The sequence below is a fragment of the Eurosta solidaginis genome, chromosome 2 (genome assembly GCF_040869045.1).
Source record: "Eurosta solidaginis isolate ZX-2024a chromosome 2, ASM4086904v1, whole genome shotgun sequence".
Lineage (NCBI taxonomy): Eukaryota > Metazoa > Arthropoda > Insecta > Diptera > Tephritidae > Eurosta > Eurosta solidaginis.
The window spans coordinates 254,275,379-254,419,557 of NC_090320.1; positions in this window are offsets into that span (position 1 = coordinate 254,275,379).

Consider the following 144,179-nt stretch of genomic DNA (forward strand, 5'->3'; position numbering starts at 1 on the left):
TTGCTACTCTGCTTGTTCATTGTCTACTAAGAAAAAGAGAATAATAATACATGTGTGAAGTGAGCGCGGAAAGTTATTTCGCTGACGACCTCTTAACTAAAAGCGGACATTTGAATGAGACGAAAATTTACGTGATACCAAACAAAAAATGTACTATAGCTGATGGTTTTTTATACCTTTCATGAACATGAAACATATATCTCCCATACAATCGATCGTTCAGATAAGATTATTTTGGTCATTTCTGCCGCAATTTAGAAAGTATAAACGTGAAACTCAGTGATATATATTCTAATATATCATGGAAGATATCCTGAAAAAATCACTTTGATCGGAGCTATATATAGTACATGTATATCCCATAAAACCGATCGTTCAGATAGAAAGATTTTTGGCAATTTCTCCCTTAATTTCCAATATAAAAATGTTAAACTTGGTGATATTTATTCTAATATATCATAAACGATTTCATGAAAAAATCATTTCGATCGGAGCTATATATAATATATAGCCCACACAACCGATCGTTCAGATAGAAAGATTTTTAGCCATTTCTCCCTTAATTTCCAATATAAAAACGTTAAGCTTGGTGATATTTATTCTAATATATAATAGAAGATTTCATGAAAAAATCATTTCGATCGGAGCTATATATAATATATATATGATATTCATTCTAATATATCATAAAAGATTTCCTGAAAAAATCACTTTGATCGGAGCTATAGGTATATAGTATATACCTATCCCATACAACCGATCTTTCAGACAGAAAGATTTTTGGCCATTTCTCCCTTGATTTCCAAAACAAAAACGTCAAACTTGGTGATAGTTATTCTAATATATCATAGAAGATTTCCTGTAAAAACCATTTCGTTCGGAGCTATATATAATATATATCCCATACAACCGATCGTTCAGATAAGGGGGGTTTTTGCCATTTTTTATTTTATATTTATCTTAAAAATCGTTTAGGTATGTACATCTGTTCACTATATATTTCCTATCTAATACATCCTATTATTTGGAGATTACGAACGGGATAAGATTATTGTTCAGCCCCATTCATGAAAGGTACGAAATCTTACTTGTTTTTTTAACAAAGAGTCCGAATCAACAATGTCTCTGAATAGGCGATCATTGAGGACCACAATTACTTTGAATAGCATACAGCTCTAATCATATAGATCGGCTGCAAGCTTAGTTTCAGAAAGATTACTTAACAGTGGGGGCACACCGCTGGGCGCTCTTTATCCACCAACTGCTCTGGTGCTTCGAAGTGGCACTCGTCAAACTATGGCGCACGCAGACGACGTTGCTGTTGGCGTAAGTGGAAACTGTCTTCCAACAATTATCTCTTTGATGGATCGGGCGCATCGGGTTATACATACCTGGCATCTAATGGCGAGTTAATTGCTAAATTGGAGAGGAAAGATATGGTCTTCTTTACTGGGAGGTGCAAGGTTGCGAATTCGAAGGCACATTATGCATGTCAAAGAATGCTAGGGATTACGTGGGGTGTATTGCCCTAGATTCTTCTCATTGAGTATTTAAAGCATTTGAGAAGCTTATTGTAGACTACGAAGTCCTTGTTTGGTAGACGGCCACTCAAAAAAGAATACACATCTAAAAATTATAGCCGGTATGTATACTGGCCATACTTAGCTTAATGGAAGCTATGAAAGTAACCCAAGTAGCTGCTATGTATTCAATTCTGCACATTCCACTCGCAGAACTGGTGGCGAAGAACATAGTTTAAACCTCTTGACATTTTGATGGCAGACCATACCGTAATGCTGTATAGCGGCATCAAATGTTGGACGAACAGACCACCTAACTCCCCAAAAACGCTTCGATGGGTATCTTAGAGCCACAAAAGATGTGAGAGCTTGGCGCCCAAACCGCAGATGGAGTGATGCACGTGTAAACCAACGGTTTCAAAGAAATAGAAGCAGTACACTCTGCGGCATACAGCGCAGGTTCGGAAAGAAAAAACTTCTATAAGCTGTCAGATCGCTGCAGTATTTTTCAGACGAAAGTAGTAGCCTTGGCTAAAGCAGAAGAAACACTTGAGGAAAAAACTTAAACTGCAGAGGCGTTATAGTTTACATTGACAGCCAAGCAGAAATAAGCAACATCTCAAAGTGTATCTATATTGGGTCCTGAGCAGAAAAGATGGGAATACATAAGCGGTAGAGCTAGCTGAAAGGAGCTCATTGCTAGAAACTTATACCGAAGACGTTTCATTCAGATTTGGCGAGATAAAAAGAAGGCGAGCGTTGCACATTATGGGACAAGCAGAAAAATCGTGGAACCAAGCGCAGGGCTGCAAAGTATCGAAAAGCATGTGCAGGTTTTACATCATTAGACAAACAAAGTTACTCTTGTCATTGAAAAGAAGAGTCTGTGGGTTAATGATACGTGATCTGAATTGAGCCAGCCTTCTCGCCACACATGCTTTTGAATTAGGTCTTGTCAGTGGCAGCAGATGTATGAAGTGCAGGTTGGAAGACGAATCGACCGCGCATGTTATGTGCTCATGCTCTCGACTGGCAAGTCTACAAGTTCACCTAAGATCCTATAAAGCTTCCAGTATTTGCCAAGAGAAAGGAGTTGTTATATAAAATAGGTCTTGGTTTCTGATAGGGGTTCTCAGTTTGTTTGTTAATCAAACTTCTGGTAACACTATGGACTCAGTCAGTCTATGTGAGATTCTCACAGACCAGCCAGTTCAACCTAGCCTTACCTAACCAAGAGTCCGAAGAATTGGAGCGGGACTAAACTTGTTTAAGTATCAACACACTTTTATTGGCTTCATTTGTATATTTGTAGATTGTTCCTTCATACCAAGTAATAAAGAAAATGTTACTTATACGCACCCGTACGCGACTTTTCAGTTACCACGAATGTGATTGCGTATAACTGATTCGTTTTTAATAAAATTAGGTTATTATTTACATAGGAAATTTAGAAATGGTGCTAATTTGCCAAAATGGAAAGCAAAGTGTAATTTGTCAGCTTAAAGGGCGGTGAAGTATTTTTGTCTCATATACGTAGGGAAAATTTTAAAATTTTTTTCGGGTCGCTCCAATGTGGTACATAAATACATACATACGATGTAAATTATAAAGTGACTTTAAAACAAATCATATTGGCAGACATTTTTAAGTGATGTTGCATGTACGTGTGTATAAACTAGTTGGTATATATGTAAGCGCGTATGTGTATGTACTTATAAATGTACATACATACATATTATATATATTTATAGATATATTTAAGAATTTATATGGCATACATTTTTTTACAAACTTTTAATTTGTTATAATTTGCGTAACAGAATTTAAAATTAATTTTAATGCGAAAACAGTAGAAAAAATCGTTTTATGTATAAACAAGCATACATACACACATACATGTTAAATTAAGCATAGCATAATAAAAATTAATTTATATAATTTATAGACCCAACTATGCATAAAAACGCAAGTTTTTATACGAAAACTCTTTGCCATAAATGAAAACAATTTATTTACAAAACATATTTTATAAACAATAAAACTCTTGCTTTTTTAAGCTGAATTTGTATACATACAGACATCACTTTAATTGATATTTTGTAAACAAATATTTTGTAGTTACGACTTACATATTATAAGAAAACACATATGCACGCACATATGTTGATGCAAGCAAATTATATAGATTAAGTTAACAAGAAGCAAATAATTTCAGTTGGATCTAGTATAATTCTATGTTTAATGGTGTAAAATAAATATAATTTCTCAGAACTTAAATGTGTATAAACTGAATCAAAAACTGAAGGAAAAGGTAGATATGTAAACTGTTTGATTTAATATTCCTTTCTTGTTTCAAGATATGATTAAAAAAAATTTTTTTTTAATACTTGATACACGATTTTTATGGCAATTCAATTTTGAAAGATTGCGTGTGAATGTACCGAGTTCAATTAAAATAAATGAAAAAAAAAAAAAAATAAAAAATTCGGCACATTCTCAGAAAATTTAGCTTTTAGGAAAAATTCTGAATATAAAGCATTCTACGGTCGGTATGGGGTAAGCCTGTTTGCGCAGGACACATATATACGAAATATAATTTCTAAATTAAGACTTTCTCATTTATTTATTTATTTATTTATTTACTTAATTAAGTCTACAGTACAGGATAACTTACAGAGTAGAATAATGTAAAATAATTTCGCGCAAATTAGAAGAAGTGTGTATTGTAATTGATTGTAATATCTTATAGACAAATTGAATTTAGAATTCTTACAAAATCTGATTTTGATAGTGCAATGTCAAGCCTAGTTGATGAAGAGAACAGAGCATTTAATTCTCTTAGTGCACGAGCAATGGGCGCATTGCTAGCATATGTTGTTCTAAAGTTTTCCAAATAAAAAGGGTTGAACTTACGAAGATTTCTCTGAGGAATATTAAAATTAATCCGCTCAAGTAACATTGGACAATCAATAATGCCATTAATAACGTTGAAAGTAAAAGAAAGCGAGAGAATTTTCCTTCGTTTTTCCAGCGAATCCAAATTAATTAGCAAACGCCGAGAATCGTAAGGCGGGACAGGCTCATCAAACGTTAAGGGACGTAGAGCGTGTTTTTTGGAAAGGGCTTTTGAACACGTTCAATTCTACTTATCGAGAGTTGATCATATGGTCTCCAAATGAAAACATCATACTCTAAGTGTGATCGAACAAGAGAGGTAAATAGTTGCTTAAACTTATAGGGATCAGAAAACTCCGTGGAGTTGCGACGAATGAAGCCGAGAACGGAATACGATTTTCAGAGTATTAAGTTTATGTTGCTGTTGAAAATAAGCTTTACATCAAATACCACACCCAAGTCCTTAAACTCTGTTACATTTTGCAGCACATCATTAGCAATCCGATACGATGTATCGAGGATGCTTAGACGCCTGCAATATGTCAAATGAAAACATTTCTTTATGTTAAGGGAGAGGCGTGATTTCTCACACCATCTATGAAGATTATCCAAATCGGTCTGCAGATGAATGGCATCTGATGTGTCGCGAACATTCGAAAAAATTTTTAAATCATCAGCATAGAGCAAAAATTATATAAATATAATGTCATTAATAAAAATTATAAAAAGGGGACCTAGAATGCTTCCTTGAGGAACGCCTGAAGTGGCAACAAAAGGGTTCGAGAGTGCACCATCATTGGTAACTACGCAACTTCTGCCGGTTAGGTATGATTTCAGCCATAATAAATAAGATGAATGTAATCCAAGGCATACCAATATATGTAATAGAATCGCATGAGAGACTTTATCAAACGCCTTTGAAAAATCCGTGTAAATGCAATCAACCTGGAGTCCTGACGAAAACGAAAAAATACAAAATTCGGTAAAAACCGCTAAATTAGAGGACATTGGAAGACCCTGCACGAATGCATGTTGATTGGGATTTATCATAGCCTTGACAGTAAAATATATTTTTTCTTTAACAATCCATTCAAGAAACTTTGAGATGCTTGAGAGCTTGGATATTGGCCGATAGTTCCGAACGTCGCTTTTTCTCCCAATTTTGGAAAGAGGTATGATTGTAGCTAGTTTCCAATCGTTCAGAAACGTGCCTGAAGAAAGGGATTTATTAAATATAATCTCCAATGGAGTAACTAATGCGGGACAGTTTTTGAGGAACATTGCTGACAGTCCATCACAATCTGTCTGAGAAGAAGACTTGAGACAAACTAAACCCTCCGTAATATCGTTAGCGGTAATTTGAAGCGCACCGAAATTAAGAAATGACAGAATATCGCCAGAGAAATCAGGAGACTCTCCAACATCAGACACGTAATTTGAGAGATAGAGAAATTTTCCAGCTGTTTCGAATTAAGTAATATGAAAAATAATTATTTAAAGGAACTTGGCCCGCATAACATTATACGATCAGTGATCGAAATCAATTTTTCAAATCCAAATAGCTCATATCTGGTCAATAGGATTAGTGGTATACGTGATCTAGTGATTAGATGTACTAATTAGATACATAATGTATTATCATTTTCAGGAATAGTTAGCCAGTTTAATATTTATCGTTTGAGTGAAAGTGGTTTTCGATCCGTAATCGTATAACGACCCCAGTAAACAACATTTTTTTATTATTATAAGTTTCTTTGTGACCTTTTTACTTATTTAAGTGTTTTTAGCTGGTTTTATGTCCAGAAAATGGTTAAATAAAACACAAGTTTTATCCGTTTTATATATTGCTAAGATACGTATAAAATAGCGTTTTATTTATACATTTTCTGGACATAGAGTCAGCTAAAAACACATAACATTTTTTTTTTTTATTCAACAATAAATTTTTTTTTTAATTTCACACGGAAAACATCACTTATCTTAAAAAGGAAAAAAACTAACTAAAAAAATTTGATTGAATTGAGGAAAATTTTTTTGGAGTCAGAGAAAACTTATATTTTTGTATAAAATTTTTCATCAATGTGAGGGAAAATGTTTCGTAAATTTTTTATAGTTGCTTTTTTTAATCCCAGTCGAGTGTGAGGGTAGAGAGAGGTAAAGCTACCTTCGCTCTTTCATAGAACGTTTCGCCGCTTAAAAGCGAAAAAAGGCGCCAACTTTGCTTTATTTCTTAAGCTAGAGATATTTGCGACAACCACAAATGTGTTCTCTGGAGTTATAAAAAGTATCGATTTTTTTACATTCTTATCAATATATAAAATTTTCCGGACAGTTATGTTTGCTTACTTATGTTTTTATCACTGGAAGCGGAAAGTACAGAAAATTTGACTTGGGCACGCTATTTGATTTCAATAACTGGTAATGGATCAAATTAACAGAGATTCAACAAAAAATATATATCTATGTATGTAGTACGTACATGGCGTATGCGCAACTTTTTTTATGAGCAATTCATACAAAATCGAAGTTCGCGCATTGAGTTGCGATTATTCGAATAATCTAAGTAAAACAATTATTCGAATAATTAAATTTGAATAATCGAGTATTCGGTTAATCGTTTAATCGACTAATCGCTTAATCGAATTATTAGAATATTTTAAGAGAACTATCATATATGTATATGTACGACCACCTTAGTAAACAATTTGTCTTGATTTAAATAAAATTTGCTTTTAACCCAGATAACCTTAATGTACTATATGTAGGACGCCAATTTCATGTCGATTCACGCACGCGCCCTATGGCCATGAAATAATGGGAATGTATTTTTGCATGCAGTAGAAATTGCGCAACAGCGTTAGGAAGTTTTTACAGTCCCTCAGTGAGAGAAGTGCTCGTTGTCTTACTCAGAAAATTACTAATTTTGAAAAATGCAAAATTATAACATACGATTTCAAAAGTGAGTTAAAATTTATATGATAAAATTTAACAAATATATTTTTTTATTAAAAAATTATAGAGAAATAAACGACTTTTTAAATGTGTAAAATTATAGTTAAATACATTGAAAATGAATTAGTAGTAAAAATGAGCAAATGTTAGTGTCCTACATATAGTAAATTATAGATAAGATAGGTGTCTACAAGATCTATTTTTTTGCACGGTTTTCTGGCTTCATGAGGTTCTTGTTCTGTTGGAATATGGTGAAGAAAACACTGGCGACATCGATGAAGTGGTTTTGTTTCCTCCAGTTAATGCAAGCGATGAAGATTCTGGTCCTGAGGAAGCTTTTGGCGTAGGTAAATAATTTCCCATCTGCCCAACTGCAAGCGCCAGCAGAAATAAAATTTAGTACAGCAGGGCTTGAAAGCTTATCGGATGAGTCGGCCGATAATATATATAGGACACCCGCATTTAATTTACATGTATTACTGTAACATGGGAGGAGTGGAACGTTCTGACCAAAATATAAGCTTGTATAGAACTTCGATGAAGGCCAAATGGTACCTGCATTTGCTAGCCCACTGCATTGATATGGCGCTCCAAAACGCTTGGGTCATACATCGCGAACGGGCGGAAGCTTTGACCAACTGAGCTTTAGGCGTGCAGTTGCTATCATGCTGCTGGTTACCCATCGAAAGCAATCAACCTACCAAAAAGGCCATCCAAGTTGCCCCAAAGAAGCCACGATTCACTATGACCGTATGGATCGTCTTGTAGAGCCACAGGAAAAACAAACCCGATGTGGATATTGCCATCAAAAAACCACTACAAGATGTGTAAAATGCAATATTAGAGTACATATCAAGTGCTTTGAAAACTTCCATTCCAATAAATTAAAATATGTTTTTATCCCTTATATTCCGTCCGGCCACCGTGGTGTGATGGTAGCGTGCTCAGCCTACCACACCGGATGCCCTGGGTTCAAACCCCGGGCAAAGCAACATCACAAATTTTAGAAATAAGGTTTTTCAATTAGAAGAACATTTTTCTAAGCGGGGTTGCCCCTCGGCAGTGTTTGGCAAGCGCTCCGGGTGTATTTCTGCCATGAAATGCTCTCAGTGAAAACTCATCTACCTGGCAGATGCCGTTCGGAGACGGCATAAAATCATGTAGGTCCCGTCCGGCCAATTTGTAGGGAAAATCAAGAGGAGCACGACGCAAATTGGAAGAGAAGCTCGGCCTTAGATCTCTGCGGAGGTTATCGCGCCTTACATTTATTTATTTTATTTATTCCTATTGTACTATATATAGGACACCTTTCAACTAATAATAAAAACTTTCTTTTTAAAAAAAGTATCAGAGTCTCTTTCTGTAGCGGTTTTAAACAGACATTTCAAAAAAAAATCAAAAGTTTTCGCCTGAGTAACTTTTAGGGTTATCTGGGTTAATTTAAACTGTTTTATTTAAAACTAAAATTACTGCTTGGTGTAAAAAAGTATGTTTCTAAAGTAGTGACAATTGAAGAGAAACATACCTACAAAGCGAAAACGCTTTAAGTTGTAACATAAAAGTTAAAATAATGGAAAATAATTAAATTTGCGAAATTTTGTGCATTAAAATGTATAAAAATAGTTTAAAATGGTGCAAACGTAATTATTTAGGCAACAATAGTCTTAGTTAGTCTTAAGTTTAAAATAAAAAAAAAAATTAAGGATTATGTAAATATGATTAAAAATGCAAACTACTGCAAAAAAAAATATAATTAAGTAACCGTAATAGGATTACGCTAAAAAAAAATTAACTAAATTTTAGTAAAAGAAAACCGCAAAATTTGATAGCAAAAAAATTGATTAAGGCGCAATGTTACTAAAATTTAGTAATACAACAACAAATATTATGATAATCATTAACAAAGTGAGTTTAGGCATAGGTAAAACAACAAAAAAGAAAAAAAAATACAAAAAATACAAAAAAAAAACACAAACTGTTTACCGTAGAGATAATGAGTGATGTAACACAAGTAATTTTATTTTTACGACAACAAAAGCGCTGTAGGAATAAATTAAAATATAAATATATATATAAATAAACAATAATATTAAACACTAGTTTTAGTTATTTTTAATTTAGCATATATTGCAAAAAATAAATAAAATAAAAAAAAAAAAATACAAAATTGAGGAAAGAAAAACGACAAAAAGAGTATAATAAAAAATTTAAAAAAATATGCAAAAAGAGTACACCAAAAATTGCAACTTCTAACACACACACACATACAATCACTATACCTTTTCAAATATAAGCAACAGACAAATATACTTACACTTACATAATACAGTACTTATACAGGTACAGTCAAAAATACATCCACATTTACAGTCAACGGCAATTTATTTATGAACAAATAAATAATAAAAAAGAAAGAAAACATACAGAAATGTGAAAAAAATTAAATTAATTAAGCAAACAAATGAATAAATATGTATAAGTTGTGATGCTGAAGTGGCATAAAAAAGACGAGTAAATAAAATTTAATAAAATTAAAATTTGGCGTATTTAATTTGGTAAGAAGCTCTATAAATATTTTGGTAGATTGAGTAGATATTGAGGTAAGTAAGACCATATTTTATACCCAGCTGTACTGGTAAACTGACTTTCTTTTATAGCGCTCTGTGTAAACTCCATTTGCATTTGCTTTCTTTGACCTAACCTCCATACGCAGCACCCTATATTATTATTATTATTAATAAACCTTGCCAGAGCGACGCGTTCGCAGAGAATATGAGTGAGCCAGCGTTTCTTTCTAAAGCTCATAAAAGTGACAGTGTAAATGATAGATTCAACATACATTAGTGATATGTTTGTTGTTGTTGTAGCAGTAACTTTAATGGTATGTTATTATTGTTGTTGAAGCAGTGACATAAGTGTTATTGTGGACTACATTTTCCCGTAAAGGACCCTGTGAGAGTTCATATGCCCCCTTATAATAGCACAAGTTCTTACCTCTAAAGTTTTTCTGCATCTTTTTTGTTAATTTTCCATTCTCAAAGTCTCGCCTTCCTCTCAAACTTATGATAGCTCCTTTTCTCGTTGCATTCATCATGGCCATTTAGGCTGGGGTTAGGTAAGTTTGGGTTGAACTAACCGGTCCATGAGGACCTCACATATACTGAATGAGTCCATAAAAAAAAAGTTTGTTTAATGCCCAAACCGAAAAACCCTATCAAACATCAGGTCTACAAGAAGCTTTCTAGGACCCGTACCACATACCGCTTCTAGGTCTGACAGCGGTATTAATCCTAATAGCTGGAGTCTTAGCCTGAAAAAGTAAGGCTTGAGCACAAAACGTGCTCCTTTGTTTCCTCCTCCAACCCACATCTCCTGCATCTGCTATCTCTGAACAAGCCTAATTTAAAGGCATATGACGCCAGAAGGCAGGGTCTGGTTCGAATATCCGTCTTTGTTAGTCTAAGATTCTAAAATTTACACATGATAGGGGTACGACGTATTTTTTTTTTTTGGGCGCCGATATTAAACGTCTCCTCATTGAAGGCGCTAAATGGTCTTGAGACAAGTCCGTCCACCTTTTCTTCCATTTCCGATTGCACGTTGGCGAGCGTAGATTTTAGCTGCAATGAGGTTGTAGTCAGAAAACACATCATTTTTTCCGACCGTCGATGCAAGGGTGCAAAAAATTATTTACCGAGGCAAACCAACCAAACATTCAAAATCCTTCTCCCACAATGTATTAGTCATCGAAATATCTCTTTTCTACCTGACCATTTCAGTAAACATAACATGGTGTAAATTCGTAAACCCTTTTCTCAAACCCCACATCTTAAGAAAGACGGTGATTTGAGCTTTTCCCTCAAACAACTGTTCAGTGGCTCTATTTCCATAAAAGAAACGGACATTTTAATTGCATGCGCCATTATCGGGCGTGCCTAAAATTTCGATGAAATCAGTATTGAATGAGATTTGTTTGGTATATATCGAGCAATTTAGCCGTACTTGGAATATTATACATTCTTTTTTATAGCCCATATCTACTATCTTTTTTTTACTTCAATAATACAGACGCAAAACAACATTAATTGCGTATTGGCATACAGACAAACCTCCAATTTCTAAAGCAAACAAGTTGGTTTGCCTAAAAAACGTTGGTTTTCAACTACAAACAATGGCCAAAGTATGCCATATTTTTACAAAAGAAAAAGCGTAACAAAAAAAAAAATAATCAGGCCTGTTCTGAATTCCGACTCGGAATGAAAAGTAAAACGACATTGATTTCGACTCGGTTTCTATTTGGTGTTCTCAATTCCGATTGTAAAAAATCGATTCGAAGTCGATTTCGAATCGTTTTCATTCCGATTCGGTAACTAGTTTAATCAGCTGTTTTTGTTTATGTGTTTTGGTTTAAGTATCATAAAATTTTATTTTAATTAAAAAATGCCTGCAGATATGGTTTTTGATGCGCAGACGCAAGAATACGTGCTATTGTGCGTGCGAATCGTAAAAATGCGCTGGATCGGAATTCAGAACAGGTCGACTTCATTTCGATCAGCATCGATTTGTTTGCCTAATAGATTTCTTGATAGAAGTTTTTAAAAAAAGATTTATTATGCCAATTTAACTCAAATTTAAACAAAAAATACACACAACTCTTCCAAATAAAATGAAGAATTTAAAAAAAATTATTTGAAAGACAAATATCGCAACATTTGTGTATAATCTGCCAATTAATTTTCATTCCGACTGCTCAGAGGCAATAATTTTCAAACCGATAATTTTTGGTCGGAATCGAAATTGAGAACACCAATCCATTTCTATTCCGAAAAAATTTATCGGAATCGGAATCCAGAACAAGCCTGAATAAGTAAATTTCGAGGTTTTTTTTATGAATGATATGTCTATTTAGTACTTAAAGTGCGTGTCTGCTGAGTTTGCTATCTTAATAAATACACCGACTTATTAAAATAATTAAGAATGTTTTATGCCACCATTAAACAGTGTTCCAAATATTAGCTCAGGTATAAATTTTCTTATTTTTACACCTTTCGGGAAAATGAAATGGTATATTAAGTTAGTCACGAATCTCAAAATTATAAGTCCTTAAAGGAAATTTGATAGACCCGTATAGGCAAAAGTGCGTGGTTATGGTCGTTTTGCAGATATCACCAGGGTGTACAGGCTCCTGAGGAAATGCCTTTTGTAGGTCCATTTTCGAAAAAATTGTATTACCTGTTAATACATTTGCGAAGTCCTGTAAAAACGGGAGAGGGTATCGGTCCGGTATCGTTTGTGCATTTAGCAAACGATAATCGCCGCAAGGTCTCCATGTGCCATCAGCTTTTCGCACCATATGGAGTGGACTAGCCCAACTACTGCTTGACGGACGGCGCATTCCAAGTTTCAAAAGGGAGTCGAATTTAGCGCGCGCAGCTGCTAGTTATTCGGGTGATAATAGTCGTGGGCGTGAAAAGACTGGCTGACCTTTCGTTATAATTCTATGTACTACAGATGAATTTGTAGACGCACCAATTGGACACGGCCGAGTTATGTCCATAAATTCTTGCAAAAGATCAGCAAAGTTTGATTCCATGTTAGCTGTTTTAACATTCAACGTGAGCGTTCTGTAAACTGGGCATATTGAATTCAACTCGCGGTTTTACTGTCTCTTAAACAACCACCCTTTTATTCGACTAATATGCCATAGTTAGTCAAAAAATCTGCACCGATAATGGCATGGGATACATCTGCTATCAGAAAATTCCAAACGAACTCTCGTCTTAAATTTAAACTTAATTTTTAAAGGGCCCCACCATATAATTCATGGGTGAGCCATTGGCAGCAAACAATTTCAATTCGGTGGTGTTGACTCTAGCTGTCTTCGTATTTGGCGGCATCACTGACACAGCAGCGCCAGTATCAATAAGAAATTCAATTTTGGATAATGGGTCAAAAATACGAAGCTGGTAGTTGTTGGTTCTTTGCCGGAACCTGAAAACGCTGCAGCTGAACAACCTCATTGATTTGTCGGCCTTTTATCGAAAGTGCATGGTTGACGGCACTTCGTTAGGTTAGGTTGAACTGGCCGATCCATGAGGACCTCACATAGACTGATTGAGTCCGTAGTGTTACCAGAAGTTCGTTTTAACGACCAAATTGGAAAACCCTATCAAAAACCAGGACCTATGTTATAAAATAACTCCGTCCTCTTGGCAAATACTAGAAGCTTCCTAGGACTTAAGCCACTTGCTGCTTCTATATCCGACAGCTGTATCACTCCTAATAGTGGAGTCTTAGCTTGGCAAGTGCAGGGCACGAGCACAAAATGTGCTCGATCGTTTCCTCCTCCAACCCGCACTTCCTACATCTGCTATCACTGACCACACCTAATTTAAAGGCATGTGACGCCAGAAGGCAGTATCCAGTAAGAATACCCGTCATGAGTCTACACGATTCTCTTTTTAATGATAGAAGCAATTGTGTTAGCCTAAGGTTGTAAGACCTACACATAATCTTCGAGACTTTACAGCCCCGCGCTTGAACCCACGTCTTTCCTGCTTGGTCGTTCATGTGCACCTCCCTCCTTCGCTTAATCTCGCCCAATCTATTTGGGACGTCTACGGAGCAAGCTTCAAGGGATGTGCCCTTGTTAGCTAGTTCGTCCGCTTTTTCATTCCCATCTATTCCCATATGCCCTGGGACCCAATATAGATGTATTCTTCTCCCTATTCCGGATCTCTCCAGAGACTGCTTACACTCTAACACGCATTTAGATACTGTGCTATGCGCGATTATTGCCTTAATTGCTGCTTGACTGTCAATATAAAAGTTAACACGGTTGCAAGCTATTCTCTTGCAGGGTTTCTACTGCTTTGGTTATGGCTGTTATTTCGGCTTGGAAAACGCTACAGTAATACGGCAGCCTGTAGGATCTGCTTATTTCCGGATAAGCGCAGTATACCGCAGATCCTACTCCTTCCACTACTTTGGAACCATCGGTGTACACATGTATCGCCTCATCCGCCATTTGCGCATCTTTGCGCCAACCGTCCACCTCTATTGTGGCCTTAAGATCTCTCTCGAAGCGCAGATAGGGAATCATGTAGTCTGTTCCTCTCGTGATTGATGACGCTATACTGCTATGGCCATATGGTCGGCGCTCAAGCTGCCCCGAAGCACCGAGCCTGGTTGCCGTCTTTAACGCTTTGTTCTTTGCTACCATTTCTACAGGTGGAATGTGCAGAATGGCATACAGTGCAGCCGTCGGGGTTACTTTCAGGGCTCCCGTAATGCTAAGCATCGGTAGTCTGCATACCCCATCTAATTTTTTGAGGTATGTTGTTTTTTGTGTGGCGTTCCACTAAACAAGAACTCCATAATATCAAATAGAGCTTACAATCGCTGTAAAAACCCAATAAGAAAGAGAGGGCGATACGCCCCACGTACACCCCAGCATTTTTTACATACATAGAGTGCCGTTGAGGCCTTCTTGACCCTCTCCTCCACGTTGAGCTTCCACGACAGCTTACTATCTAGGATGATTCAAAGATATTTTGTGCAAGGTTTCTCCTGTAAGGTCACCCCTTCTAACTTAGGCCTGGTCCTTTTTGGGACCTCTTTGTAAACGAGACCATATCCGACTTCTGCGCATTGACTTTCACCCCGAAATTAGATGCCCAGGTATGAATATCACGATGCGCCCGATCCATCAAAGAACTAATGGTTGGAAGGCATTTTCCACTTATGACAATTGCAACGTCATCTGCGTAAGCCGTACGTTTTACAGCATAGGTGATAACACCCCTCCCTGCGGGGTGGCCCTGTCCACTGATTTCGTGGCCTCGTACAATCGCCATTGTGATGTAATCTTTCTGCAATTTAACATGCAGCCGATCCATCCGATTAAGGCAGGATGTACTTTAATGTAATTAAGACCATCTATAATCGCCCATTTTGCAACATTATAGAAAGTCCCGGCAATTTCCAAGAAGACTCTTAGAGCATACTACTTATATTCCAGGGATTTCTCTATGCTTATTATCACCATATGCAATGCGGTGTCTACGGACTTGCCTTTGGTGTACGCATGCTGTGTTGTGGAGAGCAGCTTTTCACCCACCTTGGACTTTATGTACACATCTATCAGCCTCTGAAAAGTTTTGAGCAGAAATGATGTTAAGCTAATGGGTCTATAGTCTTTGGGATACACGTGACCGATCTTCCCCGCCTTTGGTAGAAAAGCTACACTAGCAGTTCTCCATGAGTGCGGTACATGATTCAGCCTTATGCATCCATCGAATGTTATTTTAAGCCATTCAACGACGGCCCTACTTGATGCTTGTAGCTTGACCGGGAATATACCATCTGGGCCCGGCGATTTAAACTTAGAAAACGTCTTCACTGCCCACCCGATCTTGGTATCGGTCACCAAGCCCGGCACTACTAGCGCCGTGATCGAAGTGTGAGTGATGTCTGCTGCCTCTTCTAAACCGTCTCCCGATGAGAAATGTGTACTGAGGACCACTTCAAGGGATTCCTCACTATTACGTGACCATTCCCCATTCTCCTTTTTTATTAGTCCCTGGACTATGTTTCCCTTTGATAGGACTTTTCTCAACCGTGCTGTTTCGATGGAGCACTCTATGTCCGTACAGAAACTTTTCCATGAGTTTCTTTTCTCCCTGATAATTTCACGCTTGTAGATGCTCAGTAGATCCCTGTACTCGTCCCGACACGCTTCGCTTTCCGTGGTCTTTGCGAGCTTAAACATTTCTTTTACCTGTCTTCTTAGAAGACTCAGCTCATTGCTCCACCATGGCGGCTTTTCTTTTCCTCTGAATCTTCTTAGAGGGCAATCTTTGTTATACGCAGTCAAAAGCGTACTTGTTAGGAATTCATTCGACTCCTCCAGTTCCTCTACATTAGCAATCTATTTGGGCTGTCCTTGTTTTGTTTCTACCTGGTTCTGGAATTTAGTCCAATTCTTTGACCTAGGGTCTCTAAAGTTTCCTCCATTCCCTACCCTCTTTAGGGGGATGCTGAAGTTGATATACACATGGTCGGAGAAGGATGGTCTATCAAGAACCATCCAATCATACCTTGATATATCGCGCTCGGAGCTCAAAGTAATATCCAGAACATTGCTGGATGTTCCACCAACGTATGTAGGGACATTTCCCTTGTTGGCTATCTGCAAATTGGTTTGCAGGATGTAACAAAACAGAGATTCGCCTCTCTCGTTCGTATCTGCTCATTCCCACGCACTGTGGTGCGCATTTGCATCTGCGCCTATGACTAACCGCCCTTTGCGCCCTTCATCCTGTACTAGCCTTTTGCACTCCATCGGTGGACTCTCCGCAGCATGGGCAATGTAGCAGGACGCCAGGATAAATTCGTGCTTATTCTTTTGCTCAACGGCCACCGCTACGAGATACTCAGTGGTGTAATTAGGCAGCATATATGAATGCAGCTGTTTCCTTACCATTACTACAGATCGCACCTGTCCTTCCATTTGCGCGTGGTAAACGCCAAACCCGCGCGCGCTAAATCCAGAAACCTTTCCTCTCGATGAGAGTAAGGGCTCCTGGATCAGCGCCACGTCAAACGAACCCTCCTCAAGGGTTAGGAGGAGTTGGTTCGACGCCACTTTACTGTGTTGGAGACTTATCTGTAGGACTCGCAGCACCAGTGGGCAGTTTTTCCCCCGTCAGTACCTTCATCTTGATGTCGTCGTCCTGCCCTTGCCTTTTTGGTTTAGCTTATTCGAGGCCCCCTTCAGCCTCTCGTGACTGTTGTGCCGGGTGTTCCTCTGTGCAAGTCACAGCACCATTTAGCGGCTGGTCCTCTTCTAGCACGTTCGTGGTGACGTCGGGGACCTCCATCTGTCTTTTTTCCCTTAGACTTTTGAGGTCCTTTTCGACTTCGCCCACCTCTATCCTGTTAGGGTTTTTATCCTCGGGAAATCTTTTCCTGAGTCGCATGTAAATTTTGCCAGCGCCAAAGGACATTTTGCCAAGCTGCATGTATAAAATATCCTCCGCCTGCTTGTTTATTTGGAAGATGTAGAACTGACCATCCTCGTTAGGCCGAGATACAGTAAGTACCTTCCAATCCTGTGTCGATATGTTCGGATTCTGCGTCTACAGAAGTCGCAGTGTATCCTCCGACTTCATCACGCATGGTATCCATACCTTAACTTTTGGTACCGTGGGGATTTGGGCTTTATCCACCACTTCAAACCGCGCGTACGTGCTTGGCTTTGGAAGTTTGGAACCACTTCCTCCAGCCACCCCAAGCTCGCGATGTTGTCGCACGCTATCGGCTTCACACCATTATACCATCCCCCCGCATCAAAGTTTGGAAGGGGCTTACTTGGTTGTTCCCGCATCATCTTAAGCATTAAGCTCATAAGCTTCCTTTCCACAGATCTCCACCTTTCAGTAGTCATTTGTCCGAAAGGACTGCTACGATCAACCAGCGCCACAGTCAGTGACTGCTTTGCCACATCACTCATCTTCTCGGGAAAAGCAGGATTCTTAGTGTTATCTCCCTTTGGCACCTCCAGTAAAGCCGGAGCCTTAGCGTTAACTCCCTTTAGCGGCTCCGAGTTAACCGGAGTCTTAGCGTTATCTCCCTTTGGCTTTTCTCCTACTAACATAATTGGAACTTCCCTCTGACTCGCAGCTTTCGAGGAAGTTGCTACCTCGCTATTGGAGCCCATCTGTCTTACAGCTTTGGGTCTACTTGTCTTGCCTATGCAATTTCCCTGCCTCGCGGTTCTAGGACTGGGTCCCTTCTGCCTCTCGAAAGTAGGCTTGTCACCTTCCGCCTAACGTTGCCCCTTCATTCTGCCATTCGACGTTTCTTCCTCCTCGTACCAGTTGTAGAACCGAGGGTTTCTCGTAGCAAACCTTTTGAACTGCTTTCGACCTACTTCTACCGCTTCATGCATCCATTCATAGCGCTCGATCTCCACTTCTGTTGGGTCGACCACTGCTCCCAAGCGTTGTACAATTCTTAATGCTGCACGGTACTGCGAGAGAGCTCTTTTATTTCCTCTGCTCCGTAACATTCTCCACTCTTCTACACGGCACTTCGTTGCTTTGTCGGAAAATGTTCGGTGGTACCAAAAAAAGTTTTCTGAAAATGCTTGTTGATCGTTGAGTCGCACCTTTTTCGTTCGTGTAGTCGATCGTGAACAATGGCGACGATCCTTCAAGCTCAAATGCTTTCAACATTTCGAGCTAACTCAGCAATTTCACTTTTGAGGTTAGAGCTGTCTGCATATGTGGACACAGCATCCACGTGACCGCTTTTCCAACCAATGGACTCTACAATGGAGTCGGCAATTTTAGCAGCAGGCACTTTTGCAGCAATTGCAGCTGCTTGCACATACGGTGCAAGGCGCGTTACCCACAAGTCGTGCAACAAACTGTCGTTTAGAGTGGTTCCGGCAACACGTCTCATTTCACCAAGCAGCTTACTAGGCTTGCGGTCACCAAGTGGCATGTCTTTCAGCACCATTTGCAGGCAACGTTGCTGGCAATCTGCAAAGTGGTCTATAACCTTTTGTTTTATGTACTTAAATTTCTCAATTGCCGGCGCGGCTTCGATTGTTGGTTTGGGCTCAAGTAATTTGTTAAGTGGCAGGCTCGCTAATACGATGTGGAATTTTCTGGTATCAGAATAGGCGAGTGATGCATGAAACCAGAACTCCAGCGCGTAGAAGTAGGCTTCGATGTTATCTTCATTCATCTGCGGCAAGGGAATACGTGGTACTGTGCTAAAATTCTCAGTAATATTACTATTATCCCCACCGCTGCAACCAACTTGCATGCTGTCCTTTAATGGCATGTTGAGGGAAATATCCAAATGAAGAAATTCCGGCAGTTTCCAAGTGCACCTAATTAGTGAGGTTACGTTGCTCCGCTACACTAAGGCCATCGCAGGTATCCAAGTGAAAAAATTCGATATTCGTACAAAGATTACAGGAAAAAGAACTCACCAACGTGCGGGGTCACCAATTTAGTAAAACTCAATATATTAAATTTATTAATATTTATTATGTAACGATTTTCCTAATAAATTAAGATGAAATAAAAGTTTTCGCTTCTTAACACGCGTGCCGGTAATTCAATTGCCGAATCGAATAATAAAAATTTACAAAAACAATGCAGAGAGTAATTAGCGAAAAATGTAATGGCAAAATGTCAAAACTAAGTGTACGTAAGCGCTAATGAAATTATTGCAATATTATGTGTTGCAGAATGCAAGTTATGATACAAAATGTTTTGTTATTACAAAAGTAGTATAATTGATAAATAAAAATTAAATGATGTGGGTACGCCACATGGCCGTGCAACAAGGCGCTCCAGTCGCTCCTTCTCTCTGCCAACCGGCGCCATTGCTCACAACAAGTGAGTCAGTCGTTTTCCACCTGGCCCTTCCAGCAGGGTGGGGGCAGACCTCTACCTCTTCTTCCGATAGAAACACTTTCTTGGCCTAAGCGTCATCTTTCATTCGCATAACATAGCCCAGCCAGCGCAACCGCTGTGTTTTAATTCGATAGACTATGTTGATGTCTGCGTAGAGCTCATATAGCTCATCGTTTCATCGTTTTCGGTACTCGCCATCGCCAATGCCTAGAGGTCCATAAATCTTTCGAAGAACTTTTCCCTCGAACACTTCCAGAACCACGTCATCTTGTCATGGTCCATGCTTCTGCACCATATAGAGGAACGGGTACGATAAGTGACTTGTAGAGATTGAATTTCATTTACCAAGAGAGTACTTTACTTTTCAATCGCGTACCTAGTCCCAAGTAGCATTTAATGGCAAGAGTGATTCTTCACTTGATTTCAGAGCTGATTTTGTTGCTAGTGTTGATGCTGGTTCCCAAATAAACGAATTCTTTTACTATTTCGAAATTATGGCTGCCAACAGTAGCGTGCTTGCCAAGGCGCATATGCGCTGACTCGGGTCGAAATAATTAGATAACAATTTGGAGATATCGGCTTTTAAGTAAATTCTTGGTGAGCTAGAGACTTGAAATTTTAAACTTAATTCAGTATGATGGCAGTATAAAACGCATAACAAAAACTTTCGCTAGGGGATGCACGGATCGAGGTATTTAGAAAAATCCTACGGAACGGATGTAATCTTGCTATCGATTTTGAAGTATATTCTCATTGAGCTACAAGCTTGACAAAGGAACAAAAGGGGAAAAAATCCGTTAGGTGGAGCACGGATCGAAATAATTAGATGGGTATTTGGAAATTTGAAACCTGCTTTTTAGTAAATTCTCGCTGAACTAGAGACTTGTAATTTCAAACCTAATTCAGAGGCCAATGACAGTATAAAACATAGTGCAAAAACTTTCTATAGAGAGTGCACGAATTGTGATATTAAGAGATATCTTACGGAACGGGGAGAATATTGCGATCAATTTTCAAGAGAATTCCAAATGAGCTACACTCTTGGAACTTCATCCACACACTAACTTTTTTTGTTCTAAATACGGCTTACTTGTTTTGTTCTAAATACAGATAAGTCCTCAGATGCCCTATTTCCGCTTAACGCTTGCAGGGATGACTTCTTATGTCGCGAGGAGGTGAGGCTCCTTGCATCAAATGTCTAATGGTATGCCCTGGTTTCAACAGAAACTTTTTGTTCGGAATTTCTTTTATCTCCGTAATGGGGAGTACTATCGCTTCACTATGCAAATGGTGTTCTGGGGACATAAGAAAGCAGCCCGTAGCGGTTCAAATAGCAGTATTCTGGCAGGCCTGTATTTCATTTCAGTGGCTAACCTTCAGGCTCGGAGACCATACCGGGTACGCGTAGCATGCAAGCGGCTGCGCAATTGCTTTGTAAGTGGTAATGAGCATTTCTTTATAAGTATCCCATGTGCTGCTGGCGAGAGATTTGCGAATTTTATTACGGCTCTGGATTTTAGGTACAATTTTGGTTGAATATTTGCTAAAATGTAGACCCCAATTGAATGTCATCTCTCAGTAGTTTTGGATGTGAGATAGTCAGTAGCGTAATTCCATCGACGTGGATGTCCCTCATCTCTAGCTTCAAAACACCAATGGATCTCCTGATATTTCGCATATAGGTATTCATTCCAAACTTCAAGTCAGCTGGCAATCGAATGTCATAATTTATCATGCACTGCGGCTAGGTAGGCCTTCATGTATAAGCATATTTGTGTATCCAACTCTATATGTCACTTGTCCGCTACTTTATGCAATGCAATTTAGTTTACAGAGTTTTTCGAATGTCTTGCAGATTGCTTGGAACACAGCTTATTCAAAATTCCTGCCTTGGTCAGAATACAGCATTATACCTTGCAACGCAATTGTTTTTAGACTCTTGTGCTGCGCTATCCGTTTCCTGATTTGGGAGTGGGTATTTCTCTAGCTTTTTGGGTAAATAATCCATAACTACTAGTATGCATTTGTTTCGACGGTTGGTAGTAGGTAATTTTCCAGCGACGCCAAGGCCAGTTCTTTCAAATAACGAGCCTGAACTATATTACTTCTTTTGACAATGACTCCGAAATTTGTAACATTTTGCTCTGATGCAAACATCACATTTGGCAATCCACTCTGTGGCCGTATATCGGCCATCATTCCAATATAACCTCTGCTTAATTTTCTCCAACGTCTTCGTGATTCCAAGATGACCTCCACTTGCATCGTTATGTAACTCACTGAGTACGTCAGATATGCTGGGATCTGACGCTCTTCAACCGAATTCTGATATAGGGGTTTTTGAAACGCATCCTGGGATATGCCGTTGTTGAAAAGCATTCCGAGATTTGGCTTTTTGTACTGGTAGCAGAGATTGGATGATAATTTACTACATTCTATCATAATTCACATCATTTAATAGCTACAAGCTATCAAATTGTATCTCGTAAAAAGAGTAGAATAAAATCTAACAAATTAATCTAATAAAAGCACAACTAGAAACGGGTTGATAAGATCTCAAATGATCTCTCTCACTTAAATGAAACAAAATTAGCTTGGATTTCTAATATAAATTAAAAACTTTTTGCACGATTTTATTTAATACTCATATTACTCTTAGTCTGACTTCAATCCTTTTTTACCCCTTTCGTATATTCCAGCTCTCTGGGATACATTAGCATGTTGATATATTCCATTTTAACACACAAACGTACTTAGAGCGCTATGCTCTTACTCTAAAATACAAATCTTTTCTAATTTAGCGAATCATTAGCACTTACGCTTTTTTTTTTCTTTTTCAAACATTTGGCTCCAAGACGAATTAGCACTTAGGAGGGAAAGTGTATCCTTGAGAGTTGTCTCTAGTTACCAGACTTTGGTTCATTTTCCAAGAAATATAAATTAGCACTTATTTTTTATAACCTTTTATTTTATATAGAGTTAAATAATGTTGTTTTTCAGTAGTTGTTATTGTTGTCGTGCCTTTTTTACTTATTAATTGTTTCAATTAATATTACACTAAATTCCTTTTGTTCTCCGATTATGCTTCTGCTAAACAATATTGCGTAATTATGCTTTTCTGCTTTTATCTATTTTCCCTTATCCCCCTTATACTTTTTCGAATTCATTATCAGTTGCCGCAACGCCCTTTACGCTTACTACATAAGCGGGTACTGAACTGCTAAGCATAGATGTAAGCCATTCAAATAAGCAGCCCGCTCACAGTTTTTCATGTGTGTGTGTGCGCGGTACACTACCCAATAATGATTTTCTTCTAAGGTCCAAATTGTGTATCACTGACATTCACATTCACTACTACATTATACCAAAAACTCCACAGAGGCACTCAGGCTAACTGTCACTCTCTAAAGTAAGTGATTGCACTTATATCATACGGATTTTAATTCACCAGACAAAAAATGACTCATTGCGTTAAACGTAATTCACCCCTAAATCAATATGGGAATCTCTTTGAAAACAAACCTATTTATGAAACCTCCAATCTTTTACACATTTCGCAAAAAAGTTTAAGGAAATCATAATTTTTTAAATGAAATAAATGAAAAAAAACTCTATTCATGAAATTAACCGAATCTAAAAACGTACCCGATTCCAAAAAAGTACCCGATTCTAAGAAAGTTCTGACAAAGTACCCTGTTCAAAAATTACATGCTTTTAAAAAAGTACCCGGTTCTTTAAAAGCGCCCGCTTTAAAATAACATCCGTTATCTGATTTCAAACACTAAACGGAACTACAAAAATCCTGGTTCTTAAATTATATCCGATTTTTAAAATGTGCCCGCTCAAATAAGCACCTGACTTTAAAAGAACACGGTTCAAAAAAGTATCCGGGTATAAAAAATAATCAATTCAAAACAGCAATTGGCTCTGAAAAGTAGACGGTTCTTAACAACCAGCCGGTTCTTAGAAAGTATTCGGTTCTTGAAAAGAACACGGTTTTAATAAGTAGCCGGTTCTAAGGAATCATCCCCTTTTAGAAAGGTATCGGGTTCGAAAAAATAACACGGTTCCAAAATAGTACCCAGTTCTGAATCAATACCCGGTTCTTAAAAAGTATCCGGATCAAAAAAGCATCCGACGGATAAAAAAGGGGCGGGTTTTAAAAAACTACGTTTTATATAAGTGACCAAGAAAGAACTCGCCGGAAAAGTACCCAGATCAAAATTACCTGGTTATCAAAAAGTACCCGATTCTATAAGTCACCCTTCTTTAAAAAAGTACCCGTTTCTCAAAGTACTAGATTCTGAAAAGTTACAAGGTTCTTTTAAATAACCGGTTAAAAAAATATCAGGTTCTAACAAAAAACCTGGTTCTAAAAAACAACACGGTTTTAGACAAGCACTTGGTTCTAAAAAATTAGACGGTTCTACAAAAGTTCCCTTTTCTGAAAAAAAAAAAATGTTTTTTTTTTAAAGTATACGGCTCAAAATGTCCTCGTAAGAAAGTACGAAATGATCCTAAAGTGTAACCTGGAGCGAGGAATTACCTCCAATTGAGCTCATGTCCCTTATCCAGGCTGCGGACAGTTTTCGTTAAGAAATTTAGACATTTCTTATTGCCGGAGCCAATGACCTTGACGCCATTCAGCCAGTCTGCTCCGTTGAAGAGTATTTCCTTGCCGACAACTTTCAGCATCTTCTTCATTTATTTTATCTCTATCATAGCCATCATCCCGTCAAGGTCAATTTTGTCGATAATAGCTTTTTTTAACACTGAGCCAGAATAAGAGGCGACTTGTCATTAGCGCTTCTTGATTCTTTCTCACGTCCCTCATCCGGCCTTATCCCCTTTCGGTCTTGTGCGCTAGTTGATCCAGACGTAAATTCTTCATTCAAGTACTGGTCGTTTAGCACCCCTTCTTGGCCATTAGATTAAGCAGCGTTGGTTACCTCAAACCTTGCTATTATTTTTCGATACTGCCTCATAATATCCTCGACCTTCACATTGAGAGTGGCAGGAAGGTAGAAGGAAGAGTTTTTGTAGCCCTATCGGGCTTCCTTCTCCCATGTTATCCTCAAATTCTCCCTGTACGTGTTCTCCAAAAATTTTTAAGTCTGAGCTTGTACGTTGAAAAATCCGCTCTCTGCCTCGCAACCTTTTTCATCGTTGTCGCTTACTAATGATGAAATCTAAGTTTCGGCAATGCTGGCGATGATATGACTCCCCAACCGAGATCAGATGTTGCGCGCGATACCAGGAGCGTGCTTTTACAAGGATACTGTTCTCAACCTACCAGTAGCATTCGTAGACTATGTAGTCTGAGCTCCACTCTGCAGCCTGACAATTCACTGTATCTCGATGCCAGATGACCTTCTCGCTGACCATATACCGCCGGTACCGAGAATCTGACCAATTGCACCATACATTTTCCACCTTCTTTGGGGCTTATAAAAGACGAACTGTGCTCTCGGGATTTCTTCTTAGTCTATCACCCCTTTCAACAAGACTCAGTCTCGACCGCCACTAACATGGGAAAAGAGGCATCGTTTTATGCTGCCCCTAATATAGGAAACAGACGCACACGTACAATTAAGACCGTATGCACCATATGCCGTCTCTCAAACAGGGGAGAGATGCATCAAGAGTTGCCCTCTCAAGCATGATAAAAACAGCCGCACACTTGTAGCCGTTAAAAAAAAGCAGTTCTTGATAACCGCTCGCACAAAGTCGGTACATCGTGAGAGCGCCGTAAGCTCCCTCACCACATCAAGGTATCTGCCATAGCGGAGGCTTTGTTTACTGGGTATGCATTTTGAATATAGCTCCGCTGCTTCTTTGCATTATGTGGACATTATTTTGCTGCTTAGACGAATAGCCTTGACAAAAAATTCAATTAAGTGGTCCCAGTATATTGATAATACACAATGCACACGTACATTGAATTCATGCAGCTCCCCTATTTTGCTGTTGTTTTGTATGTATGTATGCATTGTGTCCAAGCTTGATAACCAGTACACTTTATACTTGGATTCTTCGTTAAGTTTATTAAATCTTTCCTCCGTTCTATTTTTTTTTTCATACAGTCAATGCCCCGTCCCCTCCACTTACACAACCGCGTAATTCAATTTTAATTTGCACTTCATTCGACTGCAGCGATTTTTTCGCCCTTTTCTGAAACAGGTCTTGTCTATTATGCATATTTTGCTATAATGATATAAGTGTGTATTGGAGTAATAGGAAACATGTTAGTATATTTTTATACCCGTTTGGAGATTTCTGGCTATAGTTCTAAATGGTAAGACTTATGGTGTTAGGGTAGGTAAGGTTAAGGAGGCATACTTTCACTCGGAGAAGTTTTTATTGGTCAAACCAGCTTATTACCTATTGGTCGTCAACACACCTCTTGCTTTCCCTGACGAACTAAGATAGAACAAAATATTCACCTTCCCAACCTCTGCCAGACTGTTAGTAGCCCAATCTCCCAGAAACCTGAGTAATCTTGCCGTCCTGGACATCAGCAGAGCTAGTGATAAATTGACTCCTCTTCTTACTCACCTTTACAGCTTCTACAAAAGATATACGCGACTGTCGGAGCATTGGTGTAATAGCGCAGTTCTCTTTCAGGGCAGGCATAAGTACTCTCACTGCAGGCTTTTTAGCTTGAGAGAGAATTTCTTTCAATTCATAACCACATATGGTCATAAGGATCTTGAAACCTTGCAATCAATCCGTTTGTTTCTTAGTGAGTTCGTTGCTCTAATCTTATACTACTCTATTTCTCTCAGGAATCTAGCGGTGCTGATACGAATTTGTACAAATCGCTTATACCCATTTTAGGATAATTCCGGGCCCATCTTATCTGCAAATTAATTTCTTTCAATATCGCTGTTTCTAGGGACCCAGCAAATGGAGACATTGAGTTGCCTTATGAACACAAGCGAGGCCCCACACCTCCGCACAATATCCAAATTTAGCATTTGAATTCTACTAACGTCGAGGCGGCTTAATTGTTGACAAAAATGGTTACACGTCTGTGACCGAACTTGAAGACACTGCCTGATTCAGGAAATCGATAAGATTGATTCACCTGCAGATGATTTGAATGGAATTTTTTTCCATTTTCGAATCGTCTTTGCAGATTGTATTACCGAAGAATATTTTATATTCTGAACCTGGAAGTCGAAAACTGTTGTTGCATGGTCGTTTTCGAACAAAAGATCAGTTATAATTCCGTTCAATCGTCCCCTTATCATGCCATCTGTATTTGTCTAGTTTCTACATATTGTATTATCTTAATCGCAGAGCCGGTTTCACGTTGGGCCAATCTCAGCATGAACACTTGAAGCGGTATCAAAAGAAAAATTACCTTAAACTTTTCCAGAGGTGCGCTATTCAGTACGCCTGACATATATAGGCATGCAAGCCTTTTCTATAAATCCTATGTTGATTGCCATCTCTGTCTAGCACCTTCCACCAGACAAGAGCACTTCATGTAGGTAGCGTTCTAAGTACAGTGTTGTACTTGCCATGTGTGATATGCGGTGATAGTTCCAGCTCATGCCGAAAGCCCTTTCACAATTTTAGTTTAGTTTCCAGCTTAATTTGGCAAGATAAAGAAGTAAATAGGACAAGTTCCGTTTTTATTGGACTTGTCCTTAGCCCATTTTGGCCAGCCTAATAAAAAATGCTGCAAGTTTCCATCTCCTTGAGCTTGATTATCGTTGGCGGTAGTTTATCTGTTTTCAACTACCTTCGTTGCTTTTACCCAAAGGATTTCTAGAATTTCATAAACTAGTAATACTTATAGAAGAAGCGATAGTACGCCACCTTCAGGGGAAGTCATTTTATAAAATCAGGCATATCATTTAATTGCGCTGAAGAGTCTATCCATAAAACTATAAGTTCTAAGGTTCCACGTCGTGTAGATGCCGTTTATTTGGCCTCCCCTAATAACGGCATCCTCGATGTAGAGGAAGGTTTTCAAGGTGCATTCTTTGCAGCTAAATTATTTTTCGATGACGCTGACCACCTCATGAAGAACGCTTTCAACTGATTTGCCTTTCTGGTATGCTTGCTGAATTGCTTTGCGAGGTTTAGTGGCCTGTAGTTCTTGGCTTGCGAGTAGTATAGTTAACCTGCTCAAGGAATGAACATCACCCGTACACTTCTCTAGGGTGCGGGAACATAACCATCTTCATGTAAATTTGCTGCAAGCGTTTCCCAATGTGACCGGTATCACTCCATCTGCTCGCGGTGATTTTAAAGGTTCAAATAATTCGCTAGCGCATAGTATCTCTGGCCTGCAATACTTCTGACGTCAGTTTCCGGAGAATTAGCGCAGTTCCTCGTAATAATGTTGATCGCCAAATCCCTGCATACCAGACAATTTTTCTCAATCAAAACCTTCAAAGTTTCTTAACTGGAGACGCTATATGAACCTTCATACTTCTTTATGCCTTTTGTATTTGTAAAAGCTCGGCCTAAATCTCTTATCGCGCCTTGCGTTTATCTCTGTTTTCGACCACACTCTGTGTTCAACCACGTCCCCTAGGATTTATGCGTGGCCTAGAAGGGAGACAGCAGAGTTCGAAATATTTCTGCTTCCCAATTTACCACCATGTCTATATTTCTAGTTCCCCAGTTTTGTGAACTCCAGATTTTGGGATAGTCCTTCGAAATATTTTTCCCAGTCTATCGCCGTTTGTCCTTCCGTCCATTGGTAAACAGTATAAGGACTATAACCACACCCACATTTGGTATCGAAAATTTCCAGAAAGGGAAAAATTTCGGCCATTTTTTACAAAGTAATTCACGGTTGTGAGGTGCCAATGGATCCAAATTATTATCGGATAAAATCTAGCGTAAATATTGATTAAGAATACCTAAGTCGCACCAGCTATCCCCGTTCCGCAATAACTGATACCAATAATGAGCACAAATTAGTTCAAATCTTCTTCCAGATGCCTTTTCCAACTCAGTGGAGGTGACTTCCAAGACCCAAAAATGCATTGACTGTTTCTTGAATGACAGCAAATACTTCGTCTTGTCCTAACTTACCACAAGACCCACTTTTTAAACCGCTTTATTTAGCTTGCCTCTGTTTAGGGAATGTTTACGAATTTTGTAATGAAAAATTAAGTAGCTTCCCGATAAACTACAAGCATGAAATTTGGAATAGTGTTCAGAGTTCGATGACAATGCAATTATAAGAAAAACACTCCGATAGGTGGCGCATGGATCGAAATATTTCAAAAAATTGTATTTGTAGCCGATTTGGTTCATATTTGGAACACAAAATAGAAAGCGACCTATGAAAAAAATCGTCGCTATGTGGCGTAAGGATCGAGATATTCAAAAAACCGTTTTTTGGGTTCGATTTGGCTCATATTTGGAACACATAATACATACATGCGTAGAAAGCGACCTATGAAAATATCGCCGCCAGGTGGCGCAAGGATCGAGATATTAAAAATACTCGTGTTTGTGGTCCAATTTGGCTCATATTTGGAACAAATATTACATACAGTCCGGTAGATGTGACATCACAATAGTTTGGAGTTCGAGGAGGTACAAGCCTACGTGGCGCTGAGGCGAGTAAAGTCTTTGGAAGGATTATGTATTGAGGACTTATATTGTAACAAATTGTCAGGAAAGATTCCTTGAAATTATGAGTGACTTCTATTGATAGTCATAAGTAAGACAACTGAACATTAATCTGGTTATGCTTCGGCTGACATTTTTAGAAATTTCACGCACATAACGCTTTTATTTAATTGTCTGATTAACGCACTAGATTACTGGGGAGTGCGGTGACTGGTACCTAGGACCGACCTAATCATTTTCTAGTATTATAATTACTTAATGTAAGTATTGTTTTCAATAAAACCGTTAACCTTAATTTTTTTTTATTTTTATTGTTTTATTTTGCTTTTTACTTAATTTCGGGAAGGTAGAACTCACAGAAGGAGCGACTGGCGCACCTTGTTGGACGCCCATAACCTTTAAACGGTTAAGCGCCAATTAAGTAAGTAGAACTCACAGCGCGTTTGTTCAGGCTTATACTGTATTCACACAGAAACTTAATGATCTCATTTCACCTGATAATGAAATCGTAAATTTTTTGCTTTCACACAGAAGTAACTGCTCGATTAGTATGAAGGATGAGACAGACAATCATGGCGGAACGGTACAAGGTGGAAGCATGGTGACATACCTACAAACAAAAAAAATTCCATGTACTTGTAAATTTGATGGACAAATGTCAAAATCGTACTGCGCCGGTAGTTGATGTATCAAATCAAATAAAAAAGGTTATAATCAGCTGTTCGATGCGGCCACCTTGTATCATTCCGCCATGCAGACAATGACATTTGCTTTGACAAATGATATTTTTAAGCACTGAACACACCAAAAACTAAGAAGCGGAAACGGAAGCGGAACGCTGCCAACAGAGTTGCATTGTGCTTTTGACTTCATTAGGCATTCGATTAGCTACTAATGAAATAATAATAGATTCGAATTTTGTAGGGAAGATTGAGCTCAACAAGCGTCTTAATGTAGAAAATTGCCTTTATTATTCAATAAGCCGTCTGTGTGAAAATAGTATTATAATATCAATAGCATCAGCATACGCCAGTAATTATACACGCATATAATAGATTGTACCATCACGGTTCAATTCTGCTGTTTTAATTATATTCTCCAGCATTATGTTAAAGAAATCGCACGAAAAGGATTCGCCTTGTTTGAAGCCTCGTTTGGTTTCGAATAGCTCGGAGAGGTTCCTGCCAATCCTTACAGAGCTGGTGGTCTTGCTCAACGTCATCTGGCAGGGCCTTATTAACTACGCAGGGAAATTAAACTCAGATTTAAGGGAGCTTAAATTCAAATGCTACTTTGAAGTTGACGAAGATATGGCGAGGGTTAATTCTTTTACCGTGATTCTTCTCCAGGATCTGGCGCATCGTGAAAATCTGGTCGATGGTAAGCTCAACTACACCATGAATATATTACCGCATAAATGGATGCCTTCCACCTTTCTCGCACACACATTTGAACCGCCACTTTGTTGTTTTATTTTTCTACTTTTAATTACTACGTTTCTACCACTGCATTATTGTTGTTGATTTACGCATAGCTGCAGAAAATTAATCTGTTGTAATAAATTTTTGTACACTTATGTACATGTTATTTAATTTTTTTGTTCGTTCGCCCTTTCCCCGTCCTTCGTAATTTCATAAGCAATTTTTGTGTTCAATTTATTTTCTTAAGTTTATATACTCTTAGCAGAGTGTTGTTATTAACTAAGTATCCTTTTCATGTTGATTACGCATATTTATTATGCTCGTTTAGGTAATTGCGTGAAATTTCAATTTGCGTGCGCTTCTTTTGCTTATTACACTTAACTTCCTTAATATATGCTTTTATTCATACATACACGCAAAAAAAAAGTTCCAAAAAGGAAACAAGCTATTAAAATAAGGAAAAGTGCTATATCGCCATATAAATCCTGCCCTAAATCTGGCTACGTATTTTTATACCCAGCTGTACTTGTACACATGGTATTATAACTTTGATTGGATAACGGTCGGTTTTACAGGTATAAAGGAATCTAGATAGATATAGACTTCCATATATCAAAATCATCAGTATGGAAAAAAAATTTGATTGAGCCATGTCCGTCCGTCCGTCTATCCTTTAACAAAAATCCTGATTATTTAGTAAATAATACATCTAATATGTTGAAATTTGACGTGTGGGCTGATATTGAGACTATTGAAAATCGCATAACTTTACCATATGATGCCATACGAAGTATGGAATATTAATATTGAAAAAATTAAAAATTTTTTTAAATAGGCGTAGCACTGCCCACTTGTTATAAAATCCATTTTACAAATACTATTAATCATAAATCAAAAATCGTTTAACCCATCATAACAAAATTCGGCAGAGAGCCTGCCTTTACTATAGGGAATTCTTTGAAGAAAAATTTGCGAAATCGGTTAGGGACTACGCCCACTTTTATATAAAAGAATTTTAAAAGGTTCGTGAATGAATCTTTGCAAAAAAGAGCTTTATATCAATGGTATTTCATTTCCCAAGCGGATTTATAACATTAAATAGGAAAAACTTCAAATTTAAAAAAATGGGCGTGGAAGCGCCCCTTTTAATACTAAGCATTTTCTATGTTTCGGGGGCCATAACTCGAAGAAAATTAGTTCAGAATAGAACCATATGTATATGTATTATTGCGCAGCCTTGTAACACTATTACCACACAAAACAAACAACAACAGCATTTCAAGTATACAGCTGGTTATGTAATGTCCGGTTTCACCCGAACTTAGAATTCCTTACTTGTTTTTTTAATTAAAACTAGACTTTTTCCTTGTATAAAGGAATAATTTTCTTGAAAATAAAGAACATTTTATTTAAAAAAAAAAATTTTATTGTGTAACCGTCACGGCACCCTCCAGAAGGTGTGAGTCAACTAGCGCATTACTGCAGGAGGGCACAACCACCTTTGACCATGTGATGCTACGCCAATGCGCAGCAAGAGGTATTGAATAATATTGAAACCAATTCGAAGGGTGGTAGGGTTTTTGAATTTATTACTGGAAATGACATACAATGTTGGGAAATCACCAACCTTCATCACTAAGCTAAGAAAGGACACCTCCCATGACAACGAACTGGCTGATGAGCTGCCCTCAGGATTGGAGGTCTTCTCGGAACCCTTCAATCTGGACACTTTTTATATACAGTATATTTGGTTCAGTAGCTGAACCGCCCAACCAAGTACACAAGCTGGGACGCAAAAAGATGTACAAGGATGTACACTATGATTATGAGAACTATCTTAGTGAATGGAGAAGTTGCATGGGCATCACGCAGCGTTTGGCGTGTGTTAATATTACGGGAGCCATGCAAATATGCTCGATAGCGGCTTGAGTTTAAGCAAGTAAACTTAGTAATTGAGCCGGCAATCACAAGAATTTTGATGGACAATGCTAAAGAAGGATTTGGAAGAAAAAATGTAATATAACCGCGAAATATAGAGACACTGCAAGAGGAGTTTTTACTCAGCAAACTTCCCAGAGAAGAGTTTCAAAATAGAGCTGGGGAGCAAATTACGTTGGCTTAAAGATAGCAGAGTACACCAGAGTGGGGTATTTCGGCCCCAGAACACAAACTTCGATCCCATCAGTAAGTATGCGTATATTTTACAAGTCGAAGCAATCCCTATAACCCGGTATGCAGAGATAAATCTACCGCGGTGATACACATACGAGAGAATTTTATACTCATCGACAGCCAGGCCGTGCTCAGGGCAATAAATTTAATTAGGTTAAATCAGCAACAGTCCTTAAGTGCATGGAAACGTTTAATTGCTAAGCTAATAATAACACCATTCGTTTGGCTTGGATACCTGGCCACAGTGGATTGAAAATGGAAAGCAGATGGGCTGGAGAGGAAGGCGGGGCAAAAAGCAAATAGGGCCTTGGCCCGTAGTGGCAATAGGATCACACTGTAAGTGGATAGCTCAAACAAAACGAGGTATTGCACAGGGAAGAACATTGACGTGAAATTCCAGAACTGTGGCAGGCAAATGCACCAATAGGACAATACAACTTCCTTAAAGCAGCCTTAAAATCTTAACAGGCATACACACACACAGATCACTGCAGAATATAAAGCCAAATGCAAAAACTTAGTAAATGGTCTAATGGCCTCTGTCGGTTTTGTCAGTCTTCTAAGCCGAGCACGATGCTGCATTTCCTCAGGGTACAATAGATCAATAGACAGCAGTGCATAACCTGACAATAATCTAACTGTTCCGAAAGTGGATTTCTACTGAACGTGTTCAACTATATAGTCGAGTGCCCTTATTCACTGAGCCAGGCAAACATTTAGAGTCAAGAAAGAGCCATAAAGGAGCCGGATCGCCCATCACTAGCTAATTTATGAGTCTGGAATGAATGTTTTTTCCTCCTTGCGACGTTATATCAGTATAAATAAGAATCCAACATGACTCCTTATACGCTCATAAACAGCTCATAATTTGCTTTTTATATGATTATTTTCGGAATGGTAGTAATGTATTTTCAACGGTCAGAAGAGGGTAACAGGAGTAGAAAAATAAATACCATGCTACGAAAGTCATTAAAGAAACTGTTTTTTTCGGCATATCAGTGCTAACTAACGTCAATGTAGAAGGGATACACAGGACCAGTGCGAGTTTGCATTACTTTTGGCATCGAATAAAAATAAAAAAAAACTTAAGTAGTGATGAGCGGTACAATTCAATGAATGCGTCTAAAGTAAATTGACCTCAACTTCAACTGCAGCTGAAACTTTCATCGAAAAACTGGACATAAAAGGGAAAGGTGTTATCCATTATTTAGTTGAACTGTAGTAACTTTGCGCACTTAAATGGTCTTCGAGTTTAATGAAAAGTTTTACAGTCCCACTTGTAAATGATCATAATACTTTTAAGTGAGTTTCATTCATTCATTGATTTGTCGTTGAGAGTCGGAACTAAAACACGGCATATGTTTATACAAACTTGATCAGAAGATCACCTAAAAACTGCTGACAATTGAATTCATGAGGTTTTATTAATCTTACCAAGTTACTAATTACTAAAATATGTCAGGGGATATACTGGCCCTGCGGCAGTCGGCCGATGATGATCCGATCAAGCCGGATTTATATATTCTATATTACAGTCCTTAACTGTAACATTCCTCTAATCTTACTTACTTACTAATTGGCACTAAACCGTTTAAACGGGTATGGACGTCCATCAAGGCGCGCCAGTCGCATCTTCTCTCTGCCAACCGGCGCTAATTGGTCCCCTTATCTTAGTGGTCTGATTTTTAAGACAAAGCAACAACAGTGAGTTAAAATTTGTTGTAACTATATTTAGAATTCCAGTATTTTAGGCAAGTTTTAACACAAATAAGGTGTAATACGATAGTTTTGGTGTTCTTGTTGTAGGAAAGACAAAAATATTCCTCGAAAGTCTTGAGTAGCGCTAAGCAGGCTAAAACACTTAGTTGGATATGACGTAAATACAAATTGTTTGTTCTAACATTTAATTTTTTTGGACCAATTAAATATAAACATATAGACGTAATATTTTAGCACGGCATTACTTATGGAAGCCAACACCAAAGATACCCAAATGATGAATCTCTTTAATTAAATGTAGTAAAGGTCCATCGATATTCACCTACTAGTTTATGTGAAAAAGAGTACTAAAAGTGGATTATTTTACTCCTGAAAAATGCAAAAAGCAACATTTGTTCGGGACAATATTGGTGGAATTTTTTCAGATAGCCGAATGACAGAACAAAGAAGAATTTAGAGCGAGAAAATTGACGGCTTACTTCACCTGGTTATTCTACCATGAAAAGTAGTATACAAAAATTAGAAATTTCCCTCGATTAAAGGAAATTTATTTACGAAATCTTTTTCTCATTTTAGGTATGTGTTTTTATGAGTGTACATACATATATTAAAGCTATTTACCTCTGTCTTTTAAATATTGTATCCATTATTCAGAATGTTGCACGAGTACTACCGAGATTTCCATTAAAGATAGAAGAATAATTTGCCATTAAAAAATTTTGATTTTGGCGCGTCCTTTGTGCTAAAAGACGAATGCGATGCTATTTGATTTCGCTACTTTAAGTATATATTTTATTTAGATTTTGAGATTGAGTGTAAGCAATGTTATGCATTTAAATTAATTGAGGCTCAGTGCACGCACTTTGTTAAGTTTTCGTAAGCTTAATGCTCAAACCGCAACGCAGATGAGCGGAACGTGGCTGTAATTAGGCGTACGCGATATAAATAAATAAACAAATGGATTGCTTCGAATATGTATGAATAACTTTGAGATTCGCATTTAACCCCTTTGAACCGGCATTCAGCCTGTTAATTAAATATAATTTAATTAGTTTCAAGTAATTAAGATATAGGTAATTAGAGTATTTGCATTGAAAAATTTCAAATTTTTATAATGGAGGAGAGGGCTTGGGGAGGGAGGGGGACTGTTACAACATTGTACCAGCAGTTCTCAACGAACAAATAATAATAAAAAATTTACATATTGATGGATAATCATTTATTGGAAAAAATAAAAGTTTTACAAAAAAGTATATTACTTCCAAGAAAAATTTTTAAAAAGTAGACATAATTCTTAAATTTCGAAAATTATGTATGAATCTAATTTATTTTTGAGTATGATATTTTGCGAAGCACATCTGGCAAAGTAATATTTCACATTGCTGTCAAATTTGCTTTGTTCTGGTTTGTGTTTTGCCCTGCGCAAACTTTGCGCAACGTCTTCGAGTCTCAATAGGAATTGGTAAATGCAAGGATATGTTGCCCAGCTCCCTTTTTTCGTTAAGATAAACGGCTTGGTGATTGGGATCTGCGTACGGCTGCAGTTTGATATTAATGACCAGATGTGCTGACCCTGAACAAGGACTCATTTCTTTCCCATTTTTCATTTGTTGGTGGTAAATTTTTTCTATTTTTCTTTAATTGTACTAACTAAAGCTTTAATCACACGTTCGCCTTAAGTTCCATCGTATTGATTTTTTTCTCTTCCGTTGTATATATTGAAATCACATATGTATCCCGTCTCAAAGTCATATCGCAGCCACATTTTTATTCCATGTTTTACTGATTTGAGTGGCATATATTGTTTTAAGAATGATCTTCATTTAAACTATGCCATTGATTCATCTCTTCTCTGCCTAACCTTATCCTGCCAAATGTACTTTTACTGCAATCAGTTGGTTTCTGAGAAAATGCAAAATATAATTTTGGTGCGGTCACGAAATATTGCAGTCTTGATAATAGCATTACTTATTGAAGGATGTCTTGACCAATCTGATGAGATGTAATTCTCATTTTCGACTTGTGCTAAATTGGATCCCACAAATTCATTTGGTGCTATAATGCTTTCAACATCTGATAGCTTCCTATTGGACGATGCAGGGGAACCAGATTCTTCGCCGTGCAAAATAATCATCATCATTTCCGTTTAAAAAATCAGTGCCTGTATCATCGTCTTCTGAATTAAGCATTTCATCAATCAGCTGTTCGGTAATTTTGTCTGAGCTAAGTTTTTTCGACATGCAATTTCTTTATAAAAGAAAAACGAGAGAATACTTCTTTTTTGAAGAGAGGCACTACTACTAGTACATATAAGTAGCAGCTCACTGAAACTCCACAAACTCAAGCAAATCCATATAAATGTTTCACTGGATATGCTAAGGCTTGTAAATAAAATAAATATCTTCCATAAAAATAATTTTTTTTGCAGTTACAACTTTTTTTTTTAAGATTATTATTCAAAAACCAAACACGTATCCGAACCTTTCACTATTTAACTCAAAACTGAGCGTACTGCACAGGAGAAAATGATTTCATTTTTATATGTACCTTTAGACAAACTAAAAAGCCTGCTTTGGTACATTTTTATTTAGTTTGAGTGTGATTTTGAGGATTTAGTCCAACATGCACCTTTAGTGGTACATACAGTGTACCAACAGGTTCGAAAGGGTTAAGTCGCATAGAATTTTTTTAACAAAATGCTTATTTAATGATAAGCAATACCTCTATTATAAAGCTTAATTTGAAGCAGATATTTTCAATTTTTATTTTTAATAATCATTCGATTCTTTGCCTTTTCAAATTAACATCAAAATTTATTTTGCTTACTAGCCTTCTATAACAAGTAAGGAAGGATAACCTGGTGTAACCGAACATTATATACTCAGCTGAGAGCTTTGGAGACAAAGTAAGAGAAAACTACCATGTAGGAAAATGAAACTGGGGTAACCCTGGAATGTGTTTGTATGATATTGGTATCAAATGGAAGATAATATAATGTATTTTAAAAGGGAGTGGGCCTTAGTTCTATAGGTGGACCCCTTTGCGAGATATTTCCATAAAGGAGGACCAGGTTTGACTCTAGAATGTGTTTGTACGATATGGGAATCAAATGAAACGTGTTAGTGAGTATTTTAAAAGGGAGTAGGCCTTAGTTCTCCAGGTGGACGCCTTTTCGGGATATCGCCATAAAGGTGGACCAGGGGTAACTTTAAAATGTGTTTGTACGATATGGGTATCAAACGAAAGGTGTTAATGAGTACTTTAAAAGGGAGTGGGATCAGGGTGACCCAGAATATCATCTGTCGGGTACCGCTAATTTATTTATATATGAAATACCACGAAGAGTATTCCTGACATGATTCCAAGGGCTTTTGATTTCGCCCTGCAGAAGTTTTTCATTTTCTTCTACTTAATATGCTAGTTGTCACATCCATTTTAGAAAGTTTTTTCTAGAGTTATATTTAGCGCCAAAAAACCAATCCAATCACCATGTTTCATCCCTTTTTTCGTATTTGATATAAAGTTATGGCATTTTTTTCTTTTTTCGATATTGAAAAATTGGGCGTAATCATAGTCGGATTTCGCCCACTTTTAATACCAAGATAAAGTGAGATCAGATAAGTACGTGAACTAAGTTTAGTAAAGATATATCGATTTTTGGTGAAGTTATCGTGTCGAGGTCCGAGCGGAAGGCCAGACGGTCGACTGTGTATAAAAACTGGGCGTGGCTTCAACCGATTTCGCAGAAAACAGTTATCGTCAATGAAGCTACGTTCTTACCAAGTTTCACAAGGATTGGTAAATTGTTGTTCGATTTATGGCATTAAAAGTATTCTAGGAAAATTAAATGAAAAAGGTTGGAGCCACGCCCATTTTGAGATTTTCTGTATACTGTATACTGTAAACATATTAAATTTTTTGTTATAGTTTGACTTTTAGAATAATTTTTTTTGAAGTGGGCGTGTTCTTTATCCCATATTGCTAATTTTCATTTAGCACATATATAGTAATAGGGGTAACGTTTCTGTCAAATTTCATTATGATTTCTGCCATGAAAAGCTCTCAGTGAAAACTCATCTGCCTCGCAGATGCCGTTCGGAGTCGGCATAAAACATGTAGGTCCCGTCCGGCCAATTTGTAGGGAAAATCAAGAGGAGCACGACGCAAATTGGAAGAGAAGCTCGGCCTTAGATCTCTTCGGAGGTTATCGCGCCTTAAATTTATTTATTATATCTTCAACGACTGCCAAATTACAGCTTGCAAAACTGGGCGGTGCCACGCCCGTTGCGCAAAATTTTACTAATTTTATATTTTGCGTCATAAGCAACCCACTTACCAAGCTTCATCGCTTTATCCGTCCTTGGTAATGAATTATCGCAGTTTTTCGGATTTTCGAAATGTTCGATATCGAAAAAGTGGGCGTGGTTATAATACGATTTCGTTCATTTTAAACAGCGCTCTGAGGTGAGTGCCCAGGAACGTGCATACCAAATTTAATTAAGATACTTCAAAATTTACTCAAGTTATCGTGTTGACTAATGGATGGACATGGCTTACTAAATTTCTTTTTTCGCCCAGATCATTTTGATATATAGAAGTGTATATCTATATCGATTGGTTTATGCCGTTACAGGGTACCGTTATGCGAACAAAATTAATATTATATTAATTTTTTAATTAAAAATAATTAAAATCCAAATAATTAAGTTAATCATGCAATTAAAATAACTGAACTAATTATTTTTTTTTATTACTTATTATTCAATGAAAAGGCATGTCTACTGGTAGGCTAGGTTAGGTTCGGTTAGATTAAACTGGCTGATCACTGAAGACCTCAGATAGACTAAATGAGTCGAAAATGTACCCAGCCTTATCTAAAGTTTGTTTGACAATCAAACTGAAAAATCTCACCAAAAACCAGGACCTTAATTAATTAACCGCCACTTAACCACTTAAACGGTTATGGCCGTCCAACAAGGCACACCGGTCGCTTCTTCGCTCTTCTAACTGACGATAATTGGCCACAACAAGGGAATTTAAATCGTTTTCCACCTGGTCCTTCCATTGTAGTGTGGTAGCTCTCTTCATTTGCTTCCATATGCGCCTTACAAAAAAATACTTCCTAAACCGAAGCGTTATCTTTCATTCTCAAAACATGGCCTATCCAGCGTAGCCGCTGGGTTTTAATTCGCTGGACTATTTGAATGTTTTTGTAAAGCTTGATCAGTTCATCATTAAATCTTCCTAGGTACTCCCCGTCGCCAAAGCGTAGAGATCATTAAATCTTTCGAAGAACTTTTCTCAAGAACAGTTCCAGAGCCGTTTAATCTAATGTTGTCATATGCCATGCTTTTGCACCATATAGAATAACGGGTACGATAACTGACTTCTTGGGCATAATTCGCTTTTGCCGGGAGAGGACTTTACTTTTCAATTGCCCAACAATGCATTTAATTTAGTTGCGTGGTTTCCAAAGCACAAATGCGCTGACTCTTTGCCCGATGACAGCTGGTACTTCGTTTTATCTTCATTCACAATTAATCCCATTTTTTCGCTCCTTTTTCCAGTTTGTAGTAATCAGAACTTACGATGTGGGTGTTCAAACCGACCACGTCACTGTTATCAGCATAAGTTCTGCATCTTTAATAATTTTCTCAGCTAATTAAATAAATCGCATAATATAGGATCAACCTGTCTAAAACCTCGCTCATTTTCGAACATCTCGTAGAGGTCCTTCACAATTTTTAGTGAGCTGATGGTGATGCTCAATATCATTTTGCACAACCGTATAAGTTTTGTGGGGAACCAAAACCCAGGACCAGTGTTATAAAATTACTCAGTCCTTTTGGCAAACACTAGTAGCTTTCCACGACCTATGCTATTTTCTGTTTTAAGATCTAACAGCTATACCTCTTCTTATAGCTGGAGGCTTAGCCTGGCGAGCGCAGAGCATGACAAAACGTGCTCGGTTGTTTCCTCCGCCAACCCGCCCTTCTTATATCTGCTATCGCATGCTAGACTAAATTTGAAAGCGAGTGACGTCAGCAGGAAATGTCCAGTCAGAATACCCGTCATAAATCTGCAGTCCTCTCTTTGCAATGAAAATAATAAATTTGTTATTCTAAGGTTGTAAGACCTTTACATGATCTTCGACACTTTACAGCCCCGCGCTTGGAACTAGTCAATAATGCGTAGGGTTTCACCACAAGAGAGAGAGGCTGATGGCGTGGGGCGAAAGCTAACAACAACATTCTTTTACTAGCAAAAAGTGCCCTCGAGGCCTTGATATCTTGAGCGGTTCCTACATATTTTGTGCCTTGTTCCCTGCAAGGTCACCTCTCCTTTCTCAGTCCTTGTTAAATTTGGGACCTTGCAACACCTAGAAATTAAGACCATATATGTCCTCTCCGCTTTGGCACTCAACCCGACATTTTATGCCCAGATATATATACCCTGAAGTGCTCGATCCAGCAAAAAAGTAATTTATGAGAGGCACTTTTCACGTAAGTATGGTGAGTGCCTCTTGGAATCGCTTGCGCAATTAGTTGATAACCTGCGCCCACAGTAGAGAAGAAAAAACCCCGTCCTGCGGCGTGCCCTATTCACAGATTTCGTGACCTCATACAACACTAATTCTGAAGTAATCTTCTTGGTATTAAACATGCAGCCGATTCATCTGATTATGGTTGGTTGTACTTCATTGTAATTTATAATCTCCCATTCGGAGACATTACCGAAAGCCCCGGCAATATTCTAGAAGACTCCTAAGTCATAGTTCTCATATTCCAAGGCTTTCTCGATGTCTACTGATTTCCATTTGGTGTACGCCTGTTGTGTTGTGGAGAAAAGTTTTTCATTAATTTTGGACTTTAAGTTTACATTTATCAGCCTCAAGGATTTTGAGAAAAAATGATGTTAAACTAATGAGTTTGTAATCTTTGGGATACATATGTGCGATCTTCCCCGCCTTTGGTAGGAAAATTACACGACCAGCTCTCCAATAGTGGGGTACATGATTCAGTGTTATGCACCCATTGAATATTATTTTATGATATTCCAGTATCGCTCTACTCCAAATTTGTAGCATGGCCAGGAATGAGTCATGTGAATCGGGTGATTTAAAGTCTGCACTGCCCATTCGATCTTGGTATCGGTCACCAAGACAGACACCACCCGCTCTGTGATCGAACGAAAAACGTCCTTTCTGAGAATTTTCGTCCTAATGCCCTATTTTACTTCGAAATATGTTTAGCGAATGCTCATAAGGTGCGTTTTTGAAATTCATTTTGAAGTGGGTCGTTTTCAAAATATATTTATAATAGGGCGTTTTTGAAAAGTATCAGATAAAATGCGTTTTTAAACTGCAGCGGACATGACGTTTCAACACTTTAGTCACTTTTCAATATTTGGTGTGAAACCGTTTTTTCAACCACACATCACTCAGAAAATACTGCAGTTCAACTTTCAGGTCGTGTTAACGACTTCTAGCTGCTTATCGATCGATAATATAGCGATAACTTTTTGCCAACAAACCGATTGCTCAATGTTAAAAATCGAAAACACCTAGATAGAAAATCGATAACATGTCGATAAGAATACGAACCCTTTTCGAATAAAGGTGTATAGCTTGTCTATAAAAATAGGTAACTCTTAGCTGAAAAAACCGACAAATCAACGGAAAACATTTCTTATCGACCACAGTTTTATCACACTTCGATAGCAACTCGATAACTCCACTATACTTCGTCGATAACACGTCAATCACAAATTATTAATGAACTGGAATAACAAACCGATATCGGAAACAAAATTATAACTCTTCGTTACAAGTGCACTTATTTTTTATTTTTTCCTTCCCATATTGCTTTCTTCCTATTCTCCCTACACTACTTCTTAAATCAGATGAATGTATAAAACTATAGTGCACTACTGGGAAGAGCAAAATAACAAACGAATAATAACTTAGAAAACAAATGTTTCACAAGAAAATAATGACAAATTCGTTACTCTAGGCACACAATAACAAAAAGCTCTACTAAAATTTATTAATTCTAATGCATATGCATCTTTTCGTAGAAAATACTTAGCAAAGTATTTTTCCTTTATTTAAGTTTGTAAAGCTTTTGCTTACTTTGTGGGAGATAAATGCATACAATTTATATATTTTTTATTTCTTTGTATGTCGTATTTATTTATTCAAGGCTTATAATAAATTGAAAATATTTCATGCTTAAATTTTTATATTGAAAATAAGTGAGGGCTCCTGAAAAGGAAAAAAAAGTTCTGCAAATTTAGGCCCAATATTCAAATTTTTTCAAAAGTGAAACTTTTTATAAAATGTTCAAAATTAAAAAAAAAATGGTGTTCTGAGTAGCTTTTAAAAAGTTCTGGAGCTCCTTAAAAGGAGAAAAAAAGTACTGCAAATTTAGGCCCAATATTCAAATTTTTTCAAAAGTGAAACTTTTTATAAAATGTTCAAAATCGAAAAAAATTGGTGTTCTGAGTAGCTTATAAAAAGTTCTGGAATTCCTGAAAAGGAGAAAAAAATTCTGCAACTTTACGCCCAATATTCACATTTTTTAAAAGTCAAATTTTTTTTAAAATATTCAAAATCGAAAAAATTGGTGTTCTGAGTAGCTTTTAAAAAGTTCCGGAGTTCCTGAAAAGCAGAAAAAAATTTCTGCAAAATTACGCCCAATATTCACATTTTTCCATAAGTCAAATTTTTAAAAAATATTCAAAATCGAAAAAATTGGTGTTCTGAGTAGCTTTTAAAAAGTTCTGTAGTTCCTGATAGGAGAAAAAAATTTCTGCAAAATTACGCCCAATATTCACACTTTTCCATAAGTCAGATTTAAAAAAAAAATGTTCAAAATCAAAAAAAAAAATTGGTGTTGTGAATAGCTTTTAAAAAGATTTGGAGTTCCTGAAAAGGAGAAAAAAAGTTCTGAAGTATTCACATTTTTTCAAAAGTCTAATTTATCAAAAAATTCAAAATCGAAAAAATTTGGTGTTCTGAGTAGCTTTAAAAAAGTTTTGGAGTTCCTTGAAAGGAGAAAAAAATTCTGCAAATTTACGCCCAATATTCACATTTTTCCAAAAATAAAATTTTTTCAAAAATGTTCAAAAAAAAAAAAATTGGTGTTCTGAGTAGCTTTCAAAAAGTTCTGGAGTTCCTGAAAACGAAAAAAAAATGTGAATAGTGAGCACAAACTTGCAGAATTTTTTTCTCCTTTTCAGGAACTCCAGAACTTTTTAAAAGCTACTCAGAACACCAATTTTTATACTCAGTTGAGCAGAGCTCACAGAGTATATTAAGTTTGATTGGATACCGGTTGGTTGTACAGGTATAAAGGAATCGAGATAGATATAGACTTCCATCTATCAAAATAATCAGGATCGAAAAAAAATTTGATTGAGCCATGTCCGTCCGTCCGTCCGTTAACACGATAACTTGAGTAAATTTTGAGGTAAATTGATTAAATTTAGTATGTAGGTTCCTGAGTACTCATCTCAGATCGCTATTTAAAATGAACGAAATCGGACCATAACCACGCCCACTTTTTCGATATCGAAAATTTCGAAAAACCGAAAAAGTGCGATAATTCATTACCAAAGAAAGCTAAAACGATGAAACTTGGTAGATGGGTTGAGCTTATGACACAGAATAGAAAACTAGTAAAATTTTGGACAACGGGAGTGGCACCGCCCACTTTTAAAAGAAGGTAATTTAAAATTTTGCAAGCTGTAATTTGGCAGTCGTTGAAGATACCATGATGAAATTTGGCAGGAACGTTACTCCTATTACTATATGTACGCTTAACAAAAATTAGCAAAATCGGAGAAGGACCACGCCCTCTTTTAAAAAAAAATTTTTATAGTAAAATTTTAACAACAAATTTAATATCTTTACATTATATAAGTAAATTATGTCAACATTCAACTCTAGTAATGACATGGTGCAACAAAATACAAAAATAAAAGAAAATTTCAAAATGGGCGTGGCTCCGCCCTTTTTCATTTAATTTGTCTAGGATACTTTTAATGCCATAAGTCGAACAAAAATTTACCAATCCTTTTGAAATTTGGTAGGGGCATATATATTATGACGTTAACTGTTTTCTGTGAAAATGAGCGAAATCGGTTGAAGACATGCCCAGTTTTTATACACAGTCGACTGTCTGTCCTTCCGCATGGCCGTTAACATGATAACTTGAGCAAAAATCGACATATCTTTACTGAACTTAGTTCACGTACTTACCTGAACTCACTTTATCTTGGTATAAAAAATAAACGAAATCCGACTATGACCACGGCCACTTTTTCGATATCGAAAATTACGAAAAATGAAAAAAATGCCATAATTCTATACCAAATACGAAAAGAGGGATGAAACATGGTAAGGTAATTGGATTGGTTTATTAACGCGAAATATAACTTTAGAAAAAACTTTGTAAAATGGTTGTGACACCTACCATATTAAGTAGAAGAAAATGAAAAAGTTCTGCAGGGCGAAATAAAGAACCCTTGAAATCTTGGCAGGTATTACATATATAAATAAATTAGCGGTATCCAACAGATGATGTTCTGGGTCACCCTGGTCCACATTTTGATCGATATTTGGAAAACGCCTTCACATATACAACTACTACCACTCCCTTTTAAAGCTCTCATTAATACCTTTAATTTGATACCACTATCTTACAAACACATTCTAGAGTCACCCCCGGTCCACCTTTATGGCGATATCTCGAAAAGGCGTCCACCTATATAACTAAGCCTCACGCCCTTTTAAAATACTCATTAACACCTTTCGTTTGATACCCGTATTATACAAACGTATTCTAGAGTCACCCCTGGTCCACCTTAATGGGGATATCTCGAAAAGGCGACCACCTATACAACTACCACCACTCACTTTTAAACCCCTCATTAATACCTTAAATTTGATACCCATATCGTACAAGCACATTCTAGAGTCACCCCTGGTCCACCTTTATGGCGATATTTCGAGACGGCGTCCACCTATAGAACTAAGGCCCACGCCCTTTTAAAATACTCATTAACACCTGTCGTTTGATATCCATATTGTACAAACAAATTCTAGGGTCACCCCTGGTCCACCTTTATGGAGATATCTCGAAACGGCGTCCACCTGTGTAACTAAGGATTACTCCCTTTTAAAATACTCATTAACACCTTTCGTTTCATACCTACATCGTACAAACAAATTCTAGAGTCAACCCTGTTCCACCTTTATGGCGATATCACTAAATGGCGTCCACCTATAGAACTATGGCCCACTCCCTCATAAAATACTCTTTAATGCCTTTCATTTGATACACATGTCATACATAAACACATTCCAGGTTTTCCCTCGGTTCATTTTCCTACATGGTTATTTTCCCTTATGTTGTCACCATAGTTCTCAACTGAGTATGTAATGTTCGGGTACACCCGAACTTAACGTTCCTTACTTGTTTTTTTTAATTTTGAACATTTTTAAAAAAATTTGACTTTTGGAAAAATTTGAATAGTGAATATTGGGACTAAATTTTCAGAACTTTTTCTCCTTTTCAGGTACTCTAGAACTTTTTAAAAGCCACTCAGAACACCAATTTTTATTTGATTTTGAATAATTTTTAAAAATTTGACTTTTTAAAAAATGTGAATATTGGGCCTAAAGTTGCAGAACTTTTTTTCTCCTTTTCAGGAACTCCAGGACTTTTTAAAAGCTACTCGGAACCCTTTTTTTTTTTTTTTATACTCAGTTGAGCAGAGCTCACAGAGTATATTAAGTTTGATTGGATAACGGTTGGTTGTACATATATAAAGGAATCCAGATAGATATAGACTTCTATATATCAAAATAATCAGGATCGAAAAAAAATTTGATTGAGCCATGTCCGTCCGTCCGTCCGTCCGTCCGTCCGTCCGTCCATCCGTCCGTCCGTCCGTCCCTTAACACGATAACTTGAGTAAATTTTGAGATATCTTGATGAAATTTGGTATGCGGGTTCCTGAGTACACATCTCAGATCGCTATTTAAAATGAACGATATCGGACTATAACCACGCCCACTTTTTCGATATCGAAAATTTCGAAAAACCGAAAAAGTGCGATAATTCATTACAAAAGACAGCTAAAGCGACGAAACTTGGTATATGAGTTGAACTTATGACGCAGAATAGAAAATTAGTAAAATTTTGGACAATGGGTGTGGCACCGCCCACTTTTAAAAGAAGGTAATTTAAAAGTTTTGCAAGCTGTAATTTGGCAGTCGTTGAAGATATCTTGATGAAATTTGGCAGGAACGTTACTTCTATTACTATATGTACGCCTAATAAAAATTAGCAAAATCGGAGAAGTACCACGCCCACTTTTAAAAAAAAAATTTTTTTAAAGTAAAATTTTAACAAAAAATTTAATATCTTTACAGTATATAAGTAAATTATGTCAACATTCAACTCCAGTAATGATATGGTGCAACAAAATACAAAAATAAAAGAAAATTTCAAAATGGGCGTGGCTCCGCCCTTTTTCATTTAATTTGTCTAGGATACTTTTAACGCCATAAGTCGAACAAAAATTAACCAATCCTTTTGAAATTTGGTGGGGGCATAGATTTTATGACTTTAACTGTTTTCTGTGAAAATGGGCGAAATCGGTTGATGCCACGCCCAGTTTTTATACACAGGCGTCCGTCTGTCCTTCCGCATGGCCGTTAACACGATAACTTGGGCAAAAATCGACATATCTTTAATGAACTTAGTTCACGTGCTTACTTGAACTCACTTTATCTTGGTATGAAAAATGAACGAAATCCGACTATGACCACGCCCACTTTTTCGATATCGAAAATTACGAAAAATGAAAAAATGCCATAATTCTATACCAAATACGAAAAAAAGCATGAAACATGGTAAGGTAATTGGATTGTTTTATTGACGCGAAATATAACTTTAGAAAAAACTTTATAAAATGGTTGTGACACCTACCATATTAAGTAGAAGAAAATGAAAAAGTTCTACAGGGCGAAATAAAAAACCCTTAAAATCTTGGCAGGTATTACATATATAAATAAATTAGCTGTATCCAACAGATGATGTTCTGGGTCACCCTGGTCCACATTTTGGTCGATATCTGGAAAACGCCTTCACACCACTCCCTTTTAAAACTCTCATTAATACCTTTAATTTGATACCCATATCGTACAAACTCATTCTAGAGTCACCCCTGGTCCACCTTTATGGCGATATCTCGAAAAGGCGTACACCTATAGAACTAAGCCCCACGCCCTTTTAAAATACTCATTAACACCTTTCATTTGATACCCATATCGTAAAAACATATTCTAAAGTCACCCCTGGTCCACCTTTATGGCGATATCTCGAAAAGGCGAACACCTATAGAACGAAGGCCCACTCCCTTTTAAAATACTCATTAACACCTTTCTTTTGATACCCATATTGTACAAACAAATTCTAGGGTTACCCCTGGTCCACCTTTATGGCGATATATCGAAACCGCGTCCACCTATGGAACTAAGGATTACTCCCTTTTAAAATACTCATTAGCACCTTTCATTTGATACCCATATCGTGCAAACGCGTTCTATAGTCACCCCTGGTCCACCTTTATGGCGATATCTCGAAAAGGCGACCACCTATACAACAACCACCACTCCCTTTTAAAACCCTTATTAATACCTTTAATTTGATACCCATATCGTACAAACATATTCTAGAGTCACCCCTGGTCCACCTTTAGGACGATATTTCGAAACGGCGTCCACCTATAGAACTAAAGCCCACTCCCTTTTAAAATACTCATTAACACCTTTCGTTTGATGCCCATATTGTACAAACAAATTCTAGGGTCACCCCTGGTCCACCTTATGGCGATATCTCGAAACGGCGTCCACCTATGGAACTAAGGATTACTCCCTTTTAAAATACTCATTAACACCTTTTTTTTGATACCCATATTGTACAAACAAATTCTAGGGTCACCCCTGGTCCACCTTTGTGGCGATATCTCGAAATGGCGTCCACCTATGGAACTAAGGATTACTCATTAACACCTTTCATTTGAAACCCATATCGTACAAACGCATTCTAAAGTCAACCCTGATCCACCTTTATGGCTATATCCCTAAATGGCATCCACCTATAGAACTATGGCCCACTCCCTCATAAAATACTCTTTAACGCCTTTCATTTGATACACATTCCAGGTTTTCCCTCGGTTCATTTTCCTACATGGTTATTTTCCCTTATGTTGTCACCATAGCTCTCAACTGAGTATGTAATGTTCGGTTACACCCGAACTTAACCTTCCTTACTTGTTTTTTTTTTTTTTTTTTGTTGAGTTTGAACATTTTTTAAAAAATTTGACTTTAAAAAAAATGTGAATATTGGGCCTAAATTCGCAGAACTTTTTTACTCCTTTTCAGGAACTCCAGACCTTTTTAAAAGCTACTCAGAATACCAATTTTGTTTTTGATTTTGAACATTTTTGAATAAATTTGACTTTTAAAATATGAGAATTTTGGGCCTAAATTTGCAGAAATGTTTTTCTCCTTTTCAGGAATTCCAGAGCTTTTAAAAACCTATTCAGAACAACTTTTTTTTTTACTTTTTTCTAAATTTTCAAATTTTTGAAAAAATTTGAATATTTGGCGAAATTCTGCAGAACTTTTTTTCTCCTTTTCAGGAACTCCAGGACTATTGAAAAGCTACTCAGAACAGTTTTTTTTAATCGGTTTTCGACACTTTGTATGCTGCGTGAATTTGGCATACACAAATTTTAAAAACGTTTTTTTCTATCTAAAAAGACAGAATTTTTTTCCCTTTTCAGGAACTCCAGAACTATTTGAAACCTACTCAGAACAGTTTTTGTTTTTTTGTTTTGCGATATTGTGTATGACAACTTCACAGGTATTAGAGAAACAGTTTTAGTGTGAAAGTTTTGTCTTTGTCAAAGGTAAAGGTAATGCAAATAAGCGGAAAGAAACGTTTCGGATATCCTCTGAAAAGTTTCATCTTAAATATTTTATGTACACTGAAATTACCTTGAACATTGGCATATAGTTGTCCCTTATTATATTGGTAGCTCCAAACGAAGTCATTCGGAAAATTGAATTGTACATTTGTATATTGGCTAGAAAATGTCTTGATTCCGCTGTTTTACAAGAAATTAGTGTTGCTAATGGTTCTGGTGGGCATTGCAATTCCTCTAGCCGAACTTTTCCTGAGGCGAAACACATTCCAAGCGTTTCTCTTTTCAATTTTAGTGCAGAGTAAAATGGACATACATTGTTCCTAATGCCAATTACCACAAATATGTGCAAACTATAATCGATATCGTTGTTATATTGAAATGCGGTACCACCCAAAGGAATATTAATGTTGCGTCGACCAGGACGTGACCTGGCATATCGTTCCCTGTCAATGGCATTATGATGTACCCGTTGCTCGCCTGATCGACGTTCTCTTTCGTTGGATCTATTTTGTGTTCTCCACGACCGATGTCGCGTGGAAGGCATTTTGAAATTAACTCCAATTTTAACGAAAACTTTAAAAGAAAGATTGGTCGAATAAATGCTCTTTTTTATCACAGCACTTTTCATTAAAATAAACAAGTTTGTAGAAGCAGGAAAACTTTAACAGTGACTTCGTGAAATACATTTTATTTACTATTGCAAAAAGTAAAGCGCAATTAAAAATTTGTAATTTTAAATATTTCTATGTACATATGTATGTTTGTCTTTGAATTAGTTTTCTTAATTTGAAATCGCAGGCGGCTACCTGCTGAACAGGTAGAACCGAAAATATTCATAAAATAAAACAAAATTGTTTGGAAACAGTTTTGAAATTTGAAATATTTTATATACATATACTTAAGTCATGTGTAGGAAATTTCTTATTGCAAATTAAGTATACGGTATAAAAAAAAGTGCTGAAAAGGCAAAAAATATCTTTGTTCAATAGGGAAATGGATAGGGATGGGGATAGAAATGGGGATAGGGATTAGGACTTACCTTATATAACGCATTACCAATTTCCAGTAGTCTAACATTAATAAAAAAATAAATGTAAGGCGCGATAACCTCCGAAGAGATCTAAGGCCGAGCTTCTCTTCCAATTTGCGTCGTGCTCCTCTTGATTTTTCCCTACAAATTGGCCGGACGGGACCTACATGTTTTATGCCGACTCCGAACGGCATCTGCAAGGCAGATGAGTTTTCACTGAGAGCTTTTCATGGCAGAAATACAATCGGAGCGCTTGCCAGACACTGCCGAGGGGCGACCCCGCTTAGAAAAATTTTCTTCTAATTGAAAAATCTTATTTCTAAAATTTTGATGTTGCTTTGCCCGGGAGTTGAACCCAGGGCATACGGTGTGATAGGCGGAGCACGCTACCATCACACCACGGTGGCCGCCACTAACTAACATTAATACTTCCATAGATATTAAGTATGAAAGATCCCATTTGTATAGGAGGTACCACGCCCCCGTTTCCGATTTCAAAAAGGGATAAAAATAAGGATAGATACTTACCTTGTATAACGCGTTACTAAATTTCAGTAGTCTAGCATTAATAATTGCATAGATATTGAGTATGAAAGATCCCATTTGTATGGGAGGTGCCACGCCCCCTTTTCCGATTTCATAAAAGGATAGGTGCAGAGATAGGGACTTACCTTACATAACGGCTTACCAAATTTCAGTAGTCTAGCATTAATACTTCCAAAGATATTGAGTATTAAAATCCCGTTTGTATGGGAGGTGCCACGCCCCCTTCTCCGATTTCAAAAAGGGATACAAACAGGGATATATACTTACCATATATAACGCCTTACCAAATTTCAGGAGTCTAGCATGAATAGTTGCATGGATATTGAGTATGAAAGATCCCATTTGTATGGGTGGTGCCACTCCCCCTTTCCGATTTCAAAAAAAAAGTACACAAAAATTATACGGGGCTATGCATCTGACCTGTGTGTAAGTTTGGTTAAAATCCGTCCACTCGTTTGAGCGTCAAGCGGCGACAGGAAAAAAAGTGTTTACTTTTTATAATATGTATAGATACGGAGATAGTTACTAGGATATGTTTCTGAATTTAATTCCTTCATCAGCTAGTTTCTCGGGAACTGAATATTGAAATCGAATGTCCAACATTCATACTTTATACTTGTGTATTAAATATTAATGCCCCGCTGCTCCCTTTGTAATTGGTCTCTAAGTGTTACCTTTTCGTTGCTATTCCTTTTATTCACCTTTTAGGTACATGCAAATTCTGTATGCTATTTAATCCTAATTATGTGGAATGTTTTAGGCGCGCTCAAAAGCTTAGTAACAATAGATTTTTTTCAGTTTTGCTTTTATTAACACAACTTCCGCTGTTAACTATGGTATCATTATTATCATCTGTATTTAAATAGCGAGACTTTCTCATATTGGTTTATACAATTATATGCAATTTTTCTCTAAAATCAATAACAAAATATTGCTATCTTATTTTATTAAATTTTATTTCATTTTATTTCATTTTGTTGTATTTATTTTATTTTATTGTATTTAACGCCGTTAGCGTGGGTTGTTTGCGTGGCGACAGTCTCATAGATTAAATACGTGCTTCATTTATGTGTTAGTGTACTTTTTCAAATGATAATTAAGCGCAATATTTAACTGTTTTGAAATTTTTTTAAAGGTCAGTAGTGGAACTCACAAACTTTTTTAACGACATTTGCCATCGCTTTATTTCCGAATCGATAACCATAACGATTTCGTTATTCAGTAGCTATTTTGTATCGATATTTCTTTATCGACGATCAGCTGTGTTGTTATATAAACGGCAAGTGAATTAGCTGCGTTAAGAATCACGAAATTAATATTTCTCGCAATTTTTGTTGAAAAAGAAAATCCGAACTTTAATTAAATGCTTTCAAACACGAAAATATGCTTTATTTATAAATCAAATGGCATTTGAGTAATTGGCGTACGTTTTATCACAAGATGAGGAATTACTAAAACTATTGCCAGTGGACAAACACTTTCTTAGAGAAGGGGATACGGGGCAACGGAGTTTCGAAAGCTGTACGGACTAACCCCAGACTTGGCTCATGAATTTATTACTCAACTTGATGCTCAGTTAAGGGGTACAACAATAACTGTAATATCAAATATGTAAAAACTTGCCCAATAATGACTTTTAAAAGCAGTTAGTATACAAAATTTATTTATTTTTGGCATTCCTTTTTTACTTTTCGCATTTTTTAGGTTTCGTTAAGCTGTGCTGTCATCTTTCTACTATCAAAACGAAATTTAAATGTCATTATTATTTCGAGTCGTTAAACTTAAGTTAGTGAATAATACAATCGATAAGGCAAGCGACAAAATCGTTAATTAAAATCACGACAAATCGCATCGGTGTAAGTTAGTGAATTCCACTACTGGATTTTTCCTTGAGAAAACTATAGATAAATATGTTATTGTTTATAACTTAGAACTGTATTTTGGCCGTAATAGGGTCACGACAATTCCGTCTTCCTACTTTTATAATAGAACATTTTGCGGCCGCTTTTGTGGGATGGCAGCGCACTCCGCCGGCCTCACCGAAGGCCCAGTCCCAACTCCCGGGTAAAGTAACGTCAAAATTCAGAAACAATTATCAAATCTGGTTCGTCACTCGGAAGAGATTTAGTGTATTACTGCCATGAAAAGGATAGGATAGGTTAGGTGGTAGCTTCCCTGATAAGGATAGCTCACTTGGACAACACGAAGGTCCGTTGTGATACCACATACACCAAAAATAACGGTGACCTAGATCCAGCTACTTAGAGAATCGTTGGGTAGCAACGATAAAGCTCCGAATGATACCGATCTCAACTTTGGATATATCCTCGGGAGATCCAAGTGAGTCGCGACCGAAGTACTTTCGCCTAATTCTGGCAAAAGCTGGACAATCAAGCATAAAGTGATTTGGTGATTTCACCTCATCATCCTCCATACAGCTGCAGCAGGATGGAGTTTCCAGTATATTGAGACGTACCGCATGGATACCCATGGGACAGTGCCCTGTCAAAACCCCAATGACCATTGATAGGTGAGCCTTAGTGAACCCAATTATTTCAGCAGACCTCCTGCCATCCACTTTCGGCCAGAAAGATCTTGCTACCCTGCAAGACGTGGTATCCGCCCAACGTTTGCTGAGCTGATTCGAGGCCCAGCTATGGAGGAGCAATCCACAGGTGGCCAGCGGGATCCCGAAGTCCCTACAGCCATCTTCATCCGGTTTAGTTGTACCGATGCGGGCTAAGAGATCCGCTTGACAGTTACCCGGGATATCACTATGTCCCGGGACCCAGATAATCTTAATTGTAAAATAATTCGATGCAATCGCAAGCGAGGTCAGGCACTCCCAGACCACCCTCGATCGCACTGTAGTTGAGCTCAAGGCCTTGATAGCCGATTGGCTATCAGAGTAGATGTTAAATTCCCTAACCGTGGTAGCACTGGATAGCATTCCATCCACCGCATCCTTAATCGCAGCAATTTCCGCTTGGAATACACTGCAGTGATCAGCCAACTTAAACTTGCGGCTTAAATTTAGCTCTTGACAAAAGACCCCCCCACCAACCTTTCCATCCAGCTTTGACCCATCCGTGAACAAGTTAACCGGTCCCATGCCCGAGATAATTCCTCTTCCCCAATCCTCTCTCTCTGGAATAACTGGGGTGAAGGTTGTATAGGGAGCTGTTATCGGCATACAGTAGTCCGTTCTGTCCGGGATGAAGTCGAAACTGGTAAGAAGGCTAGAGTGTCCGCGGTCAGAAAGTCTATATCCCATATCACGAAGCCTGACCAACGACCTTGCCGCGGCCGCCTTTCCCGCAATATCTACTGGGTATATGTTCAGCATGACGTTCAGTGCCAAGGTAGGCGTTGTTCTGAGAGCGCCACTGATACCGATCAGCGCCGTCCGTTGCACTGACACTAACATTTTGGAGGTGCTCGCCGTGTCCAGTGCTTTCCACCAGACCAGCACCCCATATAGCAGAATCGGTTTGACCACCATCTCATAAAGCCAGTGTACTATTCTTGGCGAGAGTCCCCATCTCTTTCCGATAGCTCCTCTGCAGCAGTACAAGGCAATGGCGGCCTTCCTGGCCCGATCTTCCGCATTGGGTCTCCAGGACAGTTTCTTGTCCAAAACAATCCCCAAATATTTAACCCTATCAGAAAGTACCAACGGTACCCCTGCAATCGAGGGAGTTCTGAAATCGGGCACCTTATATCTTCTTGTGAAAAGGACCAATTCCGTTTTTCCCGGGCTGACCGCCAATCCACATGATTCAGCCCACCTAGCCACAGTATCCAGGTAGCCCTGAAGAACATCGCGTAGGGCGCCCAGAAATTTGCCTCTGACTAGGATAGCGAGGTCATCTGCATAGGCAACCACCCGACAACCATTGGCTTCCAGCTCCACAAGAAGCTCGTTGGCTACCACAACCCAGAGGAGAGGAGATAGGACACCCCCCTGTGGCGTGCCCCTGCACACCTTCCTCTTAATTATGGCCCCTCCCCACTCCGCTGCGACAATTCTGCCGCATAGAAGTTTGCTAATAAATTCAACCAGAGCCGCCTCGACTCCTAAACCCACCAGAGCTCTTTCGATTGACCCCGGTAAGACATTGTTAAAAGCTCCCTCGATGTCTAGAAAGGCACCCAGATCATACTCTTTGTGTTCTAGGGACCCCTCTATTTGCTTTACAATCGAATGGAGAGCCGTTTCCGTCGATCTGCCCTTGCAGTACGCATGTTGTGAAGCCGACAGTAACCCCCGAGGTATCCTTTCCCGTAGGTACAGGTCAATCAACCGCTCAAACGTCTTAAGAAGAAACGACGACAGACTGATTGGCCTGAAATCCTTAGGTGATACATGAGAGCTTCTGCCGGCCTTCGGAATGAAAATAACCCTAAGCGTGTGCCAAGACTTCGGGATATAGTTAAGCCTGAGGCAGTTGGTATATATGATGGCCAACCAGCGGCAGGAAATCCCCAAAGACCTCTAAAGCTGCGCAGGAATGATTCCATCCGGGCCATGAAAAGCTTATCAGTGAAAATTCATCTGCCTTGCAGGCGCCGTTCGGAGTCGACATAAACATGTAAGTCCCGTCCCACCAATTTTTGTGAAAATTAACAGAAGCATGATTTTCTAAACTTTACCAACTCTCTATTTTTAAACGGTTATATTTAGATTAACTTGACAGGCAGGCCGCACGGCCGCATACACGGCCGCATGCACGGCTGTTGTGAACGAATTTTGAAATTGAAATTTAACCTTCATCTCCTCTTAAAAAAACTTACGTCTCTGACGTTCCTGCGTCGTTTTCGACGCATATGTAGTTATTCAAATTTTTAAACATATAAAATGAATTTAAGTACGCAATAACTTTTGCAAAATTGTGATTTTTTTATTTATTTTACAAAAAGTAGTCATCTTTATTTTAAGGAATTATTAAGCAAGCTTATTCTCGATACATTTAATGCATATGTTCCTATTATGAACGGTATTGCATGCCCCTTTTTTACAGAAGCAGCAAATGGTAGTGTGCATATTATTTTTGGAAGGTTCATTTTTTTCCCAGCACATCAAGCACCTTTGTCTGCCTTTTATTTGTTGTGGAACACTTTTTGCTCCAGTAGCTTGTTTAGATGTAACATGTTTAGATGAGGAAGCAATTTCAACTAAATTTGCTGCTGAACTTGTTCTCGGCTTTACAGTTCTATTTCCTATAATCCTAGTTCCTTTAGAAAATTCCTTCGAATAGTTGTTTTCTGGGTACGCTGCCAATCAGGATTAATTTCATTGAAAATTATGAATGCGTTCAAAGCAGATATGTCTATTACATTGGCAAACACAGCCATGGGCCATCGATTAGTTTTCCTCTTGCATCTATCGCATGAAAGCATTTTATCAACTGTATCGACTCCTCCTGTTTTAAAAGAAAAACAAACTTGAGTCATCAAAAAAAAAAAACATATAAATAAGTTTACCATACACGGACCTTTTGTTTTATTAGAGTAGTTTATAATAGATGGTAGCCTTTTAGTCCCGTCTTGGACTTCGATAAAGTTGTGCTAAGTACTTTGTAAAATTGTACATTTATTTTTCCTCCCAATGTAAGAAACAAGTGCAGTATTATTTGTGAATGCGAATGTTGACTTGAACAATGGTAGGTTTTTGCATTTTAGGAGAATTGGATGGATCAATGTCTTATTTTTCTCTTATATTGTAATTTTTCTCTTATATTGTAATACCTCTTGCTAATAATTCCTGGCCGAGGACATATGAGGAAAAAAAATTATCCATTGTCACGTTGTGACCTTTCAGCCCAGAAACCATATCCAAAATAACTCGTTGACCCTGATTTTTTTCGCATGTGCTCACACCGGCTGGTTTACCCAAATATGGCTGTATTTTTCTTACGTAGCAACTTTCAGATTAGACACACAACCAAAACTTGATTCCATATTTTTCTGGTTTGGAAGGCATATACTGCTGAAACTTGCACCGGCCTCTGAAACCTAGTAGCTGCTCATCAACAGTTACACATTCGTGTGGGTTGTAATATTCTGCTAATATATCTGACCATTTTTCAAATACCTCTCTGATGGGAGCAAACTTATCTGCAGACGTTTACTGTCTCATAGCGACTCATAGCATCATCAAAACGAAGTACTTGCGTTACATATTGGAATGTATTTTTTGACATTATAGTTCTAAAAATCGGCCGACCATACTGTGCATCGAATAAATCTACCAATGTTTCATTTTAAATCTACAAATTTATTTGTAAATTTTGTTTATAACATTATTCAATAAAAAATTGTTAATACCTATAAAGGCCAGCTAAAATCAAAATGTATATATACGCTTGAAGTAAAGAAGAATCAATTTCCATGCAGTCTTCACCATGGTTAGCTCTAGCAAATGCATTTGTATGCTTTAGAATAATATTATCCAGATGTGGTGGTAAAAAAAGGAGAAACGAATCTTTTATATTGCTAACACGAGCTTTAGCATATCGAGTAATTCCAGGTAACAGATTGATAATATTCTCACTTCTGAGTCTACCATTGTGCTGCTGAAAAGTTCTGCCTGCCATATTGTTCCATCTTTCAAAAGGTACAATGGATCACCGTTTGAAGCAGTACCAATACCATCAATTCTAGTAGATCGAGTATTATTATCTTCTTCGCATTCACTACCATCTAAAAAAGTTTCACTTTCACTACCTCCTGACATATAAATCACATAATCATCACTTATATCGGAGAGGCTGCAGCTATCTTCATCACTTTGATTGATAAGAGCTCCTATTTCCTCACTCGACAAATATTTCGGTTGACACATATTATTTACTAGCAGACCCGTCAGATGTTGTTCTGCCCTAAATTTTGTCTATCTCCATACATTTTAATAAACTTTTTCCGTCTAACTCTGCCTCCCTCCCTCTCCTCACTTTTTCTTAATCCTTTTATTCACTCCTCCCTCCGTCTTTTCGCTTCAACTATCTTTATTTTCGTCTCACTCTATCTCTTTCTCAGTCTCCTACTCCTTCCGTCTTTTCTCTTCTCTAAAGTTTTTCCCATTCATCTTCATCCCTTATTACCAGGCAAATCGAATAGGAGTATGCAAATAGTTATGTGGGTATTATTAATTCATGTCTTTATTTCCGCTTCGCATGCACATTTATCAGTTTTGCCAGGTTAATGCAACTAAATCGAATATCAAAATGAAAATTACTTTAAAGCTCTCAGCAACAACTTTCATTTGATATCCATATTACACACACATTCCAGGGTCCAGGTTTTGCCCATATCTTGAGACCCTAGTCACCCAGCGGTATAAAAATTACTCTGTACTAAAGCACTCATCAACAGCTTCAATTTGATACCCATAATGTAAAAACACATCCTAGCGTTACCCTGATGCACGTTTTGGCCTATATCTCGAGACCCTTCACAAATAGGTATGAAAACTACCCTGTACTAAAGCACTCATCAACAGCTTTCATTCGTTATCCATATTCTATAAACACATTCTAGGGGTACCCGCGTCCACATTTTCGCTTATATCTCGAGATCCTAGTTACGCGCGGGTACGAAAAATACCCCGTATCAAAGTACTCATAAACAGCTTACATTCGATACCCATATTGTACAAACATATCCCAGGATTACCCAGGTCCACGGTTTGATCTCAAGACCCTATCCAGAACGGGATAAAATTAGCCTATGTCTGTCTCCTGGTTCTAAGCTACCCCTCCATCAATTTTCAGCCAAATCTGTTCATCCGTTACTTCCTCTTCAATCACTTTTTATCTATTAAAAAAAGCGCATCAAAATTCGTTGCGTATTTTTAAAGGTTTAAGCATTTAAAGGGACATGGGACAGAAAAACCGTCTTTATTTTATACTATGTAGTGATAGTGATACATTCAAAAACACCAAAAAATAAAACTTTTGTTTAAGAATTTTAAGGAAATGTTCAATATTTTTAACGAAAGAGTATTTTTCAAGAGATGTGTGCATTCTTAACCATTTATGTTGCATATATATGTATGTACATGCATATGTCAAGCTGATATGATATGAAAATGCATACATATGTACATCCATACACACCTATAAACCTACGCCCGAAGTTAAATAACGCAACGAATGCTCTGTATGTACGTATGTATGTGTCGCATCAAGCCTCACTCAAAAGCAATTAGCGCGGACAGTTCACAGCGAACAAACACACATACGCATTTTTTGATAAAAATGTTACTTTTGTTTAAACAATTTGGCTGATATAAGAAAGGAATCAAGAATTTTTTTTGACGCAGATCGAAGGTAAATATTTCAAAGTTTTACTGAAAAGTAGAATTTTTTAAATCCATCCATCCGTTTATGAGTTATAGCTGTATAAACAAAAATTTTATGATTTTTTACTACATTTTGGCAATTTGCCACGCCCCTATAATATATACCTTCAAATTATATTAACTGTGCCATCTCACGTAGCTAAGCTTTCAAATGCAAAAAACCGTTTTAAAATTGGAGCATTCTGTGTGAAGTTATGTGCATACATGGCATTTAGCGACTTTATTTTATAAGATTTATAGATATAGATATAGATAGATGGCACGGTACACCTTAATATCAAATTTCAATGGCTTCTGCGTTAACGCTTACGAAACTGGGCGATGCCAACGCAATTTTCCGAAATTTTGCAAAGTTTCAGTTAAACGTCATAAAGTCAACTCAAGTCCCCTCAATTGCTCTGTTTGCAATCAAAGTTATAATACTTTCGGGTACAAGTACATGCTGGGTTTAAAAAATTCAGATATTTGTGAAAAGTTTTTTGTAAAATGATTTTGTATTCATTAACTACACTTTTAGATTTTCAATTTCGCATTTGATAAAATCTAAGATAATTCTAATGAATTTTTTCAAACAGCAGAAAATATTTTCAAAGAATTTTATACTTACTTTGGAAATACACTTAGCGCCATCTTCACCATCTTCAGTAGACCTAGATTTTACCTGAGGGCTCGGGTGACCAACGCCCAGTTAAATCGATAATTGTGAATACACAAAAATAAGCCAAACCGCTCTTGTTGGAACTTTTCCCTTGAACTTAACTGAGGTATGGTTGGTCATCCAAACATGAAGCTTTGTTATCGATTTGGAGCACGTTTTTTTAAGTCTTCGTTTTTCATTTAAAATAACAATGAACTATATTGTACGAACACAGGTTTTTGCAGCTTTATATTTAATTTTTTCCGGTTTTCTTTTCACGCAGATTAGCACAACACGTTGCACTTTTCATTGCGAATTTGCATAAAATAGCATAATTCGCTTTCGCAGTCTTGTAACACTCGCATATGCGCAAGTATATGTGTTTATGAAAAAACCTGCAAGAGAATATTGTAACGAATTTTGTGAAATTCTTTATATTTACAACCTTCTACTAACGTTCGAATCACTAAACTGTTGAATAAATAACTCCACTATTCAATAATGCAAAATGGCCTTTATTAATAACACTTCTACTTCTCGACAGATAGCGCGCTTAAATCAAACTTATTACATGATTGCTCCGATTGCGCTCTTTTATACTCTTCGATTTCCTCGTTCCATACTTCTATACGTTTCTAGACTTTACTTAGTTACCAGCTATAAAATTAAAATTACGGATGATCGTGCATAGTTTCTCATATGCGCGTTAATATATGAGTGATACTTGCACAAATTATTGCCTACTTTTGGGAGTATCTCAGATATATGCATGTGTTTGTGCGTTGCTCTCCGCTGCTTGTATGGACATATGTGTAGGCATAATGATTAATTTCTTTATGTGCATACAAGTCACTGCTCATTATCGGCTTAGAAATGATAGTATCCCTTAGTGTTGCTAGTATTCGTCACAGTATGAAAAAATTTGCAATATTTATCGACACGTTGTTTGCATAGCAACAATATTTGAAAATTTGGAAATAATGTATAAAAATTGGTAGAAATGAAGAAATGTATTATTGTGCGCGAGGGTAAATATTTTTCAGTAACTATGATTGTAGATCTCCATATACATACATATGTATATACATATATGATACAATATAGTATTATTTGAAGAAAATTTCCCTAGATAAGACTGCACTGCAAATTTACTTACCATTCCTTCTTAGTGACAGCGGGCTCCGACTAGACAAGCAGAAAGCCAGCTTGCTATATTTTTTTCAAATTGGGTGCTTTCCATTTTTAATGCCACTCTGTAAATAAACTTAAATTTTCCAAAACAGCCTTTTTTTGAATATACCCATAGCTCGAGCATGACTTTTATCAGAATAAATATAAGTAATAATTCTAGTGGAAAACGCTATAACGCTGCAAATAACGCCAAATTTTTCTTGTGCAGTCTTTAATGATTCATTCAGTCTATATGAAGTCCTAATGGACCAGCTGGTTCATATTAACCTTATCTAACCACCCCTTTTGGTTATTAAGATCTAAGTCAAGAAAACTGCTTCATCTTTTTCATTTAATGGTGTAAAGTCCCACTTTATGTACGATACACAGGGCAAAATGTAGTGAAAGTCGGTGAGAGTCTAAGTCCACAAGTGAATTGGTTATGTTTAGTACCTTTGCCATGTATTATATGTACGACTGTTCTTTGTATGAAGCAACTCCTTTATTTTCTGAACATATAAGCGGCCGCTGTGGTGTGATGATAGCGTGTTCCACCTACCACATCTAAAATCCTGGGTTCCCGCCCCGTGCAAAGCAATATCAAAATTTTGAAAAAAGCTTTTTTTATTTACAACAAAGTTTTTCTAACAGGTCACCCCTCGGCAGTGATTCGGCAAACATTCCGAGTGTATTTCTGCAATGAAAAGCTTCTCAGCGAAAATTCATCTGCCTTGCAGATGCCGTTCGGAGTCGGCATAAAACAGGTAAGTCCCATCCCGCCAAATTGTATCAAAATTTAAAAGGAGCACAACGAAAATTGGAATAGAAGCTATGCCTAAAATATAAATTGACCCGACAGACATTGTTCTGACCTAATTTTGGTTTAACTACATAGCTCGTAAAAATTATTTTTCTTTTACTCTGCATTCTTCTTCCAATCCTCTTTTGTTTATAAGTTTCTTTCCCACTCTCAGCGTCCTCTACCGCTCCGAATTTTTCCCGCGGTTCCTCTCTGCCCATATATCTCAATTTCTGGCTCTAGCTCTTCCTCCCGTTCCTTGCATCGCTCTCTTTATTCTCCAACTCTATCTTATTCTCAGACTCTTTCTCCTTCCCTCGATTTTACTTTTGATTTTTTTCCTCTATTCGAATATCTAGCTATACGCTTCCAAACAAAGTGTGCGAAATATAAGGTCAAGGAATATCAAAATATCGCATTATAAAATATACTCTAGGATTTTAGCTTTTAAAGGCGACACATTTTTCAAGTAAAGTTCTTTTAAAAATAATGAAAAATATATTTTTGCCACATAAATTTACTTGGATATCAAGATTCAGATTCGATTTAATTTCATAGAATATATTCTTTGAATCTGTGCATGTCACTTTCATAGAGGAAATAACGAAAACTTGATCAAAAAATAAATGCACACACTGTAAGTTAAAAAGTTTATAATTCAGTTATTGTCGTACATATTCACAAAATCCGAAATCTTTTGATATCAACTTGGAAAATACCACTTTAGGTAGAACTCTGAAATGTAAAAAGGCAACAAAACGAACATGAACAAACGAATCTCGAATATAATTTCATTTCTTACGAATATGTCCCTTATTTGCCTGTCTCCATTCTGGGGATCATAAGGAGGAAACCTTTTATAACTGTTTTGACTAAAGATTGCACCCACATGTACATACATATGTGTGCATACCAACATAGTTTTTGCTTTAATTTCCCGCTGTCAACATTTCATTGTGACCACTGCATATGAGTAAATTGTGAGTATGAGTGATTCATGTTGTGTGGGTTGTGGGAGCAACTTAACAAAGAAGTAAAAACTGATGCGGAAATGGATAACAGATGTAACGGATTCAACCAACATATAAAAAGCCTGCATACGTGCATAAACTCATTTTAAACTGTTTGGTTTTGTACGAATGGAAAAAGTATTAGAGCGCATATTCTCTACATTGAAACCCCAAACAAAATTTTTCAGAAAAAAACATTACTTTATACTTATAACATTCCAACTCGAATTGAACCGGTCTAAGAAAGGGTACTGTACACGTCGTAAGCCCGAAGTTCTCCTGCCCGAAGTTCACCTGCTTCGCATAGCGCCACCTTAGCTGCTGTTACTTTTAATATCACTTGGTCCACTTGGAGCATATGAAAGTTTGCAACGAAGGTCTAGCCTAAAACCAGTTACCATCCGCCATTTAAATTCATGTAGTTGTTTATAATACTTAGCTTCTTAAGTGAGCTCCCAAAAGAAAGAATATAATTAATATAAAAAGTATCTTGACTTTCTTAGAGCGCTAAGGGCTTAATGTTTTATCATGAGTAGGTATAGGTACTTCACATTCGGAAGATTTTAGCTGCCTAAAGAACAGCCTCCCTTCAAAACCATCCGATCTTTTCCCTTAAAGGAATTAGATAAAATCCAATGTGATAAAGTCGGATATCGTGCGTATATGGTATCGAGCTATGCTTGCATCTATGAGGCATATCAATGTTTTCCTTTGCTAATTGCTCAGTCATAACGACATTGAAGGGAAGGAGTTTGCAGATGAGATCGTCAGGAAAGGTTTCGAGTTGGACATCGGCAAGGCAAAGCTTTATCTCGTGACGAATATTGGGGAGCATGAGATAAGGGCAACGAACTGCTGTGAATGCACCGGGTTGATTACGAGTTCGTAAAGTCCTTATGGCTATTTTTTGATAGGATAGGAGAAAGCTTTGTTCCTAAGGTAAACAAATATGCAGTGACAGTTTTTATGGGTATTATTGCAGGACATTACGCTATTGCATTGATGCTTCGAAGGTGGTGCATAGCAATGAGCTCTTTATGCAGAATTTATCACGACTGCAAACGAGATTAGTCAGATCTCTGTGCGCACGGTTTTTCGCCAGTGTGGCACAGGTTAGGAAATTGGATCTTTCACTCCTACGTAAGTTCATGAGAGAAAGCAAGTAGTTCGTAGGGAGAATTCGGTTGGACGAATGTGCTGCCACCCGGAACTCCACGAAGGCACTCAAAATGGAAAAAAACGTCTATGAATGGGATTGTGAGACATTTCATGCACACTCCCTTAACCTAACCTTATAACATATGTCGTTTTCTTTCATTTAGAGAAAAGTTAAAGTTTATATTTTATTGAATGAAGTTCACAAAAAAAACTTTACAGGACTCCAATATCCCTACAGCCATTCAAACCATATTTAAGACGGTGCCAAGAAACAGAATCATTGATAATATCAAGTAGATAGCATACATCTCGTGAGTGTGGATAATAGCTTAAGTGATTTTTATACTCAAAGTAGGAAAAACCGACTATTCCCTTTCGAAACCTTTCAGACCCATATGTCTTATCTACACTTCTCTGAAAGCAACGAAGGAAATCAAAAAACAAGGATCAGACACGCTTTAGTGAATACCTTAACTTCACCGTCAGCATGCCTACCACTGACCACTGAGATCCCTAAGGCGTTCAAACGCGGCGAATAAGTGCATTGTTCCTCTTGGAACTAGAGGGTACATTCGACAACACAGATCACAACAATGTCAGCCGTGCTCTTGAAATTAGGAAGTTCGATAACCCATAACAATGAGGAGAGACGCTCTACAGCATACGAGGTTGCCGAAACTTCAGTTAAAAACGACACCACACGGTACAAATCAGGACCACAATGGGCAATCTACAGGGTAGGATCTTGTCACTCCTACTTGGTGGCCTCTTAGGGGTTGATCTGCTGCAACTGCTGACAAAAAAAGGTACAAGGATTGAACAAAAATGCAAACAAGATAGCCATTATTCCCTTGTGTAAAAAAAAGAATCCTTCGTGGAATGACAGCAATCAAAATGGAGGGAAATATGCTGGCGATGGTGACCAAAGTTAAATATTTTAAGGTCACCCTCAAACCAAAATTAGTATGATGGAAATATGTGACCGATGTGAGTTCTAAAGCCACAACTACAACAATAATGTTGTGCAGACGCATCGCAAATAACTTCTAAGGATGTGTCGCAAGATCTTACTATGAAAGTACACAACGATAGTTAGACCCAATATAGGGTCGGGAGCGGTTGCCCGGGCATCTTATGCGATCTCAGTTGCAGTGGAGAAATCTCTTAGCACACATTTTAACGTTTGGCATGCGTCTGCATCACTCGGGCAATGCGCACGTGTCTAACTGCAGCGAATGAAGTGTTTTCGAGCTGACCCCGTTATATATAACAGTAGAATAGTTAGCACAATGCTTTCCGGGGAACATTGCTAAAGAAGAATGGGGCAGAGGTCACTGAAGGAGGATCTATCAATAAAACAGTTTCCCAGAGACGACACAAAAAACATCTTAACACTCGAAAAAGGTTCAAAATGGCATTGGGAAACAAAGCTAGTAGAAGTGTCTTTCAAAATTAAGTATTTTCACTCGGGCCATACACTTGTATGGTACAGGGATGATTCAAAAATACCGATCGATATTATTTCGGGAATATCAGGCACAAGAGCAGGAATTTCCGTACCGTTAAGACGATTCCTCTGCATGTCTCAAGCGGAAGAATTCGTCATAAGTATGTGCAGAAATAAATCTGCTTATTGGCTACTCAAATGAGTGCATCTTGATACTCGACTAAGATATAATCAACACTGGCTCTTGACTGTGTTAGGCTGAGAAAAAGAATGAGAAACTGATTCGTCAAGATGCTACAAAATCCGGCTAGCCTGCTTTCAAGCAAAAAAAAAAAATAATAATGGATAACAATGAGAAGGCATACATCTAGGAAGGCAATTACTGAAAGTATCTTGGGACTTAAACCTTTTATTGAAATATGAACTCATTTAATAAAAAGTGAACTCAGTAAGGAAGACGCATATCTGTTAACTCGACGAAGTATCTCACATAAAAACAAATCCCGAGCTGTAGACACAACAAATTACCCTGTGCAGTTTCCCCCATTGGCTTACGAACCTTGTAATTTCAGATACCCAATAAGTCCCTCTACACTTTATGAATAAGTTAGTGGTTTATTTTTGTTCGAACTCTTGAAATTGTGACATACTGGCTGCGTTTGAATTGCAGACAAGCGCTGATGCAACTTACTACACGTTACCTTGACCACAGCGTACATTACGAAAAAACATCAGTAGCATAAATCGTTTTTCAAAGCGTCAATGCAATTATGGCACAAAGTCTAACTCACAAAAACTGGATATAAGTGCTGAAAAAAAAAATGCAATATGTTTGTTTGTAAATGCAAATACCGTGAAGTAGCTGTGAGTGCACTTATGTGACCAATGTAAGTTTAGCCTACTGACTAAGCATCAAACTAATTATTATGCTTTTTTCGTTCGAAAGGGGGGAGGAGCCAGATGGCAGTTGTTGAATTGTGGGGGCTTTTTTCTCTTTCGAATTCGTTTTGCTCTATCGTTTTGTTGGAGATAAGGTTTGACTGAGTAGTTGCTGGAAAAGCCTAAATGGGGCAGCATTTAAGTAGCCGCCCGATTGTACTTACACATGAAGCACTGGGAAGCAACGCGCTCGCCGTATTCTTGATAAGACTGACTATGAAGACTTTGAACTTATTGGGTAGACTTAACTTTCTGCTGACTACTCGTTTCTGACGGAATAAAGTTGAGTTTCATCCATAAAAAATAATTAAAAAAAATGTTTAAGTTAAACGGTTTTATTGAAAACAATACTTAAATGAAGTAATAATAATACGAAAAGCTAGACAATAATAAGGTAGGTCCTAGGTACTAGTCATCACACTCCTTATCAATCTAGGGCGTTGATCAGAAAATTAAATAAAAGCATTGGGTGCGTGAAATTTCTAAAAATGTGAGGCGTAGCATAACCTGATTAAGGTTCAATTGGTTTTACTTATGACTATCAACAGAAATATGACGCGTCCAACGCTTTTATTTAATTGTCTGATCAACGCCCTAGATTGATAAGGAGTGTGATGACTAGTAACTAGGACTTACCTAATTATTTTCTAGCTTTTCGTATTATTATTACTTCATGTGAATATTGTTTTCAATAAAACCGTTTAACTTAAACATTTTTTTTAAATTATATTATTTAAATTTTTTAGTCTTTATTTAATTTCCTATTATTTCTCATTCTATTTAGTTCATTTAGTGACTCATTATTACAAGGACTCTTTTCTGACAATATGTTACAACCTAAGTCCTCAATACATAATCCTTCCAAAGACTTTACTCGATTCTGCGCCACGTATGCTTGTCCCTCCTCCAACTCCAAAATATTTTGATGTCACTTCTTCCGGACTGTGTGCAATATTTGTTCCAAATATGAGTCAAATCGGGCATCATAGGTCGCTTTCTATTCATGTATGTGTATTATGTGTATTATGTGTTCCAAATATGGACCAAATCAAATCGGACCACAAATACGATTTTTGTGAATATCTCGATCCTTGCGCCATCTAGCGGTGATTTTTTTTCATAAGTCGCTTTTTATTCTTGCATGTATTATATGTTCCAAATATGAGCCAAATCGGCGAACAAATACGATTTTTGTGAATATGTCGATCTATGCGCCACCTAGTGGCGATTTTTTTTCACAGGTCGATTTCTATTCTTGCATGTATTATGTCTTCCAAATATGAGCCAAATCGGACCACAAATGCGAATTTTGCGAATATCTCGATCCTTGCGCCACCTAGCGGCGATTTTTTCTTATTATTGCATTGTCATCGGGTTCTGAACTATATTCCAAGTTTCAAGCTTGTAGCTTATGGGGAAGTTACTTAAATTTCAATTACAAAATTCGTTCACAACGGCCATGCATGCAGCCTGCCTGTCAACTCAAGCTAAATAAAACCGTTTAAAAACTTCAACACTCACATGCCAAAATGAGCTTGTCACCCCAATACTTCATCAAAATTGTGAAGCTTAATTATTTTTCTAGGTAAAAAATAAAAAGGGGGTTGTATAAAACTTATTTTAAAACTGTAGTTGGTCTATATGAGATACGGATATCTGTGCAAAGGCCACGCAGGGTGTTCGCAAAATTTTACACTGTGTCCATTATCAGATCATCCACATAGGCCATCTTGGCCGGCCCTGAATTCGAGTTATTCGAGGAGTGTGAATAGGATCTCCGTACAAAGACCAAAATACTACTTTTAACCGTTTTCTAGGCTAAAAAAGAAAAGATTCGACGGCGGAGTGGGTTACAGGCGTGGAATATTCGCACAGGAGGAATGTCTGTCGTGAAAATCGATAAGAATACACAGAACGAACTATTAAAATGGTGACAAGGATTAAAAGGTCGTCTATATATACCACCCTGGTAAATCCTGCATTCGAAACACGAATGGTTTCATAGCGACCGCTGATCAGACAACGAAAGAGAGAAAATCCCCTTTAAGCGTAATCCTTCCACTCATTTGTAGGCTACAAAGACGGACACGCCACATGGTTAGAAGCTAAAAATATGCCAGCGATGGGCATGTCTGTCGTAAAAGGTAACCAAAATCTACATAAAGAAAGCCTCAAAGGGTCAAAAAACAACGTTTCAACTCAGCTAGTCATTTCGGTATACTTATTTCTGGCTCTATCTCTTCTTCTTTCGAGATTTACAATTTTAATTTCGAACCAAACATTTCATTTTCATGAAAGGAATAAAAAGGGTAATGTTAGGTTGAACTGGTAAGTTTCTGAGGACCTCACATAGACAGAATGAGTCCATAGTGTTACCAGAAGTGTGCCCAAAGACAAAAATGAAAACCCTATCAAAAACCAGGAACTATGGTACAAAATAACTCCGTGATCTTGGCCAATACTAGAAGTTTTCTAGGACCTACTCCTATATATTTGATAGCTGTATTATGCTTTATAGCTGGAGTCCTAGCCTAGCAAGCACAGAGCAGGACCACAAAACGTGCTTTATGGTTTCCCCTCCAGTCCGCACTTATGGCATCTGCTATAACTGGAAGGCCTAATTTAAGAGCATGTGACGCCGGCAGGAAATGTACAGTCAGAATAACGATTATGAGCCAACAGTCCCCTCTTTCCACCGATAACATTAACCTGGTTTGCCTAATGTTGTAAGACCTGCACATGATCTTTAACACCGCGCTTGGTTCAACGCCTTTCTTGCTTGATCAATCATGTACAATTCTTGCCTTCTTTTAACACCCAATATTATTGGAACGTCTACGGTACCAGGTTGTAACGATGCGCCTTGTTTAGCTAGCTCATACGCTTTTTCATTTCCATATATTCCTATATGCCCTGAATTCCGATTCTTTCCAGGCATCGCTTTCATTCTAACTCACTTTTAGATTTTCTTATGGTTTCTGCTTGGTTGTCAATGTAAAAATTGACGCGGTCGTATGGTCCGCGCTGGAATTTTCCGAGGCATTGCATTTAGGTGCAGTTGTTAACGCAGCCTGGTAGGGGTTGAATGAACTTCAATGTATTTAAGGCCCTCTCTGTTCACCTTAGCAAAGTTGGATGGAACAACTTATATTGCGATTATTTTTGTTTATACTCAGTTGAGCAGAGCTCACAGAGTATATTAAGTTTGATTGGATAACGGTTGGTTGTACATATATAAAGGAATCGAGATAGATATAGACTTCCCTATATCAAAATAATCAGGATCGAAAAAAAATTTGATTGAGCCATGTCCGTCCGTCCGTTCGTCCGTCCGTCCGTCCGTCCGTCCGTTAACACGATAACTTGAGTAAATTTTGAGGTATCTTGATGAAATTTGGTATGTAGGTTCCTGAGCACTCATCTCAGATCGCTGTTTAAAATGAACGATATCGGACTATAACCACGCCCACTTTTTCGATATCGAAAATTTCGAAAAACCGAAAAAGTGCGATAACTCATTACAAAAGACAGATAAAGCGACGAAACTTGGTAGATGGCTTGACGTTATGACGCAGAATAGAAAACTAGTAAAATTTTGGACAAGGGGCGTGGCACCGCCCACTTTTAAAAGAAGGTAATTTAAAAGTTTTGCAAGCTGTAATTTGGCAGTCGTTGAAGATATCATGACGAAATTTGGCAGGAACGTTACTACTATTACTCTATATGTGCTAAATAAAAATTAGCAAAATTGGATTAAGAACACGCCCACTTTTTAAAAAAAAATTTTTTTAAATTCAAATTTTAACAAAAAATTTAATATCTTTACTGTATATAAGTAAATTAAGTCAAAATTCAACTCCAGTAATGATATGATGCAACAAAATACAAAAATAAAAGAAAATTTCAAAATGGGCGTGGCTCCGCCCATTTTCATTTAGTTTGTCTAGAATACTTTTATTGCCATAAGTCGAACAAAAATTTACCAATCCTTCTCAAATTTGGTAGGAGCATAGATTCTATGACGGTAACTGTTCTCTGTGAAAATGGGCGAAATCGGTGGAAGCCACGCCCAGTTTTTATACACAGTCCACCGTCTGTCCTTCCGCTCGGCCATTAACACAATAACTTGAGCAAAATCCGATATATCTTTACTAAACTTAGCCCACGTACTTACCTGAGCTCACTTTTTCTTGGTATAAAAAATGGGCGAAATCTGACCATAACCACGCCCACTTTATCGATATCGAAAATTACGAAAAATTAAAAAAATGCCACAATTCTATACCAAATACGAAAAAAGTGATGAAACATGGTAACTGGATTGGTTTATTGACGCAAAATATAACTTTGGAAAAAACTTTGTAAAATGGGTGTGACACCTACCATATTAAGTAGAAGAAAATGAAAAAGTTCTACAAGGCGAAATCAACAGCCCTTGGAATCTTGGCAGGAATACTGTTAGTGGTATTGCATATATAAATAAATTAGCAGTACCCGACAGATGATTTTCTGGATCACCTGGTCCACATTTTGGTCGATATCGCGAGAACGCCTTCACATATACATCTAAGGACCACTCGCTTTTAAAACCCTCATTAATACCTTTAATTTGATATCCATATCGTACAAAAACATACCAGAGTCACCCCTGTCCCACCCTAATGGCGATATCTCGTCCACCCATCCTACGTCCACCTATAGACCTAATGCCCCCTCCCTCTTAAAATGCTCAGTAACACCTTTCGTTTGATACCCATATCGTACAAACACTCTAGAGTCACCCCTGGCCCACCCTAATGGCGATATCTCGAAAAGGCGTCCACCTATAGACCTAGTGTCCACTCCCTCTTAAAATGCTCAGTAACACCTTTCGTTTGATACCCATATCGTACAAACATTCTAGAGTCACCCCTGGCCCACCCTAATGGCGATATCTCGAAAAGGCGTCCACCTATAGACCTAATGCCCACTCCCTCTTAAAATGCTCAGTAACAGCTTTCGTTTGATACCCATATGGTACAAACATTCTAGAGTCACACCTGGCCCACCCTAATGGCGATATTTCGAAAAGGCGTCCACCTATAGAACTAAGGATTACTCCCTTTTAAAATACTCATTACCACCTTTCATTTGATACCCATATCGTACAAACATATTCTAGAGTGACCCTGGCCCACCCTAATGGCGATATCTCGAAAAGGCGTCCACCTATAGACCTAATGCCCACTCCCTCTTAAAATGCTCAGTAACACCTTTCGTTTGATACCCATATCGTACAAACATTCTAGAGTCACACCTGGCCCACCCTAATGGCGATATCTCGAAAAGGCGTCCACCTATAGAACTAAGGATTACTCCCTTTTAAAATACTCATTACCACCTTTCATTTGATACCCATATCGTACAAACACATTCTAGAGTCACCCTGGCCCACCCTAATGGCGATATCTCGAAAAGGCGTCCACCTATAGACCTAATGCCCACTCCCTCTTAAAATGCTCAGTAACACCTTTCGTTTGATACCCATACCGTACAAACATTCTAGAGTCACCCTTGGTCCAGCTTTATGGCGATATCTCGAAAAGGCGTCCACCTATAGAACTAAGGATTACTCCCTTTTAAAATACTCTTTACCACCTTTCATTTGATACCCATATCGTACAAACACATTCTAGAGTCACCCTGGCCCACCCTAATGGCGATATCTCGAAAAGGCGTCCACCTATAGACCTAATGCCCACTCCCTCTTAAAATGCTCAGTAACACCTTTCGTTTGATACCCATATCGTACAAACATTCTAGAATCACCCTTGGTCCACCTTTATGGCGATATCTCGAAAAGGCGTCCACCTATAGAACTAAGGATTACTCCCTTTTAAAATACTCCTTACCACCTTTCATTTGATACCCATATCGTACAAACACATTCTAGAGTCACCCCTGGCCCACCCTAATGGCGATATCTCGAAAAGGCGTCCACCTATAGACCTAATGCCCACTCCATCTTAAAATGCTCAGTAACACCTTTCGTTTGATACCCATATCGTACAAACATTCTAGAGTCACCCCTGGCCCACCCTAATGGCGATATCTCGAAAGGGCGTCCACCTATAGACCTAATGCCCACTCCCTCTTAAAATGCTCAGTAACACCTTTCGTTTGATGCACATATCGTACAAACACATTCTAGAGTCACCCCTGGCCCACCCTAATGACGATATCTCGAAAAGGCGTCCACCTATAGACCTCATGCCCACTCCCTCTTAAAATGCTCAGTAACACCTTTCGTTTGATACCCATACCGTACAAACATTCTAGAGTCACCCCTGGCCCACCCTAATGGCGATATCTCGAAAAGGCGTCCACCTATAGACCTAATGCCCACTCCCTCTTAAAATACTCAGTAACACCTTTCATTTGATTCCCATATCGTACAAACACATTCTAGAGACACCCCTGGTCCACCTTTATGGCGATATCTCGAAACGGCGTCCACCTATGGAACTAAGGATCACTCCTTTTCAAAATACTCATTAACAGCTTTGATTTGATACCCATATCGTACAAACACATTATAGAATCACCCCTGGTCCACCTTAATGGGGACATCTCGAAAAGGCGTCCACCGATAGACCTAAGGCCCACTCCCTCTTAAAATGCTCAGTAACACCTTTCATTTGATACCCATATCGTACAAACAAATTCTAGAGTCAGCCCTGGTCTACCTTTATGGCGATATCCCTAAATGGCGTTCATCCATAGAACTATGGCCTACTCTCTCTTAAAATACTCTTTAATACCTTTCATTTGATACACATGTTATACAACCACATTCCAGGGTTACCCCAGATTGATTTTCCTTATTTTGTCTCCATAGCTCTCAACTGAGTATGTTATGTTCGGTTACACCCGAACTTAGCCTTCCTTACTTGTTTTGAAAGTAATTTTTCTTGCATAAAGTTGATGATTTGCGACCGCTTTTAATTCACAAAGCTAACCAACCTTGCTTAAGTCAAAAGCATTAAATAACTTATTTTGTACAAAAACTGTGTTTGCTTTCTGAGATGAAAAAATCAAATAAATACTCAAAGGCATCTAGAGCAGCAAAGCTTCTCTTTGCCAAGTGTTGCCCTTGCATTTAATTTTTTCTCTAAATCGTTTAACGCATTAACTCATTCTTTACCCGCGTCACCCCTCTCACAATTCTATTTCACATATATTCGTTTTAATCCTCAACTTTCACCTAACGCAAAGCTAAAGTCAAATATTAAAAAGTTAATGCTCATGTGCATACATATGCAGCAAAATATATACACACATGTATATAAAGGTATCTGTGTGGTTTTACAGTGGTGCACAACACCGGCAGAGCATCGAACACAAACGCAACTTCTCATTTTTAAGGTCATAACACATAAGAATAACCTATTTGATGATCCCCCTGCAAACACATGCAGTCAACTCAACTGTTAGCGCACGATGCTGTAGTTGACTGCTTGTGTTTGTATGGGGATCATCAAATAGGTTATTCTTATGTGTTTGGGCCTTTAGTAGTATGAGTTTACTTGCAGAGTGTTTGAGTATAGAGTCGATGCAGGAGATGTTTACCGCTTGAAGTACAAGCTTAAGAGGTCTCTTAAGCTAGCCCAACCTTTCCAGCCCAATCAAAAAACCAGACCGAACTAAATTGCACCATATTTAATACTAATTTGATGCCGTTCGGAGTCGAAATGAAACAAGTAGGTCCCGTCCCGCCAATTGCTAAGAAAAATTTTAACGAGCTCAACTCAACTTGGAACAGAAGCTCAGCCTTAAGTCGCTTCGGAGGTTATCGCGTCGTTCGTTTGTTTATTGATTTCATTAAATTTATTACACTTGCTTTTTAAAAAATAAAAAATAATTAGTTAAAATGAAAAAATCGCATTTAATTACACCATATTTAATGTTAATTTAATACGGGTTAATTAAATTTATTACACTTGTTTCTTAAAAAATATCGAGGGTTGGACTAGCTTAAACTTAAATACGTTGTCGCTTTTTTATTTGGCATGTGGGTTGGGCTAGCTTAACCCGTACTCAATCAGCATTAAATATTGTGTAATTAAATATGATTTTTTCATTTTTTTATTGTGCATATGAGTTGGGCTAGCTTAAACTTAAGCTAACCCAATCCTCGATATTTAAAAAAAAAAAACAATTGTAATAAATTTAATTGAATATTTGTGCAATTTAGTACGGTCTCGTTTTTTGATTGGGTTTGAAAGGTTGGGCTAGCTTAAGAGACCTAACCTTAAGCTAATAGACTGCTTGCTGTGCTGAATGTTGTCATTATGTTTGGCGAACATAACGCTTTACAAGCGATACCTGCGTTGGCGATAAAGTCCACCTATGGTATTGTGAAGCTTACGTTTTCGCTCATGGTCTAGCAATTATCAAATTTGTTTTTTCTTTGTTTCCGACTCCTGTTTTTCGCTTTCACAGCAGCTGTGAAAGAGAATATCAGGAGAACATAAGAAATGGCCGTTATCATTTTCATTATCGTTTTGGCTGTCGTGTTGTTAATCGTGTTACAAACAGACGAACGACGATCGTTTTGTACACTATGGCATCAAGGGTAACGCGGAATAGTTTTCCTAAGCTCTATAAAACTTTCGAGTGCACCACAGTTGGTAGAGCCACCAACAAAACTTGCCTTTTACGGTTAAGCTTTATTTATTTCCAACCATAAATAACTCTTAACAAATGGAAATTTTCACCATTGCCAACAAGAGGTGGCATGGCGATGATGATGAAAGTGTACGCAAATGCAAAGATGAACGTCAAGCATTGTTGATTAGTGCTGCCAAAAAAAGTAAAAAAAAAAAAATTAAAAGGAAAACGCAAGCTTCCTTTGTGTGTGTAGGTCGTATACCCGAGTTGGTGTAAGTGTAAATGTGGGTATGTGTGGCACGTAAAGTTGAAATGACTTTCGGCTTAGCATTGCAAAGGTTTGTTTGGCTTGACTTTAGTTTTTGCCATTGCCCTATTATGGTTGAATATTTTTTATATGCTCTTTATTCCAACTTTTTTAGAACTGTACAAGATTCATTGCATATTGCGTGTAATAATCATTATCTTGGAGTGGGCTATTGAGGTGCAATTTCAGGGTGACATAAGGTCAACGGCTATGACGTCAATTGACCTTATGACTGCTCCAAGCAGCCACGAGAACAATTGAAGTTTTGACCTTATTTATTTTGCCTTTTTAATATTTGTTAGAACATACTTTATTTTCTCCACCATGGCCATCGTAACAGCTCAACAAGTCATAGGATAGTAGCAGAGTAACTGGTTTGATGCGTATCTTTCTAATCACAACAACAAGCAGTTATCTATGAGTGTTACAGCCAGGGAATGCCCCGGAACTTTATTCATGATCCAGGGTGTTCTTTGGGTATGCTATCACTAATTTTCTGTCCTCCTGCCTTGCAGTTTACGAATCGCTATTATTAGTTCATCCTCGGTTCCATATTGTATGTTTATTATATTAGTCTTGCTGTGATAGTCAGCTTGCCACCCGATTCTAGTACAGAGATATTTCCTGCTGCCGTTTCACGTCTTTTGAATATACCTTTTTCACCTGCAGTCTTTTGATGCCTCTTCTTTCTTCATCCTGAGCTTCTTGCATCTCAATCAGGTTGTGGAATTGAGGATTTCTCACACTTACATACTTTTTGGCGAACTGCCTTCATGTTGTTGTTGTAGCAGCACTTCGCCCCATCCAACATGTAGGCGAGACCACTCACAAATTGTCAGTAATATCCTTTAACGGAAGTCAGGGAAAAGTGGCCTTTAAAACAGAGTTGGACCAGAGTGATAGAGGTGTTACAGACGTTGGTTCTATAAATCATTTGAGAAGATGGTTGGTGTCATACGGGGACACGTTTCAAGCAGGATATACATTGGACATGTCGGAGTCGATTCGGGATAAGTAAGAGTTTAACCTGCTACAGTATCCAGACCGAAGTTGAGACAGAGTGATGCCGGTCTGCCTGTGGAATTTTCTTTCATGCGAATTGCGAGTATTTGGTTTTGGAACAAGGTTTACCGGGCAATCTCTGGCATAGTGGTCTGACGACTTTTTGTGGATGTCTCTGAATACCTTTTCATGCTCCGTTTCTTCACACTGCTAAATTCATAAGTGCCGGATTTATTATTAGTGCTCACGAGATAACTTTTTAAGGTTCTTATAAGCAGGGCCTCTTTAATCGTATGTCTTTTGGGATCCCCAGGTTTTCGGGTACTAAGAAGACACTTTTTTTTCAGCATTCATTTTCTATACATTATGGGGAGTATTCTCGGCTCACGTTATATATGATACAGAAGAAAACATCCCGTGTCAGTTCTGAATGGTTTTTTTGACAGGGCTGCAGTTTCTGCTAGTGTATTTCTTTTAGGCCCCGCTAATATATTGGGGACGCATAGCATACAAGCGACCGGCCATTAACTTTACAAGTTGTTATAAGCGTTTCTTTATCTTTTCCCCAAGTGTTGCCAGCAAGAGACTTAATGATTTTGTTACGGCTCTGAACTTCAGGTACAATTACGGCTGCATGCTCGCCAAAATGCAGGTCCTGGTCGAACGTCTCAGCCACATGCCTTTCATCTGCTTGCCCTGTATCATCAGCTATGCCAAAAGTTAACACTTACGATCAGTTGGATTGTCTTCTTCAACCAAGTGGAAGAAATTGCAAATTCTAAATAAAACAATTAAGGAAGTCTAAGTTCGGTGAAAACAGAACATTACATACCCAGCTGTACACTTGAAATGCTGTTGTTGTTTGTTTTGTGTGGTTAAAAGTGTTACAAGACTGAGCAATAATACATATACATATGGTTCTATTCTGAACTAATTTTTCTTCCAGTTATGGCTTCCGAAACATAGAAAATTGCTTAGTGATAAAAGAGGCGGCGCCACGCCCATTTTTTTAAATTTGAATTTTCTGCTATTTATTGTTATAACTCCACTTGGGAAATGAAATACAATTGATATAAAGCACTTTTTTCCAAAAATATAGCTTATTTTATTCGTCCACGACCCTTTTAAAAATCTTTTATATAAAAGTGGGGGTGGTAACACGATAACTTGAGTAAATATTGAGATACATTCACCAAATTTGGTGCAAGAGCTTATCTGGACCCAGAATAGATCGGTATTCAAAATAACCGAAATCATATAACAACCACGCCCACTTTTTATATATATAACTGACTCTTGACAAAAATTTGAAAAAAACTTTTAAATTGGACCTGGTACCGCCTAATTGTGATAAAATAAATTTTACAAATATTATTATAGAGGTTGCCTTTACTATAAGGAATGCTTTGAAGAAAAATTAACGAAATCGGTTAAGGACCACGCCCAGATTTTTAAAAGGGTAGTGGACGACACAAAATAAGCTATATCTTGGCAAAAAAGAGCTTTATATCAATGGTATTTCATTTCCCAAGTGGATTTATAACAACAAATAGGAAGAACTTCAAATTTTAAAAAATGGGCGCGGCACCGCCCTTTTTATGACTAAGCAATTTCTATGTTTCGGGAGCCATAACGCCAAGAAAAATTTGTTCAGAATAGAACAATATGTATATGTATTGTAACGAATTTACTTGCAAATCCTCTTATTTGCCCTTTTGCTAAGTTCGTATCACTAAACTGTTGAATAAATATCTCCAATATTGATTAACGGAAAAATGGCCTTTATTAAAGTACTCCACAATAACACTTATACTTTGCAACTAGCTGGCTTAATAACCAAACTGATAACTTAAATGAAACTGACTTTCAAAATAATACTGCTGTTACTCGCTAGATACCGTCTTAATCGAAACTGCCCATAGCGCCTCTACCGCTGATGCTTTTATACTCTGTAATTTCCTCGTGGCATCTTCTAAGCGTTTCCAGAATTTTACTTAGTTAGTTGTAAATTTCTCAGCTACAATTACAGATGTATAATTTCTCATTTGCGTAATACTTGCACAAATTATTGCGCTCTCTTGTGAAAACTCAGATAAGGTATATGCATGTGGTTGTGCATTGCCGCTCCGCTGCTCGTATACGTACATATGTGTAGACGCAATTATTGATTCGTTTATGTAGATCAGGCATCGGCAAATTGGAAATAAAGATGTGTTAGTGAGAGCGCCATAACCGCGCACATCATTTTATGCATCGGTTTGCTTAGTTCATTCGCTTATTAGCAAGCAACAAGACAAGATAGTTTGTTATTATATTTTTAATGCGCACAATGGGAAGCAAAATGTTTATACAATTAAATACATTGTGTTTGCGCAAAAGGGTTGGTCCACATTAAATTTCGCTTGAGCGCATTGAAAACATTAACAAACAATCTTTGCTTGTTGCTTGCTAATAACATTCGTCAACATTGCGAGCGACGCACACAATCAATGTTGCTGCGCCAAATGCTCAGTGACTACTAAACTAAAGAGAATAAGAATACGTGTGAATCGAGTGTGCACAATTGTGCCACTAAATGCCGATGCCTGATGTTGATACATAATGATTGAATTATAGATGTGAACTCACGTCACTGCTTAGCATCGGCCTAGAGATGGCAGCACCCCTTAGTTTTGCTAATAGTCGTAACAGTATTATTGCGAAGCCTTGTAACACTATTAAGCACACAAAACAAACAACACCAGCATTTCAAGTGTACAGCAGGGTATTTAATGTTCGGTTTCACCAGAACTTAGACTTCCTTACTTGGTTATCCTAAAGTTATTGATTTGTTTAAGACAAATTATTAACCTTTTTTTCCAAAATATATCAATACGTTATTGATTTGTTATCGAAAATTTATCGATATATAGTCAAAAAGTTATCAATTTATTATCGCAAAGATATATATTTGTTACCGGAGTGTTACCAAAAAGTTAGCAAAAAGTTATAGATTTATTATCGAAAAAGTTTTTGACTTGTTACAAAATTCAAAAAATTTCGATATCCTTACGTAGAGTTACTAACAACAAATCGATAGCTCGACGAAAATAACTGACTATCAAGATTAACCCGTTGATAAAACAATCAGCATCGAAGATCTCTTCTCAAAAATACGAAATTATTTGTTTCAGCTAAAAGTTAAATGTGTTTTGGTTAAATTTTGGTCTTTGGGCGAACTCTAGTTAATTTAAGGACATACGTTTTCTCGACGCAAATTTTTGTACTTACACAAGTACCTGGTACTGAGCGCTCTTTGCTGTGCTAAGGCCACTTATAATTAATTTGGTGCCACTGTGTCAGAAGGTCTCCTTTCATATGCTGCCCTAATATGAGACGAAGCGGTATTCAGACTACATATCCACTCAGTAACCTTATAAAAACTATGGAATTCGACTTATCTCTGGCACCGTCGACAATTTTCGAATTATAGTAAGATAGTTAAAAACGTAACTAAAGCTATGTAATACTTTTTCCGCGCTGTAACAAGATTCTGTCTAAAAACGAATATACACAGAAAATATAAAAGTAACATTTTAATTATTTAATTTTATTTTTTCAAGTCTCTTACTTATTACATTTGCAACAGCACAGCTTGGTATTAATGGAAAATTTCAGTGAGCTATGAAAATGAAAACAAAATTTTGCTTATACGAATTGAATTGGGCACTGAACCGTAGTAAATTCACAAGTAAAATATCAACAAACGACACTATCTACTTGTAAGAATATGCTGATAAACATACAAACGTGTTAGCTTACATACACAAAATTCCAGCAGCTCGTCAGCAAAAACATTTTGAATAAATAACTTATGAGATGAGGCGTCAGGTTTTTGCACAATTTTTGAATTTTTGCATAAAATACTTATATGCATATCTAAATATGTGTACAATATACATGTTTGTATATATATCTATATGTATATGTGTCAGAGCTCAAGTTTTTGTTGATTTTCTTAGAATTTGAGTAAGGTCTTAGTTAGTTTGTTGTTGATGTGGGACTGGTATTTCATAAAAGTGTTTTTTCTGCTATACCTATTACAAGGATTAACCAATGCATATGTGTACACATAAAGGGGCGATTCCAAGCAAATGTATATATATTTTTTTTTTTGATATTTACAGCAATTTCTATGATTTAAACTTAGCAACGATCAATTACCACCAGTTAAGCCGTGATCAAAATTACGTTCGCATCAAAGCGATCGGGACACGCATGTTACTCCCACGAACCGCAAATTAATTTCTTGAAAATTTATCGATAAGCTATATACTTTTTATTGGCGCGCTATAGGGAAGTTTTCGATTTGTTGTCAAAAAGTTATCTACACCAAAACTACGTTCGTATCACTGCGATCAGATTATGCATGTTTCTCCCACGAACCCCAAAATTTCTCAAAAGTTTATCGATAAGCTATGGATCCCTTATGGGCGTGCTATGGAAAAGTATACGGTTTGTTGTCAATATAAATACTATCAAAAAGCCATCGACTTATTATTGAAGCGTAACTTATTTTGCATCAACTTTATATCATGAAGTTATCGATTTGTTATCGAAAAGTTATGAATATGCTGTCAAAAATGTATTGATTTGTTAATGAAAAGTAACACATTTGCTGTCGTAGTGTTACCAATTCGTTATGAAAAAGTTATAGATTTATTAACGGTTCGAAAAATTCCCTACACCTACTATTCAAGTATACGGCTGCCGGTTTTGGACGTCTTCGATTCCGCCTGAAGTGTAATTTTGGGCCAGAATATATTTTGTTCCACGGCATCTGCAATACGTGGTTTAGGGACCCTTTCAAACAATTTTCTGGCAGTGCCGAGCGTGCACAAAGGCTATGGCAAGCTCGAATCCTCCATGCCTTCGCCAATTTGAATTAGCTGCTGCTTTTGTTCCATCTTTCGCTCCTTTATACATGTGTTATACATATCCAATATGAATTGCTGACGCATTTTTCTAATTTCTTGAATGGATTCTGCGGCCCGACTGGGGCCTAATATTTATTTGAAGCTTCTTTTTGCAAGATGTTATTCTACCGAGAGGTTCTTTAAGTTTTCTTATGTATACGTCAGTATCTTCCCTTATATCGTGAGAAGGAAAGATAATTTTAACTATGCTATTCGTGTTGTGGTGGTAGCGTGCTCCGCCTACACCACCGAAGATCGTGGGTTCAACTCCCGCTCAAAACAACATCGAAAATTTAGTAAAAAAAAAAATCTCAGAGAAAACGCATCTGTTTTGCAGATGCCGTTCGGAGTCGGCATGAAAACATGTAGGTCCTGTCTCGCCAATTTGTAGGAAAAATCAAAAAGGAGCACTATGCAAATTGGAAGAGAAGCTCGGCCTAAAACCTCTTCGGAGTATAGCGTGCCTTGCATTTATTTATTATTTATCTATTTCATCTAACTCGGGTGTCAGCATCTTGGTTAACACTTTTTGTAGTCTTATTTTGTAAGCCAGATCCCAAAGGTATCTGTTGGCGACTTCTCGAAGCTACTCCCATTTGCGCTTCTTGCGTTGGTAATAGCGCACTTCAGGTGTTTATTCTCTTTTTTGTATGACATTGCTTAGACAGTAGCTCGCCCAGCCATCTGGTTCCATTATATACTCGCCTTCCCTGAGCAATAACAGTTTCGTCTCATCTCAACTATTTCTGCTATTTACCAGTAAACTAATTTTTGACGTTGTTTTTTTGCAGCAATGTCATCGATTTGTTTTATGCCTGTTTAACGTTCAGCATTACAGTTTTAAGACGATACTCAGCATTTGTTTACCGGGTATGTGTCGACGGTAGCAACTAGGGTTTCAGCGTTTAGCTTCGCTACTTGATTTTTGCTTGTGCTTTTTATTGTGTCCAACTTGGGCGCTTCTTGTGGCGCAACTATGGAAGATATGTATCGGCGATTACTGCCAGTGAAGTCTTCAGGCACTGTGCTCTTCGACGCGTTTGTCAAATCTGGTCGTGTGTTTTCATAGCATGTTCTCCTGAAAGTGGTCGGTGTGCCAGAGTATATGACTGTTGGTCCCACCCCAGCCGCCATATCCAGTACTACTTTTCCTTTTTCAGCTAGTCCTTGGCATCTCTCACTGAATGACTCCTGAGTAAAAGTCACCTGTTTTGATAACCACTACGTTCATTTCTTGGGCTGTGTCCTCGATATCGTCAAGATTTTGTTGGTACTCACGTAGCAATTGCCGGGTATCAGGTAGTAGCTTATTGTTGCAGCGTGTTGGTATGAGGTACAGAAGTGATCAGTGCAGGTTCCTTTGCTAGAATGAAAAGCCTTATTTGCAGTCGGAAACCAAATTAAAGCGATTCGGTGGAGTCGATAATTAAAGCGAAATCTACGCTCTTTTCCTGTATCAGTTACACCTGAAGTGTGTCTGCGGTTTTTCCACTGTGAATGTTTCATTCTAGTACAGTCATTAGGGTTTTTTTGCGCATTAAAATAATGATGAACAATCATCTATCTTGTTGCATCGCATACAACAATGAGTTTGACTCCACTCCGAGTTGCATGGCTGATAATGGCGTAGCTGAGTACTGGCGGTGGCCCAGATACATCGTCACTGGCCAAATATGTATGTCCGTGCCAGATATATCTAACTTCCTGCTCTAAAAAAAACTGATGTAAAGTCATCAGAAGAAAGAAAACATGATAAAACAAGTAAGGAGGGCTAAGTTTGGGTGTAACCGAACATTATATACTCAGCTGAGAGCTTTGCAGCAAATATATGAGTTGATTGTTGACATAATTTACTTATAAACTATAAAGATATTAAATTTTTTGTTAAAATTTGACTTAATTTTTTTTTTTTTTTAAGTGGGCGTGTCGTCAACCGATTTTGCTAATTTTTATTTAGAACACATATAGTAATAGGAGTAATGTTCCTGCCAAATTTCATCATGATATCTTCAACGACTGCCAAATTTCAGCTTGCAAAACTTTTAAATTGCCTTCTTTTAAAAGTGGGCGGTGTCACGCCCATTGTCCAATATTTTAGTAATTTCCTATTCTGCGTCATAAGGTCAACCACCCTACCAAATTTCTTCACTTTATCCGTCTTTGGTAATGAATTATCGCACTTTTCCGGTTTTTCGAAATTTTCGATATCGAAAAAGTGAGCGTGTTTATAGTCCGAATTCGCTCATTTTAAATATCGATCGCAGATAAGTGCCCAGGAACTTACGGTACCAAATTTCATTTAGGTACCTCAAAATTGACTCAAGTTATCGTGTTTACGGACAGACGGACGGACATGGCTAAATGAATTTCTTATTTCGCCCAGATCATTTTGATATATAGAAGTCTGTATCTATCTTGATTAGTTTATGCTGTTACGGGGTACCGCTATGCGAACAAAATTAATATAATCTGTGAGCTCTGCTCAGCTGAGTATAAAAGTTTATAAATAAAGTGGAAAGTTTACAAATTAACTAAATCAAAATTATTGATGCAAAAACTCATTCAGTTAATCAAGAAGGATTTATTTGTTAGTTTTCATTTTCGAAACATTTTTAAATCACTTTTTTGTTGAACAAGTAAAACTAATGATTCGGACCCAACATCGTTTATTACAAATAAAATAAATTTAAAGAAAATTGTAACCAAATCAAATATAACACTTTCACATCATTAAGCGCTTGCACATGGAATAACCCATACAAATTCATATATAACGACGTTGGTTGTATTTTGCATTCAGTTCGGCCAGTTGTAGTTTGCAGAAAACTCGTAGTAAAATTTTTTGTCTTTGTTTTTCTTGTTGCTATTTTTTTGTCAACACAAAAGCTTTTTTGTAATAAAGTCTAATTTTTTTTTTTTTTGCTTTCTTGTTGTATTTTGTTACTTCTAACAATTAGTTATTGTTGTAGGCGTGCAGAAAACAAGTAGTACATTTACACACACATACTTATACACCGAACAGCACAAAACATAAATTTTGATTTAAGTTGAGTGTTGAGCTGCTTGTTGGTACCGTCCGATTGGTTGTCCTTCCATCATTGCTGTGTGTTAAGCTGAAGTTGAATGATTGCAGCAACATATTTCATTGCCTTGACTACTGAAGTCGCGCGGATATGGACAACGAGACAAACACACTCACACACATGTGTACATACATATATATTTGCAATTGTTTACCAACTACGTGTAAGCACTTTTAGCACAAATGAATGTGCCTTCATAGCCACAAGCGAAAACAAAAAAATTAACAACAACAATTGTTGTTTGCATGTATGTGTTTGCGCATATTTATGTTTGCTTGTTTGTGTATTTGGATGTCACTATTTTTCTCTCCTTGCTTGCATGCATGCGTATATCCTTCATCATGATAAAGTATATATACATATGTTTTAAATTCATAAGCGCATATGCGTACATATATGTATCTACATGTGCCCAGTAGATAAAGAGGCGGGGCAACTTTAACCATCCAAATAAAAACACAGAACTAACCGGTTAGACGCGGATGGGCAACAAGATCTCTTTACACAACCAAGCGGCGTTCGGATTTTTAATTAAACCTTCTACATTCAAAATATCTAGACAAGTAATTCTCTAAAAAACTTAATCTTTTCTCCTTGAAATAAAAAGCTCTGGACGTGATATATCAAGGTATGATGGGATGGCTATTATGGGTTGAGTAAGGAGGAACCTTTAGAAACCCTAGGTCAACGGACTAGAACAAAAACCAGAAACATGAAGAAACAAAACTGGGACAAACCTTAGAGGCTCCCAAAGTGGACGAACTGGAGGAATCGAATTACTTCCTATCGAAGGCGACTATGGCTGCGTACAATAAAGCTTGGTCTCTAAGAAGACTCAGAGCAAAAGTAAAACCGCCGTAGTGAAACAAAAGCTGACAAATAACAGATATGTTAAAGCTGAAAAGTTCCCTTACAACGAGCTGAAACTGCAAGCATAAAATTTCCAGGACGCAGACAGTCTCATGGAAAAATTTCTGTGCGAACAGCGAAATAGCGCAGTTGAGGAAAGTCCAAGATAGGGGATATTTAGTCAAGGGACTTATAAACAAAGAGAACTGGGAATGATCACGTACTAGTAAAAAGTCCCTTTATTGATGATTCCGAAGAGCCAGCACACAGCACTTATCTTTCGATCACGAATCTGCTAGTAGCGGGCTTGGGGAGCTACTTTGTAGGCCGTGTTTGGTGGATAGCCAAAAGAGAACCTATTTAAAAAAAATTAAACGGTGTATGCAGCCCGTCAACGCTTAGCCTTTTAGGAGCCGTGAAAACACCACCAACGACTGAACGCTATGCTATATTGGCTGTATACCTAGTGACAAAGAACATCACGTTAGCAGCTTTAACAAAGCGCATTGCCTCGTGGCAGCTAGAGCGCAGAACATACGACAATAGCAGGTTGGCCTCGTCAGTTTCTGAACAAGCGGACTACCTACGTTCGCACTTGCGCTTCGAAGGGGCTCTTATAACCACAATAGAAGATGGTTGGCACAAGGCGGCTCAAATGTCAGACGAGGCAATAAACGTGTACACTGAATGATCCAAGGTAATGGGATGAATATGGTCTGCGGTGTGCTGTGCTGAACCGGAAATTAACAGATCCTACAAGCTGCCAGTTCATTATAGCGTTTTTAAGGCTGTAAGTATAGAAGTAGAACTACTGGAAGAAAAAAGCTTAAAATACAGCTGTGTCAACTTTTATATTGACAGCGAAGTGAAAATTAAGGCAATATTCTCACATAGTACAATATCTTAGAAAGTTTAAAAATGTAAGATATCCCTTGAAAGAGCCGCGATAGGGAAAAACATACATATTTATTGGGTCTCAAGGCATATTGGAATAGATAGTAATGAAAAAAAGATAACATATCTGGAAACGTCACATTCCTCAAAGCGCGGGGCTGTATATTTTCGAAGATCACGTGTAGGTCGTACCACCTTAGGCTACCAAAGTTACTCTTATCATTAAAAGAAAGTACTGTAGGCTTATGAAACGCATTCTGACTAGACCTTGGCTGCTAGGCTTGTTTTCTGGTACAATTTGTTTTTAAAACAGTCTTTGATCATAAAAGAAGTTTGACTCATGTGCATTATTGTTGCTGCAACTCTTAACATTGGTAGATGCTTCGCAAGTTTTCTTCTGGGTAGCACAAATTTAAGCATGTGTAAGTGTAGAAACTCTTCCCTGTCGCCTGATGCTTTCATCATTTTTTTTTACAGTTTTTGTTGCCTGTGATTTAAGACTATAAAAAGCTACTCTCATCGACTAAGAGGCAAGATAGTTTTTGTATAAATTAACATATAAAGTGATTTCCCAACACCACTATTAAGCGAACGGCATTCAACATCAGCTTTAACACCACAATTGCCTCCATCAGAAGATAACCCTATAACCGTAACAATAAAACAAAAAAGGAAATTTGTAACAGCAAAAAGAGAGATTTTTGGTAAAATAAAGGCTAATATTTTGTATTTAAGATTATATGCAAAACATACTTACATATGTGTGAGTTCTTACGGCAAGGTTGCTTGCCTCAAAAAATGAAAGGAAATGCAAATTGATGAATTGTTCTGAAATCTGTTTAAAGTTACATGGACTTGATCATATGTACATATATATATATACCATGTATGAACATGTCTACCGTAATGGCAAAGAACCACATAAGTCGGTTTTTGTAAGAAATTGTTTGTACCTCAGACAAATGTGAAATATTACACTGTTGTCTAAGCTTTGGTGATTTGGCGGGAGAAAAGTTTTTTTTATAATTATATTATTTGTTATTTGAGTGAACTGAATGTCATTTAATGTTTATTTTATTTATTTGTTCTTGTAGAACAACAGAGGTTGCAAAGCAACTGCTACATCTTTCTATGTATTTATTGGGGGCGAGCACTGGGGGCTCCAAAGCATTCGCTGTGCGTTGAACTACCTAAGCTTGATTTGAAAAACCCCCCTTTTGGATCAAAAATTTCAACTATGTCTTTAGAACAATTCACTGAGCAGTTGAGAATTACAAGCGCACTCAATGGCTGATGAAACAAACGAAAGAAAAAATGTTCATAGTTTAAGACACTTAAACAACTGTAATAACCTTTTCTTGTTCACTGGCAAATATTTTAAGAAACTTATGAGAGAGCCGAGGAGAACCAATAGGGTGACATTATTTTCAGAATAGAAAGTGACACAAGTTTAAATCGCCGTGACCGGATAGTATATTTCTAGCCATACATAAAATAGCATACATACACATTTACGTAACATAACAAAACACCACATAACAAAATATTAGAAAAGATAATTAATAAAAAGACTAAATATAATATCAAAATATCATAAAATATTGTGACGAATATTAGTATCACTAAGCGATACTACCATCACTAAGGTATCGTACGTAAACAAATCAATCATCTACACATACATACACGGCAGCAGAGAGTCATCAGCGAAGTATTAATCAAATATACACAAGAATATGGATACAAACTAAAAATATACATGTATATAGCTAATTACAAGTAGGATATATGTACAGTAGTTCTAGCAGGCGAAACGTCTAGACTGTAGTAGAAATATGCGAATGAAACAGCAGAGAGTATAAAAGAGCGCAAGCTGAACAATCATTAATCAGTTTGATTTAAGCACGCTATCAGTTGCGAAGTGAAGTTTAATTGCGTAATACTTTCAAAGTAGTATAATAAAGACCATTTTTTAAAACAGAATATTGGAGTGTTTTATTCAACAGCTTAGCGATACGAACGTAAGCAGAAGGTTGCAAATAGGCGGAATTTCCCTGAAATTCGTTAAAATATGTAGCTTAATATGATCTTCAATAATTTAAAATAACATAACAAAACTTAACATTGCATAATATAAGATAAAGTGACATAACATACCATAACATAATATAAGATGACATAACATAGCATAACATAACATAACATAATATAATACAAAATAACATAACAGAAGATAACATAACATTGCGTTATATACAAAGCATAAAAATTGTTTGTTTATATTGTGGCGAATGTTGACATCACTAGGCTGTTACTAAACAAAAATATGAAGCAAGCCAAACTTGTATACATGAATACATCAGTCGCCATTTATACACATACATACAAGGCAACGGAGAGATATTTCACACACATACATGTGGTCATCAGCCTAAGTTGTTACTCATACGCATATATGTAGCTCAATTACCAAGCAGCAGATTCAGCACTTCCAGAAGGCGAAACGTCCAGACTTTAGTAGAAATATGAGAATGAAGCAACGGAGAGTATAAAAGCAGCGCAAGCTGAGTAGTCAGTAGTCAGCTTTGATTTAAGCACGCCATTGATTGTGAAGTTTAATTGTGAAGTACTATTCCCAAAGTTTTCTAATTAAAGACCAGTTTTCAATATTAAATATTGGAGTGATTTATTCAACAGTTTAGCGATTCGAATGTTAGCAAAAGGTTTCAAATAAACAGAATTTCCCAAAATTGGTTACACTATTAAAAACTTCAATCGTTTCCTTAATGGCGCTTGCAGGTCCCGGTAAACAGAATCTACATCGGGCAAAGTACCAACAACAACTACAGCAATTACCCAAACCTTCGGGTAATGTCTTTATCGCTACAAGAAAAAGAAGAAGAAGTTCACATGGCCCGGTATATAATGTTCAGTTTTAATAGAACTTTAACTTCCTTTCTTGTTAAACGGTTTTATTTAGGTTGACTTGACAGGCTGCACGGCGGCACGGCCGGCCGTTGTGAACGAATTTTGTAATTAAAATTTAAGTAACTTCCCGATAAGTTACAAGGTTGAAACTTGGAATAGTTCGGAACCCGATGATAATACAATAATACGAAAAAAAATCTTCGCTAGGAGGCGCAAGGATCGATATATTCACAAAAATCGAATTTGTGGTCCGATTTGGCTTATATTTGGAACTTATAATACATGCAAGAATAGAAACCGACATATCAAAAAATTGCCGCTAGGTGGCGCAAGGATCGAGATATTCACAAAAATCGTATTTGCGGTCCGATTTGGCTCATATTTGGAACACATAATACATGCAAGAATAGAAAGCAACTTATGAAAAAAACCGCCGATAGGTGGTGCAAGGATCGAGGTATTCACAAAACTTATATTTGTGGTCCGATTTGGCTCATATTTGGAACACATAATATATACAAGAATAGAAAGCGACCTATGAAAAAAAGTCGCCGCTAGGTGGCGCATGGATCAATATATTAACAAAAATCGTATTCGTGGTCCGATATGGCTCATATTTGGGATATATAATACATAGAAGAATAGAAAGCCACCTATGAAAAAAATTGCCGCTAGGTGGCACAATAATCTAGATATTCACAAAAATCGTATTTCTGGTCCGATTTGGCTCACATTTGGAACACATAATACATACAAGAATAGAAAGCGACCTTTGAAAAAAATGCCGCTAGGTGCGCAAAGATTGAGATATTCACAAAAATCGTATTTGTGGTCCGATTTGGCTTGTATTTGGAACACATAATACATACAAGAATAGAAAGCGACCTTTGAAAAAAATCGCCGCTAGGTGCGCAAAGATTGAGATATTCAAAAAAGTCTTATTTGTGGTCCGATTTGGCTCATATTTGGAACATACATACGGTCCGGTAGAAATGACATCAAAATATCTTGGGGTTGGAGGAGGGACAAGCATACGTGCCGCAGAGTCGAGTAAAGTCTTTGGAAGGATTATGTATTGAGGAATTAGATTTTACCAAATTGTCAGGAAAGGGTCCTTGTGATAATGAGTCACTAAATGAGCTAAATAGAATGAAAAATAATAGGCAATTGAATAAAGTATATAAACTTTAAAATAAAATAATTAAGAAAATTTTTTTAAGTTAAACGGTTTTATTGAAAACAATACTTACAGGTGTTTAAGCCGCCTCCTACAAAATTCAGACGGCGGCGAAATTCTTATGCGCAGCCGTGTGCGGCGAGTGGAAAGGCGCAAATTCACATGCACTGCCATCGTCAACAACGATCCTTATTCAACGAAGCAGTCAAATCAGTCAAGTACTAATAGCCGGCAACCGCGGACGCGCTCCAGGTCTTTATATATTTATACTTTTATTTATATATATTTATTTGAAGTTAAAGTTGGAACTTAATATACAATTATCAATAAATAACCAAAGTACATTTTAACGTTTTTTAAAGAAAAAAACAATAGACCATTTTATTTAAGAAAAAAGTGTATTGCAGCGAAGAGAGACCAGCTCTGTTCATGGTTCCTACATGTGTGCGGATGTAAAACGCTGCGCAATATGCTTTTCCCGAGGCATCACAGAATCCGTGGATTTAGTTGTCTTGCCCTGGAACGACATTAACCCATTGGGAGATTTCGATGTGGCAAATGGCTTGCAGATTTTCTGCGAAATGTTGCCATTTTGATAATGTTGCGGGCTTGGCGCTTTCCTCCCAATCGCTGCTATCCAGCCAGATTTCTTGGAGAAGCATCTTGGCTTGGATCATAACTGGCGACAGCCAACATGAAATAATAATACTAAAAGCTAGAAAATAATTAGGTGGGTCCTAGGTACTAGTAATCACACTGCTCATCGTTGATTAGACAATTAAATAAAAGCGTTGGACGCGTAAAATTTCTATTGATAGTCATATATAAGACCAACTGAACCTAAATCAGGTTATGCTACGCCTCACATTTTTATAAATTTCACACGCCAAAGGCTTTTATTTAATTGCCTGGCCAACGATCTAGATTGGTGGCGAGTGTGATTACTAGTACCTAGGACCTACCTAATTATTTTCTAGCTTTTAATATTATCATTATTTCATTTAAATATTGTTTTCAATAAAACCGTTTAACTTATACAACTCTGCCATGAAAAGCTCTCAGTGAAAACCCAAACCCGTCCCGGCAATCTGTAAGAAAAATTTAAAGGAGCACCACGCAAATTGGAAGAGAAGCTCGGCATAAATCCCTTCGGAGGTTATCGCGTTTTACATTTTTTTTTGCATTTACAAATCTAATTATAAAATTATTTATTTACCAAAGCTCACTCCTAGGGTGAGAGGCTCCCCGAGTTTAATGGTAGTAATAGTGTAAGCATTATTCAGAGGGGCAATGAACCATTTTTTGTAAAAGCTATAAGTGCGGAAGTTCTAGATCTTACTATATGAAAGCATAATATGTCACTAACTGGCGTTTCTCATGCGGGGTGTCAATTTCGGACCATAAACAAAATAAATCAACATAAGTCACTTTTCTGAGGACAGGGGCCCATAGTTATGACCCATAAACTTAAGAAGAAAGCTGAACTACGGTACTCAGATAGTAAAACTACTTTCAATTAGACTTAACCCCAAGAAAAGATACGTGTACAACATGATGAGTTTTGATGGAATAAAAGGCTTGGGTAGCTGAGGTGTCAAGTTAAGACGCCAATCACGGACGATTGGAGTCCATACAGAATCGCTTTAACACTATACCACAAAAAATTTTAGAGAACTTAGAAGGCTATACAGAGAAAACATTGTGAGAGGATTAGTGATCTTCCAACAGCGATTTGACTCTAAGAAATCTCCATAACGATCACAGAAATGAAATTAGATCTATGAAAAAAGACTGATGGTCGCCTACAATAAGCAGCCGGAAGAGACATGCAAGCTCTGTATACTGTATACTAAACACGTTATCACACTCACATATAATGAGGTGCTTGTCGACCATTAGTGGAAGAAGGCAAAAAGTAACAGCAAAGGCCGGCACTATGAAGCGAGTGCAATGTGACTTGTCTACTTTCCGCTCATTCAAATTACCTGTATTGGCTGTCGTCTATCCCTTTTTGTTACAGCAGTAAGAAAACCATATAAATTGGGACTAGTTTAACCCAAAAAGAGCATCGTCACTGCTCGGATCAGTTTCAAACATGTGTACAAAGTTTAAGATAGCTTTCGTACAAAATCCAGGGAAACCCGAACAACTACCCTCATCGTGTCGACCAATTAACCTCAGTTCGTCCACTCTAAAATGTATAGAGAAAATTTAAGATCAACACATTAAGAGGTTCAAATTTAAGAGACTCGCTGGGTGTATGTATAAATGTTCCCATCAGTAAAAAGAAAATCCACGAAAACGGCTATTCATAGCCTCACGGAAAATATTGAAAAGGCTATGAAATCTAAAAATTTAGCCCTCTGCGCTTTAATCGACATCTGAGGGGCTTTCGATAACACGAAAAATAAATCTATCGAGCAATTATCATTCCCTGAGTGCTATCAATGCAAAATCGAAGAAAAAGCTGGGAGGGACACGGAGGCAATAACAAAGCAAGAAAAACTTGTTTCGCCTGCACTCGACTTTAGAGCAAAATAGCAGGGCTTTCTACCAAATTGGTATACTGGATATTTAATACTGTCGTCATCGTTGATTGACACATACTCTTCTAGGCGATTTTAGCCGTTTCGTAACAATTTCCCTGTTCTGCGATAATTGATGCCAATTTGGAGCACCGAGTGAGGTCAATTTTCCCTCCACATACCCCTGTCGCAAGTCAGTGAGGGCCTCCCCCTTCCACTGCTACAAAACTGCCGTGTCATCTAAAATACTTTCTAGGCCGCAGCCTGTTTGTCTATCCGCAAAGCATGACTTAACCAGCGAAGCCTTTGTGATTTTATTCACTGCACTATCGTCATATCTGCGTAAAGCTCATAGAGCTCTTGAATATACATCCTACTTACCGTCGGCATCAACGACGTTATTATAAATCTTCCGGAAATTTTCTCTCGAACACTCCAGGAGCCATCTGATCTTCTGTCAACTCCGTCCATGATTCCGAGCCATATATCAATACAAGTATGATATGCGACTTGTAGCGCGTGAATCTTATTCATCGGGAGAAGACTTTACTTTTCAATTACCCACTAAGTTCAAAGTAGCACTTGTTGACAAGAGTTATTCTCCGTTTTATTTCTAAGCTGGTGATTGTTACCGGAACGTACCGAATCTATATCCGACTATCGACATCGATAACACTTTCCATAACTTTCGGAGGATATGTTTATCGCTTCAGCAGCAATAACAACAACAACCGAGAGAAATATGTTTCCGCTGCACAGCTACTTCGTCACTTTGAAGTTTGCTTTCAACGAGCAGGTGTGAGGGCTGAGTGAATCAGTTATTAGCTCTCTCTTTTGTGATCAACTTTCCGATCATTCTTGTATAATTTTTTTGTATTTCTTTCTACTATATATAATAGGATTATTTCACAGCATGCCATACTAAATATTATTTTCATGCAATATGTTGGGATATTTTAATGTAAACGTGTATGCTCTTAAATATTTACGTACTAAATTAGTGTGGTCGCCCCAAGGGACATTTAACCACAAGCGCTGACTTCATGTAGGGAAATTCTTTGTTTGCACAACAAATTCGAAACCATTAAAGAAACAAAAAAATCAAATAACTGGCAGTAATGACCATCCCTTAGCACCTAATGTTATATGCACAGTTAGCTAAATTTAAGAACTTCTCCACATAAACATCTACATTACGAAAGGTAAAAAACACAGATGGTTTAGTGATTTTTGTATAGGCCTTACCTAAATGAGTAGCTGACGGAGCATTTGTGAAACTAAACCAATGTAATGGAACATTTAATACGAATTTTCTACCTTCGTTACGGTCAGTTAGTGGGAGAGGTCTTTGGTCTTTGTGTTCTTATGATGGCCATAGAAGCTCACGTTAATTTTAACAACCTGCTCATGCTTATATAATGACACGTGATGGCAAATAAAAAAGGCAAAATGTTGTGCTTGTGTCGTTGGTCAAAGGTAGATGAGAGGTTAGAACGCATTAAGATATGTTTATATGTGCGTGTGAGTATATCAGATTTGTGTTTGCTTGTCTTAGCTTGAAAGAGTTCAAATGGGTTGAAGGTTGACTTGATATATATATTTTTTGTTGATGTCAAACAAAGTTAGGTAATATTAATTTTGAAAAACTGAATAAGAATTTTTGTAGTTTTTGTATTTTAATAAATAAAATGTTCCTGAATTAAGGCGTTCATCAATAGACGAAGTATTCGAGCTGTCTTGCAGCCTGTCACTGAAGCATAATGTGAAAGACAGGCAAACGAATAGCTTGTGTTACCGTCCCATGTTGTCGAATGGCAAGGATTATGTATGAGCTTTATGATAAATTGATCAGGCAAGAAGCTTAAGATATTTCATCAACAGCTAGAAGGTTTGAAGCACTACGGTGATTGGAACTCTTTAGAGTTAGCGGAGTACTTTGTAAAACATCGATGGGATGAAGGATAAAAGCTTGTGAGTTCAGAAGAGAATCATCATATAAGGCTCGTGTGTAATTATATTAAACATAGAAGGATCAAAGCTAGACATGAGTATAGACGAGATTCAAATATAAGATGCCTAACTAGTGTTGGTTGGAATAATAGGTATAATACCCTCAAATTTTACGGGAAACGGATTATTTCACGCCCTGTGACCTAGTTATGGGTGCCGAAGAGTGCTAAGAGTACCCTCCCCCCTCTCCCCAGTGGCTAAGGGGGCTTAGAATATACGCGAGGCAGGTATGCCTGTCGTAAGAGGCGACTAAAATACCGAATTGATTCAAGAAGTGGTGTAGCGCAACCCTTTCAAAGGGTTTCCAGCGCAATATATAGCTACTCCAACCCAGTTTTCAACCTCAGCTTCCCGTGGCGAATCCTGTTTCTATAACAGCCGTAGCCCCTCATGGATCTAGATGGTTTGAAGGCGGGATGGCCTACAAGATTTTATGTGTTCATACAAAAACGTTCCCTTGATGCTCGGGCTAGTAACTGAATGGTTATTGCTAACGGAAAGTACCGAATCAACATCTATATCACTGCATTATCAGAGCATGTTTGATATTTTCAAATATTGTATATATCTATTTTTAAAACGGGCATAGTAGTCGTCCGATTTCGCGTACTTTAACTAACGATGGCAGTTAAAAACCAATAAATATATATACATAGCTAATTTCAATAAGATATCTCACAATCTACTCAAGTTATCTTGTTTTCAGACAGAAATACGAATAAAATTAATATATTTTGTGAGCTTTGCTTAGCTGACTTTTATATAGTCGAACGAGCGATTCAAAGGGTTGATAAGTGCAACCCGCAGCTTTCGCCAACTAACGCAAAATCGGCCTTCTTTATATCGCATATTAGGTCCTATCGCGCCTTTTATCCATTGGGGATGGCCTAGCTGTGGCCATGGTATATCGTTCCCGAGATGGTCTTGCTTTTACCTTAATGGTGCTTGTTACCGGAACGCCAAAGTACCATCAACATCGATAATACTCCGCACAACCTTCGGGGAGTGTGTTATCGCCACAACAACAACAAGTAAATATATGGTTTAAGATATACAAAAATTATAGTTACATCTTCGCTTTGTGGGTAACAACACTGCATCTTTGTGGATGTGTGTGTGCTTATAATTTAAATATGGGCAAACATATTAGGGGGACTCATGTAACCGTATAAATGCCTTATAAATTGTGTAAACGTATAAATTTATCTAGTTTACGCACGAGCTGTCAAATTTTGTATGAAAAATCATTTACACAATTTGTATAAATTTACGCGCACATTTCATTGTGTAAACGCGGTAAACTCAAAGGAATGCAACCTTGCAGACATTACAGACGGCATTTTCATCAAAAATCTCCAACATCAGCAAGTAAAGGCGTTTTAGTTTTGATTTTTCACTTAATCTTTGTATTTTTTAATTTGTATAACAATCAAAAAGAATTTTTTCGAAATAATACAGCTGTAAAACAATCAAGTTTATCAAGAGTATTACTAGGTGCGTTCATATAACCGCGTGTGTAAATGGACATAATTTTACACCTTATAAGTTTATATGCTATCATGAGTCCCCTATTATAATAGCTTAATGATAAATATTTGGGTTAAACATAAAACGAATACAAAATCAGAGCGTATGTCAGCTTGTATTGCTATAAACTCTAAGTGTATGCCACTGCGTATGAGCAACTTAAATATGCCAATACTCACATGTGTATGAGCTGCTATATAAAATTTTGTTTATGTGTATGTAATTATATGTGTATGTCCTTTGATCGTAGAGCAACGAGTTTTTGGCAAACCTCAAAATTTTCCGTAATAAAAGCTATTAAAATTTTGCATGAATATATTTTGCTTTCATATTTCTTTTTGAAATTAAGGTAAAATAATGAAAGAATTATGTAAATGATATACATACATATATATGAACACGTTTGAATACGAATAATATTCATGCACTTAATATTGCAACTTGAATATACAAAAATACATATTTAAATATGTATTTTCATAGTTAATTTTAGGGCAATGCCGTAGTGAAAAAGCTTACAAAAAGTGTAGTCACGTTCGGTTGCTTTAATTATTTCGTATTTTTTGCTGCTTACATAAGTTAAAAGGGACCCAAACTGTTATTACTTTATAAAAGTCCTGCGGAAAAACTTTTTCTGGACATTTAATTTTTTAAATACCAAAATAAAAATTAAATTCGGACTTTTAATTTTTGAAGACAGAATTAAAGTCTAAAATCCATCTTTTTTTAACAGAAAGCAGGTAAGTAAATTTCAAGGCAATATCCTGATAGGATAAAACTTTATGGCAAAAAACTGGGTCATGTTTACTATGAAAAACGATAAGTATAGTACTACAAGATATGGTTATGGTTTTTCAATGACATATTTCTAGCATTAGTAAAAAAAAAATTTGAAAGTGTTCCTACAGGTTTCAATTTCAGATATTAAGGAGAATCGACTTGTGAAAAATTCATACCATTTATGTTAACCCTTTCTTAGTATGTAGCCGAACTGCTATTCTATCCTTGAATTATAAAATTCCGGACTTAACTTTTATTTTCGGACTTATAAAGTATAATTCCCTATTTGAATTTTTTTTTGTAACTTTTGTTTGTAAGAATAAAACCTGAAAATGCTATGGATAACTCTGGTGTGCCATAAACTTTCACCTAGGACCAGGAATCCATTTAAAAATTCATTTTTTGAGTCGAGAAAATACGGGTCAAAAATAGTAATAGGCAAAAGTTTATGAGATCACGGGGTACTAATTTGAAACCTGTATAGTCATTTAAAAGTTTATGTTACTTATTCCAACAATTTTTCATAGCAAAACTGAAACAAACTCTCATAGTACAGTACTTATACCTTTCCAAAGTAAACTTGCCACTGTTGTTCCCCATAAAGTTTGATCCAATTGAGATATTGCCTTGAAATTAGACAAGCCGTTATCTACTGAAACAAGAAAATTTCTGTAGGAAAAAAATTCGTCTCATTTGGATGTACCGTTCCTTAGTTATGGAATCGAACTTTTATGCCGTCCTCAAAGGGACAAAAAACAAAAAAAAAAATCGCTTTCAAAATGGGTCCCTGGTCCAAACTATGAAAACATATACAAATTTGCAAGCCCGTTTATTTAGATGCAAACATTTATAATTGTGTACATGCCGATGATGCTGTAGTGTATTTATATTTGTACGTAGCTTTACGATGTTTGCGTGTTCATTTCTATTTAGCAAATTTTCTTAAATCTGTTAACCAAAGCTTGAGCATCGCGGTTTGTTAAGCAATCAACTTAATTACCTTTAGTTGACGTTAATGTTGTCACGTTTGTATGAGCTTATATAATTCCTTTTTAAATTCAGCGATACTTACGGACATGGAATTATAACTTTGGCAACATAACAATGTAAAAAAATTTGTATAGATATTGAGCATTAAATATTAATATATCACGCTTAAATTTTAAACTCTATGAAGTCTCTAACTTTGGGCGGTCGGCCATTTGGCTCTTCTTCTTCGAATTGAAAACAGAAAATAGCTTAAAAATTTTTACCCAATAAAAAGGAGAGGCTAACTGTACTACATAATTCCGAGAGACCTCGCTAATCAAATTGCTTAGTACATTGGTGAATACAATATTATTACTAGGCCTCGATTTAGTGTGACCTTTATTCAGACCTATTGTGCTTGACATTTTAGCCTTTAAGCCCACATAACGGAAAGTTAAGTTCTTAACTCCCAGTTAACCTTACATGAGGGGTTAAACTCGTAGTGAGAGTTTGTAGGTCATCTCTGCTTTGGTTAATTAGTTTGGCTAAAACTCTCGTCGCAGGAAGTATTTTCAATGTGTGCCTTTGTGAGTCCACAAAATCATTCTAGTCTGTTTGACTAGGTATTCTGCACGTTCATTACTTTTATGTTCCTGATGCCCGGGAAACCAATCTTACAAAACCTTGTTTTTGGCTTCCATATCATTTAGGATACCTATGCATTTCTCCACTTGCATAGAAGTAACCTTGTAAGACTGCAAGGTACGCAAGGATGTCGGGCTTTCAGAAGTAATCATAGCTCCCCTCGAGGACAAGCCCGTTTTAGACATTCGCTAACGTAACTTTCTATTGCATGGATTTTTGCCTTAAAAGAAGTGTCATTGTATAATATTGGTATCGACCTCTTGAAGTTTGCTTCACAAATACCAGTTCCAGTTTTTCCATCGTGAAATTTTTAACCGTTCATAAAATAGACTTTGAGACAGGCTTGGCATATTTATTCCCTCTTTCCCAAAAGTTGTGTCCAAAATGCACCTCAAAATCCCGTTTGGCCCTGCGTGTGGGGTTCATTGCATTGCGTAGTTGCAACAGGAGATTTTATATTTATTTTCAAACTTTTTTCATATGTACGTTCATGGTTTAGCTCTTTAGCTAAGTGATATTTTGAATTCATAGTGCAGCGAGTGTTGCCTCTTCCTTTGTTACAATAGGCAATGTACGTTAGTTAGGGCACTTAGTGCACCATCACACTCATTATGCCCATACAAATCACTCGATGCAGTTTGCTTCCTTTTGATATTATTGCTTTTTGCGTCGTCTACTGCTACTAAACTAAGGAAGCGTTGGTGATTATTGTGTTCACAATAGTGCTAAACGTCTAGTATACAAATTTGGGAGATAGCTCCCACGTTTTTTCAAAGAGTCATATAGTCGAAGCGTAGAAATCTTTTATTGCTTTGTTGAAGGTAGCATCCAGAAGTTGCATTCTACGTGAGAGCTCTGTTCAGGTATATTGTTTCCATTGCAAGTCTGATTTTAGTGTCATCTAGAGATGTTTATGGAATTGATAGTTGTATTCTACTGATAAAGGGCATTAGGGCAAATCTGTTAGTATTAGTAGTTAGTCAGTTGATACCACACCAGCTTTCTATGACGCGCAGGGCTTTTTGCATGCGTTTGGATATTGCTTCCTCTTACATTCTTGTGATGCAGTTCATTATGTTATCTGCACACCCTTGTGTGGCAAATTCGTTGGATTACGGTAACCGAAGGAGGTCATGTTTAACTATAGTTCACAAGAGATTAGAGAGTACACCCTTTTGAAGGCATCTTCAAATAGCCGAATTGACTCTCTTGTCTCTACCAGCTCAAGACTGATTTTTCTTCTCTTCAGCATGGATTGCACCCAGCGAATGTTTATTGGGCATATATTCTAGCTTGTTCGATACCTTTAATTGCTTAAATTACAAATCGTTTTAAAAGAAGCATACATATAATTATATTCAGCTGAAGAGAGCTCACAGAGTATATTCATTTTGTTCGCATAACTGTACCCCGAAACGGCATAAACTAATCGCAACTTACATAGACTTCTATATATCAAAATGATGTTTGCAAAAAAAGAATTAATTTAGCCATGTCGGTCTGCCCGTCCGTTCATAAACAGGATAACTTGCGTAAATATTGATGTATCTTAATGAAGTGTGGTATATAAGTTCCTGGGCACTAATCTCAGATCGCTATTTAAAATGAACAAAATCGGGATATAACCACGCCCAGTTTTTCGATATCGAGAATTTCGAAAAACCAATAAAGTGTGATAATTCATTACCAAAGACGGATAAAGAGATGAAGCTTGGTAGGTGGGTTGACCTTATGACGAAGAATAGAAAATTAGTATAATTTTGGACAATGAGCGTGGCACAGCCCACTTTTAATAGAAGGTAATTTACAAGTTTTGGCAAGCTGTAATTTGGCAGGTGAGTATGTAATGTTCGGTTGCACCCGAACTTAGCCTTCCTTACCTGCTTTTATTGGTAATACTTTCTGAATTAAGGATTTTCTCCTGAAAACCTGTCAGTCAAACTTTATTGCTACTATTCTTCAAATCTTGTAGTTTCACCCCTATGATAATACTCTGTTTTGTAAAAATGGATCCGGATTTCCAGCTGCTTTCATCTAGTGTTCATTTTTGCATCATATAAACTTAACTAAAAAAAAAAAAAAAATAGTTGTAAAAATTTGCATACAAAAATCGCATTTGTCACTCATTTCAGATAAGTCAGTCATAAAATACCACGAAAATACGAATGCAAAATCGAAATGCTTACGTAGATACACTCTAAAGATTCTACAATACAGTTCATTTCAAGACTTTATACAAAAACCCTCTAATAGACATACAATACAATGAATCGGCTAAACGGCGTTGGCAGCTTCATAAATGTATCCTTTCAATCAACACAGACAATCTGCACACGTCAATCAACAGAAGATCCAAGATGAAAGTGATATAAAAAGAGGGAAGCTCAAAATAGATTAGAACCACGAAAGAGACCAACAAGCACTGATGTACAAGAACATACATACATACCAACATACATACCAGCTGGCCAGCCAGATAGTGAAGGGAATAACAAAATTGCAATTCCAAATAAAGCTCGTTCGATGCAATTGACGTTGTGTCGAATTATTTAGCTCAAATAAGAGAGAGTGGTGAGACTGTGAATGAAAATTTTGGCAAAGCTGTAAATGTCTAAAATGCAGAAAAAATGCAAAAAGTAGCACAATAAAAGGAGCAAAAATAATAATGCGCCATATATGGCAATAACTTTTTTCCAACCGCTACCAACTCTGTTGTATGTGTCTTCGTTTTATATGCTGCTCTTGCCAAGTGCATCAAGCCATGCAAAAAAGCGAGGGATCAACATCAAAAGAGCTTATAAAGCGGCAGATTGATTGAAGATCAACTGGAGGTATGCCACAATTGACATGACGAAAGCCAAAATAGTGAATGTATTTCAAGCTACATATACACACACACAATTACAAGCAACAGCATATGTGTATGTTTTTTCATATATACGTATATGTGTGCAATCCTCTGTTATCATGTTAATTTTTCTTTTTTGACAGTACTATGGCACCTTACTATTTATAAAAAGCTAAGAGTCCTCAACTCCGCTCAGTTTATTTAAGCAAAGCTGACAAGGAAACCAAAAAACTTGGCAGTTGACGCCAAAGCAATGTTAACTGGAAGCAACTAAATAGAAAGAAAATTTAAAAGCATATATATACAATTCCAACACAGTGAACAAGTTTGTGATAAAGCTTAAAAAATAAATATGTTAGAACGTGTAAGTTTGGGTGAAGGCTAACCAAATATACCCATCTACGTGGTTTTCAAAACTTACTTAAAGTTATACTGGTCGCAAAAACTGACTCAAGCTCATCGCACCATGAGTGTTGTTTTACTTAAAAAGTAACAATTTTGCCGCGGGGTATGACTTGCGCGACTTTATTACGGGCGTTATTAAAAAGTGATTAGGAAAAGCAGGAAAATTAAATTAGATGAGGTTACACTGAAATATACAAGAAAATAAAGGGCTGCCAAAATATTGCCCTCAGAACTGCTACGGGCTATCCTGTTATAGCGCCAGAACACTACCTACACAATGGGGCGAGAATACTTCCCATTAGGGAGAGAAATGAAATGCTGAACAAACAGTTTCAGTTGAATACCCAGAAACCTGGGTATCCCAACAGACATCTTATTGATGAGGCTACACTTCCCAGATGCTTAAGAAGTAAAGGCCGAAAGCAATATGAGGAAATAAGGCACCTGAGAACACAACCGTATGAAACAAAAAAGCACAAGCAGGTCGTCAGTGGTTTCCACAAATGGGCGTTGAACCCCTATGTCAGCAATTTCCCAGCGAAGTCAGTTCTTAAAGAAAAATACCCCGAACTCGCAGAAGAGGAACCACTCTTCATAATGAAACGTGCTTCACTCTCACCCAACGTCGATCTGGGTACAGTAACAGGTTAACGTATCCACAATCAAGCCCGAAATACAAAATGTATGTCCTGCTTACAAAGTATCCCCATATGACACACACCATCTCTTCAATTTTTATGTGGAACCAACGCTTCTAACACCCGTCGCATTATGGTCCACCCCTGTTGAAACTGCAAGTTTCATAAGATTCCCCTTAAAGGACACCGATGAAAATTTGTGATAGGTCGCACCTATTGGATAGGGCGAAACACTGCTACAACAACAACAACAACAACAGATGTAATTTATATTAACTTTATCATGGATATTTGTATACAGGGCGTATCTCTTGGCCTAAGGTTGGGCCCATAGTGTTCCAATCGCTGGGATTGTGGTTTCAACCCATATGCGATTGAGTTTATTTTTAGGATAGTTGACAATAAATAATACTCAATGGAGCTACGCTGTATCTTTTCCGCTGCAGTTAACAATAAAGTCTCCTCATTGGAAAGTTGGAAATAAATTTCGTTTTTTGAGGCGTAGTTCCTAACGGCCTCTTTACATTTCCTAAACTAAACATGCATTTTTCAATTAATTCTTCTGCGCAGATTCAGAGGAGCTGTTGTCAGACCCCTTATAAGGCTTCAACTAAGTACATCGGTCTTAGTTAAAATGATATTACATTTAAATTTTTCTGCCATTTTGATGTTAAAATTAGCAAACGGTTCACACATCTTATCCGAGATAGAAAGATAAAAAAGATTATATTCTCTTGATGGGGTTATATTGAAGTGGGTGCCCGAAAGTACACTTTGACCAGTGACATTGCATTTCTATTGTGGACCTCATAAAGTCCAACAAGTGTTTCATATCATACTCTACGATCTGCCCCAGACTATTCAGAATGGGAGCACCCAAAAACCGGTGCCCTGGGCTACTCCCCGCTGTGTAATTGCAAATGGGGTCAATCACGGTTTCTTTTTCTGTATCCTCTTTCCAATGCCTGCAGCAAAGTTAAGACGCTCCTAACCTTTCTGCGTGCCTCTCCATAGAACAGAGCTCAGTTAGTACTCCTCGAAGTGCTTAGTTAGTACTCCAACAAAAGGTGAATATTGTATCCTTACCTAGAGTGTAAACGTGTAGTGATCTTTTAGAATCCATTTTTGCCAGGTTTCCTGCAATGTACAACTACCAGTTGTTGGAAGACAAGGGCCATTTTTAAGCGGTCTTGGTCAGGAAAAATGTGCCTGGTCCTACCCCGCCTGGCAAGTTCGTCGGCAATGCAGTTTCCCCCTAAATGTCCCTGCACCCGGGAATCCATTTTGGGCCATATCTCCAAGTGATCGGCGACAGTGTAGTGTTATTTCAGAAATGAACGAATAAGAGCCAAAAGATTTTGTAGGAACCTAGTTGTCGCTGAAAATAAAGATTTCTTTGCCAATATTGTTTGTCCCATCCTAATTTTGGCCTTGCTTATGGCTGATAGTTCTGCCTGGAAGATACTAAAGTGTTCGGGTGATCTTTTTAGGATATGGAAGCCTAGGAGTTTTAAATAAACTCCATCTCCTACTCTGCGTTTGGTTTATAAACCGTCGGTGTTTATGAAAATGTTGCCGTCAACAGCGAGGTACCTATTCGGCTCCCGCAATCCACCCTGCTGGGAACATTTACCATAAAGTAGCTGTCTTTAACTGCTAGGAGGAAGAATATTGTATTTATTTAGTATGCTAGAGTGTCTTACACTGAAAGAAAGGAACTGGTAAAATCAACCGAAATACGGGTCAATTCAACCAAAATTTCTGTCAATTTTTATCCATCGCGTAATTGACTGTTTGAGTAGTCAAATGAACAAAAAAGTTGTTGCGACAGCTTTGTATGAAAGTACCTGTGTTGCCATATAAATTAAAAAATGTAAGCCGCGATAACCTCCGAAGAGATCTTAGGCCGAACTTCTCTCCCAATTTGCATCGTACTCCTTTTTAATTTTTCTTAAAAATTGGCGGGACGGGACCTACATGTTTTATGCCGACTCCGAACGGCATCTGCAAGGCATATGAGTTTTCACCGAGAGCACTTCATGGCAGAAGTACACTCGGAGTACTTGCCAAACACTGCCGAGGGGTGAGACCGCTTAGAGAATTTTTATTCTAATTGAAAAAGCTTGTTTCTTAAATTTTGGTGTTGCTTTTCCCGGGGTATGAACCCAGGGTCTTCGGTGTGATGGTCGGATCACGCTACCGTCACACCACGTCGGCCGCCATATAAATACTGTATTAAATTTACTGAAATTCCGCTTATTCCAAATCTTCTGCTAACGTTCGAATCATTAAACTGTTGAATAAATAACTCCAATATTGAATAATGCAAAAATGGCCTTTATTAAAGTACTTCACAAAACACTTATAATTCGCAACTGATAGCTTGCTTAAACCAAGCTGGTTGTCGTGCCTCTACTGTTGCTGCCTTTTATACTGTCTGGTTTCCTCGTTGCAAATTTCTAGGCTTTTCTCTTCTAGAATTTACTAGTTAGTTATCAGCTACAGCCACAACTACGTTTATAGCTTCACATATGCGCGTGTGTACGTGAGTAATACTTACACAAATTATTGCCTTCTTTTGTGAGCATCTCAAATAAGATATATGCATGTTTTTGTGCGTCTCTTCTCCGCTGCTCGTATGGACATGTGGGTAGACATAATGATTGATTTAATGATGTGCATACAAGTCACTGCTTAGCATCGGCTTAGGGATGTTAGTATCCCTTAGTGTTGCTAATATTCGTCACAATACGTAAATATGTGAATACATAAATACGCATGCTTGCTACATATACATGCATATGAATATAGAAATAGTAGTAGTCACAAAACTGATTCTCAATTCTTTCAGTTTCAGCTCAGCTCATTCTCAATTTCTTGTCTCGCATGTAGTTGCCACACTTGATTGTTTCGAAAAAAACTTGTAGTATAAATGTTTGACGTAACATTTTAAAAACAGAACTTGTAAGTTATAGAAAAGTGAAGAATCAAATCTCAGGAAGATAACTCACCACTTGAGTAACTTTACATGTAATTCGGCAAGTTTAATTTTCGTAACACTTTAAGTTGAAATGATTCCAAAAAAATAAAACTTTTATTTTGTCGCAAACATCAACATTAAAAAATGACCTTTTTTAATTATCTTATTAGATTCGTTCGCGTGAGTGAAAGTTGATAAAAACTTGAACAATATGTTACTAGCTTTGGAAAAATCCTGTTCGTTCCAGCAAAACAACAAGAGGGCGGAATTTTACATTTCGCTTTGACGAGAAGTTGCAAAATTTTTCCCGATAAATAGGTGTCCCGTATCTCATAATTTTTTGCATAGTAAATTCAAAAAAGGGTTTTTTCGTTTTGTATTGATTACTGAAAAACTAGTTTTTTGTTGTTTTCCCATTTTGTGTGTTTTTTCGATTTGATGGTTTTCTTATTTTGGAGTTTTTTTTTTTTTAACAAGTGGCACCATCGTCATAAGTTCAAAGTAGAGAGCGCAGTGAAATTTGAAATTTGCTCATGTATTGACAGTTGATCGCCGTTGAAATGACCTGTAAGATCAGTTGTGTTAACAGAAAAATCAGTTAGATTGATTAGGAAATTGTCAATTTCACAAAATTCTGTTAACTTAAGAGCAAAAATTTCTCTTCTGTTGAAATGAATGTACTAATTTGTTCGCTTGACAAAGAGCTCGGTCGAGTTAACCATAATTCGATCAATTTTTCTGAATCTCCGTTAAGTCAAGAACAACAGAATTGATTTGTGATTTTACTAACACCATTTCTTTCAGTGTATGGTTTTATTGTTCCAATTGTAGAAGTCTCTTTAACGCAGACCTGATATAACCAATGCTCGATAACCAGCTAAATTCTATGGTTGATCTGAAGACCTTCACTAGACGTTGTTCCTAGAGCACCGCTTATGCTGATTATACTAGATGTGTTGACTTTACACTACAAGTTTAGTTTTGACGCCTTTAGAATTTTATGTCACAATGTTTTGAGTAATAGTTTCTGCACCACGTGGGGTATATAAAAAACTACGAACTTAAAAAATTTTAAACGTTTATAAGCACTGCATAAATATTTCAGTAAAAATTCAGATTCTAAGACCAGCGGGACAGCATATGATTATATAAGCATGACATTTTAAAACATGAAAGCCCGGAAAGGACATTGTCTTGCTGTTAGCCAACTGACAAATGCAAGTGCTACAAACACTCATACAAATGTGCATATATGAACTGATATTTCGTTAGTGCAACTGACATACGTGTCTGCATATTGACGCACATACATAAATGGATACGTTTATATTTATTTATACTTTGATTTGAAGGAAATCTAAAGCCAATGTGAAGAAAAGTAAAAAACAAGTAAGGACGGGACTGTCTTCGACTGTGCCCAAGACTTCATTCCTTTCATGAATAGGGCAGAACAATAATCTTATCCCGTTCGTAATCTCCAAATAATCGGATGTATAAGATAGGAAATATATAGTGAAGAGATGTACATACCTAAACAATTTTTAAAATAAATCTTAATATATAAAAAACACGTGTCACAACATTTTTGGCTGCAATGGGCTCCTAAACTACTGAACCGATTTTGAATTTGTTTTGCACCCCGTGTGTAGTTTGATCTAGCTTGAAATATAGCATAGGCTTTATTTCAGTTTATAGTCGCAATATTATTTTATTGCAATTTTTTTTATTTGTTTATATGTAATAATAAAATGTTATGTATATGTAGTGGCACTCATATTTTCAGGTGGACGGATATGCTTGGTGTTTAATTAAACAACCTGCTTATCAATAAAAAATATTATAGCGAATGATATCAAGTATAGCACATCACCAGGCCCGTAGAGAGGGTGGGGGGTTTCTGAGGGGGCCCGCGATTTAGAGGTAGTATGACATTTTTTTAAATTCCGGAGTCTTTGGTTGTGTAGAGGGAAATTTTCATACCCCTGGGCGACTAGGGTCTCGAGATATAGGCCAAAATGTGGGTCAGTGAATGCCTAGACAGAGTTTATACAATATGGATATCAAATGAAAGCTGTTGATGAGTGCTTTAGTACAGAGTAATATATTGTCAAGAGACGGACTGGGAATGGGATTAGGAATAGGACTGGCACTGAGACTCGGAGTGGGACTGGGACTAGAACAAAATACATACCACCCTCTGGGGCAGGCAATAAGGGATGCAGAAGAATGAAAAGAAATTGGGAGAAGAGAAAAGAGAGAAAAAGATTGAGAAATAGATATAATGAGACGAAGATGGAGACAGATGAAGCGAAAAAGACGGAGGGAGGAGTGAATAAATGGATTAGGAAAAGGTGAAGAGGGGAGAGGGCAGAGTCCGACGAAAAGACTTTTTAAAATGTATGCAGATAGGCCAAATTTAGGGCAGGACATCGTCTCCCGGGTCTTCTAGTATAAAATAAAAAATGTCAAGAAACCCCTTATCTGTTGTATAGTTGTATGGGATATATATTATATATAGCTCCGATCGAAATTATTTTTACAGGAATTCTTCTATGATATATTAGAATATATATCACCAAGTTTCACTTTTTATATTGGAAACTAAGGGAGAAATGGCCAAAAATCTTTCTATCTGAACGATCGGTTATATGGGATATAACTACATATAGCTCCGATCGAAGTGGTTTTTTCAGGATATCTTCTATGATACATTAGAATATATATCACATAGTTTCACGTTTATACTTTCTAAATTGCGGCAGGAATGACCAAAATCGTCTTATCTGAACGACGGTTGTATGGGAGATATATGTTATAGTGGGCCGATCCTACCGTATCCGTCATATGTCTAATATAATACAAAAATACATCCTTGTGCCAAATTTCATTGAGATATCTCAAAAGTTGAGGGACTAGTTTGCGTTCAAACAGACGGACGAACAGACGGACTTGGCTATAACAACTCAGCTTGTCGCCCTGATCAATTCGGTATACTTAATGATAAGTCTACGACGTTACAAACATCTGACCAAAGTTAATATACCATTTCATGTTCATGAAAGGTATAAAAACATAGAGCAACCAATCTTTTATTGTCTTAAAAAATGAGATATCAGATATACATTTTTCTACTGCCACAAAAAAAAAAATTTTGAATGTTAAGACTTTGATGCCAAATTGCATTGCAGTGTTTTCGAAATATGTTGTAGGAGAACAGTTTTCTGTGTGTATAATATCAAGTTTTTGAAGCAACAACATTTTTCGTCCAATTATGGCACTTTGTTGTTTCTTCTATTATATGTTGACAATAAAAATTCATTCAATTGAATTTGTTACATGCTTCATTTCTGTTGCCAATAAGGAAAATCTAAAATCTTAATTGGCACGAAATGTCATGTGACCGATTTCAGGCATGATTGATGCGTTTTTTGTATAGCAATTAATTTTTGCAGTATAAATTTAAGAGCAAAAAAATTTGATATTGGTCTGAGAAGTGTACCACAAGAATGCATTCTTAATGAGCGAATTGGTTTTAGAATAAGTATCTGGAAGAACGTTGCAAGCGATAATCATAACTTATATGGAAAGCAAAAAAAAAAAAACCAAAAAAATATCTCAATTAGAGAATAGATCAACGCTTTTTTCTATTATATATCTTGTGGCCTGCTTGCCTTCCACAACGAAGGTTCTTGGTTAAGGTCAGGTTAGGTTAGATTTAAGTGGCTGCCGTCCACATCGCAGCGGCACACTTAGGCCTTTATAGGCCCATTGTGAAACCACACGGATTTGGTCCTACTCTCCTAATCAAACCACTTCGTTGAGTTTGTGAAGCTAACTAAGCGTCGTGTATTGACCTAAGCTATATCAGTTAGATCTACGAGAAACATCTTGCCCATAAAACGTTGCCTTATTCTACCGAGCGCTGGACATTCACAGAGTAGATGCCTAACAGTTTCAAACTACTCTTCGTTGCCACATCTTCTCCAAAAATCATTAAATGGAGCGCCAATCCTTTCCGCATGCGGTCCAATATAAACATGACCAGTGAGAAGACCTACAGCTAAGGAAATATCCCTCTTACGGAGGGTGAGAAGCTCTCGCGATCTCTTCTCATTTCATTCCGGCCGTGTAAGTTTTGCCGTGTGGCATCTATCATGGTGCTTCCACCTGGCTCTCGCTTCCATCAGTAGAGCCTCCTTTGTCTTGAGCTTGCAGGTGGAGAGCGGCATGGCCAACCTCTTTCAGGCTGGCAAAAGTGGAAGGGAGGTACCCTTTCTTGCAAGCTCATCCGCCATTTCATTACCTGATATGCCCTTATGTCCCGGAATTCATACCAGATGCAAAGTAAACTATTCAGCCATCACATTAAGTGATCTGCGACAGCCTACTACAGTTTCAGAAATAGATGTGACAGAGTCAAGGGCTTTCAGTGCTGCTTGACTGTCGGAGAAATTATAATGTGCTTCTGAGAGACTACCTTCTGCCCTAGGCAGTCGACAGCATCTTGTATGGCCGCAAGCTCGGCCTGACATACGCTACAGTGATACGGAAGGCGAAATGATCTTTGTATCTCAAATCGTTCCGAATAGATACCCCCTCGGATCCTGTTATCCAGTTTAGATCCATCTGTGTACATCTGAATGCTGTTAGTGGGCCAGTCAGCGTCATTCACCCACTTTTCCCTCTCAGGGATTAATATCTCGTATCCCCTATTAAAGTTGCTATGCGGTTTGCAGAAATCTGTCCATTCTGGAATACAGAATCTGTCTAGAATTTCAGTGTGGTTGCAGTGAGACCATGTGGTCAATTTCTCAGCCTAATAGCTGCACATGCTATATAGAGGTGCTATCTTATACCTTCTCGTAAAGAGCACCAGCTCCGATTTATTTGGGTCCACGCCAGATCATTATCAACCTCCCTTGCTTCGACCCTTTTTAATTCCACCTGCATCACATCGCAGAGAGTTTGTGGAAATTTTCCACTTATCACCAAGCAAGGTCGTCAGCATAAGCTATCACTTTACAGCCCATCTCCTCTTCCATGTCCCTTAGCAGCTGATTCACCGCCAAGATCACTGACGAACCTGCTCACCGATACCCCTGCAAGTTCTGCCTGTACTACCCTGCATTGCAGCAATTGGTGCACAAGACCCACCAGCTGAGATTCGATGCCCAGATCAGTCAGTACCTTAATGCTTGAGTCGGGTTTGATGTTATTGAACGATCCTTCTATATTTAGGAAGGCTGCCAGGCAGTATTCCTTGAAGGAGAACAATCTCCTTGTGCACGATGTAATTTCGTGCAATGCCGTTTCCGTTGATTTACCCTTCATATAGGCGTGTTGCGCTCCAGAGAGTTGGTCATTCACTGCCTCTTTGATATATGTTTCCATCAGCATCTCCATCACCTTTAGTTGAAACGAAGATATACTGATGGGTCTGAAGTCTTTGGGCTTCGCGTGGCATGCTTTGCCTGCTTTGGGAATAAATACCACTTTAGATATTTTCCATATACGTGGGACGTGGTTTAGTGCCACGACACCTTGTGCAGTATATATTGCACTGTTGCTTGTGTCAAGCTTTGTGTATCCCCTGGTTCGTTCCTAGTTGCACCTGGAAAGTGTGTATTCAGCGGCAGATACAGGGTTTCCTCCCCAGTTTCGGTCCACGAACCATCAGCCCTTTGCAAGCATTCTGGGCCGTATTAGCCGATCTGGAAAGTACTTTCCTGAGTCTCCCCCCTTCAGACACCATTTATATGCAACTATAGAAATCTCGGTAGGAAGATCTTTTGGCTTTCCTTAACTCAAACTTATAATTTCTAAGATGTTCTTTGTATACTTGCCAATGCTGCTCATCGCCAGAAGCTTTCGCTGCATTGAAAGCGGCCCTACTTAACCTGCGAAGGTTTTCGATTTGTGAATTCCACCGTGGTGGCTTATTTTTATCCTTTTGAATTCTCTTGGTACAGACTTTATCTAGTGCCTTGCGGCATGCTCCCGTGAAGGTATTGAACATTCTTTCCAGTTCTGGTATGCTACCTGGCTTTTCAGGTACGCTCTCAAGTGGAAATATCTTAACTAGTTCCCTATTGTATTCTTGCCAGTTTGTATTTTTAAAATTTCCGGTGGCAGCGCTCTGCTTTTTCACCAAGTCTAAGTCGAATTGGATTTAACGATGGTCAGAGAATGAGTGTCCTTAAAGACCCTCCAGTTTCTGACCAACTCCTCCGCATCTTCTGAGACTAGGGTGACATCGAGAACTTCCCTTCATATTTTTGTAATAAAGGTTGGTTTGGTTCTGCTATTGCTTATGGTTAATCTAGAGTTTAGGATGAAATCAAATAGTAACTCACCCCTTTCGTTTTCGTCATTACTCCCCCAGGTGGAGTGGTGCGTGTTTACTTCTCCTCCCAGTATCAGTGCACCTGATGTAGCTTCCACCAGCTTCCTGAAGATCGATGTCGGCACCGCCTTGTCATGGGCTAGATAAATTGATGATAGCCTGATTTGACCCATACTTAAGCTCAGGCTGATAGTTGTTGTGTCTTCATCAGTAAATTAAAGAAGAACAAGTAAGGAAGGCTAAGTTCGGGTGTAACCGAACATTACATACTCAGTTGAGAGATATGGAGACAAAATAAGGAAAATCACCATGTAGGAAAATGAACCTAGGGTAACCCTGGAATGTAGTTGTATGACATGTGTATCAAATGGAAGGTATTAAAGAGTATTTTAAGAGAGAGTAGGCCATAGTTCTATGGATAGACGCCATTTAGGGATATCGCCATAAAGGTGGGCCAGGGCTGACTCTAGAATTTGTACGATATGTGTATCAAATGAAAGGTGTTACTAAGCATTTTAAGAGGGAGTGGGCCTTAGGTCTATCGATGGACGCCTTTTCGAGATATCGCCATTAAGGTGGACCAGGGGTGGTCAAATTTTAGTTAAAATTTTGCTTTTTTTCTCGATAGTATCGGGCTAATATCTTAATGGTGCTTGTTACCGAAGCATTTCGGATATGTGTCCGGCAAAGTACCATTAATATCGATAAGACTCCCTACAATGTTCTGACTGTCCCGCACAAAAGCAATCCACACAAAACTAGAATAAAAACACAACAATGCCCGAATAAACCATTAGTCAGATGGTATAACGAATTAGCAAAATTTTTGTGTAATAATAGAATATGTATATTTCGGAGAGCGAAAATGAGTGTTAGCTTTTCACGCGATGAACGAATCGTGTTAGTCTTCCATGACAATTGAACCGTGCATGTTTTGCATGGGACCGACGATATAATATGTCCGGAACTGTAGCTCGGAGTCAAAAACCTTGAAAATTTCGATTGTTTCGACTGTTTGAAATCCAACAAACGTCGATTAACCAGTATAAAGCCAACCAACTATGGACTAGAAGTTTTGGATAGTTTTAACAAATTATCTATTATTAAACATATTTTCACTATATGTGACCCGGCCTATGAAAAGGTGGCTTATGACTAAAAAAAAACAGCTGTTAACAGCTGTTTCTCGCAATTTCTTTTTTGAGTCATAAGCCATCTTTTACATGTAATGAATATTATATGGCGTGTCCGCCTACCACACCATAGATCCTGGGTTCATGCACCGGGAGAAGCAACAACAAAATTGTATATACAAGTTTTTTGCAAGTACTACGTGTATTTCTGTCATGAATAGCTTCTCAGTGAAAACTCAACTCAGATGCCATGCGGAGTTGACGTAAAACAAGTAGGTCACGTACAGCCAATTTGTAAGGAAAATGAAAGGAACACGATTTATTAATGCATTTTTATGTGTCTCTTAAACGATTCTCCTAATCCCCAACGCAGTTCCCCTTTAGCGAAATTTGAAATATCTAATGTTGATTTCGACACCGATAAAGTCACTACCCATCTTGTAATATAAACTATGGAATTATCATAGATGCTTATTAAAGAAATATTACTCATACGCCGTGTACTCCCATCATAATCACTCCCTCATTTCCCTGCAGTCAAAAGCCAAAATAGTCAGCAAATATTCCAGTTCATTGACTAGAATTTTGTGGGACTATACCTATTAGTTGGTGTTTGAATAGTTCATTGACTAGAATTTTTCGAGGTTATTCATCTAGTCAGTTTCTAAATAGTTTATTTACTGGAATTTTCTGGAGTTATTCATACTTGTTAGTATTTCATTTGGATTTTGTCTGTCGAACTCGATGAAATGCGCTAATGCTCTCTGCCGACAACTTATAATACATATTTCAGTTAGCAAGGCTAGATTTCGTATAAATCAACGGGCACATAAACGTAAGCACGCGCACAGAGCAGCTCACTTTTGCTTCTGCATAGAAATAGCTGTGGCGAAGCTAAAACAACTTGGTTATAAGGGCAGCAGCTACCTAACGCATGTTTGTCATTTAAGCCCTTGTCATTTCAGAATAATAAAGAATGACAAGAATAATCCAAAGCCCGGAAACTCAGCCAACGATGGCGAGTGGTATCTACCGATGTTATTCGTTTAAAAACAAATAGTTTGTTAGCCAGCCAACAGCATGGCTTTCGTAAAATGCACGTCAAACGCCATTAACATACAGACATATTTCGGACTGAACCCACGAAAACTAAATCATGAGACGGTGCTCGTGGCATTTGACCTGCCAAAAGCTTTTGACACAGTTAACCACCGCGCACTACTTCAAAAGGAACAAGGAAACATCTCCGGAAGCATTACAATGAGAAAGGTCACCTTCCAACTTAGCCGGTTGATTTAGATTAACATAAGGAGGTCCTAATCCTAATCTACACTAAGTCGGGACCGGAAAACGCTGTTATCAATATACTCTTGCTTAAACTAACTAGTATGTCAATTGGTATAATATTGATGTATATTATAACTAGTATGCCAACTGGTATAATTCTGACGAGTGGCTGACTAGTGTATTAATTGGTACGCCCCTGATGGATATGCTGACTAGTATGGCATCTGGTACGATGTTGTGTATATAATGACTAGTGTGTCAATTGGTATGATGCTGAGCAGAGAATGGCTATTTATATTGGTGACATTGACTGTCCATTCTTGCTGCGCTCTATTAACTTTCTTATACCAACTAGGCCTCTACGTTTTTGTTTTTATATTACACTTACGTCTACCAACTAAACGCGAAATACTCTTATATTGCGTGCTCTGCGCGAGTTTGTTGAGATCTCTAATTCAATTACGCTCGATTGTTCTTTTTCTAAATCTATTTTCCTTATCTTACTTAACTCTGTTTTGTAGTAATGTTGTTAATTTGTTTTAGTCAGTAAGAACAGCTGTTGTTTTTGACTTTTAGGAAATAAAAAAAAAATATTTCGTAGGACATCGCCGCGTTAAAAATACCAGTTGATAATATGGAAAAATTACAAAACTCAGAACGAAAATCGACACTGATGATGGCACAACGCCGGAACCAGTTTTTCTCGAAACCAAATTTGGCAAGGGTGACGGAAAATCGTTCCAATATATGAAAACATACTAGTTGGGATTTTTGGCAAACTAGCATTCTTCTAGTATTCAACTAGTTGATTTGACTGCAGGGGTCGTATACGTACTTAATTAAGCATATGACTAACAATTACCTTGAGCTAATTAGCAAACATAATCAAGAGTAAAATAATTTTACAAACATAATAATGGATAAAAGAAAATAAGAGCAAACATAATTTTTATATATGTAATGCATATTTGATTGTGTAGTTGCAAACATTTGTATGTATTTACACACGTACTGAAACATTAACTACCAAACAATAGTACGGACATTAAGCAAATGAAAAAAGCAAACTGATTGGACTATACAAAGTAATTGTAAAAACTTTGCTCTGAAATGCATGGAAATCATAAAGGCAGCTGCCAAAAATGATGACGAGAAAGATGACTTTATAATAAGTTTTAATATTGCTGTACATTTATAAGAAAAAGGCAATATGCGCCAAACTTTTATGATTTGATTGAAGCGGCAAAAAAATTTCATAACAGATTTAATTTTAATGATAAGAGGAAAAGTTATTATTAAGTTTTTTTAAAAAAATATTTATAGATCAGATAAAAATTGCAGTTTTTTATATTTTTAGTTAAATTGTACATTCATTGGACGTTAGTAAACCAAACCATAAAAGAATTGCAAAACTGTATGCAATACCAAAACGTTTTTAATTTTTGAATCAACTAAGTTAAAAACAGTAGCGTTTTCAATTTTATGGTATACTGACCCATCTCAGCATGGATTCGGCAGTCTATAGCTTGCAAGAATTTACCACACCTATTTTTATAATTTTCAAAAATAACTTGCAAGTATTAACACAGACTTAAGCAAGGTTAGCTTGAACTGGTCGGTCTGTGAGAAATTCACATAGACTGACTAATTCCGTAAGTTTGTTTAAGGCCAAATTGAAAAACTCTATCAAAAACCAAGACCTGTTTTTTTTTTTTTCTTGGACGTTGGGGTAGCGCATTAAAGTGGCCCAATGAAACCAGGCTAATCCTGTTCATGTGTCTACACCCCGTGGGACCGCCCCTTCCTCTTCTATGCATGCGCACTCCTCTGCGCTCATTTTCGGCATGCATCAATCACGTCTTAACTAGAAGGACCATCTTGCTCACAGCAGTCCAACAATTTATTCGCCTGCACATAAGGGGAACTTGTTTTCTAATGTAAGGCTCCTCCAAAAGTCTATGTACAGAGATCCTTTTGCCATGAAAACGAGGGCAATTAAACACTACGTTTTCTGCGTTTTCCAATTCAGTGGTACATCTTGAATAGAAAGCTTCCGTCTCTATACAATGCTTATTTTTACTTGAAACCGCCATATCCACTCAATATCTGCATAAGGTGCTAGTTTATTTCGCCGTGCTCCCGGTCCTACCATTTCGCTATATTCCAAACTAACATGAAATTCCAAAACGTTTCCCTTGATTTTTCCCACGTTACTTCTCCTTCCCTGGATTGTCCTCAAATATTGTTCGTGCCTTTGCGCTTTTCTTGGCATTTTCAGATGACAAGCCAATTTCAACGTCCTACAGATTGGCCATTGCACTTGACTGAAGATCTACTGGGATTTTCTAGGATAAATAATGTATTGTGTCATCGTATACCATCTGGTAAATGCGTGTTTCTCGTATAGCAGTAGTACAGCAGACTGCTAGTATAACTTTTTGGACCCGTGCCATACTGGTGCTGCCTATTCTGCTACCGATCTGGATAAAAGCTAACGGGTGGCTTTGCCTAGCCTACTGATGTTGGGCATTATTCAAGTCAGGGCTAGACTAATTTTAGAAACTTTCTTTCCAATCGCCCTGAAATGTTCTTTTAAAGTCAATATTTCCACCTTAGGACCAGGACCTTTGTTATAAAATAACACCATCCTCTTGGAAAGAAAGCTTTCAAGGAACTCTGCCACTTACTAATGAGTCTTAGCCTGGGAAGTACAGGTCACTAGTATAAATATGTTCGATAATTTTTTCCTCCAACTTCTATCACTGATTAAGTGTAATTGAACGTCCTTTCAAGGGCTGAAGCCGCTTTCTCGTGATTTTGCCTTTTAACCCGGTGTAGCCTTTTAAAGTAAGATTTTTTTCTCGTCTAAAAAGAAACTAGTAGGTGACAGCTGCCGCCGAAGTATGGTGGTAGTGGCTTCGCCTACCAGCACAAGGGTCCTGGGTTCAACTCCCGAGCAAAGTACAAGTTTTTCTAATCGGGGTCACCCCTTGGAAGTGATGTGGAAAATACTCGGAGTGTATATCTGCCATGAAAAGATTCTCATTTAAAACTCATCTGACTTTTAGATGCCGTTCGGAGTCGGCATAAAACATGTGGCTTCGTTCCGCCAATTTTTAGGGAAAATAAAAAAAAGAGCACGAGGCATGTCGTTGAAGCTCGGCCTAAATCTCTTCCAAGTGTTTTTTTTTTTTTGATTTATGTGAAAGCGACTGCGGCGCTCTAAATGAAATTTGTAGTAATTATAAAGTTTCGTGCGTCAAAAATAATTTCATATTAATTAAAAAAAAAAAAAAAAACACGGATGGAAAGTAATTAGCCAACAAAAAAAAAACAGTTTTAGTTGTATCTACATGCGAGGATAAAAAAAAATTCCGAGAGCGTCTTAACAAGCGCTTCAAAATAAACGGTCAACGTTTGCATTTGTTCATTTCGTATGGGAACCCATCAAGTCTAAAGCACATTACTCGAACTTTAGCAGCAACTGAGCCGTATCGTTAATCTTAACCCTAACAAAATATCGTTTATGAAAAATTTATTTAAGTGCCACATAACTTTGAGTTTACATGTTAACATCCTCAACTTTTGGGCGAAAAAAAAAATCATACATTTTTAATACTGAAAATTTAATCAAACTTAATTTCGTCCTTCAAACTTTTCCAACTTTTTTCTTATTTCTTTTGCTAAACAAAATCATATCAAATCAACGCAAGTATAAACACATCGTTTTACGCCATTAAATTCAACACAATTTTCTCTTAAATATTATTGTTATTATTACTGCTTATGTTTATTTTTCATTCTTGATTCTGTTGTTGCAACGGCTTGGAAAAGTCATTAAAAAAATGGTCTTTGTGTTTTAATGTTCCAACGTTGGCGTTCGTAAGCACTGACGATTATCCAAAAATGAGTGTTAACACCACTACTAGCACATACTTAAATAAGCACGCATAAATGTAAACTGATAATGAATCCCTATAATCTAAACAACTAGTTTTAAACTACTTCACTACTAGTATGAATCCTAAGCAAATTAGTATATAGATAAAACTAGAACACTCTGCAGACGTTGTCCTGCCCTAACTTTGGCCTATCTGCATACATTTTAACAAGCTTTTTCCGTCTGACTCTGCCCTCCCAATCCCCCTCTTCACATTTTCCTAATCCTTTTATTCACTCCTCCCTCCGTCTTTTTCGCTTCATCTATCTCCATCTTCGTCTCATTCTCTCTCTTTCTCAATCTCCTTCTCTCTTTTCTCTTCTATCAATTCCTTCGCATTTTTCTGCATCCCTTATTGCCTGTCCCAGAGGGTGGTATGCATTTTATTCCAGTCCCAGTCCCACTCCGTGTCTCAGTACCAGTCCTAGTCATAATCCCAGTCCCAGTCCGTCTCTGGATAATATATTACCCAGTACTAAAGCACTCATCAACAGCTTTCATTTAATATTCATATTGTATAAATACTGTCTAGGCATTCACTGGCCCACGTTTTGGCCTATATCTCGAGACCCTGTACGTCGATTGTAACCAAGCCTGTGTAGTAACCACCGCGTGAGGTTTACGCAACTTGTGTGAAAGCTTGAACAAAATCGACGTACGCATCTCTTCAAACACCGGCGACCAACTAACACACATTTTAGCCTTGCTTTTTATATATATAGATTTTTATTTTTCACATTTCACTATAATATTAAAACGAAATGCAGATTTTCGTTGCTTTTGAAATTTGGCTTAAAAATTGCACATGGAACAACTAAAGACTCTCCTGAATTAAAAAAATGTCATAGTACCTCTAATTCGAGAGCCCCCTCAGAAAACTTCCCCCCCCCCCCCCCCCCACCCTCTCGGCGGGCCTGGTGATGTGCTATACTTGATATCATTCGCTATAATATTTTTTATTGATAAGCAGGTTGTTTAATTAAACAACAAACAATTACACGGAAGTATATCTATGAGTGCCACTGCGTATACGTAACATATTATTATTACGCATAAACAAATAAAAAAAATTGCTATAAAATAATATTGCGACTATAAACTGAAATAAGGCCTAGGCTATGTTTCAAGTTAGATCAAACTACACACGGGGTGGAAAACAAATTCAAAATCGATTCAGTAGTTTAGGAGTACATCGCAGCCAAAAATTTTGTGACACGTGTTTTTTTATAAATTAAGATAATGAACAGCGGAAGCATTGCTTATTATGCATTGCTAGAAAATCCCATCCCAAAATCTGTTGAGCGATCCCAAAAATGGTCCACATTATTTGTACTAAAACCATTTGGAACATATGTACCTAATTGTGTAGAAAACAAGTAAGGAAGGCTAAGATCGGGTGTAACCGAACATTACATACTCAGCTGAGAGCTATGGAGACAAAATAAGGGAAAATCTCCATGTTGTAAAAAGAACCTAGGGTAATCCTGGATTGTGTTTGTATGACATGTGTATCAAATGGAACGTATTAAGGAGTATTTTAAGAGGGAGTGGGCCATAGTTCTATAGGTGGACGCCATTTAGGGATATCGCCGCAAAGGTGGACCAGGTCTGACTCTAGAATTTGTTTGTACGATATGGGTAATAAATGAAAGGTGCTAATGAGTATTTTAAAAGGGAGTGGGCGTTAGTTCTATAGGTGAATGTGTTTTAAAAATATCGCCATAAAGGTGGACCAGGGGTGACTCTGTAATGTGTGTAAGATATGGATATCAAATTAAAGGTATTAATGAGGGTTTTAAAAGGGAGTGGTGGTAGTTGCATATGTGAAGGTGTTGTCGAGATACCCGCGAAAATGTGGACCAGGGTCACCCAGAACATCATCTGTCACACCCATTTTACAAAGTTTTTTTCTGAAGTTATATTTTGCGTCAATAAACCAATCCAATTACCATGTTTCATCCATTTTTTCGTATTTAGTATAGAATTATGGCATTTTTTCATTTTTCGTAATTTTCGATATCGAAAAAGTGGGCGTGGGCATAGTCGGGTATCGGCCATTTTTTATACCAATGCAAAGTGGGTTCAGATAAGTACGTGAACTGAGGTTAGAAAAGATATATCGATTTTTGCTAAATTTATCCTTTCAACGGCCGAGCGGAAGGCCAGACAGTCAACTGTGTATAAAAGCTGGGCGTGGCTTCATCCGAATTCGCCCTTTTTCACAGAAAATAGTTATCGTCCTAGAATCTAAGCCCCTACCAAATTTCACAAGGATTGGTACATTTTTGTTTGATTTATGGCATTAAAAGTATCCTAGACAAATTAAATGAAAAAGGGCGGAGCCACGCCCATTTTGAAATTTTTTTTTATTTTTGTATTTTTTTGCACCATATCATTACTGGAGTTGAATGTTGACATAATTTACTTATATACTGTAAAGACATTGAATTTTTTGTTAACATTTGACTTAAAAAAAATTGTTTGTTTTTTAAGTGGGCGGGGTCGTTCTCAAATTTTGCTAATTTTTATTAGGCATACATATATTAATAGGAGTAACGTCCCTACTAAATTTCATCATGATATCTTCAACGACTGCCAAATTACAGCTTGCAAAACTTTTAAATTACCTTCTTTTAAAAGTGGGCGGTGCCACGTCCATTGTCCAAAATTTTAATAATTTTCTATTCTACGTCATAACGTGAACACACCAACCAAGTTTCATCGCTTTAATCGTCTTTTCGATATCGAAAAAGTGGGCGTGGTTATGGTCCGATTTCGTTCATTTTAAACAGCGATCTGAGATTAGTACCCGGGAACCTACATACCAAATTTCATCAAGATACCTCAAAAGTTACTCAAGTTATCGTGTTAACGGACGGACGGACGGACGGACATGGCTCAATACTTTTTTTTTTTTTTGAAACTGATGATTTTGATATATGGAAATCTATATCTATATCGATTCCTTTATACCTGTGCAATAGGGCGGGTCGATTTGTGGGGAGGCAAAAAAATCGCCCATTGCTCTGTGAAAATCATATTCGATCAAAATAAGAAAATTTGCCGAAGGAACCATACCTCTAAAACGAATTCTGATGCCCCCTCCTCCCCCCCCCCCCGGAAGGGGTAAATTTTGAAAAATCCCACATTGACCCATTTAGAGTGCTCCAATCGAGTCCAAATGTATGACCGACCACCACTAACTTTGGAGGCCCGACCCACCGATGCCAGTGGCACACCCCCTGGAACCCCCTTGGGGGTTCACCATACAAACATTTCAAAAAATCTCCGGTTTTGCACTTTACATGAAAAAATCGGTGATTTTTTGAAATGTTTGTACGGTGAACCCCCAGGGGGGTTTCAGGGGGTGTGCCACTGGCATCGGTAGTTCGGGCCTCCAAAGTTAGTGGGGGTCGGCCATTTAGAGTGCTCCAATCGAGTCCAAATGTATGACCGACCCCCACTAAGTTTGGAGGCCCGACCCACCGATGCCAGTGGCACACCCCCTGGAACCCCCCTGGGGGTTTACCATACAAACATTTCAAAAAATCTCCGGCTTTGCACTTTACATGAAAAAATCGGTGATTCTTTGAAATGTTTGTATGGTGAACCCCAGTGGGGTTCCAGGGGGTGTGCCACTGGCATCGCTGGGTCAGGCCTCCAAAGTTAGTGGGGGTCGGTCATATATTTGAACTCGATTGGAGCACTCTAAATGGGTCAAAGTGGGATTTTTCATAATTTACCCCTACCTGGGGGGGGGGGGGGGGGCTCAGATTTCGTTTTAGAGGTATGGTTCCTTCGGCAAAGTTTCTTATTTTGATCCCTAGAATACGATTTTCACAGAGCAATGACCGATTTTTAAATCGAACCGCCCTACTGTACAACCAACCGCTATCCAATCAAAGTTAATATACTCTGTGAGCTCTGCTCAACTGAGTATAAAAAAAGCTACAAAAGTCAATACTTAGAGACCAATTAAAAACATTGCAGCGGGGCATGCATACGGCACCACCTTGGTGGAGTTGGAGGCCTATCTAAAACTTCTTTCAACCTATCGGTCATTCAGATTCCAACAACAGTTTTCGCGGGCTTACAAAAGGTCTTTTTCATATGAGCATAAAAGGAGCAACTTTAAAGTATTTGGTAATTATTCAATAACTTAATTGACTTGATATAAATACCCAACCATTAAAGTTGCTTACATCCGAGTTCTCCAGAAAATTACACAAAATACGCAATCGATCTTCATACAATGCCCCACATACACATTCATCCGTTCCATTCAAGGTCGTATTATGTAAAAATGCATTAACTGAACCACGACCAGTAAGCCGAAAAGCCAGACGCAAATCAAATCTGAGATCATTAGTAGAACACCCTAAAAACAGGTTACGATATATTTTAAGAACAGCACCGACGACTCTGGCCCTAGTCGTTTCTTGCAACCGATGAATTTACGACAAAATTAGCGCCCCCGCTAGCCATTACTTTGGGAAGTGACTCATTGAAGTGCTCAACGGTAGCACAAGACTCACCCTCTACCAAAAAAATTAGCTGATCCACACTGGCTCTCTTTTACAAAGTGCCTCGAGTTGCTCAAGCAGAAAGTCCACCATCATGTTACAAATATTTGAACCACAAATGGATCTCTGCTGGTAGCCTCTAGCATTTTCAATCTCTATATTTTCATCTACCCCACCGAAAGAACATCGTCTACCTGAAAAATGTCCTCCAGAGCGATATTTTCGGACAACAGTGCTCCTCTAACCATATTATAAATCTGTCCAAGCGCAAGAAATGTCAGTAAATATGCCAAGAACTTATTTATTGATAATAGCTTCAAGCTCACCTTGAACATCCAGGCGTCCTCAACACTGCGTCTTTTCTTAAACCCAAGCTGCTGAGCCAGTTGATTACCGCCGCTCAACAATCATCCTTTCCAGTACTTGCAAATATTTTTCTAGGAAGTTCTGGACGTTTTGAACTGCGTTACAACACACTTTAGCAAATAATTTTGTAATCTTCGGACCTAAAAGTATGCTGCCGTTGCAGAATAACAGCTCATACGTATACGAGAAGTCCCATTTCCTACTTTTATGGTCGCATGACCTAATACATTCCCAAGTTTTTATCCACTGGTGGTTTGCAGACTTACTAGAAACTGCAAAATAAAAACAAAAAACTGGTAAAACTTTTCAAAATTTAGTATGAGTTTTTTGGACTAGTTTGATAAGAGTCAGTTTGATTTTCACTGCGAGCAATATACTAACATTGTAAACAAAGTACGCTCATACACTATCAATAGCTAGTGTATGTATTTGCCAATGTTATGTTAAAGCAACAGAGAAGAATGCGCCAGTAGAGCAAGCACGTAGACACTTAATGGCAACACACACATTCACGCACTAAGCTTCATTAACGTGACCAACACAAAAGCAATGCCAGGAGGCCAACGTGTCACCACATACCGAACACAAAATCCTGGGTAGGCCAAGTTGACGGTAGGTCAGGCTTATAGCTCTAAATAATAGAAGACGTCACAAAAGCACCACTGACTGACACGTTGAATGTATTAGACTAGATTGTATAGAGAAAAGTACAAGTATTAAAATGAGAAAATTAAAAAAAAAAAAACAACGTATTTAGATCAAGGGATGCCTTAAGCTGTGGAAAAAATAGCAAAACTGTTCAAAAATCTTAAATCTAAACTCTAGCAACAGCAAACAAGGCTTAAGGCTTCGGGGCAGCTTGAGTGCAGACCTAATGGCCACAGCAGTATAGCGCCATCTAATATCGGGCAAACGCAATATATGGTCCGGTGCCTGAGCTTATAAATGGATATTGGGGCCACAATTCAGCCGAAGGGTTGGCGCAGGGGTACATAAATGGTAGAACATGCTATACACGTGTATACAGATGGCTCCAAATTAATGGAAGGGGTTGTTTCTGCTGTTTACTGTGTCGACCCAGAAATAAGTAGATCCTACAGGCTGCCAGATTAATGCAGCGTTTTTTAAGCGAAAATTATAGCAGTGAAGAAAGCAGCATAAATTCTGGAGGAAGCGGGCTTAAGCTACAGTTGCGTCAATTTATATATTGATAGTCAGGCTGCGATTAAGGCAATAATCTCACACAGTACCTCATCAGAAGTGTTCTGGAATGCAAACAAGCATTGTAAAAACTTCGCTCAGGCCGAGCAATACATTTTTACTGGGTTCCCGGTCATAAAGTAATAGAAGGTAACGAAAAGGCCGATGAGTTGGCAAAGGAGGATGCAACACTCGCTGAGTCGAGAATAGACGTTCCAATCTGTTTGAGAGAAATCAAAAGGAGACAGGAGTTGCATATGATCCATCAAGCACGAAAGGCGTGGACAAAAGCGCGGGGCTGCAAAATTTCTAAGATCATAGGCAAAGCCTACGATATTAGACCCACAAAGTGGCTAATATCTCTGAAGAGAGAAGATTTAAAGCTTACTATGGGCATACTGACTGTACACTGTCTTCTGGCTTCACACGCTTATAAGTTAGGCCTCGTCAGTAACAGCAAGTGAAGGAAGTGTGAGCTGCAGGAAGAAACGGTTGAGCACGTTCTGTGTTCATGTCCTGCGCTCGCCATGTCATGGCTCCAGCTATTAGGGGCGGAAGAGTTGCCAGATATTGAGGCAGCAATTAACCCTAGACGGCCATCCTTCGTCTAAACGAATACGCTCGATTTTATTTTCACTGTAAATATGTTTTTATTGTTGGTGTTAATCTCCGCTTTCGTACAGCGCTAGTCGGTTGTTTACTCTCTTTAAATGCACGCATAGAGTGGAGCACGGAAATTGTAAGTCGAATTTTTTTTCAGTTTTGTTTAATGGCGTAGTCAAATTGACGAAGGATGACGTTTATGTAACTTCCAGGATTCAAGAAAGATTCAAGATCCTAATGGCTTGCTTACGGTTTTACGATAAGTCTGTACGCATTCAACTAGTAAAAGGCAAATTCGCTCCTCTAAAGAAAATATTGGAAATGTTTGTCCAAAAGTGCAGAGAAAATTATAGTCCTGGTCCATACATAACAATTGATGAGCAGCTACTGCATTCAGGGTTAAATGCGGTTTCCGTATGTACATCCCAAATAAGCCGGCCAAATATGACATTTAAATTATAATGATATGTGACAGTGGAACTAATTACATGGTGATTGCAATGCCGTATTTAGGTAAAGGCTCCAATACCACAAAACTGCCTCTTGGAGAGTAATACGTTAAAGAGCTAACAAAAACGTATATGGCTCGAATAGAAGTAGTACGATGGACAATTGGTTTACATCAATACCTTTGGCTCAGTCGTTAGAAAAACACCCGTAAAATTTAATAATATTTGGCACACATAGAGCAAACAAAGCGGAAATACCTTCTGAATTAAAAACAAAAAGGGGCGTAAATGCAGAACGTTTATGTTTTGCTACGACAAAAATTTAACTCTATTATCCTAAAACCTAGCAAAATAGTATATTTTCTGTTAACTTGCAATGAAAAATGTCCTATTAATCCCTTTTCAAAGAAGCCAAAAATTATTGAGTTTTACAACGAAACCAAAGGGGGATTAGACACTCTGGATCAGATGTGCAGCATAAAGCGTTGTGCAAGAAAAACGAACAGGTGGCCATTGTGCCAATTTTTCGGTATGTTGAACATTTCTTTTATAAATTCGTATATTATTTACACACAAAATATGTTTAAAGTCTGACAGAAACCTTTAAAACGGGTAGATTTTATATAAAAGCTTTTTACTAGCCTTATAAATAGTCACTTAGATGACAAACGTAGTATGCCAACTATTACCGCTACGATAAGAAATGACATACTAAATATACATCCTGATCATGCTACAAATGGATCTGAAAATATGATACCGGCAACAGAAACTAAAAAACGGAAGATTTGTACCATGTGTCCTTCTTCCAAATGAAGAATGACGAAGGTGGTATGCGCAGAGTGCCATAAGGACCTATGTGGAGAGCATAAAGTTGATATTTGTGCCTCCTGTCTTATCTGAGGTTAGAACTTTAAAAGCCGTTTTACATATTTAAGTTTAATTATATGGTTTTAAGAAACTCAAAGACTCGTATGAGAATTCCTGCCAAAAATGGTAATTTTTTATTTGTTAAAAGGTAATGCCTTAAAGTCGAAGCCAATTGATAGAAGACTGTGAATTATTAATTTCAAGTTAAAATAATATAAGTTTTCCTTTTTATTTTTGATTTGTATTTATCAATAATGAAATCGATAAAAAAAATAAAACGCTTTCATTATTTTTACTCACGCCCTTCTGAAAATGCATTTAAAATAAGTCGTCGTCACAATGACGAAAGATGGCGTTAATGTACAAAAAATAAGGATGACCGTCCAGGGTTAAGCTGGATCCTAGAAAAATTCTAGTATTTCCAAAGAAGACAGACTTATTCTATAACATATGTCCTGGTACCTGATTGGGGTTTTTTCTGTTTGATTGTCAAACACATTCTGGTAACACTATGGACACATTCAGTCTATATGAGGTCTTAATTGAACGGTGAATTCAATCTAACCTAACCTTAAGCCTAAAATCAGAGCGTCAAGAAAGGCAAATACAGTTGAAACCGATAAAGCGTAGAAATTTTTTCGTATTTTAGGCTAGAGAGTTTTACCCTTAGCAAGCAGAGGTTCACAGATACGCCAGCAAGTCTACTGTGGGTAGGCTAGAGCCCTTCTTTCTTTAAATATGTAGAAACGCAATAACAGCAGAATCAAGCTCTGGGAGACCGTCAACGATGTGCTTTTAGACATTTCGTCAGCGTCCTGGCTAGAGAGGGGAACCCATAAAGAAAGCTTTTAACATATGTAGGTAGGTAGGTTCAACTGGCCGGTCCATGAGGACCTCACATAGACTGATTGAGTCCGTAGTGTTACTAGAAGTTTGTTTTAATTACCAAACTGAAAAACCCTATCAAAAACCAGGACCTATGTTATAAAATAACCCCGTCCTCTTGGCAAATACTTGAAGCTTCCTAGGACCTAAGCCACTTGCTGCTTCTAGATCTGACAGCTGTATCACTCCTAATAGCTGGAGTCTTAGGCTGGCAAGTGCAGGGCACGAGCACAGGACGTGCTCGATGGTTCCCTCCTCCAACCCACACTTCCTACATCTGCTATCACTGACCAAGCCTAATTTAAAGGCATGTGACGCCAGAAGGCAGTGTCCAGTTAGAATACCCGCCACCAGTCTACAGTCCTCTCTTTTTAATGATAGAAGCGACTGTGTTAGTCTAAGGTTGTAAGACCTACACATAATCTTCGACACTTTACAGCCCCGCACTTGCACCCACGCCTTTCCCGCTTGGTCGATCATGTGCACCTCTCGCCTTCGCTTAATCTCGCCGAATCTAATTAGGACATCTACGGAGCAATCTTCAGGGGATGCGCCCTTTTTAGCTAGTTCGTCCGCTTTTTCATTCCCATCTATTCCCATATGTCCTGCGACCAAATATGGATGTATGTTTCTTCCTGTCCCGATTCTCTCCAGAGACTGCTTACACTCTAACATGCATTTAGATGAAGAAGATGAGAATTTGAATTTATTTCACACATAAAATGAGAATTTTGTGTTGGGGATTATGAGTTTAAATATTTTGATTTTGGGGATTTTGGTTTTGGGGATTTTAATTTGGGGATAACGTGGTAGACCGCCAGTAACCTTGAGTTTGTCTAGACACATCAAATATATTTGCTAGTACCCATCCGGAATAAGATTTTTCGTTGCAAACAAGGGAGCAATTATTTTCCTTGAGTTTTAATATGATTCGATGCTGGCCAAGCAGTGGTCTTTATACTGCATCTGAAAGATGCTTAAATTGGTCAGCGGCCTTATAATGAAGAATTGTAAGAAAGGTTTTGAGTAAATTCAATCGCCATGGGCTAAAGGTTTATATTCGATTTTTTTCCATTTGTTGTTGTTGTTGTAGCGATAAAGTTGCCCCCCAAGGGTTTGGGGAGTGTTATCGATGTGATCGTCCTTTGCCGGATAAAGATCCGGTACGCTCCGGTACCACCGCACCATTAAGGTGCTAGCCCGACCATCTCGGGAACGATTTATGTGGCCACATTAAACCTTCAGGCCATTCCCCCCTCCCCACCCCCAAGTTCCATGAGGAGCTTGTGGTCGCCAGAGCCTCGTCTGTTAGTGAAACAGGATTCGCCGCGGATAGGTGAGGTTGACAATTGGGTTCGGAGAAGCTATATATTGCGCTGGCAATCTGAAGGGTTGCGTTACACAACCCCTTGAATATGGTAGTTTAGTCACCTCTTACGAAAGGCATACCTACCGAGGGTATATTCTGATCCCCTAACCCGCTGTAGCTTTTCCATTTGTGTCTCCTTGTAATTCTAATGCAGAATAGAGTCCGTTTTGAATAGTGAGTTGATATAATTTTTGGGGAAAGTGAAATACAAAAAGAAACTGGAGCTGCAATTAACTCAAAGCATTTGCTGGTGAATCAATCATGCCGAATCCCTAACACATGCAATGTCTTCAAGTCGGAGGTCTATGCCATAGTGAGAGAGAGAGAGAGAGCAGCCGAACTGTTCAAGTATAGTACGGCCCTAGACATCAATGAAGCGATCTTTTTCAACGGCCAATGCCTTAAGGGCAATAGAATCCAATTTGTTAAACTCGGATATCGTGCGGAGGTGGTGAGCCTCGCTGGCGTCCAAATGCCACGCAAGTGCCCCCTTATTCTCGAGTGAATGCAGATAAGAAGCCAGAAAATTTTCCGAAATAGGCATAAGCTAAAAAGTTAGTTACTATCACCGCTGACTAATTTCCTGACAAAAATCGACGAATATGTTATTAGCGCAACGAACTTGCTCTCAAAGTTATAATGGCCATGTCTGTATGGGTTCTTTCTCAAGCTTAACAAATCTGCAGTGAGAATACTTGCGAGTGTCATCACATGTCATTGTACTGCTGCTCCCTCTTCAAAAGCTGCCGATATCCAGGACTGAAAACAATATAACTCAGATATCTGGGCGAACGATACTGTGGAAGTGGTATGGAAAGTTTATCTTTCATAGGTTCATCAGGACAACAAAAGGTTCGTTGAGCACCACAAGGAAGTAAACTAGTTGAACGAATGTGCCACTCGGCACTAATTGAGGGCACTCACAATAACCAAAGTTTTTCCGAGTGGAAGTGTGGGAAATTTTCATGCATGCCCCCTTAACCCAAACTAAGGAGATTACTAGTACTAGAAGAATACAGCTCTATCCTGGATCTATTTTAATCATTTAAGCTTATCTTAACTTAATTCTGTACCCATATTTAAAGAATGAGCAGCATTTTCTTCACTTCACCATCGTCCTTGTTACTTCTTTTACATTTTTTTGCTTATTTCCCAATCTAGTCATTTTCTTTTTATACTCAGTTGAGCAGAGCTCACAGAGTATATTAAGTTTGATTGGATAACGGTTGGTTGTACATATATAAAGGAATCGAGATAGATATAGATTTCCATATATCCAAATAATCAGGATCGAAAAAAAATTTGATTGTGCCATGTCCGTCCGTCCGTCCGTCCGTCCGTCCGTTAACACGATAACTTGAGTAAATTTTGAGGTATCTTGATGAAATTTGGTATGTAGGTTCCTGAGCACTCATCTCAGATCGCTATTTAAAATGAACGATATCGGATTATAACCACGCCCACTTTTTTGATATCGAAAATTTCGAAAAATCGAAAAAGTGCGATAATTCATTACAAAAGACAGATAAAGCGACCAAACTTGGTAGATGAGTTGAACTTATGACGCAAAATATAAAATTTGTAAAATTTTGGACAATGGGCGTGGCACCGCCCACTTTTTAAAGAAGGTAATTTAAAATTTTGCAAGCTGTAGTTTGGCAGTCGTTGAAGATATCATGATGAAATTTGGCAGGAACGTTACTCTTATTACTATATATACGCTTAATAAAAATTAGCAAAATCAGAGAAGGACCACGCCCACTTTTAAAAAAAAAATTTTTTTTAAGTAAAATTTTAACAAAAAATTTAATATCTTTACAGTATATAAGTAAATTATGTCAAGATTCAACTCCAGTAATGATATGGTGCAACAAAATACAAAAATAAAAGAAAATTTAAAAATGGGCGTGGTTCCGCCCTTTTTCATTTAATTTGTCTAGGATACTTTTAATGCCATAAATTGAACAAAAATAAACCAATCCCTTTGAAATTTGGTAGGGGCATAGATTTTATGGCGCTAACTGTTTTCTGTGTAAATGGGCGAAATCGGTTGATGCCACGCCCAGTTTTTATACACAGTCGTCCGTCTGTCCTTCCGCATGGCCGTTAACACGATAACTTGAGCAAAAATCGATATATCTTTACTAAACTCAGTTCACGTACTTATCTGAACCCACTTTACCTTGGTATGAAAAATGAACGAAATCCGACTATGACCACGCCCACTTTTTCGATATCGAAAATTGCGAAAAATGAAAAAAATGCCATAATTCTATACCAAATACGAAAAAAGGGATGAAACATGGTAAGGTAATTGGATCGTTTTATTGACGCGAAATATAACTTTAGAAAAAACTTTATAAAATAGTTGTGACACCTACAATATTAAGTAGAAGAAAATGAAAAAGGTCTGCAGGGCGAAATAAAAAACTCTTAAAATCTTGGCAGGTATTACATATATAAATTAATTAGCGGTATCCAACAGATGATGTTCTGGGTCACCCTAGTCCACATTTTGGTCGATATCTGGAAAACGCCTTCACATATTCAACTACCACCACTCCCTTTTAAAACTCTCATTAATACCTTTAATTTGCTACCCATATCGTACAAACTCATTCTAGAGTCACCCCTGGTCCACCTTTATGGCGATATCTCGAAAAGGCGTCCACCTATAGAACTAAGCCCCACACCCTTTTAAAGTACCCATTAACACATTTCTTTTGATACCCATATTGTACAAACAAATTCTAGGGTCACCCCTGCTCCACCTTTATGGCGATATCTCGAAACGGCGTCCACCTATGGAACTAAGGAATACTCCCTTTTAAAATACTCATTATCACCTTTCTTTTGATGCCCATATTGTACAAACAAATTCTAGGGTCACCCCTGGTCCACCTTTATGGCGATATCTCGAAAATGCGACCACCTATACAACAACCACCACTCCCTTTTAAAACCCTCATTAATATCTTTAATTTGATACCCATATCGTACAAACACATTCTAGAGTCACCCCTGGTCCACCTTTGTGGCGATATTCCGAAAAGGTGTCCACCTATAGAACTAAGCCCCACACCCTTTTAAAATACTCATTAACACCTTTCTTTTGATACCCATATTGTACAAACAAATTCTAGGGTCACCCCTGGTCCACCTTTATGGCGATATCTCGAAACGGCGTCCACCTATGGAACTAGGGATTACTCCCTTTTAAAATACTCATTAACACCTTTCATTTGATACCCATATCGTACAAACGCATTCTAGAGTCACCCCTGGTCCACCTGTATGACGATATCTCGAAACGGCGTCCACCTATAGAACTAAGGCCCACTCCCTTTTAAAATACTCATTAACACCTTTCGTTTGACGCCCATATTGTGCAAACGCATTCTAGAGTCACCCCTGGTCCATCCTTACGGCGATATCTCGAAAAGGCGTCCATCTATAGAACTTAGGTCCACGGCCTTTTAAAATACTCATTAGTACCTTTCATTTGATACCCATATCGTACAAACGCATTATAGAGTCAACCCTGATCCGCCTTTATGGCTATATCCCTAAATGGCGTCCATCTATAGAACTATGGCACCTATAGAACTATGCCTTTCATTTGATACACATGTCATACAAACACATTCCAGGGTTTCCCTCTGTTCATTTTCCTACATGGTTATTTTCCCTTATGTTGTCACCATAGCTCTCAACTGAGTATGTAATGTTGGGTTACACCCGAACTTAACCTTCCTTACTTGTTTTATTTCACTTCTTTTATTTCTTTTTCACCTTTCTTCCATCTACTTAATTTTTTTTGCTACTTCTGTTTCGCAGGTCATGCTTCTTATCAACGCCTATTGCCAACATCATTTTCCATTTCAATGTGTGTCCTTGTCATAATTTGCTTAGTCGCTCAATAGTTTTTGGTCAGCTTTAAGTGCTTGCTTTTAGAATTTTCCGCTTTTTCATTGAGAATTTACAGTTTCACTTGAATAAGCGCTTATGGATATATTTTCTTTGCTTTTGTCTTTAGTCCTTGAAGAGAATCACGTTTAATTAGGATTCATTACTGAACAAGCAAAAGTAGCCGTAAAAGCTTGATTGCGATATTTCAATGATAAATTTGCGTACATTTTTTTCTTCTGATGCAAGTGCACTTGATTAAGTGGTAGCTTTAAATAAGACTTCTTATATAGGTTTATATACAAGTGAGATTAGAAAATATGTATATATTTATTTGCTTGGACATTAAGAAGAATATTGCCGGTCCCATAGAAAACTAGCACGTTTCAAATTTCCATGGAGGAGTAATACGATTCTAGTGCGAGCACTTTGTCGATAGAGTGACGGCTTAGCCGAACCCGACAGCGCCCGACTATGTAGCTGTGTGATTTAGGCACTTACATCCATGCCATTTAAGCTCCCAGGAGTGGGGCGGAATGTCGGTGAGCAAGAATTGCCGACCCCTAGTCTAGGGTGTTATGCGGATCGTGCCTATTGGGTGACTTGCTGCCAGGGGATGTATTCGGCTGACTCCAAAAATTGTGGTTGATCTCTTTTGTCTTTATTGGAGCATAATAAACCCATCTAGTCTCTTTTGGGTACAGTTCGGTTTAGTCAATTTGCAATTTATGAAGCCAAATTCGTGAAACAATAAAACAAGAAAAGGATAAAATATAAAAACGTAATTGAAATTGAAACGAATTATTTAAGAATTGGATCCCGACCATGAGATCTCTCCTACAGAAGTGATAGGAGTATAAAGAGGACCCATACCTGTTCCCGACGGGGTTAAATGGAGCTAGGAACTCCGCAAAAATCGGAGGGTGAGGAACTGCCGAATCCCGAGGTCCTTTGAGGGTTGAACAGGTTGCTATAAAATAGATAACGCTAAGGCCTAACCTACCTACGTCACTACCTGACTCTTAAAAAAGTTTACACTCTACATATGCAAATTAATAGTCAATTAATTGTTCTATATACAACTTAAGGATTGGAGGTCTTTTACGATTAAAAAAATATTACAAAGGCCAACTTTCCCCCACAAATTAAACTTTATTAACCTTTGTTTCAAGAACACCTAACACTAGTTACCCAACAGCAACTACCCCCTAACTCTAACTTAACTGCTGTTTATACTCAATCCACCTTCGGCTGCACAGTGCTGAGAATGCAGTGCGACCTCCCACGGTAGGTTCTTTCGTTGGGTTACGAAATGCAACAGCTTAATATGCAAAAGTTGCATACGGTGCAACTAACTGAGAGAATGATATGGCGACATTGACAGGTGATATGTTTACCCGATGAAAGTGCTGACAATATGTCTGGGTGGCAAATACCGATGTGTGGAAAATTGCTTACGCAGCGCACGTATATTTGCCCGCTGTAGGAATTTCTAAGTGAGCAGCGGCTGCATATGTTAACTTATATGAATTTATCTAAGGGGGTGGTTTTCACTTACATACAAATTGTTACGGTACTTACTCAGCTGGTGTTCTAATCCAAGGTGAACGAGAACTGGGTGATCGCAGAAAGAGAAGCCCATAAGCCGGAGCGGGTAACGGGGCTCGGAAACAACAACTGAAGAGGAATTTAGATAAAATAGCAGTATTGAGAGTCCACTACCCGCTTGCTAAAGTGACGTCTGCAAGTCACGATGTAGGGAATGTGGTGGAATCAAACAAAACAAGTAAGGAAGGCTAAGTTCGGGTGTAACCTAATATTACATACTCAGCTGAGAGCTTTGGGGACAAAATAAGGGAAAATCACCATGTAGGAAAATGAACCTAGAGTAACCCTGGAATGTGTTTGTATGACATGGGTTTCAAATGGAAGGTATTAAAGAGTATTTTAAAAGGGAGTGGGCCATAGTTCTATAGGTGGACGCCATTTCGGGTTGTCGACATAAAGGTGGACCAGGGGTGATTCTATAGCGTGTTCGTACGAAAAGCGTATCAAATTAAAGGTACTAATAAGGGCTTTAAAAGGGAGTTACACTTAGTTGTATATGTGAAGGCGTTTTCGAGATATCGACCAAAAAGTAAACTAGGGTGACCCAGAACATCATTTGTTCGGTACCGCTAATATATTTATATACGTATTACCACGGTACTGTTCCTGCCAAGATTCTGAGGGCTTTTGATTTCGCCCTGCAGAACTTTTTCATTTTCTTCCACTTAATATGGTAAGTGTGTTTTTTCCAAAGTTATGTTTTGCGTCAATAAACCAATCCAATTACCATGTTTCATCCCATTTTTAATATTTGGTATAGAATTATGGCATTTTTTTAATTTTTTGTAATTTTCGATATCGAAAAAGTGGGCGTGGTCATAGTCGGATTTCACCATTTTTTATACCAAGATAAGGTGAGTTCAGATAAGTACGTGAACTAAGTTTAGTAAAGATATATCGATTTTTGCTCAAGTTATCGGGTTGAGGGCCGAGCAGAAGGACAGACGGTCAACTGTGTATAAAAACTGGGTGTGGTTTCAACCGATTTCACCAATTTTCACAGAAAACAGTTATCGTCATAGAATCTATGCCCCCACCAAATTCCACAAGGATTGGTAAATTTTTGTTCGACTTATGGCTTTAAAAGTATTCTAGACAAATTAAATGAAAAAGGGCGGAGCCACGCCCATTTTGAAATTTTTTTTTATTTTTGTATTTTGTTACACCATATCATTACTAGAGTTGAATGTTGACATGATTTATTTATTTACCGTAAAGATATTTTTTGTTAAAATTTGACTTTTAAAAAATAGTTTTTTAAAAAGTGGGCGTGCTCGTAATCCGATTTTGCTAATTTTTATTTGGCACACATACAGTAATAGGAGTAACGTTCGTGCCAAATTCCTTCATGATAACTTCGACGACTGGCAAATTACAGCTTGTAAAACTTTGAAATTACCTTCTTTTAAAAGTGGGCGGTGCCAGGCCCATTGTCCAAAATTTTACTAATTTTCTATTCTGCGTCATAAGGTCAACCTACCTACCAAGCTTCATCGCTTTAGCCGTTTTGATGATGAATTATCGCACTTTTTCGGTTTTTCGAAATTTTCGATATCGAAAAAGTGGGCGTGGTTATGCTCCGATTTCGTTCATTTTAAATAGCAATCTGAAATGTGTGCCCAGGAACCTACGTACCAAATTACATTACGGTAACTTAAAATTTACTCAAGTTATCGTGTTTACGGACGGACGGATGGACATGGCTAAATGAATTTCTTTTTTCGCCCAGATCATTTTGATATATAGAAGTCTATATCTATCGATTAGTTTATGCCGTTATGGATTACCGTTATGCGAACAAAATTAATATACTCTGTGACCTCTGATCAGCTGAGTATAAAAAATCACTTCCACTCCTATAAAAAGATCAAAGCGGGTATAGTCGCATATTTCTTTGCGAATCATATCAGACTCATCGATTTTTTTTTTTCAGGCATACTTACTCGCTCAAGGATTCTGTTAAAGTTTTGACAAATATTTTAGGCTTACACATAAATGCCCGTTTGTTTCACTACAACTTTTTACTTTTATTTATTTCATTTTGTCCTTTTTTTGGAAAAATCGCAAACATTGATTTAAAATTCAATGAAATATTGATGAATATACAAATGAATTGATAACAACTGAAGCTGAACAAATTGAAATGATGGGTCATGACTCACACTACAGTGTGAATATTCGTTTTCTCTCTCTCTCTTCCTGTATCCAACAAACATTAAATAACAATACACAACAAAGAAATAATACAAGAAAAAAATCCTAGCAATAATAAAACAGGAAACTTTTGCGCTACGAATTTGACCTCAAACTGTCAGGCGCGTGCATAAAATGGCGACAAGAAGAAAAGTGTAGCAAAAAATTTTTGTATATTTGTCCAAATTTTTTGCTGTCACAATATTTCGTTATTTTTATAAAAATCTGCAAACGCCGCAATGGGAATACTTTGGAAAGTTGACCTTTTACCCTGTAGATTGAATGTACCAAAGCGGTTATGTTATGATCTCTTTGGCATTGGTATTTGATTTTTTGCCTTTTCTTTTTTATACTCAGTTGAGCAGAGCTCACAGAGTATATTAACTTTGACTGGATAACGGTTGGTTGTACAGGTATAACGGAATCGAAATAGATATAGACTTCCATATATCAAAATCATCAGTATCGAAAAAAAATTTGATTGAGCCATGTCCGTCCGTCCGTCCGTCCGTCCGTCTGTCCGTTAACACGCTAACTTGAGTAAATTTTAATGTATCTTGATGAAATTTGGTATGTAGGTTCTTGGGCACGCATCTCAGATCGCTGTTTAAAATGAACGAAATCGGACAATAACCGCGCCCACTTTTTCGATATCGAAAATTGCGAAAAACAGAAACAGTGCAATAATTCATTACCAAAGACGAATAAAGCGAAGAAACTTGCTACGTGGGCTGAATTTATGATGCAGAATAGAAAGTTAGTAAAATTTTGTACAATGGGCGTGGCACCGCCCACTTTTAAAAGAAGGTAATTTCAAAGTTTTGCAAGCCGTAATTTGGCAGTCTATGAAGATATCATGAAGAAATTTGGTAGGAACGTTACTCCTATTACTATACGTATGCTTAATAAAAATTAGCACAATCGGTGTACGAACACGCCCACTTTTAAAAAAAAAATTTTTAAAAGTCAAGTTTTAACAAAAAATTTAATATTTTTACAGTATATAAGTAAATTATGCCAACACTCAATTCCAGTAATGATATGGTGTAACAAAATAAAAATGTAAAAGAAAATTTTAAAATGGGCGTGGCTCCGTCCTTTTTCATTTAATTTGTCTAGAATACTTTTAATGCCATAAGTCGAACAGAAATTCACCAATCCGTCTGAAATTTGGTAGGGGCATAGATTCTATGACGATAACCGTTTTCTGCAAAAATGGGCGAAATCGGTTTAAGCCACGCCCAGTTTTTATACACAGTCGACCGTCTGTCCTTAGGCTCGGTCATTGACACGATAACTTGAGCAAAAATCGATATATCTTTACCAAGGTTAGTTCACGTACTTATCTGAACTCGCTTTATCTTGGTGTAAAAAATGGCCGAAATCCGATTATGACCACGCCCAATTTTTCGATATGGAAAATTACGAAAAATGAAAAAAATGCCATAATTCTCTACCAAATATGAAAAACAGGATGAAACATGGAAATTGGATTGGTCTATTGACGAAAAATATAACTTTAGAAAAAACTTTGTAAAATGGGTGTGACACCTACCATATTAAGTAGAAGAAAATGAAAAAGTTCTACATGCCGAAATCAAAAGCCCTTGGAATCTTGGAATACTGTTCGTGGTATTACATATATAAATAAATTAGCGGCACCCGAGAGATGCTGTTCTGGGTCACTCTGGTCCACATTTCCGTCGATATCTCGAAAACGCTTTCACATATAAACTAAAGGCCGATTCCCTTTTAAAACCCTCATTAACAGCTTTCATTTGATGCCCACATCATACAAACACGTTTATGGCAATATCTAGAAAAAGCGTCCACCTATAGAACTAAGGACCACTCCCTGTTAAGATACTCATTGACACCTTTTATTTGATACCCATATCGTACAAACACATTCTGGAGTCACCCCTGGTCCACCTCTATGGCGATATCTCGAAAAGCCGTCCAAACTCATTAATATCTTTCATTTGATACCCACGTCATACAAACATACTCCAGGGTTACCCTAGGTACACTTTCCTACATGGTCATTTTCCCTTTTTTGTCTCCATAGCTCTCAACTGAGTATGTGATGTTCGGTTACACCCCAACTTAGCCTTCCTTACTTGTTGTGTTCCATTTTAGTATTTAAAAGTAATTTTTTCACTTTTCTGTATTGTTACAGGACCACCCCCCACTTTGTTGTAAATTTTGTTATTAGCGATAGTACGTATTAGTATCTACTGACTGCTATAAATTCAGTACAGCTGTTTGGCCTCTATTGCGATTTTATTTTAATAGTTGTGGAATACTCGCTGCGCGTGTTACTTCAGAGATTTTGATTGATAGTTTACTGGTGCAAACTTTGCTAGTTATTGTTAGTTTTATTGTGTTCAATTTTTTTTTTTTTGTATTTTTTTTATTTATTGTGTTGAAGTTGGAAAACGGATTTAGTTTGCATACTCACTTTTTATAGTTATTTCGCTTTTTTTGTGTGTTGACGTTTCTGGACACAAGAGAAATGATAACTGAAACAAGTAAGGAAGGCTAAGTTCGGATGTAGCCGAACATTACATACTCAGCTGAGAGCTATGGAGACAAAAGAAGGGAAAATCACAATGTAGGAAAATGAAACTAGGGTAACCCTAGAATGTGTTTGTATGGCATGGGTATCAAATGTAAAGTATTAAATAGTATTTTAAAATGGAGTGGGCCTTAGTTATATAGGTGGAGGCCTTTTCGAGATATCGCCATAAAGGTGGACCAGGGGTGACCCTAGAATTTGTTTGTACGATATGGGTATCAAATTAAAGGTACTAATGGGGGTTTTAAAAGGAAGTTGCCATTAGTTCTATATGTGAAGGCGTTTTCGAGATACCGAAAAAAATGTGGACCTGGGTGACCCAGAACATCTTCTGTCGGGTACCGCTAATTTATTTATATATGTAATACCACGAACAATATTCCTGCAAAGATTCCAAGGGCTTTTGATTTCGCCCTGCAGAACTTTTTCATTTTCATCTACTTAATATGGTAGGTGTCACACTCATTTTGCAAAGTTTTTTTCTAAAGTTATATTTTGCGTCAATGTTTTATCCCTTCTATCGTATTTGGTATAGAATTATGGAATTTTTTTCATTTTTCGTAACTTTCGATATGGAAAAAGTGGTCGTGGTTAAAGTCGTATCTCGGCCATTTTTTACACCAATACAAAGTGCGTTCAGGTAAGTACGTGAACTGAGTTTAGTAAAGATACACCGATTTTTGCTCAAGTTATCGTGTTAACGGTCGAGCGGAAGGACAGACCGTCGGCTATGTATAAATACTGGGCGTGGCTTCAACCAATTTCGACCTTTTTCACAAAAAATAGTTATCGTCCTTTTTAAAGTGGACGTGGTCATCCTCCGATTTTGCTAATTTTTATTAAGCATGCATATAGTAATAGGAGTAACGTGTCTGCCAAATTTCATTATGATATCTTCAACGACTGCCAAATTACAGCCTGAAAACCTTTAAATTACCTTATTTTAAAAGTGGGTTGTGCCACGCCCATTGTCCAAACATTTTACTAGTTTTCTATTCTGCGTCGTAAATTCAACTCACCTACCAAGTTTCATCGCTTTATCCGTTTTTGGTAATGAATTATCGCAATTTTTCTGTTTTTCGAAATTTTCGATATAGAAAAAGTGGGCGTGGTTATAGTCCGATATCGTTCATTTTAAATAGCGATCTGAGATGAGTTCCCAGGAACATACAAACCAAATTTCATCAAGAAACCTCAAAATTTACTCAAGTATCGTGTTAACGGACGGACAGACGGACGGACATGGCTCAATCAAATTTTTTGTCGATACTGATGATTTTGATATGTGGAAGTCTATATCTATTTCGATTCCTTTATACCTGTACAACCAACCGTTATCCAGTCAAAGTTAATATACTCTGTGAGCTCTGCTCAACTGAGTATAAAAAGGCGTGAGTACCAAGTAGTTATGGATAAGCCACAACAGAGGTCACTTTACCAGAAACAAGTTGTTTCGAGATTTTAGGTTAGAGATTCTAGGGCTTCTTTTCGGGAATACACGATACCGACAAGTTATTGTTTTATTATCAGTTCATTATTGATAGATCATTATTATCTTCGAGATGTCGATTTTATATTAGCTTGTTATCGATTTGTTATTAGCTAGTTATTTCATGCCTATTGGTTTCTTATCAGAATTATATCGAAGGGTTATATGTGTTGCATCGATTTTATATAGAAATTTTAAAGGTGGGTGTTTCATAACAAAGCGGTGACTAAACATAAAAAAATCGATAACTTGTCAATAAAAAAAAATGTATAACAAATTAATAAAACTACGTTAAGGGACCTGAAAATTTGAATAAAAAATCGATACATTTTTAATAACAAAATCGATAAGTTTTCGATTACAACTGCTTACATTTAATAACGGGTCAATCATTTTCCGAAAACATATTCTTGCGATAACAAATGCCTGACTCGTCGATTAAAAATCGATTTGATTTACTTTAATTTTATTTTATTAATTATGTTTATTTTAATTTGATTTAATTTAATTTAGTTAAAATTTATTTGACTAAATTTAAATACATTTAATTAAATATAATTTACTTAAGTTTAAATTAATTTAATTTCTCTCTAATACACTGCAATTTAAAAATAAGATGACTAGTTTTTTAACACTCGTTAATCACTTCAGCTCTCCTAATTATATATACTTTTATCGAACCTGACACGACCTATGTAATCGTGTCCTCATATTGTTGTTATTATTATTATTAAATACTGTACTCTACTCTCCTTTGTACTCCCTCTTCCCATTGTTACATTCCTCTGTTTCTCTTTCCCTTCTCTTCCTTGCTAATACTATATTAACTACTTATAAGTCTAAGGAAATGTATTTATTTTATAAGCGACTGACACTGTAAAATAATTTTTGTTAAATTGCTGTGCCAGGATAACCATATTAATAAAATTACAAATTACAAATTTAATTTAATTTAATTAAATTTAATTTAATTTAATTTAATTTATTTGTTTATTCATAGTATAGTCTAGGACAATCAGAACCTCCTTACAGACTATTTACAAATGTATCTAAATATTAAATATGCAAATTATTTCATTGAATAGCAATTTAAACCTAAATTTATTTAATGCAAAACCAATATCTATAGAATACAGCAAATTAAACTCCCTCATTGCCCTAGCAATTGGAGAGTTGAAACCATAAGTCGTTCTAAATATATCTAACCAGAATAAATCGTGATATCGAAGAGTTCGCGATGGTACATTGAAACGAACACGTTCTTAAGGATAGGGCGAGTCAACCGTCCCATTGATGATATCATATAAAAATGTCAATGAAAGCATTGATCTTCTACTCACTAAAGAATTCAGGTTAATTAAAAGACACCTAGAACTGTATGTTGGAACAGGATCGTTAAAACGCAAAGACCGGAGGGCAAATGGCAAAAATATTTTTTGAATACGCTCAAGTCGGTCTATATGGCAAGCAAAATACGGTCTCCAAATGAAAACAGCATATTCTAGTTTAGACCGCACTAGGGTTGTAAATAAAAGTTTTAAAGTATAAGGGTCGCTGAAGTCCATATTGAAACGGCGAATGAACGCGAGTGTGGAATAAGACTTGGCAATGACATAATTAATCAGACTGTGAAATAGAAACTTCGCATTAAAGACTACACCAAGATCTGATATTATATCAACAAATTTCAGCGCAGAGTCCCCAATATGATAAGAAACAGGAAGAACATTTTGAGTTTTAGAAAAGGTAATACTAAAACATTTACTTATATTTAAAAGCAGACGATTCTGTCTACACCAGTCCATTACGTTATCAATATCCGCTTGGAGCATAGCGGACTCAGATTGAGTCGTGATTGATGCAAAAATCTTCAAGTCATAAGCATACATTAATAATTCAGCATAACTGAAACAATCACGTATGTCATTAATAAAGATAACAAATAATAAAGGACTGAACACGCTCCCTTGGGGTACACCAGAAGTGGCAGTAAACGACCGCGAAAAAATACCATCTACCACAACAACACAGCTACGATCTGCCAAGTAAGACCTCACCCAGTATAGCATATTAGAATGGAAGCCCAAGCCAGCAAGTTTAGATATTAGTAATGAATGGTTGACTTTGTCAAAAGCCTTCGAAAAATCGGTGTAGATAGTATCAACTTGTGCCCTCCTATTAAATGAAGAAATACAAAATTCAGAAAATAATGCCAGATTAGTTACAGTGGATTAGGTGAAACCAAGGTCTTTAATGCGAAGAATATTTTATCCTTGACTACAACTTCAAACAATTTCGAAACAGTGGAAAATTTAGTAATAGGACGGTAGTTGGCAACATTGCTTTTATTACCACTCTTGAATATCGGGGTAATGGACGTTACTTTCCAAGCGTTTATGAAGTCTCCATTCCTGAGAGATTTATTAAAAATTAATAAGAGTGGATACGCAACTGCTGCAATATTTTTAAACAAAATAGAACAGAACCCATTTACATCCATTTGCACTGACGACTTCATCACCGAAATACCACAAACGACATCTTCAAGAGTCAGGGACAATTGACCGAAATTAATAGGGGTGTCATTTTCCGTACCAAGTTCCTCGGTGAGAATCGTCTCAGTCTCAAAATTCGCCCCGAAAAAATCAGCAAAGAGGTTGAAAGCTTCGCCGAGGGAATGAGCAGTGTTTCCATTATAAGAAACTTGAGATGGGATAATTGCACACGACTTTTTAGCCTTAACGTAGCGCCAAAAGGATTTAGGTTTTAACTTAATATCCCTTTCCGCTCACTAGGGTAGGCACCTTGTCGTTGGTGTGAGGGCTTAGCCGAACTCCATAGCGCCCGACTATGAGCTTGTTAGGACTGACATCTACGCCGTTTCGTCTCATACGAGGGCGGCGGGATGTCGGTGACCAAGAACTGCCAACCCCCTAATCCAGGGTGTTATGCGGACCGTGCTTATTGGACAATTTGCAGCCAGGGGATAAATTCGGCTGTATTCGAACTTAGCCTTCCCGATACCGGCCCACCTCTGGAAGTATTAATGGCCTTACCACAGCAAGGGGCGCTGCTGTGCCGGACGGTTCTTTCCCCGTATATAATACTAGACCGCTGAGCCCGCCTTGTCGGGCAGGTGGTCGTACGACCAAGAGGAACGACTCATTAACTGACTGTAATAAGGACGATGTAAAGAGGAGGACTGAGTCGCAATCCAAGGACGACAAATACGAATTAAGCAATGCGTCGGACTCGGGGAGCGAGAGTAGTGCTGATTCAATGAGCTCCGTGTTGGAGAAACACACAAATGAAAACGGAGTAGAAGAGTGGAGAAGGGTACGGGGCAGAGGAAGTAAAAGAGCTCTCTCGCAGTACCGCAGCACTAAGAACTGTTCACCGATTGTGAGCAGTGGTCGACCCAACAGAAGTGGAGATCGAGCGCTTGGAAT